Source organism: Calypte anna, chromosome 14 (genome assembly GCF_003957555.1).
Source record: "Calypte anna isolate BGI_N300 chromosome 14, bCalAnn1_v1.p, whole genome shotgun sequence".
NCBI lineage: Eukaryota > Metazoa > Chordata > Aves > Apodiformes > Trochilidae > Calypte > Calypte anna.
In genome coordinates, this window is record NC_044260.1 from 5,869,668 (window position 1) to 5,991,563 (window position 121,896).

The window sequence follows — 121,896 nt, forward strand, 5'->3', positions numbered from 1 at the left end:
AGAAGTATGCATGGAGCTGCATGAGGAAAAAGCAATTTGTTCCCCTAGCAATGCAAAAGTCATGCATCAAGTCCTAACTAACCCTGTCCTGTGTGTGTGTGCAGGGGAAGGGTGGGAAAGGCAGAGTTGAGCTTTGCATTGCATGGATATAACCAGCTTTGGAAACAAATGTGCTAATGACCTCCTTTCTTCTGCTGTGGAGATGATACCCTTTCTTCAATTCTTTCTTCCTCTCTGCCTTTCTTCCTTCCTACTTGCCTTTGGTGGGAGAGGTCTCTGCAGTGAGGCATCCCTTGATGGCAGACAGTGCTGACCTGTCAGCAGGCTGGCCCAGCTCCAGTCTATGCTACCTGCAGCCTTTGAGGAGCTACAAATATGAATAATATGGAGCTGGTTGCAAGGGGTAAGAGCCTACATTTGTGTCTGTCCAAAGGAAGGTGGGTGTTATATCAAGTATATTCATAACAACACGTATGTGTCTGTCTACCTCTGGAGGTGAAGTGGCTCTGCCAGCCTGCCCACATGCAGATATCTCATTTCTGCCCTCCACAAAATGCAAACACAACAGCATCTCTGTTCTTCTGCTTGCATTTCTCTCTTCAGGAATTGCCCATTTTTCTCCTGTCTGCTCACTCCCACCCTACCTCTGTCAGCGACTGGAACGGCTTTTTCAGGTCCACCACGTTCAGGTTCCCGATCAGAGGAAGAGGTCGTGGCCCAGGAGGCAAACTGCAAACTGACTTCTTCAAGCTGGTAAAATAGCAAAGGAAAGCAACCAGCACTGCTGCCAGGCACAGCGGTGAGCTAGAGCCCAGGTACTGCAGCAAGCTCTGGATGGCCATGGTTAAACCAAAGTGTGGGTGTGAGCATCTTGGGGTCCTTTATAGCCCTTCTGTCATTGCTGAACACACCTTCTGGGGAAGTGGCTTTACACAGGGAAAAGGATGCTGAGGTCTTGTTTACTTCCATTTACACAAGTTGTATCAAAGAAAACACCCTGTTTTATTCTGAAACATGGATTATCTTAATCCGGAGCTCCTATTTCATCTACAACACTGGAGTGAGGTGTTTGTTTCCCAGTGAAAATCTGTGTCATGGGCATGTTGTGGTCTGTGAGATTTCAAAGGCAGCATTAAGGGTGCCTGTGTTGGATTGCTGTCATGGTGCCAGGACACAGGACTCAGCTGGATGCACTGGTGATGCAATGGGGGAAGCAGGACATGGGACATGAACCCCCACAGTCATGCCCAGGCTGATCAAGGAGGAGCTGGAACAGAATTGGCATGAAGATGTGCTCATTCAGGATTACAGACAGGATCTACTTACAGGTGTCACTTCTGATTCTCTTTGCTCTCCTGCCACCCCAGGAAAATAATCACCTTGAGCAACGTGGTGCTCTCATTACTGACACTGTAATTGCCATTTGTCCCAAACATCCTCTACTGACAATCTCCAAATGCCCCGAGACCACTTCAGTCACTGTTTTGCAGTTTACTATCCAGGGAACTTTGTGCCTGGATGTCTGTTTCAAGTTGGGTGATGACTCTTTCCCAGCTGTACTGCCTGGTCATAATCAATCCTCCAGGAGAAACCATCCCATAGAAGCAATCCTTCTGCCTAGGCTGGGAAAGAGATCCTGGATCTTTGTGACCTGGGAGGAGCCAGGATGAGACTTTGCAGCTGGATGGATGCTGGAGGCTGCCTGGGCAGCTCTGGCAGGGGGTGACATCCAGGGGGACACAGCAGCAGCTTTGGCACTCAGGCAAGGCACTCACACATTGTGCAAGGTCCTGCAAGAGCCTTTGTGCCCAGGTGACTCCTCCCCAAGAGCCACCTGGATCCTTTGCATCCTCAGGGAATGACAGCAAAGCAGAAGAGATTGTGAATAGGAGGTCACAGATGTAAATGATGGCTCTGGGGAAAGGAGCTGATTTGATGCTCCATCATATTCTCAGGAGGAGCTATTTTGCTCCCCCATTGCAGATTCTGTCAGCTTCCTGGGTTGTGGCTGCTCTTCAGCCCTTTAGAAATCTTTAGTTTTAATAATACTTTTGCTAGAATCCTCCAAGGCTCCCAGGTGCAGGCTCCACTGATGGAAAAACAGTGATTATTTATTAATCATAATATAAGCACATTAGTTGAAAGCAAGGGGAATCAATAAACTCCAACTGAATTGACATGAAAAAGGTGCCTGCATGTCTGTCTGTTCTCCAAGGTTTGAGTGGAGTTTTTCACAAGGGGGAATTACCCTGTGTAGAAGAGGACTTGGCAGGGCAGGCAAAGAAAGAAGGGCAAAACACAGTCACATCCATCTCATGATTTGCTGCACACCTATGAGATCTTGATCTGCACTCTTTTCTCCCAGGCATTCCCAAGAGTATCCTGTTCTGTTGGACTCTTCTTGGAACAAATGGTGTGACTACTGGGATTCTTGAGACTTTTGTAAGAGTGAGGAAAAGACTTTCCTTGGGCCCAGCTGGGTACCAATGGATGAAATGTGTTGTTTCTGCTTATATATAGCCACCATGGCTCTGTTGGAGTGGATCCGGCTACTGCCATGGAGAGCAAAAATGCTTTCTCAAGGGCTTTCAGAGTGTTTAAAGCTTCAGATTATACCTGGTGAGAATATGGGGTGAAAGCCTTTATAAAGTAACGAGCCCATAGATTTGCAGGATGGATGCACGTGCTGTGGGAAATGTTGGGTGAGTGCTCCAGTGGGAAGGAGTCATTGCTGTTTTAAAATACAACTAATGGGATGTCCTCACTTCCACTTCTTCCTCACATACCTTGGCTTCAAGTGTGCAACCCCAAACACAGCCCACAGCCAAGTTCTTGGCTTGCAGCAGAGCTATCACACTGAGGAGGAAGCATTGCTCCCTGCTCACCTGGTTTTGTCTTTCCACCAGCCCAAGCCAGAACCGATACCATCTTTGGGTAAGTGGACTTTGTGAGCATAGCTCAAGGAAATAATCAGTTCCTCCTGGAAAATGAGCCTGTGCTTTAAGCAGCCCCAGAGTCATCTGATTTGGGTGTGCTCATCTGGAGGAGGACATACAAGCTCCTAATGGGACAGAGGTTAATAATGCTACAGTAACAGTGGGGTAATGCAAAGAAAGAGCTGTTATTAGGCCATAATTCAGCCAATGAGTTCTGATAACATAATAAACCAGGAGAGTGAACACCAAGTGCTTGTGTGCCTTGCAAGGGTCTGCTACTGATTTACAACCTGGAGATGCCTATCTGCCCATGGATTGTTATCAGGGATATATAAAGCCTGAGCACACCCTATTAAACATTAACATTTTTAAAGTCTCAGATGTGTTAAAACCCAGGCTGCTCCTGCCTAATGGATTTTGCTCACCTTAACAAATGCCAGTGCAACAAGAAATCAAAAGCTTTCTGACTTTGACCTCTCTGTTTTTCATAATTACTGCATTGTTTTATTGGATTACTCTCACTTCTTCCCATCCTGCAAATTATTTTTTCTATAAGATCACTACAGGTAGTGATCAATATCCCAATGTTCACTGTGCTCATATTGATACAAATAACTTGTACTCGATTTCTTTTCATTTATCTTTTGAATCAGTGTGTGTTGCATGTCTGCTTTGGGAAGAAAGACTCCTGAAAAATAATTCTAAAAATCGTTATTGTAATGAAAAAAAGCCAAAGGTTCTTGGGGCTTTTTCCATACTCTGAACTGAAGGATGGGTGAGGTCACTGACAAAGAAAATCAAGAAATCTACACATGGGACTAGTGCATTGTCTCTGTGCAGAGCCTAAGGTGACAGTGATGTCCCACCTGTGTTAAGCATTTTTTTTTAAGCAACATTCTCAGGAACTTTGCTCCTTTTAAAAACCTTGTTCTTTGACCAAATTGGTGTCATTCCTTCACGAGCCTCACTCAGTGACAAAACACATGGGAGGTGCTGGGATTTGGCACTGATAATGTACTTCATATTATGTCTACCTGTAAAAATATTTGCAGTAAGATCCATTGTGACTATTGCCAGAAGCAAGATCTTCCAGGCCAACAAGCCAAAGTAGCCTGACCTGGGAAGGTGGTAATGAGGAAGCCAGGCCATGAAGGAATTATTTTAAAAATACAGCTGAATAGATGAAATGCCTCAATGCAGCTTCATGGATTTCCTGTTCTGGGTCTCCAGCTTCAGTCTATCTCAACTGAGCATTGCAGCAATTATTTTAACCCAAGGATAATATAGGACTTACCAGGAAAGGTGATTAGTTGGTAGATGTCTTCAGAGCCAGGGTCTCAGCATCATGATTAGCACATACAGCATTGCTATTTCTGCCACATTCCTCTCTAACCTGATGAGGCTTTGGCTCAGTCATAATAGAAAATGAGCTCTCATTCTGTACACCTTGGTAGACCACATAACACAGTAAGGCCCTGACCTTACTGGCATGAAACTCTGATTTCCCTGTAAGCGCTAAACAATGATATTCCATTAATCACCCACAACAGAAATCCCCATTCCCCAGACCATTCTTGGCAATATTCTGCATTTTTACTTGTCTAGAAACCTGAATTAAATGGGAGAAAAATGGTTTACAACAGCCTGTGGCAGTGATGGAGCAAGAGACCTTACGTAAGGGCTGGCGGGGTAGGTGAGGCGTAGGAATGAGTGATCCTGGAGGATGTTTCTCTGAGGTGTGTTCTGTGCCCGGGCTGGGAACAGCAGTCTCAAGGGCACAAATCCCACTGTCTGAATGTGCTTGGTCTTGTTCAGCTGATTAGTTTCTTACAGCTCTCCCAAGTCAAGCTATGAAATCCCCTAGTACTTCACTAAAAGCCTTTCATGACTTGTCAGTAAATTATTTTCAAATTAGCTGGGTGATAATTTGCATCTGGAGACGGTGAAAAGATGCAGCAGGGTGAGAGAGAGGAAAAGAATGGGAGTCCTGGACTTTACCCTGCCCATAAAATAAGGGTTCTACTCTTATTGTTCAATTTGGTGCTTCTATTGCAAAGTGTAAAAATTCCTCCTGAGGGTGCATTTGTATAACTGATAGATAAGCATCAACAGTGGAGGCAGTTTGTGGTGTGATTGGACAACATTGTGAAAGAGCAAATAGTTTTAAAATGTTATTTTAATCCATAATTAATGACTAACAGCCCTGATTCAAGCAAAGGATTTATTTATTTTCTTTTAACCTATCAAGCCATGTAACTTGAAACGGGAAGATCCAAGATTTTCCCTTGTTTGGGGAGACTCCTAACTTAAGCCTTCTAATTTTTGGGAAGGGCTGATGACTCCAGACTGGAGATCCTGTAAAACACTGGATGTTTACACATTATCTGATCTCTCTTGTACAATGGACACTTCTCTGCTGAAACAGCTATTTCAGGTTTCCCTGGTGCTGTGAAACTTCCTCACTTCTTTTAAAGATAATATGGGAAAAGCATTTACTTCTCTGTTCATGGCACATTGTGGCACTGTTTTTATTGAATTCTTTTGAACCGATTGGCTTAATTACTGGGGTTTTTTTTCTTCACACTTGTTATCTAATGGGGGTTTCACTTGATCTCCTTGAGAAAAATACTCCTGGAGAAAAGACTGAACTCCTAAAGCACATGTATTAGATTCTAAGACCAACTTTACCTTTAAAGGAAACTCTAGAAGATACAACTGCCATCTGCTATAAAACCATTAAGTAAGCATAACCAGACACCTGCTACTAAACCTGACCTGAATTTAGGTAACTTCAAAATTTAAGACTCCAAATAAAAGAGTTAATTGATATGTAATCAATATATTTGGATATAAGTTGATAGAACCTTTGCACAGGATTGTTGCTGTCTGATTGGCAATAAAGCCATGGTGAGGTCCCTGTGCATCTTTTTCTGTTGATTTCTTCTCATCACACAGGGAATCAGTAAATCAACCACTGTGCCAGGAACAAATGTAATGTGGGCATTTTGCTAAAATCTTAAACTTATCCAGTAAACCAAAGTTGCTTCTCTGCTGCTTAGCTCTATGAGATCTGGGAGATGATTTGCCGAGTGTATTTCTGAAGGAGAAGTTATCTCCCTTTTGCTGTTAAGTGTTATAATGAAGTCAAGTGGAAAAGTGCCATTTACCGTGTAATAAAAAACATCTATTGTTCATTGCCCTGAAAACATAATAATAAATAAAACCTTACATTTCAGGCTGTGCAAACCAGTTGCTTATGTAATAGGACATGGTGTAATTTTCCATTTACAATTTCAATACTGTAAGAAGAAAGCAATCAAAGCATAAACAAAATGTACTTTAAATGGGGCTGCAGGTAATATTTCTGTAATGGCTGTCCTTACCAATCGCAACTCTTTCTTCTTTTTCTCTCCCAACATCAAATTCAACTCATCTCAGTCATTTAATTAAAAGGAAATCACCCTAAAACGGATGAAAGACCACCTGAAACCACTTGCGGCTATGGGAAAAGAAATAAAAATAACTCTAACAGTGTAATCCATGGCCAAGGCTCGGGGGGGTTAAATCAACACCATTTCTCATCCTCCTCTCAGATCTGGGGCTCTGCAGAGTGTGTGCTACAGCAAAGTGCTGCTTCTCCTGGTTATCTCTCCTGAGGATCTGGAAGTTCCCCATTTCCCAAGCATCTGCTGATGACCACTTGTCTTTATTGGCCTGGTCAGTGGCCATGGCGTGTGCTGGGGAGCTGCCTGCTCTCCCATCACTTGGAGGAGGAGTAAAACTACTCAATGTTTTAGGTTGTAGGTTTGTGTAGAGGCTTTAAACAGTGAGGGGTAGCAAGGGCTGAGCAATTGTCACTGCCATGGATGGCAGAGTGAATGTCCCTGCAGTGGGACAGGGATGGCTGTTCCCAAATCTTGCTGAATTTTTAAGGAAAATGCTTTGGCTAAACCTGAGGGCTCTGAGTTCACACCACCAGCCAGAGCTGGATCCTGAAATTTATATTTTAAGTCAGAGTCATAAAATGGTTTGGGTTGGAAGGGCCCCTGCCCACCTCCCACTGGACCAGGTTGATCCAAGCCCCATCCCACCTGGACTTCACCACTAAGCAAATGGGGCAGCCACAGCTTCCCTGAGCAACCTGGGCCAGGGTCTCACCACCCCCATGGTCAAGACCCAGCGCTCAGAAGTTGCAGAGGAGGAATCCGTTCTTCAGAGTGGATTTTGGAGGAAGGAGCCTTGGCTCAGCCGAGGCCCTGACCACTGGAGGAGCTGGCTTAAGGCTGGATCCCCTGTAAGTTTACTGACACTCAGTGAATTCTTTCCCTTCATTTCCACATGATCCAACACTCAAGGACAAACCACTTCCCCCTGCCCCTCAGTGGATACGTTGTCCACGACCACCGCTCTCACCCTGCCCGTTCCCAGGGCCCGCGCGTGAACCACCAGTTTTTTACCCCAACAAACACAAAATCGATCAGCTTTTTGGGAGGAAGCACCGCTTTATTTCGCAGAGATGGTCGGAGCCCAACCCTGAGGCAACACCGCGGCCTCCACGGGGCCAACATGGCGGGCGGAGCGGCGTCTCCATGGTAACCGCGCCGCCACCCGGGGCCTGCGGTAGTGACGTCACTGTTGCCCCCCCACCCGCGTGGGTTTATCGCGTTGCCTTGGCAACCAGCACCCCGGCCGAGACAGAAGCGGGCCACGTCTGTTGCCATAGTAACGCCGACGCCGTTGTCGCGTTGTCCCGCCCCTTCCGCGGTCACGTGTCCCGCTCGACGAGCTCGCTGGCGTGCGGCGACCTCCGCTGGCGGCTCCGCCACCCCCGGTCCCGACCCGACCCGACCCGTTCCCCCCTCGCCGGCACCATGTCCACCGCCATGAACTTCGGCAACAAGACCTTCAAGCCGCGTCCGCCGGACAAAGGCGCCTTCCCGCTGGATCACTTCGGTGAGGCGGGACGGGCCTTCCGGTGGCCTAACGCGGGGCCTAACGCCGGGCTTGCCCCGCTCCCCTCGGCTCCCTGCGGACCGGGCCTCGGGGAAGGCGGTGCCGGTGTTTAACGAGCAGACCCTCGCCATCTCTTGCAGGGGAGTGCAGCGCCTTCAAGGAGCGGTTCATGCAGTGCCTCCGCGACAGCGGCTACGAGAGCGGGGCCTGCCGGCAGCGCGCCATGGCCTACCTGGAGTGCCGGATGGAGAGGCGAGTGAGGGGCAGCCCGGAGGGGCCCGGGGCGGGGAAGCAGCGGGGCTGCCTTGGAGAGGAACGGGGAGGAGGGAGGAGAACCCGCCCGGGGAGGTGCGGTGGTGTCCGGGGAGAGCCCACGGGGAAATGCGTAAAGGGCGAGGTGGACTGGACCGCGGTAGCGGGAGGTTTGCACGCCCTGGGTGGGCTGGTGCTGAGGAAAGCTGCGAACCCAAAACAGGTTGAAAAAATAGTGCAGCAAAGTGTTGTGGCAGGACGAGTGGTTTTCTAAACTTACAGATCTGGTAAGTGGTGCAGGTAGAATTTTAGGAAGCTCTTGCACAGTCGGGTAATTGAAGGTAACCAAGATTCAGGTCAGTTTCTCACATTCTTACTTGGTTTCTGAGTAATTGTTTAGTTGGAAAACTACTGTTAAGGGAAAAAAGTGTCCCTGAATATTGTTTTCCCAGAACTGAAGTTTCTGAGGCTTTGCCAGGCAACAGTCATTCTGTGTGGATGTCTTTATATTTAGAGAAAATTTACTTAGAAAAAATTTTAGAGTAATTAATACTAAATTACTAGAGTAATTAATACTAAAAAAAAAATAGAAAATGCTGATGGTCTCTTGATTAGTCTGTGTACTGCCTAATGTGTTTTTCCTTTTTTTTTTCACCTAGGCAACTTATGGCTAATGAACCACTGGAAAAATTGGGATTTAAAGATCTGATAAATGAAAAGTCAGAAGCAAAACCTGAGAAGTTGTAATGAAGAGAGACAACTTTGCTCCTCACGTATGGAAAGCACAGGGCTTATGTAGTACATATTGTACATTCTGTTCCTGCTGCAATAGGAAGTGTTTCCTGAAGGAACCTTTTCTCAGAGTTAAGTTTTCCTAAAGTAAGACTTTTGAAATGAGCAAAAGTGCTGCCTTTGTCTGCTGCCTTCAGGCATTTCTTTTTCCTTTTAGTTTTTCTAGCCTGCTTTTGTAGATCCATAAGAACCTTTTGCCTGGGAGAAGACAGTTACTGCCTGAAGTGTTCTCCATGTCTCTGTAAGAACAGTCAAGTCTTGTTGTAAAAGACAAGAAAACCCCAGGCCTTTATTCTGTAGATCTTGAACTATAGATTACTCTTTAGTGGGCATTGCTAATATGCTTACAGCAATTACTTGTTGGGAAGGTGAAGGTATTGTGGTAATTGCAAATTGCTTTCTATTAAATACTGGTATTAATCCCCAGCTTTGGGGTTTTTGACCCTTTGGGGTTGGTCTTTTCTCACTCTGCTATAGAAAACACTTGGATACTGGGGTTGGTGGAGTATTTCTAGTTCCATACAACTGTCAGGTAATGATTTTGCTTTTATTTATCTTGGCAACCATGTTCACCTGGTTTTTTTCATCATTTAACTGGGAATATTTCATTATGGATGTATTCATCTTCTAAGCAGAGCTGCCATGTGTTTTTTGTAGTATTTTCACAGTGATGTTATGGAGACAGAGTGGTATTTATTTGTGTTCTGAGTAACTGTGAAGTGTATATATAAGTGTGACTGGACAAATTTATTCTTTTAAAAACACATTTTATGTTAAAAACCAGGGTAGGTCAAGAGTGTGCAGTATTTCATTGCAGCTGCAGCCCATACATGGAGAAGGTGATGCAGCAGGCTGCACAATAGGTGTGCAACCTGCTCTGAATGTGTCTTTGAGATCTCTGGCATGTTTGTGCCATAGCCCATTTCATGTATAAATTACCAGTTACCAGAGTGGTTTTTCCCTTGCATATATTAATGCAGATGAGTTTTTCTTAATGATGAGTTCAAGTCAAAATAATTTGGCCTGTTAGCACCTTAGAAATATGTTTCAAGCAGACAATAAATTTGTAAATCCTCTGGATCTGTTTTCGAGTGTCCTTCCTGCCCTGTCCCCTTTGGTGTTTTTTTGGTTTTTTTTTTGCTTTTGGGTGTCTGCTTGTTTGGGGTTCTTTTGGTGGTGTTTTGGTTTTTCATTTTTAAACCCAGTGAATCCTTTCTTTAGGGTGAGAGCCTGCAGATAGTGATACACACACTGCTCACCCAGGCAGTTCTGATGCCCTTTCTCCTTCATTTGGTTTCCTCTGTTTGATACACCTCACCTTTCCTGCTGTTACTTCTTTTGCTTCTGCTCCTCTCCACTGTGCATCTGCTCATACAGAGATGGATGAAAGGGTAAAAGGATGTTTTCTGCTCTTCATACTGGTGCTTGGAGCTGGGATTTAAATTGTTGCTTGGGTCTAATCTGATTGAACAGACTGCAGATAGTTCAGAGCAGGTCCCTGTTTGAATAGAACGTTCACTTGCTGCTGCATATTTTTGTTATCCTTCATTCTACTGTTTAAATTACATGCCTTGGTGAGATTAGTACATTTATAGAAGAGAAAGCAGAGATTGTGGTGCTGAAACAGATATTAAAAGACTTTATATTAAATCACTGAGCAAGAGCTTTCTTTCAGTGATACCAAGCAAGAATTATTAAAATAATCTCCAGCATCTTCAGAAGAAAGAAATCAAATTTCATGCTTCTGTGCTCCTGGAATATTAGAAAGTGAAGTGAATCCCTGGTAGGTATGGAAGAACCCACAGGTGGTGGTGGAGAAACCAGGGCTGGTCCCAGTGAGAGTTCCATCTTTGGGGTGTTGTGCTGAGCTGTCATTTGGCCAAAGTTACTTCATGGCCTGGGCACGTGTTTTCTCCTGAGACAATTGGTGCCAACTCTGTCCTCCAGATTTATTGTACAGTCAAAAAGGTGAAGTCTTTGGAAGTCTTGGGTGGTTGAATTCTGACTACTGAGCTGGAGAGGTTGTTGCTGTTCAGCTGAGGTGACACACGGAATGTCAGGTGGTGGGGACTGTCTGTAATGACCAGCACCCAGATTTTGGATCTGTTCCAAGAGGGATATTGGAGCAAGAAGTGGTGGCAAAAATCTGTGGCATTCTGAAGTGACCACAGTGCTACTTGTAGGCTGGGGTTCCTCCTGTGATGTCACAGCAATGCAGCCAGCAGGACCCAGCATTGCACAGGCTGAGCCACCAAAAGTCAGGGCATGCCTCATCCTTCACAAACATCTGCAGGAACAGTGATTGCCATCCTGGTAAGAAACACTGGGGGAGAGAGTTTTGCAGCTTTTATCAGCCTGAAAAAGATAACCTAGGTCATCCTAGATCCATGGGTGCATTTCATCCTGCCTCTCAGCATGGTGAGTCAGCTGCACAGTGCTGTCCCTTTCCTGCCAGGACAAGAAAAAGGCTGAGAGAGGATGGAATTGGCAGAGGAATCTACTTCCTGGCTGCAAGGCATTAGCTGGAAAAGAATATGCTTGGTGGAGCTGTAAGGTGAGCTCAGAGCTGGTGAAGGCCATCAGTTGATCTTGATAGAGATGATATAATGCCACTGGGTGGTGAAAAACAAGGCATTAATCAATGCTGAGCCTGGGGTCAAACAATTTGCCCAACTTGCTCTATGGGGCAAGTCCCTGCAACACCAGAGTCATCTGGGAGAAGTCCCAGAATGCTCTTGAATTTATTCCTGTCAACATACAGATTGTCAATTGAAGCTTTTCCATATAAATCTCTATTTTAGGCTTGCTTTTGGATCATCCTGGGAACTGACAGCACTGTGTAAGCTGAAGGAGAGCCCAAAGTTTGTAGTTCCCATTCCTTTACCAAGGAGGAACCTCTCCAGAAGCCTGGCACCAAGTTGGAGGAAAAAAAAATCTATATTCTGAAAAAAACGACCTGAGATGTGTGTGGTGTGGGGGGCAGGGGCAGTGATGTCTTTATGGAGCTGTTGGGTGTTGAGCTGCTGTGCTGTGGGGTGACCCCAGGAGCAGGGTACATCCCATGGGAATGCATTCACCCCCCTGTGAGAAGCCCCAGCACTGCCCTCAAGCATCTGCTGACAGATCCTGTGAGCTGGAGAAGTGCAAACAGGTTTGAAACCGGGTTCTGTTGGGCTTGATGGACAAGCTGCAAGCCTGGCTGCCACTGCCCGGGTGTGGGGAAGGGGGGATGTGTTGAGTCTGGTGTGAGCTGGTAACAATTGAAATCAATGAGTGAAGGGGCTGGAACTTCCTCTCCTGTAGCTTTTCTTCAGCAAAGCCTCATTCACACCGTCTTTGGGATCCTCTTTGGGATCCTGCCCAGGGAGTCCTTGGAGGGTTCAGGAGCAGCAGCTTTGCACTTTGGCACTAGGAGAGCTTTGCCTTTACATTCCCCTTTCATCTGCTCAGAATCAATTCAACAGCAAAGAGCTTAATCTTGACCCCTGCAGGTATTTACAGAAAGAACATCGCTGCAAGTCAGCCCTCCTTATGTCTTCCCAGGAGACCTGGAGCTCTAGGTGTACCTCTCCAAACGACCACAGGGATCTGCAGAACAGGGAAGAAAAAGGTTTAATAATGTTTCCAGCAGGTTCCTCTGTAGAAAAGGCTGTACAAGGAGGTGCTGGATGTCAGTCATTGTCAAAAATCCTTTGTAGGACCACAAGGAGCCTGTGTGCTAAGGAAGGATTTCTGCTGCATCTGCCACCTGGAAGTGGGACCCCTGGAACAGCCACAGGATTGTGTCTGTAGGCACCTGTGAAGTGGATGTTTGGGGCTGTGCAGTTACACACAGGTAAGGGGTGTAGCCAGCTGACCCTCACACTTAGTCCTCCCCTGAATCCTCCTCCAAGCATTGTCCCCAGCTTGTCCTCCCTTCTTCGAGGCCACAGATGTCCTTGTAGCTGGGCATCACAGGGTGAGTAGTCACCTACTTGGTTTCCCTTGGAAACCACAGAGTTGTTGGCCTTTGCTGGTGATTGATTGACCTTTGTAGCAGCAAATAAACCTACTTTTGTTTACTGCTGCTTTCGTAAGCTGGGCTTGACAGCACTACCACTGGGAGGGAACTGGGTGGGTTAGAGCACCTCTTGAATTTCAACTGGTGGTTATCTCACGCCAAGCAGGAGGCAATGCTGCTTCCACAGAGCTGCTGGAACTAAAACTGGAGTGCTGCACTGATGTGGTTAAGGGTTAGGAAATCTTATAGTCAGCTATGAGCAAAGGAGCAGCCTGCTCCCTGTACAGAGTCTGCAGCATCACTTGTTGCTCTTGGCTCTGAAAAGTGCCTTGGGTGTTCTGGTTCTGCTGGAGAGCAGTATGTTCCTATTTTCTAACCCGTGATTTCTGGGAAGGGAATGATGCTTGTGCCAGTGTGTAAAAGTGCAGTCATTTCTGGTGGCATGGCCAGTGACCCCAAAGAGTCTGAGTTACTTTTCTGCCTGGAATAGATCCCTTCTGGAGGAGATCTGCCTGCTAAATTGGGTATGTGGCATATTGGGTCAGGTTCCATATAAAAATCTAAGCTCTGGCTCAGATTAATTAAAAGAAAAAAAAAAAAAAAAAAAAAAAAAGATGTTTGGAAGGGCATATGCAAGAGTCCATTTCCCCTTCCAGGGTGTTTCAATGGGAATCAGAAATCAGATGTCTGATTAATCCTAGCCTGTTTCTTTTCTTCAGTTAATGATTCTTCTTCTGTGAATAACTGGCAATGCTGTATTTCCGTCAGGATGCAGCAGATTTTCTAGCTTACAGATTTCAAGACAAAATGCCTGCCTTCTGGAAGGAAGGTGCCATATGGCTTGAAATGCATAATTGATCACTGCTCAAAATAGCAGCTTTGTAGAAAGTCACCTAGAAATCCAGTGTGTGTGGGCAGAGGAACCTTGATGCATTTTTTGTTTCCTGGGATTGATGATGATAAAGTGATGGGGTTTTATGGCTCTTTCTAGAGGTTTGGATGCTTGTGCTCTCTTTGTAGCACTGCACAGACTGTTTCACTGCTGGGTTGTTTATTCCCAGTTTTCCAGGAGGTCTTGGGACTTGCATTAGCAGGTGCATCATTCTTATGCTTGCTGAGTCCTACTGGACTTGGCTGGATGAAAAACACCCCAGGCAATCCTGGCATTCACCACATAGCCCAGTGAAGACCACAGTTATCTCTGTGGATGTAAAACAGTTTGGATGCATCCAATTTTGTGGAATAAACCCAGCCCCTACTGTCCCATGCTTCCCCATCTCTGGGGGACCATGTAGCTGTCTGGCTGAGCAGTCTTCCTCAGCACCCACACAGAATGAGGCAGATTCCCACTGGTGTGGGAGGGATGCTGTGGACCATCTGGCTGGTACCTTAACCTATCCAGTACTGTAGGTGCTTTGCTGTTTGGGTCCTGAGGAATTCTGTCAAACTCTGTAGGAACAGTGGTGGAAAGCAGCCCTGCAAAAAGAGAGCAAGGGGGTAAAGAAATGAGAGGCACTAATTGGAGTGACCCAGGCTTTTGACTTCATTTTAAAAAGCAGGCAGGGGGAGCTGCTTCTGCAGCCCCTTTCGGCAACTGGATCCTTCAGCTGTTTTAGTAACCTTCTAGGAGCTGACAGCTCTGATTCCTGAAGGATTTCCAGTTTCCTCAGTGCTAGCAAGCCCAGCTCAGAAAGAAGCTGCTCACATGCCTGGTTCTGGTGCTGCTTGCAAAGCTGCTGATCCAGGGGATCAGCATCTGGGGAGGCAGTGGCATGGGAGGTGCTCTGCAAGGAGCTCAGGTCCAATTCTGCTTGTGCAATTTGCATTTCTCTGTTACCAACCCATGTTCTGGGTTTCAGCAGGGTTTGGAGGCACTGAATCTCTCCTTAGTGGACAAGGCAGGAGGACAGTTGCAGTACAGAATGTGGGATATCGGGACTGTCCTGAGGAACTGATGAGATGCTGCTCAGAGGTGCAGTCTGCTGGCATCTGCAGTGGGCATTTCCCTCTGGGTTGCTCTGACAGTCCCAGAGCAGCATGGCTTGCTGGGTAGTCAGAAGGATTTTGTCACATGGAGGAAGCCAGCTCTTGGGTAGGCAGTTCCAAGTAGGAAAAAATTCCGGCTGCCACTCAGGAATTGCACAGAAGCTGCGGATCAGACCAGTGCTGAGAAAATTGCTGGTAACTCAGGATGCTGAACCAAGTGGGAGAAACCCCCCTGCTGAGAAATGAGCCTTCAAAATCCCCAGGAACAGCAACCAAATAGGAAATCCCAGGGGTATAATGAGCCTGGGTCATTACTGGGGTTGCCTCCCTCAGCTTTTGCTCTTTAGGTGGAGGTGGGAGTTTGGCTGTGCTGATCCAAGCCATGGATTTAGTTGTCTGCTTTTAGCCCCTCATCCTCACCACTCATTGCTGTGACCCAACCCTTGCAGAGCACACACTCTGGGCTGTTGTTTGGCACATCTCTGGCTTGTGCATGCATGCTCAGAGTGGTTGCTAAGGCATCCTAAGTCTGTCCCCCTCTCTCTATACTTTCAAATTTCTGTTTATCTAGAGATATGTGTGTACCCGGTCCATGCAGCCCAGTTCCAGCCCAGCATCTGTGTGGGAGAGCAGAGGTGATGCCATGGGTCAGATGTTCACAGCCTGTGCACAGACATCAGGGTGAATGGCATGGGACAGCAAAATGGCTTTCAGTTCAGGTGCCCCCTCCCCAAACTGTGCTGCTGAGCCTGGTGGAAAGGGGGGGACTGTTCACTGCCACCTGCTCGGATACAGCACGGAGGCGAACATCTCTGGCAGGGAGATGCTCTGCATGTGCAGCACTGAGATGTAACCAGAACCAGGTCACTGCAGGGCTTTGGTGATAGAGGATGTGCAGGTTCTGGCCAAAGGGACAGAAATGCTGAGTTCACTGGCTGCTGAAAAAGAACCAGGTGGGTGAAAAATGAGAGCACGTCTGGAACATCTACCTCCATCCTTTCCATGTACATGGCAGGAGACTTGCAGGTGCGGTGGTGCCAGCCAGAGAGACTCATTTGAGAAGAGAGATGTCTGGATTAATGGCTTCATTTCAGCTTATTTTAGCAAGTAATAGGCAGGGGGGTGATGTTTATCACTGAAACTGGGGCTGGCTCATACTTTAGATCACAGCTCTAATCAGTTGGACTGACTTAGATAGTAAATCACTTTAGCAGCACTAATAACACAGAGTGATGGGTATAGTAAACTCTCTATTGCAGCAATAACCTGGTCCTGCTGATTCTTTGACTCAGGTTGCTGCTTCTGCACTGCTTTGTTTATTAAAGCTCCTCCACAAAAGTCACCTGGGTGGCTGCTCTGACTCAGCCATCACAGTGGCTGTTCCCCTGCCATTCCCCAACCTGGCATGGGCTCTTTTTATAGCCTGCTGTAAAATTGCTTAGACTTGCACCTGTTTATAAAAGCTTTTTGGCCACAGGGGTCTTGTGATGTTGTTTTCATGGCTTCTGGGGCAGGGCTGCTCTGTTGTTGCTAGAAATAATTGCTGTTAATTAATTCTTTGCTGATTTTTCTTTGGCAAAGCATCTTGAAGTAAACAAATAAGTGAGCAGTTTTCTCTGTACCTCAATGTTGTGGGAGCTCTTAGGAGGCATGCAGTGACAGCCAGACAATCCCATCAGCAGCCAGAGGAAAGGTAGGACATGGTCCTCAGCTTTCTGTGGACAAAATTAATTGGGGGGAAGCCCAATTGCTGTCTCCAGCAGTTTGGCAGCTTTCTTCAGGCCATCAGTTCTAATCTCTTTCTAGAGAAAAACCACAGCTTTGTTTCCATCTAATGCTTTATTCAAATAATAGCTGAGCAATGTTGCAGAAACTGATGTGGTCTCAGATGTCTGGGGTGGGCTGGCAGCTGGAGGCAGCAGTCCATGGTACAAAACCCACTGCAAGGACCTATGTGCTGCTCTCTCTCCTTCTCTATGCCCTTTTAATTGGCTTGTCTGCTTTCTGAGGGACTTGGGCTCTGCTGCAGGGACTTCCAGACCAGAAGTGACGTGTTGAGCTTCAGTCCCTCTGCCCTATGGTCCTGCCTATAGCATCTCCATCATCCTCTTGGCACTGGTTCCCAAGATCCCCAGAGCAGGCAGCAGTTGGCTACCCCACTTCTGTCTCCATCCTGCAATTGGGATATCATGCAGTGCAGTCTCCAAGTGCTTGACTGTCTTCAAGCAGTTCCTGGAAGGATGAGCCATTTGAGCCAGGAAGAGATTAAATTATTGGAATTGAGCAAAAGCAATTTCCAAGATAAATGCTTGCCCTGCAGTTTGCACGTCGAACCTGTGCTGCTGCTGCCTCTGACTCAGACTGAATTGATGATGGCCCACTCTGAATCATCACTTGGATTTTTCTTAGAGGAGATGATACCCTGATGTATGAATCTCTTCACACATACATTGTCTTTCTCTATACAGAGCTTCCCCAGACCTAGGTCTTTTAATTAGTGTAAATTAGGAATAATGCTAAAAGCAGCTGCCTGCCTGGCATGGGTGAATTATTGACTTCATTGGGCTAATTGGTTTAATTCCATCTTCTCTTAGAGCAGAATAGAGCCCATCATTAGGCTGTGGAAATCAGTGTAGTTCTGGGTGGGTGCATGGTAGCTGCCATGGAGCCAGTTCCCCCAGCTGTCCATGCATGACATATGATGTCATTCTTTACATCACATGAAAGAGATTCAGTACAACAGCAACAGGGGTGTTGCAGTGCTCTTTTTCTTACCTTGAAATCTCCCTGTGTGCTGTAGAGCAGATGCACAAATAGCCAACATCCTCGAGCTGTTGATTACCCCCTCACTCTCTAGGGGGTCTCTTGGCTCTCAACCACCCCATCAGAGGGACTGAGCAGCCCCACACTGCAGGGAACCTGGCCAGAGCTGAGAGGAAGAGAAACAGAAAGGGTGTTGTGAGCACATGATGGGCAGGCTCAGCAATGTGGCTGGAACTCCTTTCCTTTTCCTTGTGGTGTGACTGAGAGAGCAGTTCTGAGCTCCAGGGTGTTGCAGAAGCCTAACAAATGGGATTCAAGCCAATCAGCAGAGTGATTCTGCTCTGCACTCCTTTCTTGTCCTCAGTTCTCCTCATTTCTACTCCTTTGCAGAGAACCTCTGGTCTGGCATGATGTCACCTGCATTGGCTGTTAAATGACAGGAGTAAAGAAGTCCCCTTTTTCCTGCTGGAAATGCTGGCTTTGCAGCAGAGTTAACATGTGCAAATGTAATGAAACCTTGATCCGCAAATTCCTCCCCAGTAAGTCCCTTCTTTAGAGATTCACTACATCCTTTCTTCTTGGGTGGCCAGTGCAGGTGTAGAGCAGTTCTGCAGGCACAGATCTGTTCTTGCTGCACCCTTACATCATTTTCTCTTGCATCATCCTTTTAAACTTGACCAACACATCCTAACGATGCAGGTGCAGCCAGTGTGCTTTTCCCTCTTCTGCAGGAGAAAGCCCCACAGGGTCCATGAAGCATTTTGCTCAAAATCTGAGAAAGCTGGCATAGTATCAGATTTTCATTTGGAGTGTTTTTAATTGCCCTGGTCTGAGCTCTCTGTAGCATTCCTCCCTCCCAGCTGTAGCTACTCTTGGTTTAACTGGGTAACCCAGAAATTTTTTTTTTCCAAGAAAAACCTCTAGGATTTCGGTTTCTTTCTTCTTTTTATTTTTTTTCTTTTTTTTTTGAACAGGAAGCCATACTGCAACAGAAAGTGGCTGCTTTAGCTTGGGTGCAGGTGGCCAGTTCCTGTTCACACAAACCTCCAGCTGCAAGAGCTGCCTCCCTTATAGTGCTGAGGAAGCCTAAGGGATCCAGCCTGGTCTATCTGCCACTTCAGAGAGTTTTGCTTGAATGCTGTTGCAGTGGCATGAATTATTGATATTTCTGTTAAGGTTTGCTGTTCATGCAGGAATTTGTAATGCTTCCCCACCTTGTGCTGTGAATACGCTCCTGGGTCACATAAAAGGTTGAGTTTAACAGCCCTTTATGTGCTTGACTGTGACACTGATTTAGCCATCTCATGGCTGGAGCTGCAAAATTAACTTAAAAACTGGTGCAAACAGCTCTTTCCTAACAAAACAAGGCAGTCCTAGGGTGAAAGGAGCTAATATGGAGGGGCAAGGAGAAGGTATCATTATGTCTGTGTGTTTTCAGGGCACCATCTCACAGGCAACAAAAAGATTTCCAGGAATTTCTGAGCATCCTCTGCTCTGACCTCATAGTCTGGCATTTCCAGAGTCTGCCCTTGCTGCCACTCTGCTTAGCACCACAAGAGATGGCCTCAGTAATGTCTGTTTCTAAGGCAACAACCTTGTGATTTAGCAAAGACTGAGTTAAAAGTGTACGTGTTTACAAACAAACACATTTGACACATAAATATGGATTCTATGCATATGTATAGAAATTTACAGCAGGCTTGACAAGCCACTTAGCAGTGGAGAGACAGAAGGGGTCTGTATGAGAGTGATGTGCTGACAGTGACAACTGGTGTCTGCAGAGTCTGGCCAGAGACTTGGGGAAAAGTAGGAGCAAATTCATCAAGTATTCCCTGGCAGGTTGTACCCACAGGCAACACAGGAGAAAATCTCAGATTGTTTCATCTCTTACAGGTAGGAGGGAACAGGCTGAGGTGACCAAAGTTGAGCAGCAATGCCCACAGCCTCCGGGGAGCCCCCACCACCCCTGAGAGGGAAACCTCCACCCTTTGTCCTCTCTGGGATGCTGAATGTTGGACCTGTCCCTGCTCTGCACCAGGAATCACAAATCTTAGGAGCACATGTCCATCAGGAGAGGCTTGCTGCTTGCCCTGGGTCAACACTGTGCTGGCTGGTGGGAGAAATGCCCAACATCTTAACCTTGGATAAGCCAGGAGTAAATCTACAGAGATACCCTGGTGTATCATAGAATGGCTTAATGTTGGATCTGTGAGATTGAATCAAGCCTTTGATTTCCCACTGAGCAAAAGTTTATCTTCAATTCTGGCTGAATTAGTTCCAACTTTTTCCCCTCTCTCTCTGTGTCCCTTCTGCCCACGTGGGCTGTTCCTTTCCTGATGTGAATTCTGGAGTAGGAATTGTGATGGAGCTTAAATGCTGAGGATTGTTGCTGATCGACCCTTGCTGGCCCTATTCTCTGGCTCTGCACTCCCCTCTCATCACTGACAGCAGGCTCTGTTATATTTGATTTTATTACAAGATATAAATTTCTGTCTGCAGCCCTGGCTTCCAGCACACAAGGGAGAGAGAGGGATTGCCTAGCAACCAGGAGAACAAAAAATTAAGAGAATCAATGAGTCTTAATGGAAAACTAAACAGAGATTTTTAAACCAATCACCTCCCTCCTCCCAGCCCCTGTCCTGGCAAGTTCATGGTGATGTGCAGCATCCTGACTATGGCATGAAGGATTCAGCAAGTGCATGTGCTGGAAACACCAGAGAACTGAGGCTGTGTTGTGATTGAAATGCAAATGAAAACCCAACCTAACTTGGACTTAGGTGAATTTCTGATACTGTAGGCACACTGCCTAGATAAAATATAGCACAGGTTTGGAGGATTAGGGCTGAGGTACCATGCTGGAGCTGGGGTTGCTCAGTGGATGGTAGAAATCTCTGTGTTGGTATGAGAGAGTAGGAGGATTAAGAAGGTGAAGATCTGGATGCAGCAGTTCAACTGCTCCACAAAAGGATGGTGTGTAGGATTACACCTTTGCTTAGTGAACGAGTTCCAGACATCATCAGCCTACACCTGTAAAACCAGTAAACCCCAGCATGGTGTGTCATGTTGCTTAGAGTCAGCAAGGAACAGTATGACATCAGTTTAGAGCAGTCAAAACCCAGCTCTGTTACAGTTGCTTGTCTCACATCATAAATGCAAAGGTCATTTAGAAAAAACTATTCAAGGCAAGAGGAGCACTGTAAATGTACCAGGCCATGCTTTTCCTCATATTTAAGGGTTTATGCTATTTTTCTTCCAACAGAATGTTCCTGAAACCTCCTTGGATCCATGCACCTTTGCAGGACAAATGATGTGGTTGTACAAGTTTTCCAGGGGCTACTTGCAGCCTCATGGGTGCATGAGCTGAGTTTTGCAGGAGGGTGCCCTGCTTTGTTGCAGGAAGCAGAGGTGGATGATTTGAATGGGGGACTTGCTTTGCAAAACCAGAAATATTTCTACAAATAGAGAAATACCAAGCAGAAATAGACCATAGCAGCACTGCAGATGCCTGTGGCCTGTACCTGAGATGAAGGACTCAGAAGGGGTAAGGCCATCAGTCTACAAGGCACAGCCCTGGATCCCTCCTTGGCCAAAGGCTTCCCACACCACCTTCCTGAGTCACTCTCCAGTCCTTAGCCGGTAAAATAGTGATAGGAGCATTGTCCTGTAGGTCACATGAGAGGCAGGAGTGTCTGCACCCCTCAGTCCCAGCAACACAGCTATGATGACACCTGGAAGCTCAGGTATCTGCTCCCCTGATACTCCCTGGACACCATGGAGGGGTCTGAAAAGCACAGAAAGATTCTTGAAGAGCAGTCCTGCCAAGATGCAGACATGGAAGGTGGTGGCAACACACACAGAGGTGAAGCAGGGGTGTTTGGGAGTGTGGTGGGTACCAGTGAAGCATTTGTGAGTCCCCTCGAAGATGTTAATGCCAAGGGGCTGCCTCCAGAGCACTGCTCATGAACCCACCAAGGTGCTGGATCGTTGAGGGTCCCTCCCGGGAGTGCTGGGGTGCTGTGAGCCGCAACCTTCCCAGGGCAAAGACCCCCGACCCCCACCCTCCTCGCTCCAGGTCCCACCCTGGGGCCGGGGGCACCTCCCCTCCGTGCAGCGAGGACCAAATTACACCTGGGAAGGGAGCGCTGGGGGATGAGGACACCTGGGGAGGCGGGGGGGGGGGGAGAGGATGGGATACCCTGATGTCTGGGGACCCCCCACGGGGACAGGGCTCCCCGGCGACGAGCGGCCACTGGAGGTCGCGGGCGAGCGGCTCCGGGAGCTGCCAGCCCCCCGGGCCCGGCGGAAGGCGGAACCGGCGCCGTGCCCGGGCGGGCGGCTCCGGCTCCAGCTCCAGCTCCGGCATCAGCGGCGGGGGGCGAGGAGACTTCCAGGGCTGAAACCGCCCCGGCTCTTCCCCTCCCGGAGGCGTTCAACCCTGCGAGGGGCCAACGGGGCTGCATGGAGCAGCCCGGTGGTACCCCCCGCCCCACGCCATGAGGCTGGATTAGCCGCGACGGAGCCCTCCGAGCCCCGCACCGCCCCGCACCGCACCGCCCGCCGCCCCCATGGCGAAGGAGAGGAGCAGGAAGGCGCTGGTGGAGCTGCTCCAGCGGCCGGGCAACGCGCTGTGCGCAGACTGCGCGGCCCCGGGTAAGGGCAGGGGCTGGCGGGGGGCGCCGGGGGGTGGGGGGCTGCGGCCGCACCTGCCCGCACAGCACCGCTCGGCGTGGGGACAGCGGGGGTCTGCCCTCTCCGGCACCAGCGGGGGCTGCGTCCTGCTAAGGGACCCCTGCCAGCCTTGGGGAAATGCAGCGAGGATGCTGCGGGGCAGGGTGCAGGGATGGGGATGCTGCGGGGCAGGGTGCAGGGATGGAGATGCGCTGCCGCGGTACCAACCCCCGCCGAGGTGTGTCCCCCCCTCCCCCCCCGCCTTTCCCGGCCCGGCCGTGGCAGCGCTGATGTCATCCCCGTCGGGTCCCCGCGGTCTGCAGTGCAGCCCCGTGTCCCCAGCCCGGCGGCGAGCGGGTGGGGGCTCTGCCTGCGGGGGTCCCCTGTGCTGCTGGGAGACGGGGCTTGTCGCTGGCTTTTGTCGCCGGTCCTGTCTTTATCAGCGAGGAAAGAGATGTGGGGAAAGCAGAGGCACTGCCCTGGGCATCCTGCCCACCAACCTTTGGCCAGCGCTGGGGGCCGGCTTGGGGCTGCTCACCGCCGGGCAGGGGACGTGGCTGGCATGTCCCTAAACCTCTTGGGGCGCAGAGGGGAAAAAAGCTGAGCTAGGGACATCTTTCTCGCCCTTTGGAGTGTGGATTTTTGGGTGTGAGTGTGGGAAAGCATTTGCTACTGCTGAGCAGGAGTCTTTGTAGTGTGGGGGGACCTGTCTTTGAGGAGAATTTTAGAAAAATGCCTAGCAAGTAGCTCCTTAAAAAAAAAAAACCACAAAACAAACCAAACAACCAAAACCTAAAAATTAAAAAGTCACTATATAGAAACACCTAAATTTGCATATAGCTTGGGAAGGGTGGCTCTTAGGATATGTAAAGAAAAGATGTCCTTTTTAGCCTATGTCATTTTATAGGTTAAAGAAAACCCAACACTTCAGCTGAGCCTCATTTTTCAGATGTTTGATTTCTTTAGGATTTTCAGGAGCTGTTGGATACCACCATCCAGCTGCTACCATCACCAAAGGTTTTATGTCCCTAATTTACATCTCAGGACACTGCAGTTCACTTTGTGTCCCCAGTACCTGGCTGGAAAGGACAAAGAACTTTCTGTCTGGTGTGAACTGTTTTGTAGCACCTGCTCCCACCCATCTGCTGCCTGTCCTTGCTGTGCCACCCACCCTGGAGGTATCTTGCCAAGCTGAGTACAGCTTAGGCTCATCGAATAGGTGGCTAAATTATTCCTTCCTGGAGAAGGCTTTGCAAGCTTGGGCCATTCAGCTCAGTGGGGTAATTCTTTCTTGCCCTGTGTGTTGTTTAAAGCCTCTCTGCAAAGTGGGAAGTTTCTCAGCATCAGCAGGGTAGAGATGGAGCTGAAGGCTGGTGAAGTAACTCATGTCAGGAAAAGAGGGTTGTTGTTAAAGGCTCCAAACGAGCTTGTAAAACAACAAAACTGTATTTTGCTTTTGGTGACATTTGCATGCAGAGATGTCTTAGTGAATCTGAAACTCAAAGAGGAAAATTTGGGCCAGTGTCTCTTGTAACACAAGGTGTGCTATATTTGTACCACTCAGACTCTCTCCTGAACTGCCACGGCATTACTGGGACCCAGTCTCTGGGCATCAACCCAATTTCTTTAGCAACCACTTTGCTTCAGTTCCTTCAGCAAATGAGAGCAACTTGTGATGCTGTAATGTGCTCGTCTGCCTGGGAGGAACAATAAGCTTGAGGTGCCCTGGGCTCCCTAACATAGCTGAAGACATAAAATTTGTGTCTGTAGCTAGGACTCAATATTTTAGGACCAAATATTTTATATATTGTTATTCATCCTGGGCAGGTGTGGCAGGCCAGGACTTTCTAGGTATGAGATAACATGGGATAGTTGTCCAGCATGGGGTGCAATTATGTCCTTTGCTGAGAAGTGGCATGCACAGAAAGATAAAGGTGAGAGCTGGAGCTGGATGGACAGCTAGACAAAGGAAAAATACAAAGTCAGAGAAGAAAACTGCAAATGAACACCAGATGAGGAGAGGAGGGCACACTTGGGCTCTCCCACATGTGTACATCATCATTCTGCTCATCTGGTACAGCTGGGGGAAGCAAAAGGTCAAGATCCCTGATCTGTTACTGCTGCTTCTCAGGTGGGTGTTTTCCTCCCCCTGAAATCCCCAGTTAATTCAGGATCCTTGATAAGAGGTAGCCATTTAGCTCAGCAATACTGATAACAAAGACCAAGATGGGTCAGAAATGGGATGGAAAAATCCTGTTAATCATTATAATTTGTGTATTTGGAAGCCAGGTGGATTTTCTTTGCTCATGGTAATATTTATATCAGACCCATCAGAGAGTGAAAATCTGGAGTTTTTGCTTGTTTGTTTTGTGAGTTTTCTTTTTTTAAAAATTTGTTTGGGTTTTGTTGTTGGTTTTGGGTTGGTTTGTTTGTTTTTTTCTTTATTCCCTGCTATTAGAAAAGGTTCTTTTGTTACTGTTGGGGCATTTGGGTGAGGCTGAGTAGCCACAGCCCTTGAGTAAGGGCTTGTCCCAGGTGATATTTATTATGTGCTCGTGTAACAAAAACCTACATTCCCCATGGCAAAGAGCTTGCAGCTTGGCATCCTTGTGGCTGAACTGTGACCATGCAAAAAATGAAATCCCAGAGTGGGCAAGGAGCATGGAGGAGACTTTTCCTCCACAGCTTTGTAAGTAACTTCATCCCTGCAGGGTCACCATGACTCCTTGGGAAGATGTAGGCAAAACCTGCTGCTTGCCTGGCTCTGGGCTGGGGTTTGCCACTGAATCCTGACAGGTTTATTTAAGTGGCCAAGTCCTACAAATGAATCTGCTTTATTCACCATGTGTGTTCCCCTGGTTTGTGCACTTGCAGCTGGTACGTGGCATTGAATGTGATGCTCAGGAAGGTCGGATCTGTTTGTTCCCAGCCCCAGCATGTGTGTCTGAGAGCTAAATCTCACATGCAAAAGCAGAGCTTCCAAAAAATCCACCATGGTTTTGGGGCTATGTCTCGGGTAGGGAGAACAGACTTTGGTGGCCCTGGGCAAGACAGCTGAGAATGCAGAAAGGTGGAAACTGAAATGCTAAGGTGGAAACTGAAAATCAGGGTGGAGAAGAACCTGAGATGTTACATTTTTTAACTCGTAAGGGGTTTTGTTGGTGGGGTTTTTTTTACATTTTTTTTTTCTAAATGAATTCTAGATGGATTTTCATTAATTGTGTGTTTGTAAAACCTTAATTTTCAAGGGAAGGTTGTTCTGGGTAAAAAAATGTTTCCTTTTCAAAGACATCATCCATCTCTAATGAGTAAATGAGATTACATTTGCTCCTTTTTTTGCATTGTGGGTCATTATCTGGGGCACTGGGTCTCCTGTCATTGCACACTTCTGTGCTGATCAGGGTCCTAGCTGTTGGTTTGCATTGTGTTTGTTTTGGTGGCTTTAAAGATGTGTTGTCACAGGGAAGACAGCACCTTAAATGCAGTCTTCAGTGGGAAGTGAGCAATCTCGCTGAATCGCTGGTGTGTAATGGCTCTCAATGTATTAGAATAATCTTTTTTTTTTTTTTTTTTTTCCATCAAGACTGATGTGGCAGTTCAGCTTTCCCCCCCTGAATGATTCTTTGTCTCAGGCAATCTTTCCTCACATCATGAGACGGATGGTTATCTCAGGGCATAACAAGACCTTGAGTATTTCTCTCTTTACTCCATTTTTCTATGGCTTAGGCTTGTGTTTCCACAGAGCAAGCATCATTTTACATTGCAGGAGGACAGTGAGGCTCTGAAGGCAGAAGTGGAAATCCCATCAAAGCGATGCTGCAGTTTAACCCCCTTGGCAGCACTTTATGTGGCTTGTTTTTATCAGTTTTCCCTTGCTTATTTAGGATGGATTATTGGGACATGGACCTTGGGTAACAGCAACCTCTGAGCCCGAGGTCAGGGGGGATGTAGGATAGGGGGGGGGGTTCTGGTACTGGGGCTTTGTGCTACTAAGCTGAGCAGATTTGGTATAAGAGTGTTCAGAAAAGCCTGAGGGTGAGTGACGTGTGGCTGAGGTTGTTGTAAACACCTCTTCTGCAGGCCCAGCATCCTCTTATTTCTAAAGCAAGTGAAGCTTTTCCATTCCCTTGATTTTGTGGAGTGAGGCCGGTGATTAGAGGGAAACCTGGGAGTGCTGGGGATTGCTTGGTTTGCTCAGGATCAAGGAGAGCATGGAAAGAATTAGATCCCAACCCTCTCCTTCCCGTGTTCTGTCTCCTGAGTCACTGGGTCCTGCCTCATCCCCCCCACCCCTCCATGGGGCTCTCTCCTTGCAGCAAGTTCTCTCTCTTGCCCCCACTACCTCCTACTGGAAAGCTGTTCCAGAGCTTCACCACTCTAATGGCGTGAAACCAGCTTTTCATTTTCATGCTAAAACTGGAAACTTGTTCCCTCACCTCCATTGTCCTCTCAATTCTTTTAATTTTTTTTTTCCCCCCCCGAGAATTTGCCAGCCCTTCTCTCTGGGCATTAGCAGAGTGAAGGGGTAAGAAGGAAAAAAAAAAATTCCCTAGTAGTTGTGTTTAGCTCAGTGCCACTTTTTGCAGGGAAAAGGACTTTTTGAAACAAAGGAGGTTTAGTATGGGGGTGTTTTCTGTCCATGCCTGGGTTGCAGCAGGGCCGTGGGCTGCAGGCAGTAAGCAGAGGGGGCTGCTGAGACCTCCCAGCTGAATGAAAGGACCTTGGCAAGTTTAGAGCCTTCACTGAAAAATTTTCCTACTTAGAGAGGAGTGTTGGTGGGAGGCTGTTTGGCTGCAGTTTTAATGTCTTTTATTGTTATTTTTAAAATTCATGACTAGGGTCTGTTTATTAACCTCCTAATCTTAGTGAAGTAAATAGCAACACAACTGCAGTGCTGCACACGAGGTTCTCCTGGCTGGGGCATTTAGGAAAGAGGCAGCTGGGCAGCAAGCAGAAAAGGGCTTTTGCTTGTGTTGAAGGCACTAAAATCCCTGTGATTGTATCCCATATCCTAGGGAACGAGTTAATCTTCTATTGTGGGCTAAAGGTTTTGCCTTACCTGGAGAGGTCACCTCCTCCCTAATTTGTCTTTACCACCTCAAATGGGAGAGATTAAAAAAATTTCTTGAATCTCCATCCCAATCAAACATCCCTGGCTTCTACTCAGGTGGGGTTGTGGGATGCAGCTGACTGAGGGTCAGGCCACTGTTTAGTGCTGGAGGACACATTACTGGGGTGTTGCTGTGCACTGGGCATCTTCTTGGTCAGCAGCACACTGTGCTCTGTGCAGTGGTAACTGTGCTGTGAGGAGAAAGGTGGAGCAAGGACATGGAGTGAGATTTGGGACTTGGAGTTCTTGCTCTTGTCTTGTAGCTGCTTGCAGCCTGCTACTGCTCTGCTTCCTGTGATTTTACTTGGGTTGATGGCATCTAGGGATTGTCAAACTAGGGCTCTATGTTTATATTTGGATAGAGCAAATACTGATTTTTCATTTTTTTTAAACCACTTCCATTGCCATCCCACTCTCAATCTTCTCTCCTTTTGCATTGTGTAAATTGTACTATGCCACATGTTGGTTCTTCTTGTCTATTATTTTTCCAGGTCCAACTCTGGTTTTCCCTCTCCAGGCTGTTCTTACTCTCAGTAACGTTGGATTTGAGCTGCAGAGTTCATTGTTCTCTGCACTGGGTTTTCCTGGGGCTTGTGGTGGCAAAAGAGGCTTGGTGGGGGAGTTCATATCTGAATTGAGCTGTGTTGCCCAAGTGTTTTAGTTTTGCTCTGGATGCTTCTCTAATCTCTGGCTGTGCCTTCCCTTTCAGATGAACAAGATGGGAAAATCCCCCCAGTGCCCTTCTCCTGAGTTTAGTTCAGCTTTGTTTATTTGTTTAATTTTTTACATGAAGTTTCATCAAGTTTTTATCTTTAAATTCATTATAATCTGTTTATTAGTTGCTAGAAATGTCTTCTAGAGCTGGCATCAGTTGCTCTGTAGCAATGAAGGATCAGAGAGCTTCTGTTCTTACATCAGTGTATTTAGTTTAATATTCCACTTGATCCTAGTTAGTCCTTATTCCTTTTGGCTTGACATAATGGAATAAAGTAATTTGTGTGGAACTTAGGCATGCTGGAGAGTTTTCATTAGGCTTCACGTCTGTTTGCTTGTAACTTAAAAAAAAAATCATCTTTTTTGAGCAGTGCCAAATAAAGACCCAGATGATGATAAATGGCCATTTGTGCTGTACTTTTGTTGGGGCCTTGCCAGATAAAATGACTTAAATAAAATTACTGAACTCCTCAGATGCCCAGCACAGAGAACATGCTCTAGCTGTTGAAGTGTCTGGCACCAAGGTGGCCTTCCCTGAGCAATGGGGATCTCAACCTGCCAGCCACACAGCCTGGGGACACTGCTTCCCTGAACCTTGGTGCTGCCCCAAACCCCAAATCAATGGTGCAGTCATTGGAGGGGCTGGAGCCCCTGGTTGTGCTTGAGGTCAGAGCTTGCTGGTGTTCTCTGCCATGCTCCTGAGCTGAGAATTTTTCACATTCAGTGCTGGAGAGAAGAAACAGAGAGAGAGGGACTGTGCTCAGGGAGCTCCATAGCTGCTGACAGCTTTGGAAAAGGGCTTTGGAAAAGCATCCCTGCTGAAGTGAGGGCTTGACCCAGCCAGCAGCCATCTGCCTGGGGATCTGTCACCAGCTCCTGCAGAAGATGTGTGGGTGTAGATGTCTTGTAGTGAGGGTTCTCTGAAAATGGTGACACAAGTGCAGGGAGGGTGTGGGAAGGGGGAGCGGTGTTGGAGTCAGGGAGTCCTTCTCCCTCCTTCTCCCTCCTTCTCCCTCCTTCTCCCTCCTTCTCCCTCCTTCTCCCTCCTTCTCCCTCCTTCTCCCTCCTTCTCCCTCCTTCTCCCTCCTTCTCCCTCCTTCTCCCTGTCCATGGGCAGAAGGTGGTGGCACAGAAGGTCAGAGGGGTGCTCCAGCCCTGGGGTTTGTGTGGGTCCCTAACCCTGTGGCTTGTTCAGATGATGCTGAGATGTTTCTTCCCACTTTGCAGGAGAGGTCTGGGGTTGGTTGCTCTCTCCATTAGATGTCTTCAGCCAGGAGAGCAAGAGCCACTCACAAGAGCTGTTGTCCTCAGTCTCTCATGAGGCTGGGACATCATGTGAAACAAAAAGAGAAAGGACACCTCTCTGTGGCTTCTAGTCCCAGCCCTGTGCCAAGGAGGCGCAGCTGATGGGGCTTGGCATCAAAAAACTTAGGACTTTGATCCCTTCTCCTGGATGGGCACCAGGTCATGTCTGACGAGGCTGCTCATTTCACTCATGGGTTTATGTCTGAGCACAGTCACCTCTTGGAAGCCAAATTAATTTTCTCTAGGGAGTGCTGGGGGAGGTTGGTGGCTGTTCCCAAGGGCAGGGGTGGGCAGCAGCCCCTGATGGACCCAGAGGAGCTGCATTGCCCACCACCAGCCTGCTCCCCTGCACTGGCACAGCCATTAAGTATTTATAGGGAGGAGCAAGCACGTTCCTCTGCTTTTTATAAATAATTGCTGCGCTGCCAGGAGTGAATCTTTAGTGTTATTACTGCGGGGAAATAAACAAATTACACCACAGTTTGGGAGAAGGGAAAACTTGCCCTTCCCCCTTGGCAGCCCGATGCCAGGGGCTTGCTGGGGGCTGGCTTGGTCTGGGGAGGGGGATGGGGGAGAAGAGATCTCCGTCGGGGGATTTTTGTGGCTGACTCCGTAGCTCGCAAGGAAGCTCTTTCTGCTGGGGCACAGCTGGAATCGCGGGCGCTGACATTTGCTCATCGGAGTTCAAACAAACAAAGCTCCCTGTATGGGCTCGATTCGCCAGGCAGCGCCAGGGACAGGGCTGGATGTGTCCTGGATGTGTCCTGCCCCGGCCCCTGCCCTCCGCCGGGTCCTCTCCCTTCTTCGGGCAATGCCTCTGCCCAGGAGGAGTTTGGAGGCGAGGGGTTGGTGTTTAAAAGTGCTTTTGTCCCTGCCTGTCAGCTCGGGGCTGTAAACAGAGCCTGGTTCTGCTCAGAGAAAGCACAGAGAGGGCACTGGCAGCTGTGTTTCCATGAGGGCAAGGGCTGGAAACCTCCTGGCACGGAGAGCTGAGCTGCTGGAGCTGTGGGAGGAAAGCCTCTCTGTGGAGGCATCTCGCTGAAAAAAATTAAATAAGATAAAATAAAACACAGCAAGGCAAGGGAGCAGCAGAACAGTTTCCCTGAGCTCTTTGATTTATCTGTGGGATTTCTGTTCCACCTGGCCCTTGGGTGGGCTCTGCTGATGTTCAGCTCTGTGTGTGAGCATGGAGTAAATTCTGGGGGTCTCAGGCATGTGCAGTCATCTGCATATTGGGTTTTTGTGTATAACTATTGCACTTTAGATTGCAAATCTGTTAATTATTAGTGTAATTGGAGTAACTATGAACACAAATCTGTATTGTGCTTGTGTGTTTATTTAATACCTTCAAATCAGGGAACTCAGACCTGGTGACTCCTGCACTGCCATGCCCTGCGCTGCCTCGTCTGTCCTTCCACCTGCACTGAACCCAAGAGACCAGCCAAGTGCAATTTTCTCTTTGCTTCTTGTTTTCAGACCCAGACTGGGCATCCTACAGCCTGGGGATCTTCATCTGCTTGAACTGTTCAGGAATCCATCGCAACATCCCCCAAGTCAGCAAAGTGAAGTCTGTCCGGCTGGATGACTGGGATGATGCTCAAGTGGAGGTATGTGCACCTGGGGCTTGAGGTACCAGTGAGTTTGGGTGGCTGCATTTTATCAGCAAAGCTGTAAAAGTGAGTCCTTTCTGAAGATGCCACCAAAAACCCCCATTATTTTAGAAAGCATGTTTAGTTCCTGGATGTGGGAATGAGGTCCATGATGCTGAGGGGAAAAATGGAATAGCCACTTCACAAAGAAGTTCTGAAGGCTTCCCTCACACCTCTATACCTATCAATTAAATAGAATGTATAGGAATTACTAATTTGAAATGAATTAACTTCTGTTTCTCATGTTGCCTCCAGACTGGATGGTAAACTAAACTTCTAGTCTGCCACCCTGCCCATCCCTGCTGTTTCTGGCCTTGTTCCACTTAGCACTGAAGATCCTTAAATTCACATCTTGAACCCTCACATTATAAATTCTCTCCATTTATTCAGTTCACCTGCCTGGACTGGGTGATGTTGCTGAAAGCCACCAGGAACCTCTGTGCTCAGACTCCTGGTGCCTTTAAATGTGTGAACACTACCAGTCACTGATCTTTATCTTGTGTGTTGTACATTTGAGGTTTTTCTGAAAACCACAGCTCATGGAGTCATGTGTTTTATGAGGAAAATAGGCCTTTGTGTTGCATGGGTTTCCCTTCACTGTTTTCCTTTTTTTTTTAGAATGGATTGAATATGTAAACTTGAGAAGCTCAAAAAAAAAAAAAAAGAAAAAAGAAAATAATGAGGGGAAAAAAAGTCTCAGGGAAAAAAAAAAAAGCTTAGCTGCTTATTATGTTTATATGCTTGCCTTTTGATACAAGACAAAAGATACTTAGCATGGCTGCCTGGAAAAGGATGGGGTTTTCACACTGATAAATTGATTATCATTAAATAAAACTTAGAAGTAGGGAAATATAAAGTTTTGTTTGCAGTGTTCTCAACTGGCCATCTTTATACAAGACCAGAAGGCAAGAGGAGGGCTCTCAGGGCAAATAGAATTAATTAATTGATTTTTAATGCTTCAAGCTCCTGTCTGAGGCTTCTGGCACGGGTTTGCAAAAGTAAAATTATCTTTCTGGAACAAGAAATGTGATCCGAAGCAAAGGGTGTTTTTCCAGAGAGTGTTACCTTGCTGGAGCTGTAATTCATGGAGACTTGAAGTTAGTGCCAGGTTTTGTTCTCTGGTTGTCTTGATTCCTGTGCTAGATTCCCTGGAAGCCATCTGGTTCCCACGCCTGTGAGTGGGAAATGCCACCACGTGCTGCTTTCTGCTCCCATGGGGACCAGTGGGGACTGTGCATGTGTGACTGGGACACAGATCTGTCCCCAGGGTCATATTAAGCTGTGGCAGCCCTGGCAATAATCATCACTGTTAATTTCTGAGCCCTGGTTTGCAGGCAGAGCCTTTGCAGCAGCCTCTGTGTCCACAGTCCTGGGGAAACCTCAGCAAGTGAACAGAGGCTCCATCCCAATCATTTTATTGCTCTCCAGAACCAAAAGAGGAGAAGGAAAAATAAAGTCAACATTTTTTAATTCTTTCTGTTCTTTCTCTTCTCACAGTTTATGGCCTCAAATGGAAACAATGTAGCAAAAGCAAAATACGAATCTAAAATGCCACCGTTTTATTACAAGCCAACATATCTTGACTGTCAGTAAGTAAATACCTTTGCTGGTAAACACCATTTATTTGTTTGTGCAGCTGCAGCCTCTGTAATATTTTAGTTTCAGCATGATACTTTTTTTTTTTTAGCCACAAAGGAGGTTTCAGCTATAAAAGGCTCTAAAAATCTTTGTTCTTCTTCATGCATGTGGTAGAGTTTATACTACGTGTGGGATCTTATTTAATAAGTCTAGTTGAGATGATGCAGGGAAGTCAATAGTTTGTCTGTTCCCCTGACTCTTCCAAGATTCTAAAACTCCAAAAATGCCAATTTCTGCCCATTGATTTCCTCTTCCTTTTCAGGGAAGCTTCAAGTTCTGCTTCAAGGCAGAACTTGCTTATCTGTTCCGTGTGATGCTAAGTTTTTTGTAATATAAAAATACTGGGGTTTAGTGCTAAAGTTGTGGCTTTTTTTTTTTTTTCTGCCTAAGTGACAAATAATATCTTCTGTGAAGGTGTCTCCTGTACAGTGTAGAGTAAACTTGCATAGTAAGCTGGGGTAGATGTTGTAGACCAAGAGGTCTGAGCAGGCAGAATGTGCTGTCCCACCCAGGGAGCAAGAGCCACTGAAATGATTTTTTAGGGTCCTGCAGAGTCCCCAGGAGGTTTTGCATCTTTGTAAAACTGTGTTTTCACAGAGTCCTCAATCTTTTCCAGGAGCAGACTCCTGGTTCCTTCCCATGGGGGTGCAGAGCTCCTGGGGTTGTGTGGCTGGGACAGGGACAGGACCTGCTCCCTGCAGGATCCTCTGCACCCCGGGGCAGCACGAGGTCTGGCTTCAGACAGCACCCAACTCTCTTGGCCTGGGTCTGGCTGAGAGGCAGCAAAAGCTTAAAAACCACAAGTGTTTTCATGCCTTCTGCTGCTGGGCTGGCTGGAAGGTCTGTGGCTCCTTCTGAGCTGGGTTGGTTTGGTTTCCTTTGGCAGTGCAGCTTGGACTTTGCTGCTGGGATGTTTTTCTTCCTCCATCCTGTGGTGCAGTTGTCTCCAGGGAGCAGAGCAGTGGCTGAGCTCCAGAAGCCACTTGAGAGCACAGAGGAACCCTGTGGCTGCTCCATCCTCAGCTCTTCCCAATGGAGAGGCACAGAGCCTGGCTTATCACCTGAGAGAAGCAGGACCAGGAGGTTTAGGGGTTGTTTTTTAGTTGTTGTTCTTTTTTTCTTATTTGTTTATTTATTATTTGGGAGGACAGGGCAAGGCTAATCTTCCTGCAAGTAGCTGGAAGTCTCATTTCTAGTCCTTTTGTGCTCCCAATTTGTTCCTGTGATGTAGTGGGACAATTTTCAGCCTGGATGCCCTCATTTCTGAGCTGAGTATAGAACTCTGCTCGTGTAGGTGTTCTCTGGGCTGGAGCTGCTGGGTCTGTGCCATGGCAGTGGGGTGCATTGGGCCTGATGCCACCTCTTGCAGTAACACAGCTCCTGCTGCAGGATAACCAGCTGTGGGTACAGTCTGTGTGGGGACTGTCTCCAGGATGAGGTGCCAGGTTATTTTTTTTTTTTTCTCTAGTTAGAGGCTTTCTGGGCTTTTCAGTAGATAGATGCTGAACACAAGCAAAGGAAGTGCTGCTTTCTGGCAGGCTGCATATTGAGCATTCTCCTCACCTCTCTATAGTCCTGTCCCTGCAGCAGCCTGAGTTGTTCCCAGCTCTCAGCCCTGGCTGGCATCACCATGAACGATGCCTCCAGTGTCTGCTGGCACCATGTGTGCCAACCCACATCCTGCAGCACCAAGATGTTCTGGTGCTTCTAATGCTGGCAGCCAGCACAGGCCAGCAGCAGGGGCTGGGCAGGCTTTGTGGGAGCTGATACACAGGCTGTAATAAGGGCAGACTGTTTGTTAATTGAAAACTTTTCCATTTTATAATGCTGCTTCTGCAGTCCCTCTGTTTTGGTTGCTTGAAGAATCTCGAAGCTCAAGGCAAGAGGGAAGAAGTGCTCCAGCACAAGCTTGTCCTTGTGTCTTCTTGCCTAGGATGTTGTGTTTGCTTGGGAAATACGTGGTGTTTGCCTGCTGCATCTGGCTTCTGCATCCTCCAGAAACCCCACTGTCGCTTTCTGGCTCTGTCAGACACTTGGCAAAGGTTAGAGAAGCTGGAGGGTTTGCTCTGGAATTGCCCAGGGAAGATTTACTAGCTGTGCCTAGGCAAAAAAAACCCAAACAAACCACCCAACCAAAAAGAAAAAAAAATCTCCTTCTGTCCTCTCATCTCCTGTCTGCCAGCAGCTTGGCCCATGCATCAGGAGGAGTGAGCAGAGCAGCCAAGTTCTGTACCAATGGGGATCCCTGAGGCTGAAATGAATCCTTGAGTCTGGGATGTTCCTACATCACCAGAGCACTGTTCCAGAGAACCTTGGCTGAGGAACTTAAACCACAAAAACACTCTTTGGATGGTCACTAGTGGTTGTGGGCCAGTTTTGTTCATCACAGCAGCAGACTGAGAGCTTTAAAATGGCTTTTTCTGGGGCAGGTAGACTGTAAGCACAAATTTGGGTTTTTGAGCCCCCACTGAGCAATGGGTAGCATTGCTTCTGAGTAAAAGCAGAGGAAGAAAGCTTTGTTCAGCCATGGATGAAAACTGAGAAAAGATGGAGACTAGCTCTTACTGGGCTGCTGCATTACTACTTTTGCTTCCATGCCACTGCCCAGTACTTAGCATCATTTTCTCTTGCCTTTTACTTGATGCAGGAACACAGAACATCAGTCTGTGGAACCACACATGAGCTGCAGTGCATTGCTCTGCTCCCCCCTCCATGCTTGGATAAGTGGGAGCTACAGCTGCTCCTTATGGAGGACACTTGAGTACTGACTGCCAGAGCATCTGAGTACCTTGGTAGGAAAAATGGGGCAGAATGAAATGAGTTGTACTTGGGTGGTTGTCTTATCTGGAATGAGATGAGGCATCAATCAGAGAGGATGTGGTCCCAGTGAGGCTCCCATCTTGTGGAGTCATCTCTGTATGTCATCTGAAGAAGAACAGTTGTTAGCAGAAGTGTCTTGTTATGTTGTGGTACGAGTAAAATGTGCAGAGAGAAAATAGCCTGGTAAATCCCTGGATTTTTTTTTTTCTTTCCTTACTTTATGGTTTAAATTTTGGTTCATTTGGTAGATAAGCTACTGAGCCCCCCCACTCAGTATAGTGTCTGAAGGTACTTCTGGCCCCTTCCCCTCCCCTGCATGGGGCTTAATGATGATCAAGGATGCAAACTTCTCACCTGTCTCCTTGTTTCCTGGTACTTTATAGGAAAGCTTTTTTGATGCTTAATGTCCAGAAGGGTAAAGTTGAGTGGTTTACCACCTACTTTACCAATCAGTGTCTTAAAATTTACATCCATGTCTTTCAAAAATGTCTGATGTCTTGGGTGTAAAGCTTGAGATGCCTCAGTGTGGACTCAGAGTGGCTGCTTGTCCTTCAGTTTCTCTTCACTTTATCTTGTAAGCCTGTTAATTCATATTGATTCCTTTCTTTTCCAGAAGAAATTGCTACAAGGTTAAAATAGTACCCACACAGGCTGTTTCCTCTGTGGTTTTAATCTGTGTTTACCCATTCTGAAAAATAGTGTTGTGGTGAACTGGGACTGTGCATGTAAAACAACCAAACAAAAAAGAGAACTCCTTAGGGCTTTAATTGAGCATGTTATGGTTCCGTGTGCTTAAATTCAGCTTTAACATATTCAGGTCCAAAATGCAGCATTTTAAAGCCTTGATGGCCAAAATTCCTGTCTCTTTGCTCTTCTCCAGAAGCTTTCTGTTGGTTCCTGAGTGTGTGTGGATGGCCCATTGCTCCCAGGACAAGCTGAGGTGATGCACAGAGCACCTGGAAGAAGCTTCCCAGCTGTCTCCTGGCTCCACAAAGCCATTTAAAACCAAACCCTCACAGGAGGACTTAGACCCTGCCTTTACATCTTCTTCTGTCTGGTGACACTAGATAGGCTTTTAGTCTGAGCTGCAGTGGCTCTCCTTGCAGCCTGAGTGAAAATTTGGACTTGGACTTAAAATTTCATTAAAAACTGTTGTTTGACAGGAACTTGGCATGGCTGTGTCCACAGAGCTGCCGGTGGAATGCAGATTGGGTTTTGCTGGAAAAACCTCTGACAAATTCCAGAAACTACAAATTTAGGTTTTGGAAATGGTGTTCCTGGATGACATTAATTTCTTTTGTCTTTATTGGACTTGAGGGTGACTCAAGAGGATGTGATCAGAGGGTGGGGGCTGTCGCTGTTTGATGTCTCCTGGGCTACTTTCACCTCTGGCTGGGGCTTCTTGGCTGCCATGTATCTCCAAAAAGCTGTTTTAGCCAAGCAGTGCCTGTTGTGTGTGCACTATAGGTTGTCCTGGGAGAGCCAGACCAGATGAGGGTCTTGGGTAACCATAAACTGGAGACTCTAAGCTTGGATGGCCAGCACTCTGCAGAGCACAGTGGAGCCACAGGGTCACAGTGTGATGGAAACTGCTTGAGCAGCTTTGCCTGTGGTGTTTATTGCTGTGAGCAAAAGGCTTTGAGTATGTGGGACCAAGATCAAACTGCTCCTCTGGCTCCTTCTGAAGCCTTTCTTGCTGGCCCTTTGACAGAGAGTTCTTGTTTTCAGGTGGGTGGCCAGGCAAGCAGACAAGGACCTAAAAGGAGATTGGGAGCTCTTGGTGTTGGCCTTAGTTTATCACCCTCTGGACCTGCCAACTGTGGAGCCCAGTTGTGTTCCATTTGGGGGATGAATTTGCCCTTATTCTGTTTTTTCCTTAGAGTTTGGGGGTTGGGTGGCTTGAATTTTTTCTTTTTTTTTTTTACTTCCAAATTTGTATCTGGATAATTACAAAGACCTTTCTGTTCTAATTGCCAAAAAAATTACATATTCCCTGGGACCAGCAGCCTTGCCAGACTTTAGGTGGGCTGTTAAAGCTTTTGGAGTTGATCCTGAAAGCTGTGATCTCTGCAGATTAGGAATGATGCAGTTATATTTTCTGAGCAAACACGAATGGCATATCTGCTGCGTTATCCTATCCCCAGAAAGTCACTAAAATACCATGAGGCTGCTGCTCCTGTTCTCTCTAATCACAGATGTCCTTTCAAAATCAAAGGGTGGTTTGGATGGATGGTCTTGTGTTTGGCAGGTGATGTCTGCTCCAGGTTATTTAAGCACATTTCACCTCAGGAAAAATACACTTCAACTGAAACACAGCAAGAGACATTCAAAAGCCCCTGAAGGCACACTCAAAATGAAATGGAGATCAGGTCTGAAGTCAGCTGAAAACAGCAGAGAAGGCTGTATGGCTTGAGGGACCTTTGGGGTGGTCCCTGCCCTCCAAGTGCTCTCAGATCCTAGGTCCTCACAAATTTCTGCTCCTGTTTAAATTCATCCAAGCCATGCCAGTGAAATTGGGGTTTAGCTCCAGGCACAAAAGCAGCTTTTTATGGCAGGATTGTCTCCAATCCATGACAGTGAGCGTGGCCAAATCTATGTTTGACTCCTCTGTTGTGTTGAAGGGTGATGCTGGACTCCTCTCCATCCTTGCTGGGTTTTTGTTTCAGTTTCTTTTGCTGGAGTTGTTCTGCTTTCTATAAATAATCCCTGGAGCAGAAGCTGCAGCTATGGGTCTTGCACTGAGTAGTCCTAACAGTGATCTGCTCTTGGTGTATCTTAGTTTTTAGGGAAATTATTGCTGGAAGACCCTGGGTTTGTGATGATGAGGAAAGGGGGAGGACGTGTGAGCTGTCAGAAGGGGTTGGTGTGAGCTGAGAAAGCAGCACAGCTGGGGCCCTGCCTGCCCTGGGAGCTGACAACAGAGCCACTTGTGGTCGAGCCACTGGAAGAATATTTTGCAGCTTTTCCCAGTCCCCTTTTGTGCCAGGCTGCCCTATTTGTGCTCTCTTGCACAAAAGCTGTGGGGATCCTGAACCACTGCTGTTGCCAGGGGAAGCCCCATCCCTGCAGCCTCAGCCCAGCAGACTGTGGCTGTCCTGATGTTTGGGCAGCAAGGGGATTTTCCTGCTGCTGCACAGGAGCCTCAATTTCTTCTGGATTTAACAGCTTCAAGTCCTGATGAATCCTCTGAAGTCAGCTGGAGCCAGGGGGGTGTGAACTTGCTTCCTTCTAGCTAAATCCTGAGTTGTTCTGTTGAGAAGGTCCAAGTTCGGCTACAGTGGTAGCAAACTGTCTAGAACCGGGCTGGAAGAATTGCAGGAAGGGTAACAAAGTATTTGTGTTCTTTTTTATGATTTGGTTGCTGTCATTTTGTTGATGAGCATCAGGCAATGAAGTTCTACCTTTTGGGTCATCAAGTCTTCTATGCTTGCAGGCTTCCATGTGGTGGGTATCAGATCCAGAAATAGCACCCTGAAGAGCCCCTCCTTGCACCCACAAAACACCTCTGAAGCCCCTGATACAAAGCAAAGATGGATTGCACCCAATCCAGAGCATAGCACAGGGTGACAGCAGAAGGGTGATGGGTGTTCAGAGCTCACAGTCAAACTTGCAGATGTGTGTGTATAACAACTAAAGATCAGTCATGAAAACAGGAACAGAAGGGGGAAAAGCAGCTTTGCTACAGCAGAAGCTCACAGTTGAGTTTTGGGTGCAGGAAAACCATGCTTCCCACTGAGCCTTGTGGGAGATGGCTGGGGCCCCAACCAAGGAGATGAAGCAATGGGTAGGAGGAAATATAAATAATTATTTCCCTCTTTACTCTCCAGAAGCCACTTATGGCCACAGCTCTCAATGAACAGTGTCTTGCAGATCTGATGAGTGTGTTTGGTGTATCTGAGGAGGAATTTTCATAACAATGTTCAAATATTTTTATCACCTCTATTCATCACCTTTGAGCATTTCTGGAACATCTCAGATGAAAGGATAGCATGAAATTTGCATAGTCAAAAAAAAAAAAAGGGTAATTAAGCAGATCAACACTTTTCATTGGTGAAGTTGTTGTGATGAATGGTGTGATGGAGCACAACCAATGCTGGGAGACCTTTGTGAAGCTGGGATGACACACGGCTTTATTTCTGCCTCCTTGGGTTGTTTAATGCTCCAGGGCAGTTAAGAACTAAGTGGAATTAAAAATGGCTTGAAGCAATTCCTAGCATATTCTAGATCCAAATTATTCCATCAGTTCCAAGACTCATGCTAAAATAAGAAGTCATTGTTTGGTTTGGTTTGGTTTTAGTTGGGGTTTTTTTTTTCAAGTTGAGGCCTCGGTGTGTAAATCATTGATATAACTTTCAACATGAAAGGTAAAGAACTTTGTAACAGGTATGTTTCCCATTATCCATCATGAATTTTGTTCTTAGCAGTGCAGGCTATGAGTTTGGAAGAGCTCTGCCAGCTGGGTTCTCACCACCTTCCAGTGTTTGGGTGCCATGTTCACCATCATGTCCACACCCACCCATCTTCTGGTCTTTTTGAGCCTTTTTCATTTTTCACACCCCACCTCCTTTCATGGGGTTGGCTGGAACCTGGGATGTGATGTCCTACATCCTTTTCCTTGCAAAGCCATCTCTGGGAGGTGTGTGACATCCTGCAGCAAGCTCCATGTTCACCAAGTCACAAGTGTCACCTGTCCTTGGGCTGGGCTTCCCAGCATCATCACGAGTAGAGTTTTAACCTGGCACATCTGTTTTTTCCCTGCCTTTTTATCAATGGCTTTAGGGCAAAGATTTTTCTGTATGTTGGTTGGGTTTGGGTTTTTTTTTTTGCTTGTTTTGGGGTTTTTTTGTGTGGTTTTTTTTTGTTGGTTTTGTTTGTTTGTTTGTTGGGGTTTTTTTTGTTTTTGTGGGGTTTTTTGTTTTTTTTTCTTGTTGTTGATGTTTTGGTTTGGCTCTTTTTGTTTTTTCATTTACTGATCCCCTTTGCTGAAGAAGCTAATGGGAGGAAATTAGGTTTAAAATTCTTCATATATGGAAAGAATTTTGTCCAGAGGCTGATTGGGTGGGTGGGAAGAGGCTGTTCTGCTAAAACTGTAAATGTTATTTAATGTTTCAAATAAAACTGGATGTGCAAGGGACCAATTTGCTGTTGTCTGACAGGAAACAAGAGAAACCCTTGCCTCCAGACTGTACAGTGCAGTTTTTGGAAGACTTTTAAATCACGGTTGTATTTTAAATGAATTAATGACTCCAGATTCTTCCTTAGTGTAAGTTGGACCATGTCTCCTTTTCTGCGTGTTGTTTTTTTCCAGGCTGCTGCGGGAACAGTGGATCAGAGCCAAATATGAACGAAAAGAATTCATTCACAGTGAGAAGCAGGAGCCTTATTCTGCAGGTACCAAAAGACACTTTGGGCAGATCAATTCTTTGCTGTCCAGTGCCTTCCAGTTCTTTTGTCTCTGAATTTTCTTTATGTTGATTGTTGCTTGTACATCGGAGGAGGAAGTGCGGGAAGGTCCTCCTGGCATTCCCTGTATTTGATTGGGAATATTGGGAATTTTAATACCTGGTGGAAATAAATCTCTTGTCAAGAGTCTTTCTCTTGACCTCCATGGGCTGTTCACCAACAGATAAAGTACAAATGAGTTCCTTTCTGATAGCTGGGCTGAAGTGGAGATAAGGGTGTTTGTCTCACCCATCTGACTTCAGGAAGGATGAGGCAGGATTATGAGCATGGTTTGGTTAATGGTAGATAAGTGAGCCAGGTCCCCCACTCTTCCCAAACCTCTGTGACTGTCTTTCCACAATACTTCCAGTGTCAGCAGTGGGACCAGATCTGCTTGCAGTACAATAAATGCCCAGTGGTCTGTGATTGCAGAGAGGCAGGAGGTGACAGAGCTCATTTCAGTGATGGGCAGGGGATCAGTGGCCTTTCAAAGGGGTGGTTTAGTGGAGCAGTGGCTCAGACACTTGAAGGGTAGAATTTGAAGAGGAGGCAAAGGGCTCAACTGTGTTCATGGTGTGGCTACACCAGCGTAAGGAGCAGCATGAAAGTGCACAGAATTAGCAGGTTATTTATTTTCTCTATGTAAGTGGCATTTAATTTATTCTGCATATTAAGTAGTTGACACCAGCTATGTGCTTGGATGACTCTGGGATAATTTTATTAGTGAAGACCATGCTGCAGATGAAAGGCTAAACCATTATTTTTGTGCTGCTTTTGAAGACTAATAATAAGCAGGTAGGTCTAGCAGTTTGCTGTTATTAAAACCACAATTAAAATCTGATCTCATATATTCTCAGTTTATGTTTAGAGCTCTGCTATTTTGTACACACGAGGTATGCACATGGTGTGTGGGGAGTATCCATATTCATATAAAGCACATTGTGCACATTTTTATTTTAGATTTTCAAGGCAGTCTGCTGGAGTTGGACATGGTCTATTGACAATAAATGGTTTGATTTCTTGGATAATTCTGCAATATATCTGCCAATGTGTACATAATGTTCACCCAGGAATAATGTTTCCAATTTATACCCTAGAAAAGCCTGGATTCAACTGGGTACTTCATGCAAATGCATAATTTTAAGGACATGGTTGGTCCTTTTGAGTCCCAGAAGAGTGTGTACCTGGTTGAAGTGAAGTAGGTGCTTCAGTGCTGCGTGGGCAGGGCAGTGTGTTCTGAGCTCTCTGAGAAACAGAGGAGTTCAAATAGGAGTTTATTTTAGCAGGGTGTTTTGTAGGTGTTCTTCAGCAATCTGGCTGCATAATATTTAACTGCATGGTGGAGTGATGGGGTTTTCACTGCTCTCTTTGAAGTTGAAAAGCCATTAAATGCAGAATAGAAGGGGGTAAAACATGGAAATGAAGAGCACTTCCAGGAGGATAAGGCAGGCTGGTGAACATCTTGTAGGTTGTGTATGAGGGGCTTTAGGTTGCATCTTGTATGTAAGAAGTGAACCATCATTAAAACCCAGCATCCAAGGTGTATAAATGACCTGGATGTCATCTCTTGATCTTCTCATCTTACCTCCTTTACCTTCTCTCATCTTCTTTACCTCCTGAACTACCTGTGAATACATTGAGGTGGGACTGAGACAAGGATGCCCTCCTGCCCACCTCACATCCAGTTTGTGTCTCATTTGAATGTATATTTCTTTTTAATGGTTAGACCTTTTTTTTCCTCACCATTCTGAATTCCCTGGAGGGCTGTTAGATTACCAGTTTCTAAGCATGAAACATTTTGTTGCTAATAGAGACATGGGTATCCATTTTCTCGTGTTTGTTGGAAGATTTAATTCCATTTTCCAATCCCAGGGGCAATTTTGCATTCTAATATTTGTTCAATAATTGCATTAGAAAGAAGAAGAAAAAAGAAAGAAAAAAAAAAAAATTCCATCTTTGAGTAGTTTTGCACAACGTCTGTTTCCCAGCAGCCTGATGAAACCTGGGTCAGAAATTCAATGTCTTTCAGAAAATCCTTCAGGGAGAGGCTGTCTGGAGCCTGTCGATGCCAAGCAGCAGCTCTTGCAGCCCAGCTGACAGATGCAGGAGGAATGAGCCTTGGGAGAGGAGTGTCAGATGTGTGGGTCAGAGCTGAGGGAGCTGTGCTGGGAAGCCTGGCAGGAGGAGGCAGCAAAACCCTTCAGCTGCTGGGGAAGGGCATGGCTGAGAGGCAGATGCCAAGGAAAGAGCTGCCCCAGAAGGGTTTGTCCCAAGCTGATGGGAGATGTCTGTCCTGGGAGATAGAGAGCAGCACAAGGTGGGAGAACCAGAACTGGGAAACAAAGATGCTCTGCAGGTGTGGAAATCCCCAGTTTGGGCAGTGCTGGGCATTGCAGGCAGCTCTGCCCCCTCAGCCCAGAGAGGAGATGTGGCTGTAGATCCATGGTCCTGGTTCAGCCCCCCCATCAGATGTCCCCTCTCAGGGACATGCTGTCCAGTGCAGCCATGGCCATCCACCTTCAGGAGGACATTGTGATGGAAATGCTGTAAGGGGATTTTGGAGAGTTTCTTGCTCTCCCAGGAAGCCTCAGAGCACAAGTCCATGTGCTGTTCACAGCTTTCAGCTCCTTTGCCCACAGCTGGTTTTTCAGACTGCTGGTTTCATTCCTCCATAAGAGCCATGGTTAATGAGTATATTAGCACCATTGATTTTAGTGTGAGGAGTCAGTTTGAGTGCAGATAGTGCAGGGAGATTAGTAAAACAGTGATTAAATGCTTGGGTGATCCACTATTGATTCTTAGATACACCCTTTTATACAGCTGAGCTCTTAATTCAGCTAAAGAATTTGTTTGCCCTCGCCAGACTTTATGAAGCAAAACATTATTTACACCCCAGCAACCCTGATTAGCTCTGTGGTCCATGTCCCTTCCTCTGGAGATGTGTTTGTAGCACAACAGCACAGAATAATACTGGTTCTGAGACCCTCACATTAATGTATTTCAGGTTGACTTTATCCCTTCTGATAAAGGAAGTGGTTAATTACTGTCAGTCTCCTGCTAATTGTCCCTTTTAATGGGATTTAATGAGGCAGGGGTGCTGAATTCTCCCAGAAACAGTGGATGGCAGTAATTGCAGTCCAAGTCCAGATCTTGATCTTAGGACAATTGAAAGGTTTGATAATTCTTCAAGAGATTTTGATCAGTTTTAAAAAGCTGAAACATTTTTCCCCTCTACTGATAGGCAGCAGTTATGGCAATGCTTCTCAAAAGTCCTGCTGAAAGTTAATTCATTTGGGTGCTTTTTGATTCTTCTTCATCAAATGGATTTATTTTAACCAAGGGAGGCATGGAGGAAGCAAAAGGGAACAATCTTTGCAGGGCTGGAGCACTGCAGGAGTATAAACTGACCAAGGTGAAGCTGCCCTGATGCATCTCAGGCCACAGAGAAGAGAATGAGACCTGAATGTGGCCAGGAGACAGCAAAGGGGAATCATCTGCTCCTGGAACCTGGCTTTGGCTCCTGATAGACCAAACCATCCAGGGTGCCTGGAACAACTGATACCCTGGGATGAGGTGAAGTCCAGTCTGGGAGGGGTTGTGGGCAGGGATAACACATCTTTGGGACTTGGCTTTCTAGTAACCAATGAAGTGGGAGAGTTCTTAACAGCAGGCATTTAATCTCTTACTGCTTATCAGGAAAACTAAGTTTAACTGTGCTCTGAGGACCATGAAGCACCTGTCCCTGGACTGGACATGGCTGGTGCAGTTGGAGGGGGCTGAGGGACATCTCCAGCAACAGGCAGAGATGCCTGGCAGTGCAAAAGCATTTTCCTACTTGTCCTTGCAAGCACTGGTTGAGGTAGTTCAGCAGGGATTTATTTGCTCTCAGACAGGGTGTAGGGGCTTTCCAGCCCAGCACGTGGTAAACTGGGCACTAACAACAGCTTCACAGAGTGCAGCTTTTCACTGGAAATGCCTTCTTGTGCTTCCTAGAAACAGGCCAGTGAACCCTATTGCTGTTAATTCATTAGATGGTGGAGGAGCAGTCAGGAACAGAAGACTCACATTGGGGTATGGTTGATGAGAAGTGTTGCCACCAGTGCTTCATGTGGGCACGGTTTCCTTGCAGGGACTGCTGCACAGTGATTTTTTCCTCACCAATGGCAGATGCTGCTGAACATCTTTCATAGTGAGACCTTTGGTTCCCAAAAGCATTCAGGATGGAAGAGCATAATTTACAAGGCAGAAGGGCAATAAATGCCAACAAGCATCTCTGCTTTCATTCTTTAGTCATGGGAGGTTGGAGCTCACTGACTGATATGAGTTGTCAAAGGTCCTATAAAAATGGTGGGGGAATTCAGATTAACACCAGCTTGAGATGTGAACTTTGTCCTTTGGGGTGGGAGTTGGAGGAGACCCTGATTTTTCAATTGGTAGTTATCTGGCTGGGTGGGATGACTGCAGGGTGAGATAATATGATGGTACTTGAGAGCATCCACTGGAGCAACTGAGAGAGCTAGAAAATACAGGCAAGATTTTGGGCATGTTAGCAAAATCAGTAATTATTGGGGCTTTAGCCTTTGTTGGTTCCTGTACTGATAGCACAAACTACATCTTATTATTAAGTCATTATTCAGCTCAGAGAAGGATGAGCACGAGGTTTACCCAGGTAGCTACAAAGGGCAGAATCTGTCTGCAGGTGCCTGTTTGCTTGTACTGTCTTCTGTCAACACCATAACAATTATTTGGCTTCTGTGGTATTTTGTATTTGTCTGCAAATGTGATGGCAAAATAAATCACAAGAAATGAAAGAATACCCTGAAATAGCAAAATCTGTTAATATGCACTTTCCATTCCATGTGGATTTTGCATAATTTGGGCAGCAGTTTGAATTAATTTTCCCCTGTGCTTGCACAGTTGGGGAGAGCTCTGACTGCAAAGGACTGGAGAAAATGCCTGGGATGGGAATAGCTCCTTCTCAGTGTGAGGAAGATCCCCTGATCCCCTTATGAGTTCAGTCTGACCTGGAGTGATGTCATCCAGTTTATTTTGGGCCTGATCAGACAAAGCAGTGAGCAGTGGTGCAGTTAAAACCCAATTATTTTAACTGACAGACCTCATCCTCTGCTCTCTCTTACCCCATTTCAGCTCTCTAGTGAGGAGCTACGAGTGTCAGTGGGGTTTTTTACAACCTCAGAAGCCAAGTTCCTCTCTCCCACTCTGCCTGCTGCTGAATTTACAGGGGCTGAGCAGCACTGGGAGAACAAATCAGTGCTAAGAGCAGCTGCAAAGGGCAGGGGGTTTATTGCTGGGGGGAGGGGGAGTCCACCAGGCTACCAGAGCAAAGAAATAATCCATCAGCCTGAGGGCTCCTGGTGTCCTTTGCTAAAACCTTCATGCATCTGGCCTTTAAGGAGATGCAGGATGAAGTCTGTCCCCATACGTGACTGTCCCCATCCCCTTTGCTTCAGAATCACAGGCAGCAAAACCCAAGGGTGGATGTGGCACAGGGATGAGGTTGCAGTGTGTTGGTGGGATGAGAGGTGGTCAGGGACACGCTGGTGTTTTCTGAGATGTGGTTGGTTGCAAAAAGAGGATGAGAGCACAGAGGGAAGAAGGGAAGAGGTAGGAGACCTCAGGGCTGCAGTTGCTCAGGACTGCAGCAAAAGGGAAGGTGATCAGGAATTTCCCCACAAAACTCTTTTAGTCTTTTCTCATCAGAAATTTTTGTAGGAAATGGCCATCTTCAGCCAATCCACAGCTTCAATATGCAGTTAGAGAATTAACAAACTTGTTTAGCCAATGTTCATTTGTGGGGGAGGAAAAAAAATGCATAGAAAATTTTAGAAGGATCAATTGCTGACATGAGAAGTGTCAGTCTAATGGTTTTATTTTTGAATCCTGATATGTTGAGAGTTTCTGAGAGGTTGATTTTTATTGCTGTTGTATTCTTTAATCTCTCAGGAAAAAACACCTTCTCTTCTCTGGCCAGTAGCACTCCTTCCTCCTGGTTATTAGCACAACACAGCCTGAGGGTCTGGGGAGAGGTGAGGGCTTAGCAGGGGACAAGGGCTGTGTCCTAAAGAGATGGGCATGGATGTGGTTTGAGTCACCTGTGCTACAACCTTCTCTGATGAGATGAGGGGCCAAGAATGGGTTGTGCACATTAGGCAGGATTAGAGGAGGTGAGAGCCCATCCCAGTCTGACAAGGATGTGATGGTGCTGCAATGTTGGGAGGGTTGGTTTGGGAAAGAGTGGAAGGAGATTGCTGTCCTTAGGGATGATGGCTCTCTGCTTTAGGAAAACTTGGAATTTCACCCCATGTCTATTTGGTATTAGGGCTGTTTGGAGCAGCCTAAAAGAGTCCAGAGAGTGATAGTTGCATGCTGTGCTTTGGAGGTAGCAGAGCCTGCTGTGTGTCTGGGGTAGGCTAAATTCCCCTGACCCTGCGAGAGGAGGGGAGTCCTTGCTGGGACCTGCAGGCTCAGAGGAACACGGGATCTGTGCAGTCAGCAAGATTTTTATGCTGCAAACTGCTGGGGATAAAGTGATGAAAGGGAGTGTGCTGCTCAGAGCAAAGGCGTTTTCTCCAGCATCCTTTCACACTCACACATTCACTCACACATTCACTCACACATTCACTCACACATTCACTCACACATTCACTCACACATTCACTCACACATTCACTCACACACACACACACACACACACACACACACAAACACTCACACAAACACACTCTCACACACACACACACACTCTCACACTCACACACACACTTGCACGCACTCTCACACGCACTCTCGCACACTCACACACACTCACTTGTGCCTGTGCCAATAAATCACCGCACTGCAATAGAGCATTCTCAGGCTGGGCTGCAGCTCCCGTGAGGGGGAAGGATGGTTGAAGCAAAACAGAAAATCATGCTGGTGAAAAGACATAAAGAAGATCTGCAAAGTCTCAGTTCACGGCCCTGTAGCAGCAGCAGGGTTATGACACCAGGTTGTGCCTGGATTTAAGCATCTGTGAGGTGCCAAGAGAGATAAGAGCGAGGGGTCTTTTTTTCCTTCCCTATTTCTGCCTCAGCTGGCATGAAGCTACTTTGCTTCATTGATGTTTGTGCTGGTCTAAGTTGTCTGAAAGCCTTGATGTGAGATATTGCTCCCTCCCATTTGATCTGCTCTGTGGTCAAAGCATCTCGCTGTGGGTGGGGAGATGCCCTTCCTCAGCTGAGCCCTGGAGATGTCTGATGGAACAGTGCCATGGGAGCAACTCAGGAGACACAAAGCTGCTGTGTGAAACTAACTTCTGGAAAGCTGGGAGAAGTGCCATAGGTGCTTACTGTAGCATCCTTCCACTGCTGCTGAGATAAGCCTGTTAAGTAAGAGGCAAATCAAAACTCTGTTCTTGCAAAGGTGTTGTCAGCTGAAACAAGAGCTGCTTCTGGCACTGGGGGGACTTGAGCCAGGTATTGTGTATGTGGTCAGGATTGCAGCCAGCTGCCTCCTCAGCTTCCCTCATGCAGCATGGAGATCATAGCACTGTCAATTTCCCCCCCCCCCCCAAAGTGAAACCCATATCTTTGGCTGATTTTCTGTTTGGTAATTCTACCAATTCCAGGGAAGTTCTCCTGGCTTTTCCCAGGTGAAGATCTGCCACTGGTTAAGGAAATGCTGTGCTAAGCACTATACAACCACAGAGCAGGGTGGCAGCACAGTTGAGAGTAAGGTAAGAGCAGGCAGAAAAAGAGAGGCAGTGCTAGAGGGGTAACTCTGCAAAAAGCAGGGATGAGGCTGACCATCAAGCCTGTCAATTCTCCCCTTGCTTTATCAGCAAGAAAGAGAAGAGTGTTAGCAACTCTGGGGAGCTGTGTCTGGCTGAAATTGTCCAAGATACTGAAATGCCAGAGGGGAAGATGGATGAACAGTGCTTGCATATGCTTTGGTTCCTTTGGAAACCAAGCTCACAAGAGCAGTAAGAGAAAGCACTTGATGCAGCAATCATTTCTGGGCTTATCAGGAACTCACTGGATGTTGTCCAGGTGTGTAGTGGTACAGAGCAAGGTCCTGCCCTGTTGGCCTCTTGGTGTGTGCAGGAGCATCCTGCAGCCTTTCAGGGGCTGTTTTGGGTTTGGATTTGCTGTGTGTCTGAAGTAACCCACCAGCATTTCCACACTGCCTGAGTGGTGGCCACCATGCAGGGAAATGAGCCACTTCTTTTATGTCACCCAACAAGGAATATAAATACTTAATAATATTAATAGCATTATTTTTTTCCCCTTCTACCTTCTCTCCCTTTCCCCAGTCCCTACACACTTATACCATCTCATGATAAAAAAGCCTTTGGTGTCAGCATGGGACTGAATGGAGCTGCCATGGCTCTGCCTGTCCCTCCCACCAGGGCTCAGTCCTGGGCAGATCTGGTGACCAACAGGACTGGCTTTGCAGTGGCACCTCAGAGGAGTTTGTCATTGGGCCACAGAAGCACTTTGATAAGAAAAATCAGTTTGTAATCTCTTCTTCTTCTTCACTCTTTTGGGCAGGGGAGAAATCCTTGCAGTGGTTTCTATTAATGCACCCAGAGTCTTCCCCCCAAAGCTGGTGGAGGCCATGGTGGCACTGCTGGTGACAGCAGTGAGATTGGAAATGTCACTCCATAAACATTCTTATATTAGACCCTGAATGCCAGAATATAACTTTTAAAGCCACATAAATGCTGCAGAATTATAAATTACCTGCATTATGTGCCTATGAAGGGAACAATACTGTACAAATAGAGTTTCTTTTCCTCTCTTTCTGTTTAGTTTTTTTGTTTGTTTGTTTTGGGGTTTTTTTGAGTTTTTTTGCTGGCAGGTTTCCATACTGCCTGTGATTGCTTCTTGATTTACACTTCTAAATATAGAAATTTAGAAAAAGCCTAATTATAACTGGCTCTTCTGATGATTTTTTTTTTTTAGTTTAACTTCTGAGAACACTGACTACATCTGTGATCTCAATGCAGAGGTCTGAGTTTCTCAGGAGTTTCTGTGAGTGGAAATCTCTATTTCAACTCAGTACACATGTGACTGATGGGCAAACAGAGCTGTCAAAAGCTTTAGCAGGCCTTGATCTTAGTCTGCAGAGAGGAATTTTCAATATAAAGAAATCAGTTAATTTATTTTGACTTTTTAGCCTCAAAGAGGAGTTGCTGCGTTGCTCCCACTGCTTTTTAATGTTGCTGTTATCTGATGCAAGTTGTACCTTGTCTGATGCTTGAAAGCTGAAGTATTAGAGCTGGGCTTTGAGAGAGGCTCCAGCATTTTCTGCTGCTGTCCCTCTTTGATGAAAAGTGCATCTTTTCATGGGTCAGGGACACAGTGTGTGTTGGGAAGATGTGGCTGCTGTGAGATCCATGGATCCACTTCACTGTGAGGTGCTTTTTGGTACCACCATCTCAGACTCTCTCTGCCACCCCTGTACACAGACCCCCCATAGACTTAGAGATGGAAATGAAAAAATATTAATGCAGCTAAAAAGCAGCAAAAATTGGGGTAGCTTGGTAGTATTTTGTTGTAAATTCACTTTAAAGTTTTGCTAAGAAGAGATTCAGAGTTGACTGAGGAGGTGTTTTGTGGTAGGAAGTCATGACACCAGTTCCCTGCAGTGTGTGTGTGCTGCTGGGCATGCTAGGGTTGCATCACTGTTAAATCATGGTTTTCAGTAAATTCCCAGCAACCAGTTCCAGTATTTAGCTGAACCAAAGCACCAGGTTTGACTCTTACTGGATTTCAGTAAAATTGTGTTACAAATCTCTGCATTTGGTCCTGCCCCTGTCTGTAAGCCAGCTGGGTCAGAAAGTGGCTGGGTTTGTGTCTGAATGAGGAGCCCAGGCCCCACCTGCACCTTTTTGGCAGGGACCTCTGCCCCATCAGTGTCCCAGAGTATAAGATGTCATGGCATGCAGCCTGCAGCACACAGGGACCAGAGCAGGGAATTTGACTTCTTGACTGAGCTTTGCAGCCTGTTGTGAGCTTGATGCTCTGCAAGCTCTGCTGATGCATCCCTTGTGTTTGTTGGAAAAGCAGGGACCATGGCAGGGAGAGATGCAGAAGGACAGAACAAGTAGAAGTGGGGCAAAGGATGGAAACCTTGCTTCATTTTGAGGGAGAATATTTTTTCATTTCAAAGGTGCATAAGAGCATTATGTCCCAATTGCATCCAGTGCTCTGGGCAGTACAAGGGCACTGAAAAAACAGCCTTGGTCTGGAGAAGTTATCATCAAATCTCATTTAGCAGAGAGGTGGGGATGTGAGTGTCTGGATGGAAAGTGCAAATTCTGCAAGTTCTCCCAAGCCAGTATCAAGGTTACTGGAAGCTGATGTGTTGTTGGCAGCAGGGGGTTAAAGCACCAGCATTTCTCCAGCCAGCAATCTTGCTGGGCACAGAAACCTCCTTCTCATGCTGCTGGAGCCACAGAGAGGGCTTCTGTTCTCCAGACACTGACCTCAGCCTCACTGCACTGAGTCACACAGCCAGCCAGGCTCAGTGGGTGCTGGTCCCTGGGTGCTGCCTCCTGCACCCCTGGCAGGGCTGGAGAGAGCTGGCAGGCATCTCACTTAGCATGGGGAAGGTGCCTTCTCAGAGCTTCTGGTTTGAATGCTGCTGGTTGGTGGGGCTGGGTCCTTGTGGTCTTCATTCCCCCAGTGCCTGGGGCAGGGTCGGTGTGTGGTTTGCAGCCTGGGAGCAGGGCAGGGTGTGATGCCCCATCTGGGGGGATGGGGGTGCAAGGTCTGGTCCCTGCACCCATTTGCTGGTGCTTCTGCCGTGAATTTTGGATGTAGCAAAGGGGGGCTAAGAGCTGGGGTTCTTTTTATTGTCCCCCACCACCTTTTTGTCTAATGGGGAGGAACAGATTAAGTTGAAAAGCTCTGGAAAAAAAACTGAAATGGAGGCAGGAGGAAACCCCATGGAAATGTGTGTTCAGCTGAAGCAGACAGAACTTTACTGATGTCTCCTTTTGAAGTCTCCTTTTGATGTCTTTCCATTATGATCCTGCACTGAACGTTGCACAACTCCTTGTCGGGACTTGCTCCAAGAAACCTTTCCCCATCCTCTCCTGGGAGGTTCAAGGGAAAGGCAGTGATTGCTTTAAAACAAAGGACTGCTTCTTGCTTCTGCCTCGGGGTGCTCTGACGGGGTTATGCTGGGCAGGTGTCACCCCTCCTGCTCTGCAGCTTCATCTGGAGCAGAGCTGAAAACTCAGGCAACAGCTTGAATAAATATTGAGCCAGATTGCCTTGGAAGGAAAGGGATCCATCTGAAAAAAATTTAGTCAAGAAACCAGATCTCATCCCCAGCTGGGACATCCCAGAGCTCTGTCTGAGGAGGGTCCTGCTCAGCCCTCCCTCCTTACAGCTCCTTTGCAATACAAGTGATTTAAACATCAAGCAGGCATCTCACTGCAGTAAAGAGGAGGTGCCTCAAAGAGGTGTTTAATGAACTAACCTAGGGAGGAGGATGTGAGGGGAGCTCACAGGGTGTTTGTCCTTTATTTCATTTTTCCCTCTGAAGGGGAGCAGGCCTGTGGCAGGGAGCAGCACACGGCAGAGTTCCTGTGCCAGGGTGCACTGATGTTTCAGCAGGACAAGCATCATACGACCAGGACCCAGAGCAGCCTTTCCGTGCTTTCCAGTAGCTTTGGGAAGTGCTGGTTCAGACTCAGTGCAGCCCCTCTGATGGGGTAATGCTGCCTCCCTCAGAATCAAAGGGAGGTGCTGCACCATTGCCCAGCCTCACTAAGGAAATACTGCAGAAAGCGACCACCAGAAGACAAAGGAAGAGGCTCCAAATGCAAAAGCTTTTCTTTTAGAGGGAACTTTGCTACATTTTTTTTTCTCCCTGTCTGGGCCATGGCAAGAGGCCAGCAACTGCTGTTGCACTCTCCAGGAAATCCGTGAAGGTTACAGTAGCCCAGTGATGGGTGGAGAGAAATCAATAGTCCTCTTACAGATAGCTGCTGTAGGAGGAAAAACATCTAACAAAGAGAAATGCACTGTCTTCAGCACCCCTAAAGCAGAAAAGCATTTAAGCAGCCAAAAATTGTGGGTGAGGACCTGTGGGTCTGAGCTGGAGGGGTGGAGGAGGAGAAGGAGCAGTTGGCCAAGCAAGGCGTTGGCAGCTGGCTCCAGGGAAGGGGTAGCACCACCTAACCTAATCTAAAGCTGGATGTTCCCAGCTAGTTTAGGATCCAGCTGTAATTTTAACAGCTGGTTCTGTCAAGCTGCCTTTGGCATAGCTCTGATCCAAGCTTCTATAATTAGCCAAAGAGCAGCAGCTCTCATGTGAGAAGGAAAGCAGCAGTGATGCTCCTTGCAGGGGATGGGGTGAGCCTTCCTGAAAGGGGTAAGTGCTGGCCCATGAAATTTTAAATAGCTGTGAGTTGGTCTTTTTTCTCCTCTCTAAGCAGCTTGTGTAAAATGTTTGGTTAGGTTTCCCCACCCCAAAGAAAAAGCTCACCTAAGAAGTGTTTCATTTTGCATCAACCTTAACAGAAATATTTACATTTTCAACTCAAATCAAAAGTGTTTCACCTGTGGTCAGAACAGTTCATCACAACAAGAGGAGGTTCCTCTTGCCCCTGGATTCCTTTGGAGGCTGAATATGCTGCCTGTGTTTTGGGATGTGCTCTGAATGTTCCCTGTAGATGCCCTGAGCTGCTGTGCCCCCTGGGGGAGTCAGTCCACCTGGTGAGTACAGGCTCTAAGATCAATAAGTGTGTGAAAAGCCCCAATTAAAATTAGCATGAGTCACTCCTGTCCTTGAGCTGTCCCTGTTTGAGGTCAGCTAACTTGAAATCCCATTTTTTTATATTGCTCAGGCTGCCTGTTCCTGTAACCTTGGGTTATTACAGTGGATCTATACTAATTGGAGAAAGAGAAGTGTCAGGCTGGTTCTCCATGTTTTTGATAACAAACATTTAGAGAAAGGGTAAAGCAACCTTCTCTTTTAGTTTCTGATGGTTTGTGAAGGTTTTTCTTGGCTTTCCTGGTGTCCCTCAGTGCTCTTATGCTGTGCCCATTTGTGTTCCCTGTGTGCTGTCACAGGACTGAAAAGCTGGTGCATCTTTCCTCTGCTAATGAGAAAAGAGACCAGGAAGCAATACAGTAATGAGGTACATGGAAAAGGCTGATTTCATGGCAACTTGTCCTAGCTTAATTAAATTTCTATTAAAGAAAGATCCATTTTATGTTGGAGGGCCAGGCAGTTTCTGTCTCTCAGCAGATAAAGAACACTGAGTGAGGTCACATCTTTTTCTGGAGTTTGCCAAAGATGTAGTTGAGTCTTAGGTCAACCTCAACAGAGAAGCATGAGCCCTGGCTGATGCTCCTTTCTGACTGACACCAGCCCATCTCCATCTGTGTTGTTCCCTGTAGTGAGCTTGCCAAAGTTTTCACCTTGAAATCTCTCAAGTCTGCAGCCATGGAGATGTCCACCCCCCACTTCTTGGATGATTGCAGTGAAGTTGGGCTGGGAGGTACCTTTCCACCTGCTGGACAGGACTGATTTGAAAAATGTTGCTGCAGTTGAGGTGTAGATTCAGCAGCTACCTCGAGCAGCTGGGTCCCATTTTCATAGCCAGGGGAGCAGTTATGTGGTGTGTCACTGTGTCCCCTAAATGTCTGAAACACGAGGAGGCTGCTCAGCTGGGAATGAATTCCAAACTTTGACACATTGCAGAGGCTGAAAGAAGAAATGTTAGCATAGCAAAGTCAATCGGAGTTTTGGTCAATTATTTATTCAGGCCAGAATTTAGCCTTGATTTATATTCTTACAGGATTTCCTGAATCTAGGGAAGTGCTGCTCTAGGGGATGGGGAGTGATTATTTTTAGAAAAACCAAGGTGTGCAAATGTCCTTGTGCAACCTGGAGACCGTGGCTGCTGGGTGCCCATCCCTTGATACTGCAGCTGCCTGAGCATCCTATATGAACTTATTTCTGGGACAGCTATAAAACCAGCAGCCAGGAAAGGAACAAATCTTAAATTAAAAAAAATAATCTCTATTTCCTTCCCAAAGTAAAAGCTTTGACTGCAAATGTGTTGAGCACTCAATAATAGATGATCAGGAGCTGTTAGCACTGCAGCAGATGTGCTCAAAGCCATTTGGATTTCTCTTCAAAGCAAACAAAGAAGGATGTTACTTGTGAGGAGGATGGTTTCCCATAATTTATGGTTGTATGGCAATGCTGCCTGTGTGTGGGGGATGCTTTGTGCTGGGATGCCCTAGAGAGAGGGTCCTAAACCCATCTTAAATCAGTGGTGAACTTCTCTGCAAAAGCTCTGTGGGGAGATTGAATTAATCCCATCCTTGCTTGGCCTGATCTATGTGAGCAGCTGCCCAGGCTGAGATTTTATTTACTGGTGTGGGTAAGAAACCCATCTAAAAGTATTCAGGACTAGGGGGGTATTTTAGCCTAATCCCATTCCTGTGGGTTGAGGCTCTGCAGGATGCCTGAATGAAATGCAGACCCTCAGGTGGTTCCTGAGGGGGGAACCCTCAGGGGTTGTTCAGAGCTGAAACCCCCCCAGCTGTGGTCCAGATTGAGGGTGTGAAGGCTCCTCATCCCCAAATCTTTTGGTGCCTCACCTCTTCACTTTTATACAGAAAGTTGTGGTTGCAGGAGAGGCCACAGGTGGGTGGGTTCTCCCTCACCTGCAGAGGTCCAGGCAGGCCCCAGCTCAGTGGTGATGGATGGGCTGTGGTTCCTCCAGGTGCTGAGGAGTGAGGAAGCTGCAGCACATCTTCCCATGCAGCTTTTGTGCCTGGGACTGGCAATGGCAGCAGTAGGGAATTTTTAAGGTGTTTTTGTCTTGACCAAGGAGGGATTCTGGTCTCTGGGTTGGGAGTGATTTTAGTCTCAAACCTCAGCTTCTGGCAGTGCACTGCTATATGGATATTATTATGACTCAGCACTGCATGCCTGTCCTTAAATGTTTTCTCACCCTGCTTTCCATCTAAATCAGGCTTTGAGTGCATTCAGTGCTGGTAAATGGGATGAGCATGGTGCTGGGAACCTCTCAGCTTTCATCTACCTTTTTATAATAAAAAGCTGGCTTCAGAAGATCAAAACCTGAAGGTTATTTACCTGTAACTGGATTTTTTTTTTCTTCAAGCAGCCAGCAGCTCCCAGGTGTGTGTGTGGGGATGCCACTCAAAGAGGAAGCATTTAATTTCCAAGTAAAATTAGATTCCGTATTCAGTTCTCAGAAACACAAGCACAAGACTTCCAGTAAAGACACTTCCTGTAGCAAGAGGTTTTGGCATCTCCCAGAGATAGAATGGAGAACATTTGCTCAATAATTGAATCACCATGGAAGTTGTGCTGTGTTGATGGTCAATTAGAAGATTAACTGATAAAAGAGAGGATGTGGCTGTGTTCTCTGCAGTCCATACCAAACCTGATATACCTTCAGTCATCAGGTGAAGCCTTGGGCATCGTATATTCTGGTATTTTCTCCTGATATTCCTTCCCAAGCAGCTTTTTTGTGGGAGGTGAGCACTCACTCAGAGATCAAAACCCACTCTTTTAAAAAGGGATTTTTTTCCTCTGGTGAGTGTCCTTTGCACCATCTTACATTGTGCCTGCTTGCCCAGGGGTTGTCACCTTGATTTCCCACCTTCCATCCCACTGACACCTCTGCTGGGGCACCTTGTGTGGCCCCTTTCTGCTGCACTCAGCTCCAGGGGCAATGAGATCCCATCCCAGGTACCTCCTGGGAGGATGAGTGACTCTGCTAATGTCTGTCACCTGAGAGCTACTCCCTAGGGAATCCTAACATGTGATTACAGAAACCAGTTAAAAACAGATTAGGAAGCTGGATTAGGTACATGATCTCTTATTACAGCTCCTTTTAGCTGACAATCCAGTGAGAGAAGGGGGGGTCTGGATTACACAGGGAAGCATCAGACCTGACGGGAGTGTTTTCTGGCTGTTAGGCTTAGTGGTGTCATGGACGATTTTAATCAGATTTAAATAGTGGCAAACATCACAGGCTTAATGGATTTTGGCTTTATTATTGGGGCTTTGCTTAGAAGCAATTTGGATTTTCAGCTGTGAGCCAGTGATGCAAGTGTATTCACCATGACATTAAACAAGGCTGGAAACCCAGGCCCCAACCTTGCATTTCCATACCACATGTCTGGAAATGGGGACAGAGCTCATCTCCTTTCCATCAGCCTCAGGACCTCAATGTGTCGTGAAGCTCAGCTCCATGGTTTTTCCATGGAGATGATGTATTTGACTCTCCTATTGATCCTAGCAGCAGGGTAGTTGAACAAATTACTTTTTCCATTTCAAAGGCTTTGTTGCTGAAGATGAAGCCAGATGACAATGTGTTTTTGCAGAGATCTGGAGAGTTTGTTTCCCATGCTTGGCTTCAACCTTGAAGTTGTCCTGCATATGATCTAAAGTGGGCTCAGTCCTATGTTTCTGGGGGCACAGATTGCTCTCCTTGACATTCCCATGGGTGAGGCTTTGTCTTGGCTGTGCCAGTTTTGGGTGAGTTGGGCAGAGGGCAAATAGTCACTGAGGACACTGACACTCCTGTTTCTGCAGAGCCATGGTGCTGCCTCCAGATCTCTCTGGGGGACTTTTTTACACTGTGGGAGAAGATGTCTTGCAAGCCATCAGTATTGAAGGTCATTTTGTAAAGTGTGTTTGACTTTGCTTGGAGCAAGTTTGGTAATGGAAGACAACCTTGGACATCCAGCACTCGGGGAGTGACTGTTTGGAGCTGTCAGGGACCAATGTTACTATTTCCTAATAGCTGGCCATTGGGGTTGGGTGCCCCAGTCCTGCATGAGCCAGAGGAGGGGAAAAGAGGAGAACATTGACACTTTTCAAGTTCCCCTTAGGAGTGGCATGTGGCATTGTTCCCTTTGGCAGTAAAGGCAAACGTGTTCCTATGCCTCTGGTGTCTTCACAGAATCATTCTGGTTGAACAAGACCTTTCAGATTATCGAGTCCAACTATAACCTAACTCCACCATTAACCCAATCTACTGAGTCCAGTGCTTAAACCATGTTCCTAAGCACATCTGGATGTTTCTAAACACCTCTAGGGATTGTGATTCAACCACTTCCCTGGGCAGCCTGTTTCAGTGTTTATTACTCCTTCAATGAAGAAGGTTCCTCTAATATCTAATCTAAACCTCCCCTGGTGCAACTCGAGACCATTTCCTCTTGTCCTGTTGGTTGTCACTAAGAACAAGAGACCCACCCCTACCTCTGCTCAGGTGGGTGCTGACATCTCCAGAACCCCTGAATCTGTGCTGCTGAACATGGAACCAGCAGGAAGTGTATTTATGCAGAGATGACTGCAGAATTATTTTCGGGGAAGTTGTAAGCTCCTCAGCACAGCTGCAGATGGTGGGAAACAAAATGAAGAAAAGCTGCTGGTGCTGTGCAGTGGAGCAGGGAGTGGTTGGATCCTTGAGTGCAAGCTCCAAGCTGTCTGACCAAGCTCGACACCACTGGTGGGGAGCTCCCCTATGTGTGGGGAGGAAGAGTTTGTCTCTGGACAAACAGTGGTGTTTTCACCCCACAAGAAAAATTGCTATTCCTTTTTACATATTTTTTTTTTAATTGGAATGCAAATGTTTAAAAACAATTCAAATTGAAGTCATGGAAATGCCTTGCTTTGGTGGTGGCTGAATGCTACAGGAAGAAATATTACAGCTCCCAGCATTCAAACAGAATAATTTGCACTGACACAGCCTAACAAGACTTGTACAGTTCTTTTTTTTTGCAATATTATTTAAAGTCCATCACATAGGGAAACTTCAGAATATTCCTCCTTCTCCAACCAGCCCTCTGACTATGGACAATGTGGTTTATTTCAGAGGAAATATCCTTCAGATCCTTTGTTTCAAAAGGAGGTTGTGACACTGGTGTCAGTGGTGATGTGGGGTGTCAGGGATTTGCCACTCTGCTGCTCCAGATAATTATGCAATTCCTTAACCTCCCAGAAACAGCAGACACATCATCTCCAGTAAGTGCCTCTCTACTGCTCTGCTTTAATTAACATCTTACCAGGATAATACAGCAGACTCCTCAGCTTCTGACATGCAGAGAAGTGGCAATATATACCCAGCAATTTCAGCAGCAAAGGGATGGAGTTGTATTTAAATCTTCTTCTGAGTAAGTTCTGAATTGGGGTCAAAGCACTTTGACTGCTAAGAGGAAAGAAAATCTACTTCTGTAGGTGGAGGTGCCCTGCTGGAGCTCTAGGAAAATGTGATTGCTCTAAAATTACATGCACAAGTACATTTTTTTTTCTCCTGAAATATCCTCTCATGCTTTGGCTTGCAGTGAAACACGGCGAGAACCAACCCAGTGCTGCATGTGGGCTCGGGTGTGACACTGGCTCTGTTGCTATGCTCAGTTTTGGATATACTAATGTGTTTCTCCTAAAAGCCTTGGACCAAACCTGGTTTTAGCACAGCCCTAGAAATGTCATGGAAACAAGCAGCTCAGACACCTCTACTTCCAGCTGAAATTACAATGTAAAGCACCAAAGCAAATGTGGTTTAATTCTAAGTTTGTAATGATTTACTTAGGATGAAGGAAAGCAAAGTTCATGTGTATGTATATTTTTTTTTTCTTCAAGCCAGTGGATCTGGTTGTGCTTCTTGCAGGAGGGGTTTTTCTTTGCTGAGAACAAAGGCTGAAACTCAGTAATTTTGGGTACTTCCTATAGTCCCCACTCTCAGAAACCACACAACCCATCATTAACAGCTTTCTGAGGTAGGGAAGTAGCAATATCCCTCTTCTTAAAAAATGGGGAACTTGAACAACTTGCTGGCGGAAGCTGGATGGAAAGGGGGTGTCTGCATCAGATTGGCTTGAGAGAAATTCCTCTCCCTTGCTTCCTCTGTGGCCTCTGGGGTGGCAAGAGCTGGGCCAGACCTGAGCACGTAATGAGTTCCACCATTTTTGGATGCCTGGCGTGGAGGAGTTCCAGTGCCTGACTCATCAGAGCTGCCACAAGACCACCCAAGGCCTTCTCTTTGGTCAACCAACAAGGTGACCCCATTTTCTTTTCCTTGCCAAGTTTTAGCTGCAGCCATGAAGTGACTGGAAGTGACAGTTCCTCATTTACCTTGGGCACTGACTAAAAAATAATCCCCCTTCTGTACCCCCCAGAACTGCCCTACCTTAGCCACAGCTTCATCTGGCCTTTTGAAGTTCTCTCCTGTTGTTCCCCCCAGCTCTGTGTTAAAAGTCAGCATCTTTTGGGAACCAAACTGCCTGTCCTTGGTGTCTACACCTCACCCATGGTGAGCAAACTGCTCAGGGCTCTGCCATTTAAGAGAGCATCCAGCAAACACTGACTGTGAGCACCCCACCTGCATCTCAGCCTCACATTAAGCAAATCTTGCATTTTATAAATGTATCAGCCAAACATCAGCTGCTGCCTGTCTGCCTCCTGTCGGAGAGACTGTGTTGCTCTGTGTGCATCCCACCCCGGGTTCTGCAGCACTTCTGCTGGTACCAGCCTGGCAGGCAGCAGCTTCTGCCTTGAATCTGTCAGAGCTGCAGTTTCCCAGCAATTAATTCCTGCTGTGGCAGCAATGTGAGCCTGGGCATTTCCCATCCTGTTGCTGTACATGGATGCCCTTGGCTCAGGTTTGGTCACTTTCAGGGCTGCTTCCCCTTGCTCAGACTTCAGGTAGTCCTGCTCCCTGTGGGTTCTTCCCATTCTGACCCTGGGAGTGCCCTCCAATGGGTTGGCTGTGCCTTTTTGTTAGAAAAAGTTTATAGTGAGCCCACAGCTGGGGTAGGATGGAACTGATGGAATGAATTAACCAGTTCTGCTCCAGGTTCTGGGGAAGTCTCTACCAAGGTGGATGTGTGGACCAGAGGAAGAGGTCCAGACCTGTAATAATGTCTTTGGTACATCTGGTATTGATCCTCTGGGTGACAGGGCTGGTGCACATGGGTACAGCACACATGGGTGACAGTGTTCAGCATGGGGCAGGGTGCACTTGAGGGACAGGGAGGGCTCAGAGGTGGGGGGATTAGGTAGACAGTGGTGTGGCATGACCATCTGGGCATGGCTGTGGGATAACTGTGGCTTTAGGCTGTCCCATATATCTCCTTGGGTAGTGAGATGGTGGCTCCTGTTCAGTGCCAGGGACAGCATGGCTCTCACATGGATGGGCAGCTTTGCCTGGTGTTCAGTAAAAGGCTCTGTGAGGATCTACAGAAAGTATTTGAGTTGGAGTTTTGTAAGTCAGGCAGAAGGAACTGGTATTTTGGCTCTCAGCAAAGCTGTATGTGGCTAGATGGGCACTTTCCCTTGGGTGAGCATCCTTAGTCATTGTTGATATCACTCTTCCTGTCTTTCAAATCATTAAATGCAAATCATTCTTGCCTTGCATTTTTTATGGCATGGAAATCTTTTATATCACTTGTAACTATAGTGCTAGGGAGCTGGTTGAGAGATTTTTCTGCATCTTTTTGTCTGTGGTGTAAATCAGTTCTATATCAGGGGGGAGATGATGCTGAGTCTGGCTCAGTGCCTTTCTCAGTGCCTTGAAGTCAGTGGGAAGAACTACAAGTGGAAGCTCTTCTCCTTTTCTTTACTGTGTCTCTTTTTTTTAAAGACTGTTTTATCTCTGGTTCTCAGCCACTCCTTTCTGCTGCAGGGTACCGAGAAGGGTTTCTGTGGAAGAGAGGACGTGACAACGGGCAGTTCCTAAGCCGAAAATTTGTGTTATCAGAGAGGGAAGGTGCTCTGAAGTACTTCAACAAAAATGATGTGAGTGCCTGGGGCTGCTCTATGTGGATGGGGGATCACAACTGCAAGAGCATCTTCAGAAAAGTAATTTCCAGGCCACCATTTTATATCTAGTTTTACATTTTTCATCAGCGTTGAGTCCCTACACAAGGACAAGAGTGCCAGGTACAGCTTGCCAGTGGTTTTTAGTGGGGTTGGCTCTACTACTGTCATGGTGAGACACCCTGCCTGGCCATTTTGCCCACTCCTGCTCTGTTGAGTCAGGAAAACACAAACCAAGGAGTTTTTCTGAGCTTTGGCTCTGCATCATTCAGCTGATGGGGGTGATTTGTGGCTGGCTTGTGATGAAGGTACCACCACCTCACTGTGGTCTAAAAACTCTTTTGCATGGCAAGCAGTCCAGAAGAGAAACACCAGCTTTTCTCTTCCAGCATCAAGCAGTGGAAGCATTTGTCTTTTTCCCCAGAGCACATTTCATTTATTGTAAGTGAGAAATGGAGCTATTACCATGAAAATGGCATTGGTGATGAATGGATGGGCTCTCTATTATTCTGCACCCCATAATAGAGGAAGCCAAGGTGTTTGAGTCCCACCTGAACATGGCATCTGAGAGGAGCCCAGGCCAAGCCAGCAGCCAGGTTTCTGAAGGAGCTGATGCAGTGGTGGTGTCCTGAGGAGCCATGCTCTGCAGGTGAGGGGAACATCCCCTCCATTTCTCCATGCCTGGCACTGACTTTGGCAATGTTGTCTTCTCCTTCAGCTTGCCGTGGTACAACTGCTTCTCATGGACAGGGGAGGGTCAGCCATTGCTGAGGGAGAAGTGAAAGTCCCAGCAGCCCCCACTGAGTTGCTTTTGACAGCTCTGGTAGTTAAAAGCTGCTTTGCTTTGTTGTTGGCTATACCTGTAGTGAAATGAGGCAACCAGGTGCCACTAATTGCCAGGGAGTGAGCATGAGCTTGTGTCAAACCCACCTGTGCCTAATTAGGGTCCTTTTATTGGCCCGCTGGTCCTGCTCATGCGCAGTGGGGGCCCACCCTAATCAGGCACAGGTGGGCTTGGCACCAGCTCATGCCCACTGCCTGGTAATTAGTGGCACCTGGCTGCCTCATTTCACTACATATACCCATGGTGGGGACTGTGTTGTCTACACATCTCCTCTTGGACTCATGGCAAGTCCCCAGGTCCCCTAAGCAGCACTTGTATCTTCCCAGGTCAGAGACTTCCACAGGGACCCTGACCCCACTACGTGACCTTCTGCTGCCCCCCTGGCTCTGCCATGAAACTGTTGTTACCAAGACTCTTATTTTTATTTTTTTTTTTCGGGGGTTTTATTCATGCTTGCTGCTTTGCTTCTCAGTATAGTCCTGAAAAGGTAGTAAATTTCTGGAGATGAACCACTCTACATAGTTCAAGTGACCTTGCACAGAGAGCACAGGTGGGATTGGTGTCTGGGAGAACGTACTCCAGGTTCACCTTTGGGTTAATCCACCCAAGAGGTAGGCTGCAAGGTATATTTGTTCCCCTGGAGAGAAAGCTCCCAGTCTGGAGGTCAAACAGAGGAGCAGAGTCAGAAGTCAGTGGCTCCTGTGAGAGGATGGGGACATGGGTGTTGTCTGATGTTGGCAAGGGAGATAATCCTCTGTTTTCTTGGCAAGGATGAACAGGCTGTGAGTGCTTGAGATGCAGGAAGCACCCTGGCATGTTCATTAACAGTCTGCATTTTTTTTTTTTTTTTTTTTTTTTGGCTGGCTGAATGTTTTTCTTCTTCTCTGAAGTGCTCATCCTGGTGTCAATACTGGTCACTTATCATTAGGTAAAGAGGCTGATCTTGGGGTCAGGACTCAGTGGGGCAGGAGGGATGCTGAAGATGTTTGTCTTCATAGCACAGCAGCCTCTGGTGAGACCTGGCCTCTCCATCCTGCTTCTGAGCTGAAACCGTTCTCCCCCTGAACTCTACTGAGTTTTGCAGGAGAGCAGAAGCCACTCATTGCCCCAAGTCTCTGATATCACCAGGCAGTTTTTGGGCTGGGAGTCTTTGAGGTTTGTTTTTTTTTTTTTTTAGCTAATGGCCTCAGTCAGGAGTTTTTTCTGACCAAGAGATCTGCTTTTTGGTCTGAAAGGCAATTCTCAAGTGTTTGCTCACTCAGCTGTGTTTTCCAGGCGAAAGAACCCAAAGCAATTATGAAGATTGAACACCTAAATGCAACTTTCCAGCCTGCAAAAATCGGGAACCCACACGGCCTGCAGATCACTTACTTGAAGGACAATAGCACAAGGAATATCTTTGTCTATCATGAAGATGGCAAGGTGAGAGCATGGAGGTAAAAAGAAGGATTGGGTTGTGGTTCAGGGGGGGTTGAAGCTGCTCAGAGCCAGCCTGTGGCACAGCAGGCTCTAACCCAGCTGGGAGCTGCTGAAACAGCAACAGCCCCCATGGATCTGTCCCCATGGATCTGTCCCCATGGACTGTTGTCCCTGCAGAGAGCAGATCCAGGTGAGCTTGCAGTGCATGCCATAGCACAGCCGTATTTTAATCTGTTCCCTCCCTTCCCCAAATATTTGGGGCTCCCTGTGAAATATCTTCAGCCTTGAAGGGGCCATGAGATCTGAGGTTAAAGCTGTCATCTTCATATTAAATCCACTTTTCTCTGGTCATTGGGGCACCTTCAAACTCTCAGGTACCTCCCTGAGCACAACTTAAACTAAAATAAGAGTAAGAAACCCTTTCCCATGAAAGCTGCATCCCACCATCACGCCTGTGTCTGTGGTTTGCTGGGCCTTGGTGGCTCACTCAGCCCAGCTGTGAGGAATCAGGCCAAAGTTTTACTGGTATTTGGTTTTGGGTTTGAAAGGTAGAGTTTTCTGCTGGGGGCTGGTGGCAGAAGCAGTGTCACCAGTCTCACGTGGCCGCTCCTGCCTTTGCGTCAGTGGTTTGGCAGGACACACTCTGCTGGCATCTGATAACACCCAGGGTATATTTCTTTCTACTTCCCTGAATATTTTCTGTCCCTTCAGCTGAGTGAGGGCTGCAGGATCAGAGCCTCCCACCCTTTGGGGCTGGGGGCACCCCTGGGACTCTTCTGTGGTCCCCAGTGCCTTTTGCTCCCCCCTGCCTTCCCTGCAGCCCCAGGATGTCCCTATGTACCCCACGGTGCTTCATCTCCCTGGTCCAAAGTACTGATTTAGGCTCCTGTCTCATGTTTCTGGGGTTTGATTCCTCCCCACCTAATCCTGTCACCTATCTGGTGACACCAGGGCAGGGTTTGTTTTTTTTAATCTGCTGAGGAACTCAGTAGGAATCCAGGGCATTGCACACTGCTCTCCACTTGGCTCTTGGGCTGAAATACCCCAGAAGAAAGCAGGTTCAGCTCTCTGATGGGATAATCCCGCGGGTGCTTATTCACCCCCTAATAGAAGATTCCAATCTCCCAGCTGGAAGAGCACGGGCTGGAGCATCCTTCACCTGCCCCCAGATCTCCATCTGAGCCTGGGAGGTGGGAAAGCTGCAGGAGTGGATTTCCCACCGTGCTGAGCTCCTGTCCGGGGCTGAAGCTCCCTCTGCAGGACTTCTTCTGGAAGCCACTGCAGGAGCAGCTGGGAAAGCTTCGATGGGCTGCTCCCATCCCTGCCGTCAGCATCACTCGTAGGGTGCTCAGAGGTGGGGCTGAGCCTCCGGGAAATGCCACCCCTTAGAGTGCAAACCGAGATCTCTGGGTCTTCTCTGGGCAAAATAACAAGATGCTCTTCCCCAGTGCTCCTCCTTTCCTGAGCTACACCTGGAGCTTTTGGGGTGGGAAGGGGTGGGATGAGGGACTGATGAGCAGCAGCCTCGGGGCTGCAGGGATGGGTGAGCAGGAGGCAGGATGAGGAGAAGTGGCATTTTGATCCGGAGTTGTCACCCTGGTGCTGCAGTTCAGGATGGAGCCTGGAAGGCCCCTGAGGTGGTTTGTGGAGGAAGAATCTGCAGTGGCACTGAGAGCAGCCCAGGAGGAAGCTGACAGCCTGGAAAAGCCATCTGCACAGGTACAGGCAGGAGCTGGTTTTCTCTGCTTGCTCTGAGACAGAAAGCAGTGAGAGGAATCTCTGCTGAGGAGCTAATGAGACAGCACCTTCCCCTCTGCAAACACTGAGCAGTTTGGAGCTGGTTTAGTACATCAGGTAGAATCTTAAATCCCCCTCTGCAGCAACCAACCCCTTGGTGCTCACCTGGGGTTGCAGAACGGTGCACACCTTGCAGCCTGGGACAGCAGCTGCTGGTCCCCATCCTTCACCCATTTACTACTCTGTCTGATGTCTGAATTTATTTTATTTCATTTTATTTCATTTTATTTTATTTTATTTTATTTTTTACATTTATTTTTATTTTTTATTTTTAGGACTGCTGCTAAACTGCACTCTGTCATTAGGGACAATGAGATGGGAGAGATGAAAGACAGCAGGGTTACATGATTTTTCATGCAGCCTACCCCACTCACTCTGCTTTCCTTTCTCGTTATTAGGAAATAGTGGATTGGTTCAATGCCATCCGGGCAGCCCGGTTTCATTACTTGCAAGTGGCATTCCCTGGAGCCAGCGATGTTGATGTGAGTTTTCCTGCAGTTTTGTTCTCTGGGGGTTTTGGTTTGTTTTGTTTTTTTTCCTCCCCTTGTACTCGTTCTTAGCATCTTGTTAACAAGCTGGAAGGCTTGGAGATTGCTCCATCCTTCAGAGCATTTTACAATTACAGGGCTAAAATGCTGATGGTGGGATGTGGAGCCCACATGCAGCACCTGTTCCCTTCATCCAGCCTTGGAAACTTGTGCAGGGTGATGTCTGTGCACACACAAATCATACTCAAAATGTGAGAGTCTTGTGGATGAGTAACTCCAGCCCTGTCACGTGCAGCCATAAGCATATTGCTCAAAGATTGTTGTTATAATATTAAAAACTGAAACAAAGGCTAGAAAACAAAAAGGCAAAGAGTGTGGGTGCTGTTCTCAACCCTCCAGGGTGGATATTTGCATGCAGGTCTCATGAATCTCTGCCTTGTGTTTTCCGGGAGCTGGAGCTGCTGATTGCATTACCTGCTGCTAATGGAATCTTGGAGGCTGCATTAGCCCAAGCTGATGGGAGGTGCCTCGTGTTGCAGTTGTGCTGTAACTGATGTCATGTCACTGGCTGGTGGTGCTTGCTCTCTGTTCCCCCCTTGACTTTGTAGATGTTGAAATCTAATTGCATTACCTACCTTCTGGTAATGACCTGGGGAAGGTCTGGTGGTGATCTGGATCTGGGACTGTGTCCCATGGCTGCCTGTGCATGCCCAGGACCTGCAGAGACAAAGGTTTCCCGTTGGATTGCCCCAAATCATCCTGATACTGGGGAGAATGGGGCAGAGGAGAAGGAAGAATGGTCCCATGGTTGATGGATCCCTGGAATGAGGGACTTGGAGAGACCTCTTTGGAGACTATGTTCTACCTGCAAGGTGGCTCTGTCCTGGGTGTTGCCATCATTTGCACCTAATTTACATTTTCTTTACCCTGTCAGAGAGGTGACAAGGCATTTACATTACATTTAACCAGGAGCCAGGTTAAACACAGCAGAGAGTTGTAGATTGCTCACACACCTGAGGATGCCCAGGCTGCCTCTCCAGCTCCTGGGGAGGGAGGTTCTCTGAAGGATGCTGTGGGGACCTCTCTGCAGGGTAGAGGGACCTCTCTGGGCCAAGGTGATGAGCTCCTAGCACAGTGTCCTGAGCCCTATGCCAGGAGCCAAACTCTGAGGCTACAAATGCTGCAGAGCCCTGTGCTGCCCATGAGAAAGTGAGATGAAGATGATGAAGATGAAGATGCTCCCAGCTGCTGCAGAGCTGGTTTATTTTTGGGATGTCCTTGCCCTGCAAGCAGATACCTGCCTGACCAGAGGTGCTGTTGGGCAGAGGTAGGGGTTGGGGGACTGTGGTTTGGCAAGGGGAGCCATCAATAACCTGCTGAAATGAAAGGCAGGAGCAGCCTGTGGCCAGGCTTGTTAGCCCCATTTGTGGTGAGATTCAGCATCTCTGCAGATGCCTCTGAAACACTCTGGAAAGATCTCACAGCTCCTGCCTTGTCTCCACTCAGCAGCATTCCAACTGTCCCTGTTGTCAGCAAGCTCTACAGGAGGGGGGAGTGTGCAGGCAGTGGGTGTTACTGGGGTTTTACAGGCAAATTTCACTTTAGGGCTCGAGTGAGGAGCTTCTGCTGTGTCTGGTGGAGATCAGCATCACCAGAGCTGGCTGGTAAAGTGGGATTTGGCCTGGGGGCTGGATAGGCTCTACTGGTAAAGCACTCAGAGATGCTTTGTGCTTCTTCACTCACCTCCTCTGAGCACATTGGAGAAGTGGGACTGAAGTGTTCAGCCAGAGCTGTTGTGTGGATTCAGGGCAGGGCAGAGCCCGGTGAGCTCTTTCCTTCCAGTGACCCCCCCCAGCCCTGCCCTATGATTCCCCCAGCTCCCTCCAGCTGACCCCACACTCTCTCTTCTCTCTCTTCTTTGGTTGCTCCAGCTGGTGCCAAAGCTTTCTAGAAACTACCTGAAGGAAGGGTACATGGAGAAAACGGGGCCAAAGGTAGGATAAAAAAACGTTTCTGCCATACCTCTAACATGAGTCTTGCTCTGAATGGGACTGAGAAGGGTTTGCTGGTGGGAGGTCCGTTGCTGGTGAGGCAGAGCCTGAATGCCTTGGATGCATTAATAGGATTCTGCCACTTGGAGTCAAATGTTACAAAATCCAGAATCACTTTAAAGATGAGGCACCCATCTCCCCTCTCACTGCCCAATCCTGCAAGCCCACAAACTCCAGCTGTGGTGGCTCATGGCAACCCAGAAGCCACATGTCCCCAGCTCCCCCATTGCATCCCACTGAGGGGCTCCTCTGAGCATCTTGACACCCCTGGATTGTGCCCAGTAAGCAAGGAGCTGCACTGCTTTGGGGTTAAATATGACATTTTTTGACTTCTCAGCAAACAGAGGGATTCAAGAAGCGATGGTTCACCATGGATGACCGACGGCTCATGTATTTCAAAGATCCCCTGGTAAGCTGAAGGTGCCTGGCTGTCTCTTTGGTATTATCTGTAGTAATAACACTGGTGATAACCTGCAGTGATGCTCAAGCTGATGGGAGAGCCAAGGGGACACTGAGCTGTCTCTGCTGGGTGGAACTGCCTGGTATCAGTGTGCAGTAGTCCTGTGCTTTGGTACTTTCCAAAAAATGCTTTTAAAATCTGTTTTGAATTTTTCTGCATCTGGATTTTGGATCTCTGGTGTTGCTCCCATACTGTGGGTGCCCCTGGATGGAGCTGAAATGGGGCTTTGTGGGGCAGCTTCTGCTTTAGGGGGGGGTTGGCTGCTGCCATTTGCTGCCAGGGCTTCTGGATGGTGCAGGGTGAGCCCAGGACACAGAGCTCCCCTTCACAGTCCCTCCTGCCCGACTGCTCTGCTGTCTCCTAGGATGCCTTTGCTAGAGGGGAAGTCTTTATTGGGAGCAAGGAAAACAGCTACAAGGTCCTGGAAGGGCTTCCACCATCCACGCAGGGAAACCACTGGCAGCACGGGATCACCATCGTCACCCCCGATCGGAAATTCCTCTTTGCCTGCGAGACGGAGGAGGAGCAGCTGGAGTGGATCACAACTTTTCAGAAAGTTATCAGCCGCCCGATGCTGCCTCAGGAATATGCAGGTGTGTTGGCTGGGGGGGCCACAGCCCCTTGATTTTCCTGTGTGTGTTAATCTGGAGAAGAGGAGGCTGAGAGGAGACCTTAGAGCTCTCCTCAGCTACCTCCAGGGAGGTGGGAGCGAGGAGGGAAAAAATCTCTTCTCCTTAGTAAACTGTGAAAGGACCAGAGGGAGTGGATGGAAGCTGCACCAGGGGAGGTTTAGGTTGGATGTTAGGAAATGTTTTTTCACTGAGAGGGTTGTCAGGCATTGGAATGGCCCAAGACAGTGGTGGAGTCACCACCCCTGGATGCATTTAAAAGGCATTTGGACCTGGTCCTTAAGGACATAGTTTAGTAGTTGACTGTGGCGTTAGTCAAAGGTTGGACTGGATGATCTTGGAGGTCTCTTCCAACCTAAACATTCTGTGATTCTGTTAGAGGATGGATGGAGGGAGGGAAGGGACAGGGACCAAGGGTGCAGTGGCATTGCTCCCTTGTGTGCTTCTTCACTCTGGCCTGATGTCCACCCTACTATAAGGATGATTAGTCACCCAGTCATAAGGATAATCAGAGCCAAGGAGCATCAGCAAGATAAGGATCCTCCACAGGGGGGGTTTGTGTGGTGCTGTCAGTGCCTGCCAGTACTGGTCTTGGTTTTAATTTTGTTTTCTTTTGTTTGTTTTTCCTTTCTTTCTTCCAGTGGAAGCCCATTTCAAACATAAACCTTAGCTGGGACTGGCTGGGCAGACCTGAGGAATGAGCTTCTGTTTACAACACAACGTGGTTTTATTTGAAATGTTAAAAAATAATAAGAATAATAACAGTAATAATAATTATTATTATTAATAATAATAATACTTCCCTTTCCCCTCATCATTCACTTGATCATGTCGGAAACCAAGAAGGATGGCAGTGAAGTGTTGGAGAAGATGCTGATCCAACCCAAAACTTGGCTCTGTGGCTGCTCTGTGGGACACACTGCTAGGACAGGTGGTCCCTGGGACTTGTCACCCCCCACCCAGCTTTGGCAGGGTGTTGAAGACTGTCAGTGCCACCTCTTGGAGGAGAAGGGGGTTGTCCCCACCGGCTGACCCCTGGAGGCTGAGCATCCCCAGAGCCCCAGCTCTCCACCAGCCCTTTCCCTGGGGTCCTGCGAGTCCCTGAGTGGGGACATCCTGCTGGGACGTGATGCTCCAACATGAACTGGTGCTGAGAGATGTGGGTGAGCTGCCTGACAGCACTGGGGTGAAGGATAACTGACCTCACCTGGTGTTGGTGGTGATGGTGGTGGTGATGCTGTACCCAGCAAGGATCAAATGGGATTTAGGCATAAGAGAAATCAGTGCTGTTTGCCCTATTAGCTGTTTAGTGAGGCCACAGAGGGGGGTGCCCAACACGGGCAGAGCAGGAAGGGGGTGACTGATCCACCAGGCTGGGGAGCAAAGCTTTCGGGGTCGGGGTCCACACCCCCCACACTGCCCTGCTGCACTTGTGCCCCCCAGGTTCCCGTTCCATGGTTCAAGGGAGGGTGGGGATTTAACTCCTTTCAGGAGCCCGGTGTGGGTTGTGGGGTTCAGCTTTAGGTGCCATTTTGCTGCCAGGCACCCTAAGAGCCCAGCCCTGCCCACCCCCAGCAGGCATAGCCCCCCGGCCAACAGCATGATGCTTCTCCAGACTGATGGTTGCACTTTGGTTTGTTGTTTTTTTTGGTTTGTGTTTTTTTTTTTTTCAATAATTCTCTTCAATGTTATTTTTTTTCTGCCAAAAAAAAAAACAAAAACCAAAACCCACCCAAACAAAAAAAACGCTGCTTGAAGTGACGTTTCGGCGCTGTGTTGAGCACTGTAATTCCTGCAGTCGGGGCAGGCAGGCTGGGACCTGCACACCATGTGCTGGATTTTTACCCAAAACTGAAATTTCTGGTGTCTGCTGAAGTACCAGCCCCAGACACTGACCTGTCCGACGCGTTTCTTCCATTGGTGTGTGTGTAAATGAGAGCATTTCATCAGCTGTACCCATTCGTTCTGTCACTGGTAAGACAACTGTGGTACTAAATGTCATTCAAACCAATAAATTATTATGTCAGAGCTGTGGCTGTGTCGTGCTGGGGCAGGGAGTTAAAAACAAGGAATGAGAACAGGTAGGTGATGGTGGTGGTGGTGCTGGCAGAGCCCTGTGGGTATGGGACACCCACAAAACCATCTGCACCCCTGGGGTTGCTTGGTGCAGGGAGGGAGGCAGAGCACCTGCACAGCCACCTGTGTGCCAGGTAGGTGTATTTTCATGTAAACTACACCCAAATATTTGTATTATGCTTATTTGTATATCTGTGTGTGTTATAGTGTATATATTCTATATTTATGTATGCAGATATAAACACAAAAGGTACCTATAAGGAATACAGACCTAAATTCAAGAGTTGTTGATTACTCACAGACAACTATAAACTGCATGGGTTTTTTATGTGTCTGTGAGCTAAGTAGAGTTCATATGAACACTGCATGTATATATGTAGCCATCATTAGACTTATATATTTAATTTAAATATTTGTATTTCATACACATCTGTGTATGCATAGACATTTTTTCATTATTGCAGATTTATTATATTATAAATATGTGCATGTTTATATTGGGATAAAGTATATAAATATAAATATAAGAAATATATTGCATAAACATACATATATCCACATCCATATAGATATATACGTATTTATATAAAAATACACTTAATATACATTATATATATTTTTACAGGCACACTGACACAAAACCTCAGGCATGTCAGAAGCAGGGACAGGACAGGCTGGGCTAGTTGTTTGTGTGCTAATTGTAGAGCTTGTTTGTGAATATGATTAAGAATAGTATAAACATTATTCTGAACTATATGCCATTTAATTTTAAACTATTATATGCACAGAAGGCTGCTTATGCATGTGTGTATATATATGTATATATATATAATTTGATTTTTTTAGTATCTCTTTTATACACACACATATATTCTGTCTGTACCACAGTAATTCCTGAGTCTGCTGCCAGCCCCTGGTGCTGCCTCACTGCCAGGGCTGGGGTTAGGGCTGCCACCAGGGTTGCTGGAGGTGACAGCTTGGACCTGGCAGAGCAGAGGTGAAGGTGCACACTCAGTTCAGCTGTAGGTACAGAACAGAGGTGGAGCTGTTGCTGCTGGACCCCCTGAGCTGCCCCATGACTGGACATTTGCTGGCAGCCAAAGGTCATGTTATGATGTGGCTCTCACACACCCCCAGCCTCCCAGAGCAGACTCAGTGTCCCAGCATCATCCAGATCTTCCCTGAACTTGCTGCAAATCCAAACCATCCACACATCCACAGTAACTAGAACTGTATCTCTGTGCAGGACTAAAGCTGCAGCACTGAGGTCTGGGTGAACATGGCTGATAGGGAAAAAAAAATAAAATCAAAGAAATGCTCATACAACTCTTAAAAAGCAGCAACATTGCACATCCTGGTATAAAGTGTTTATTTGAGACTTCACAATAACACAAAGTCTTCTTTTCAATGCCTTTTCTTTTTCATACAGTCAATAAATTTGTATTAATCCCTCCCTCCCCCCATGCATGATTGCTGTTTATTAATCTAAGCCTTTTTTTTTTTTTTTCCTTTTTTCCATTGTGAAAAAATAAAGCGTTTTCCCACTGGTTCCTCTGTTCCTGGTACCACTGACATCTCCACTGTGCTGCATTAAAGAGGAGGAGCTGTAGAATGGCTATGCCTACCACTGGGCTTGCAGTTACTCCATTATTTGTTGATTTTGCCTTTTTTTTTTTTTTTTTTTTTTGCCTTTTTTTTTTTCCAGAAAGTGTTAAATGAATCAATCACCCAAGAAAAATAAATATATCATAAAGAACTGAAAGTTCTGCAGTATCCCTTTTCTTTACATCCAGCTGCAGTTCAAACACACACGATGCTCACGGCCATCATTTCATTCACTAAAACAAACACCACCACCTTTGCCTATGGTTGTGAACTTACACTGAAACAAAGAACCTGTTCCAAAGGAGGAGAGCCACCAGCCAGAGGAGGTATTTTAGACACCAGATTTTTTTTATACCTAGGCAGGAGAGAACCACATGGAAGCCAATTACCTGTGTTCCACTGAGCAGCTTTAACTCAAGAGCAATTCATCCTTGTGCTTTTCAGGAAGTATTGGCTGAACACAGGTGTGGGCTCAGCCAGAGCCCAACCTTAAAGAGGGTGCCAGGCAGTATGAAGGGTGTGCATGCTACTTACGGCACTGGAAGTGAGTTCTTGGGATCAATGTCTCTTGAATGTGCATGCCAAATTATGCTGCTTGGCTCATCCTGCAGTATTTTTGGCACCAGCCTCACAAATAAATTATTCAACTGATCACTCTGCCTTTCCAGCTCTTCCTTGGGGGTGGCAGAGGTCAAGGAGGCTTTCTGTTGATAAAGAGGGTAGTGGGTGGGCTGTGAAGTACAAGACCCATATTTATGCTCTATTGAATGACTGTGCAAAGGGAACACTGCATCAGAAACCGTAGAAGACTATATTTGAATCAAAGTCACCAGCTGCTGTATCAGAAACCTGCTAACAACTGCTCCAATTGGTTCATTTGGCTACTTTTGGTTGGTTTCTTTCATTTATTACATAAATAATATAGACCGAACATTATAAACATTTCAGCAACCTTTTCTAAAAGACCAGAGGAGCCCTTTTAGGCACCAAGAAACAACTGCAGGTTTCAAATTCCAAAACTGTCTTTGGAGTCATCAAATCACCAGATTTACACGGCACCCAATGACAACATTCAGTCGAGCTCAATAGGGCTGCTGTCTTCCTGACCATCTTCTGTGTCATCATCTTCTCCAGTTCCCATCAGGCTGTTTAAAAGATTTCCTAGAATAAAATTCAGGACAGTCACCAATTGTTAAGTTCTCACATCAAAAACTTACTGTCCTGCTGGGCTGCAAATTTCTATAATGAAAAAAAGCCACCTTTGTTTTTGTTTTTAAATTAGAAGAGTCACAGCAGGACATTAATATTCCCACACTGGCTTCCATTAAGAATTTATTGATTTAAGAAGCTGTTTTTGATACTGTTCCTTCCCTAAGAATACACTGGAAAAACCTAACTACTATTGTTGCAGCATAAACTAAAAATTAAAACAACCAAGTGAGGAAAGACACCCCCAGCCAGGAAACTGTCAAAACCCAGCAATGGTCTGCATCATGCTATAAAGAACTTCTCTGAGGCATTTATGTGTTCTCACTGTTTTATTCAATTTAAAGAAGATTGAATTGGGATCTATAATGCTCATGTTTTTCAAGGTCTGGGTATCAGTGAGTTGACATTTGCAGGTAAAGCTGCAATTCAGTCTACAAATAGAGCAGCTTAGTTCTCAAGGAAAAATGTTCCATTTTACAAAAATGATCCAGTCCAATTTCCTCACATTTTATTCAAGAGCCAGGAAATGAGGGCTGAATTTCTCAATTCCCTTTCAGTATTAAATTCAAAAAGCAGTACTCATTTCAGAACTTCTACTTTGGGAACATTCACTTTCTATCAGGACTGGTCAGAAATCTTCCTAAGTCATAGTACTTGACTTTAAGAAAATCAGCTACTGAAGTCTGAGGATATCAAGCTTAAACACAAGAATTCTGGGAGTTATAACATCAAGAATTAACCAGAGGAGTTATTTATATGCTTCTTCTTTTCTCAAAGATGAAAAGTCTATCTTGACCAAATTAATTTCACATGCAACCCATTCATCTTGTATTACACAGTAGTGACTGTTTCTGTAGGCAATGAGAAAACTGATGTATTTACTAGAACAATTAATATCTGTTTCCAGCTAATTTTCTATAAGCCACTGCTCTGAAAAGACTGGTGGTATCTATAAACATTTATTGGCATAAAGCTTACCTAGTAATCCTCCATAGGATGATGTCTGCTTGGGTGGAACACCAAAGAAAAGCTGTCCTATTCTATCTAGGTACTGAAAAGATACAAGAGGAAGAAAACAACTTTGTTTACAGGTTGAAATACAACAGGCAACAGTCACATCATACAAGCTAGAATACTGACTCCTATCTCTGAGACCACTGATTCCTATCTACAAGTCAAAATCCAGGAGACAATAATCTATTATTTAACTAACTCTGCAGATTCTACCCTGCTTGCACCACTCACCTCATTATACATGGGATCTCTTTTCAGTGAAGGTTGATACTGTTCACACAATACTGTAAATACTGTTAGTTTTCCTCTAGAAAGAAAACAACCAAAAATGTAATCTCAGTAACAACTAGAAAAGGAAACCAAGAAAAACATGAGAAAAATAAGACTGTACCCATCAACTGCCAATAACAGAAACCAGATGAAGTTCAGCAGTGGTTGAACAAAGGGTGGGCCCTTTTCTATTGAAGGATGTTTCTGTGTGTAGGTTGTAAAAACAACTGATGCGCTGGTCTTATTTTTTAAGCAGAGAAATCTGCAAAAGGAAAGAGAACAGCACAAGGTAAAAATAAAAGGCAGAAAAGTAGTTTACATGCATAAAGGGAAAAGGAAGCCAAAAAAGCTCAACAATCTACTTCATTTGTGCACAGAAGTTGTCCCAGTCTTAAACCAATGGCAAAAACTAAGTGGTAGGGATGCACATTTTTGGCAATGTTTTGGCTATCAACTGAGGAGGGGGAAAACTGCTACTAGAATTTATTTTGGAATAGCAGGTTGGGAGGGAGAATAGACATTAAGTATTAATAGAATTAATTTAACCAAAATCTAAGCAGACTTTACAAAGAATGGTTACTAAAGAGGACAGCAATGAAATAAAAGTGTCAAAGATTGGCCACTATGTGATTAAACATCATATTGCATTTACTGGTCCAGAGTTTACTATGCTGAGGTAAAAATCTAATTCAAAACCTCTCTCCCAGCCCTATCCACTCCCAAACACATCTCCTTTCAGAACACATCTGCCAGAATCCAAAAACTGTCATTCTGTAAGCACTACCTCGAAATAACACAGCATCATTGACACACACACATCTAAAAAAATCTCATAATAAAGCTACAGTTTGAGGTCCCAACCCATTTGTCACCAATTAGCAGACCAATTCCCCAAACTGATCAAGTCTTCCTTCAGGTCCAGTTAATTTAACTGGCAACCTCAGCAAATCCCATTGGCCTAACATGAGACTTTATCTGGGACAAACACTGTCCACAAGCACTGAGAAAGCTGCCACAAGCAGTCTCATTTTTGGTCTCCACTTCTGCACCATCACATGTGCAAGGACACTGGGTTTTTTTGGCTTACTGCTAAGTAAAGAACTGCAATTATTTTCATTGGAGTATAAACTGCTGTATAAGAGGATCTGGTACAGTACTTGACATATCAGCCAGTAAAGGATGCAGCAGTGGTGCTGTATAAATACTGAAAAAATAATCTCAAACTCTTAACCTCTCCCCAGAATTTCCTTCCCTCCAGAACAAAGACCTGTAACATTGTTTAAGGGTCCTACATATACTGGACTTCCATAAAGGATTTTCTACTGCTCAAAATCACTGCAATCTGTATCAACCAGCTACAGAAACCAGGACAAATCTAACATGACAGCTCACTGCTGCCAAAAGACAGACAGACTTGCTCTCACCTCCTCCCTCTCCCCCAACTCCTACTCTCTCCCTGATTCCCTGCTGCACAGTCCTGTCTCCACCTCCTCCTCAGACTCCTCCATGAGCTGCTTTCCCTGACTGAAGAAAGCCATCAGCTGATTAAACACAGTAAAATTGGCTTTGTCAATCTTAATTATACATGAGCTCTGCAAAGGCACATAATAGCTTGCATTCTCACCTCCTACAAAATAAATGCCTGAAGCAAATGAAAGCCCCCAGCAACTCTGTCACACCAAGAACCATCACACTGCTGCTCACAGACCAGGGTGACCCAAGACAAATTACCTCTCAGGACAACTGAGTGTAAGTACTACACTGAAGGTAAACACAGAGCCAGTTTTGGGAAAAACATAAAGCCCCCACTAGACATGAAGTGGTCTTAACAAAGCTAAGAATTGTGCTTTCAGGGTCAAATAGATTACATTAATTCTTCAGGCATTAACAAAATTTCAGCTTTGATCTTAATACTTTTTTTTTTTCCTCTCCATGGTCTGAACACACCAGCTTTGAGATGGCTGTGCTACCACCCAAAGTGAGTTTCAGAAGGTCTGGCCAGTTTCACAGTTTCTTTTTGAAAAGGATGCACAGTCAACCTGCAGTTATCATGATCAAGTCCTCAAACACAGTATCATCTCAGCACAACAGCTAAAAAAAGTGCAACACTTACTGTAGTACTGCCTGTGCTACAAACATGTCCACCTCACTGCGATATCCCCTGGATGAGGAGTATTCCACAAGCATATTTGCACATCCTTCACCATCTGTGGAGTGCAAGAAGTGATACCGAGATTCACTATAGTTTTGCTCTATAAAAGGAAAAAGAAAAACAGCTTGTAAGAAATCAGTTCATCAGACCTGAATGCAAAACCAAATCTGTGAGACTTGTACGCTACAGCTGGTAAAAGGACAAGAGCTACACACATGGTAAATAAACAAGACAACAAGTGAAAAGCAAGTGGGCTTTTTTCTGCATAAGTTACAGACAATTTATAAAGGGAGATAATAAATATGTTATCCTAAATTTATCTGAACAACTGGTGTTAAAAACACTTGATATTCAATACCACCACAAAGCATAGCTGGCAATAGAACAAAGAGCTTGAGCTGTCATAATTTATTTTATTTAACTGCCTCTGGACACTTCACCAGTGCTTAGGAGAATCAAGAAGTTCCATATCAGATCATGTGCACCAAGAAGTCAATCAGCAGCTTCAGCATCCTTCTTTCTAAAGTGCACAGAATGAAGGCATTTCCTATCTTTAGCTTAGCCCACTCTTGCTATCAACATTTAAATTGCTTCCATATGCTGAGTAGAACAGTAATTACACAGGGAAAAAAAGGTGTAAGAAATGGCAATGATTTTTTAGAACTCAACCTGAAGCAAAGCATCATGTAAAATCATTGCAATGACAAATCAAAATAGGGTAGCTGATGTCTTTTGGAATTTAAAAGTTTTGTTTTAAAAACCTGAGCCTTTTCTGATGATACTCTCAAAAACTACAGATTAAGGAATCGTACACATTTAAAAAGAACAGTGAGCAGATGGCTACCAAATGGGGATTTTTACTTTTTGTTTCCTATCCTAATTGTATCTCAGCTTCTAACTTCAATGTTCTGAGGAAAATCTTCTCTTTCTGGCTGGCAGCAGCCAACAGGCTAATGCAAATCAGCTGAGAACAGCCAGGGGAGAGCCTATGGCACACATAAAGGCAGTGAACTGGGGTGCTGACTTCCAGGTCATATACACCACCCAGTAAATGGAAACACCATCACCTCTTTGCACCTACTGAAAAATTTTAAATAAAAATCATCTTGCACAGTTATTAATTCATGAAAACCCAAAGAAGAGATGGCATTTATTCACTTATTCTCACTCACTTCTGTTAGGTTTTGAATACAAGACTTTAAAAACTGGCTGGTGTCCACAATTAAAATAATTATTTACTGCATTTTTGGTTTGCCTTGCATCCCATCACAAATGATAAAATCCCACATAAATCAAAGGCAGTAGCACTCATTCTGGAATAAGCCTGCTAGTCAGCATTTCAGAAAGTACCTAATTACTGGTGATGGACTTTAATCTTTGTCATGTTTATCCAAGATTTAAAACCAAAAACCCCACAGTAGAACAACCTTGCTCTCCACCTATTTACTTTCTTAGGATTGAAACTACCTCAAAGTCTAAAGGATCAGCCTTCCTTTCAGAGAGCTTTACAGCAGTTGTATTTTGGGTTTTGCACCAGCAGAGTTACAGCCCCAGGTTTTTTTTCTTAGTAACATTAAGATGAAGTTACTGCAAAAATCCAGGAACAGCAGAACTCGGTCATTTCCATCTCTGCTTCCTTTGATTATTTCCAAAGTATAGCTCTTACAATATCATACCTTCAACATTTTCAAAACAAAACACAGAAAAGCCAGTTGATTGTTCTTACCTTTCCACAAGGTAATTGCTAGTAACTGGTGTAGTTTTGGATGCCCAAGTTTTCCTGATCCCCCGCTGGACCATTTTAGTGCTCTGGATACAAAAGCAACTCTTTCGGGTGAATTTGGATCCATTAAACTAAACAATTTAGCCAAGTGTTCTAGAAGCAATAAGATTCACAAATATTTAGCATTAATAAAGTAGGATGAACTGCTGCTTCTACTGCATCTTTAAGATAAACCATTTAAGTTCCCTGAATGGCATCCATAAGCTACCTTAAGAAAAAGGGACTTTGAACCTGAGGCACTTCTCATACATCAAGTCCATCTTGCATCTGTCAGCCAGGAATTTTCATTTGCCTCCTCCACAGCCAAAAGCTGTGCCATGCAATCAGCTGGTGACAGCTTTCCTGTCTCATCATTTGGGACAGGATATCCCAGAGGACAACACAGAGGACAAAAGAGGTTCTGGGATTGTCTGCCATTCATAGGGAAGCTGTGAGGGACAGAGGGCTGTAGTTCAGAAAAGCATCACCAGAAGTCATAGATGGGAAGCAAACTGACAGAACTGATATAAATACAGAGCAGCCTCTGTCTGTCTGTTTCCATCCATGGATGCAGTTCACTCATGCTGGCCAGGCAGCTCTTAAGAAGAGCTGCTAAATCTCCCAGTCACACATGAAAAATTTCCTTGCCAACAGCTGTGTCACAAATGATGTGCATTACCCCAGTGCTTGGGTGGGAATCCACCCTCCATCAATGCCCTGGGGACATCATGTGCATGCAATACGTTACTGCTGCATGGAAGACAGGACAAAGCCACAAGACAGCAATGTTTGTGCTAAGCATGGTCACAAAGTTATCAGGAATCCATTATTCTCTACTAAAGTTTTCCCCCAGTCCACTTCTATGACAAAGATAACCCTTAGCCAGAGGGATAAAAAAAGGATTTCACATTTCAAGACTGCTAACAACAGCCACTGTGAAGTGAAAGCACAGATAAACACCATCAAACCAAGCACAGAGATCACCTCACCTAAAAGATCATCTGCTACTTTTGCATCTGATTCCTCCAAAGACTCCAAAACCAGCATGGACAGGTCAGAAGCACTGTTTTGCTATGAAACAAACACATACTGGTATCAGTACATAAAAGCAAACATCGACCAGAATTTTGTCACAGGCAGATTTAATACTTTTATCAACATCCACAGCTAAGGAACAGAATCAAGTCTCCACCCTCTGCTAGAAAAAAATTATAGTAATCCAATGGTATTAAAAAAGAGGCTCCCAGGAAAGCAAAACAACTGTGGTTATGTTTATTGTTTGGGTGCTCACAGACACTTGTGCTTTATGTTCTAGTTTGGTATAATCCTTCTTTGTAGAGAGTGGCTCAACAAAGAGATAAAACAGAAGATTACAAAGCATTTACCCCAAACATTTAGCATCAAGAATTCACCATTCACCCCCCCATGTCTTCAAATAACAATCCTGCCTCCTCCTAAACCACAACACAAGACCAGTAACCTACCTGGTTATGACTGAAGAACAGCAAAGCCCCTGAATACATTAGTTCTCTTGCTTCTGCATGTTTTCCTTGTGACATATACCTGAAAAAAACAGCAAAGCCTTGATAAAAATTACCATAAAATGTGTATGCTGAAAGTTAGATTTAAAGATCACTGATTTTAAAATAAAAGCAATAAGGGATTTATTTTTAAATCATTAGTTTCAATAAGGATGTGAGCTGAACAAAGAAAAGTAAACCATCCCTGGAGTTCACCTGAGAAAAAATGCCAACACATGGCACGACACAGCTCAACCCACCACATGAGAGCCTCTACTAAAGCCAAACCCATCACAGTGAAGCAGTTTGCAGAATACCCCCCGGATGGCTCACAGGCCCAGATTCACCCAAGGGACTCCAGCCATCTCCTACTCTCATCAGCCACATTCCAGTCCTCTGCTGAACCAAAAGTACCTTGTCCCTGATTTGTTTTAGGTAAGACACAAAAAGCCAGCAAGGTTTACCATGCAACAGTTCCCAGAGTCACCAATTCATGACAAACCAGTCTGCTCTCTCAAATCCAATGCTTTGAACCACACCTGCAGCAGTTTCCACATTGCTCACTATAGAATTAACCAAGAAATGCAAAATAATTTGTTTCCAATGGTTACCTCAGGAACAGGAGCCTCCTACACAGTGCTGTGACTGCAGCCTCCTGCACATCATCACCATGGGCAAGTCAAGGTCCTGGGGACTCACCTCTCCAGGTCACCAAAGCAGCATTTCCTACAAGAGCAGCTCTGGTGTGGCAGCAGGTAAGAGTTTCCAATTTCCATTTCGCTGCTTTCTGAGCAGAAGTAACAACAGCTACTTTGCTCATAGTGAAAAGGTAAAATGTCAGTTTTAAGACACTGCTTTAGTAGCTGCAATATTAATTTTGTCCTCTGTGACACCTGGTTGTGTTGTGCTGTGGCCCCTGGGTAAAATCTGCTCAGACAAAGAGCAAGGGAGGAGGCAGGGTCCTCCCTCCCATCCTGCTCACTGTCTTCCAAAAACCCAAGGTGTTTTATTCAGAACAGCAGGACTGTATAAATGGATGGCATGATGCTGGTTGTTTGGAATAAGGATCCTCAGCAATTCAGATTTGCAGTCACCATAACAAATGCTATAGACATGAGTCAAAGGGATCAGCAGCTCCAACACTGTCATTGTTGGCCTCACACCCAGGTTTACTTCTAGGTGTCTGACCCCAAGTATCAGTGTAGATCAAATTCCACAGATTCTACTGCCACTAAAAGTCCCAATGCTATTTGGGAGCTCTTAATCTGGGGATTATTAGAGCAGGTACTCAAAGGCAGCCTTACAATATAAAATAAATCTATAAGATTATTTTTAAAGTAACCTTATTTTAAAAGTTTTTATTTAAAAACAAATATTTTGATCCAAATGTGATTTAGAATGACAGAAATTCTGGAATAGACTATTTAAACCAGAGAAAGAACCTGCAAGCACCAAGAAAACAGAAATTCATGTCTTGGGAATGTTCAGTTGCAATTTTGACTCAGCACCAAACCACAGAGTGGTTCAGCCCAGCCAGCCTGTACAGTAACTCGGTGGCCCAGAGGAACAGGGGTCTCACTGCTCAGGGTCAGGCAGGAACAGCAGTTTTCCACCTGCTCCCTAGATCACTGGGAGGGATAAGAAGTCTGCAGGATGCAGGAAGGCTTACAGTAATCTTTCCTCCTCCACTTCTCCCCCTCCTCCACCCTCTAACACATCTCAGTTTATGACTTTTAAAACTCTGAGTCAGGATTTCAAGTTTGACAGCACAGACTCATGTTTGAAGCACTGGCTATCCCAGCTACAATTCCACAGCTGAAATAACCTCAGTCTGTGTTAACGTGTCCCTGGAAAACTGCTGACGTTTAACATATGTTTTACAGAGGACAGACAAGACTATCCAGGACTCTTCTTTGGCCTCAGTGACTTTCCACACAAGTTTCAAATTGCAACTTTTCACCTGGAAGGAAACTCTCTTCCTAGCTATGCAAATGTCCCCTTTTCATTTAATTGAGCCCCTCCTTACACTTGCACTTAAGATGGAAAAGACAGGATCCTTGATTCTAAATTAATTCAGGGAGGCTTAAGCAAAGGATGTGAGTTAATACATTCAGAAGACAGGATGAGGAGTGACCTGCTGAGCCAAGTCATCTTCTGCCATTGCAGCCATCACATCATTTAATCCTTAGTATAAAATAGGCCACGCTTTGTCTTAAATTTAGATTTATTTGCAAATACAATTTAAGTCTTAAGGCCTAGACAGTGCCCTTGCTGATCCCATCAGAAGGCTGTGGCAGAACACAACTGCTTTAATTTCATGGTGCTTGGTACAGGGCAGGGCAGGCTATCTAATCTACACTGGTTGCAGAAGCAGGACTATGCACCAAGGACTCTCCCCCACCACCCCAGCTGCTATTTTTCTGTAGACACCCCCAGGCCTGTTCCCATTCTAACTTAGATGAGGTCTGAGGACAGAGAGTTTCCAAGACTCAGGTTTTCCCAACTGTCCTCCCCCAGCAGAACCACAAGAAAGTTGGTATGAACCAAGGAACCCACTAGAAGAACCAACTTATTCTGTGCTCTCGAGAGCGGGGGTCTACATTTTAAATTCTGATGACAGAAAAGGGGATATGAAAAGAGACTAATCCAAAAAAGCCTTAGAATACAAATAAGTTTCTTATGACATGACAGATAATAGGAATATTCCTGAAAAAGCCCATGATTGCACTACTGAGTCACTGTCACATACAGAAAAATTCCACCACCAAGTACCTATTTTAAAACCATTCCTCTGTGGAGGTGATTCTTGCAATTCTTAGAGCCTCCCCTTCCTAAAAGCTGAACCAGAGGATTCCTGACAGACAGTAGAGTAGCGCTGCTTCTTGGCTGAACAATGACCAAGCCAAAACCTGATAGGCCTGAAACACTCTACTTAGCAGCGAGGTTGACGTTTAAAACAAGGGGGTAAATCAGGAGTTGTCCAGAAGGCATCTGCTTGAGGAACTCACAGATGGCCCTGGAACCAGGGACTAGTGAAGGACCCATCCCCCAGGGAATGCTCTGGGGAGGCAAACCGAGGCCATCCCGCCTGCCCAGGGACATGAGGCCGCCAAGGGATGTTTGGGGACAGGGCAGCGAAATTCAGCTCTGTTCGTGCCGGCCGGGAAGCGTGACGCAACACGCCTGCTTGACGTCAAAGCACCGGGACGCTCCCGGCAGCCGGCGGCAGGGACCCCGTCGCGCCCTCCTGCTGTTGCCGGTGCCTCCGGCGACCCCACACCCCCCACCACTCCCTCAGTCGGGGCTGCGGGGTCGGGTCGGGCCGCTGTGCCCGCACCGCGGTTGGAGTTCACCTTCGAACCCCGGCGGGCAGCAGCTCGCCCCCGAGCCCTCTCACACCGCGCCGTGCCCCGCCTGAGGGAGCGGGGAGCGGCCGGACCCCCAGAGGCCGCGGGCCCCTCCTCAGGCCCAGCTCGGCCCCGGCGCCTCAACCCCTGCCTTCCACCCGCCCCACCCCGCCCCCCGGCGGCCCAATGGGAGAGCGGGAAACAGAGATTGACAGCGGCGGCGGCCAATGGGGAGCGGGCGTGAGCCAGGCGGGCGGCAGCAGCCCGGAGTGCGTGGGAAGGCTCTGGAAGGCCGCGCGGGGGAGGGGGAGGGCGTGGGGCCGGGCCCTACCTGAAGAAGAGGGTGCGGTACATCTGGTGCGCCTCATAGTAATCGCCCTTCTCGACGCTGGCGCGCAGCTTGCCCTCCACGCGTTGCACGCCGCCGCGGTTCCTGCCGCCGCCTTTCGCGGCTTCCTGCTCCGCCGCCATAATCGCCGCCGCCATCAACGCGGAGGATGGGGAGGAGCCGGGGGATGAGGGGGGGGTGAAGGCGGCGGCGGGCAGGGCCGCACGCAGCCGCGGAACGCAGCGCGCCTCCCCGCCCGGCTTCCGCCCGCTCCAACGGCGGCCGGCGAGGGTCAGCCCGCGCGGCTGCGCGTTGCGGCACACGGCGTCGCGGGGGCGGGGCCCGGAGCGGTAACGGGCGGGGGGACCCCAGGGAGAGGGTCGGGAAAAGAGGTCCCGGGGGGTACCGGAGGGACCGGACCCGGCTGCCGGGCGGGGACAAAGGCCCCAAGGCTTGGGTGTGTGGTAAAGATTTGGTTCCTGCGTCACAGCCCGGGGAAAAAGCGGAATGTAGACAGGGGGGGGAGCGGCGCTGAGGAAAGGGATTTAAAAGCTCCCCCCGCGGGAACCCCCCCTGCAGACTACGGGAAAACGGGGTTTTCTTGTAAAAATGCAGCACGGGAAACGTTGGGGGAAAAGCGAGCCCCGGGCATTTCCCTACCAACCAAACATCCTCCGGCTGGAGCTCTGCCACCCCCCCTGGGGACAGCGGAGCTGCCACCTCCCCCCTGCCCACCCCGAGGCACCGGCTCTGGGTGAGAGAGGAGGGAAACGGGACCTGGAAACGATCCATGGGGGTGGAAAAGCCACTGCCATGCCCCCACTTCTGGTCTTTCATTCTCTCCTGTTCGCAGATGATCAAATTTACAGGAAAAAAAAAAAAAAACCCAAACAACTTTATTTCTTGTTTCAAATAGTACATGCACCTTCAAAAATTAAAACTCTTCTTTATTTAAACATCTCAATAGCATCTTGTCAGTTTGGAGGCAGCAAAGAATAACAAGACATTTTGAAAAGCATTTACAAAAATACATTGCACAAAGTCCTATCTTGCTTTTTTTTTTAAAAAATAAGTTAGTGTTATTCAAAATCTTCCCACCCCAGCTACCTAATTTCAATTTATACAGCATAATTCAAAATTTAAATATGTAACCTATATGAAAACAGCTGTACACATCTGGTCTAGCTCCTCTGTTTAGGCCATGGATTCCATCTCTAGCTCAAGTGAAAAAAAAAAAGTTCTTCACAAGGAGACTTTTTTTTTGTTTTTAAAACATTCGAGGACTGTTGTGCAATATACATAACTCTATTCAGAAAACCAGTCAGCAGTTCCATGTGTTAACAGTTCATGTGTAACTATAAAAATGCATTATAACAGCAAGATAAAAATTCTGCATACAAGTGCAATTCCAAAGTCTTTTCTGAAAAGGATTTTTCCAAGTTACAATGCCAAGGGGTGTACTTAGATCTCAGTTTATGTGGAAATGCTGCTTCTGAGAGGAAGAATCAGCTCTCCTCATACCTGGCTAAGGTTTCTGGGGTGATCAGAGAATGCCCATGTACCTCAGTGCAGCAGCACTGAGCAGAAGTCCCTCTTGTAAATGTGTAGTAGTGAGGCTCACTTCAGTCATGCTTTCCACATACTGCATTCCAGGAGTATGATGCTCACAGAGTTTAACAGTGAACCACCCTGAGGAATTCTTGTCCTAAAGAGATTATTTTCAACAAATTAAGGTTCTTTTATTGTTGTATACTAACGTTTACAAAACAAATTAGCAGGCTTATCAGCTCCAATACAGTTAGTCAGTACATCGAGGTTGATTTGGAATTTACACTGAAGAACAACAAAGAAGCCAAACTGCTATGGTAAAAACCCTTAAATAAACTTCAGTTAAAAGTTATCCCTGACTTTCAGAGCAATTCACAGCCACAAATTACAGTAAAGCATTCTCAGTAGCTGGTGTTTTAGCTAGTTTTGGTTGTGTTAACTTTCCCTGACAGTAAGGTTTATTATATTCAACATGTATCAAAGAAGCCCTTTTGGATCCACCAAAAAGGTCAAACCAAGGGTCAGCTGAAGGACACCAGCCACAGTCAGTGTTTAAAACGTACCACAGTTTTTGGTTTATGGTGCCAAGCTAACAGATATATGCAGTTAATTCCTGGACTTAAAAACAACAAAAACAAAACAAAAAACCAGATTCCTAGTTGCAGAAAGTGTGTTTTATTTTTTTGAAAAAGCCTATACATTCATTTGTAGTTAAAAAAAGGTGTTGCCTGTTTGCCAACTGGGCTTTATGAACCAGAGTAGTTTGCATGCATTATTTCTCTCAGCATGGACACAAAAATAGAAAGCTAACTGGCAATTACAAGCTGAGCATCGGAGCAAATGAAAAGTTTTATACAGTTCTGCTGCCAGTTTTCTGCCTTTATTAGAGGATCAATAGTTCTGCAGTATAGATCTTGCATCCTTGTCCTTTAGAGATTCCAGTGTTCTAGGCTTTCCTGTATATACAAATTGAGAACATAATGTACAACAAACCCAACCCAGGCTGTAGTGTAGGAGATTACTCGGCAGGTTTCCCGTGCACTCTGAACCGATACAGGCATGTGTACTCTGTGTGGCCCCAGTTAGAAAGAATTCTCAGTTCCACTATTTGGAATGCACTTTCACTTTTGTCCTGGAGAAGAAAAAAAGCAAAGGCACAAACCAGAGTCAGGTTTCAGTACAACTGAAATCATGTTCTTCAATTCCTGTAAGTGCCAACTTTTATTATTAATAAAACTCTCTCCTGCCTTGGGAACTTTCTGTCGCTTTGAAGAGAACCTTTGTTGCCTCACAGTGAGTTATTTGTGAGGCCAGCAGAAGCCTGAAGCAACTCCTCCTCTGTTTAACATCTCCACAACATTTGTGAACAGTTGGCACCAACTTCTCCTCCCCTCCAATCTACTCATGCCACAGGTTTTGAGGCAGACAGATACTTTCTACCTCAGCTTACACAGTGCCCAACACAGAAGGCCTCTTCTTCCTTCACTGCTTCACACTTCACTGTACACTACCAGAGAAAATAAGAATAGGTTTCTCCTGACAATTTATATCTTCTCATCCAGACTTACCATCACTGGAAACATCTGCAGTGGTTCTCCTCCTTCATCATACTCATACTGTCCTAGGAGTGTGCCTTCCTCTTGATATTCATGATCTAGACCCTGTAATGATAGGATAGATATTTTTGCTTCCATCAAATGTGAAGAAAACAAACCCAGCAGCCTGCCTACATAACTATCAACAGACACATTAGAAACAAGACAGCAGTCAAGATTCAGAAGCTTGCAAAGGAGTGTTTAAACTTTTAAAAGAATTAAGACAAAATGCTCTCAGATATCACAACTGTAACGTATCCTGCAGCCTTCTGTTTTGCAATCACACTTATGCAGCTGTGGTGCTAGTTAAAAATCAAAGATTTAAGGTACATTACAGATAATGTGAGAGCCAAAATGGGGGGCGAGGGAAAGCAGAGGAAAGATGAAACAAAGTGCATGAAAGAACTATACCAAATTAATAATCATTATCACACCCTCCAAAAATATTTACTACTGTATAAAGCAAGAGAGAAACTCCCCCCAAAAGTTAGTTGTAACACTTCTTGTTCCTACTCTCAAAACTCTTAAAAAAGAAGCAATTTTATATTAGCTGTCCTCCCTTAAGCAGTTATTTTCCAGGACATGTAACACAAAAATTCCTTAGGTATACAAACATCAATTTAAGTTCAGAGATAGACTTACATATACTGAGAAGTTCCTAGGAGCACTGGTGATATTTCCTGTTGGTGAAAGTGTTTTTGGTATGTGTTCCATTGTAAAGGCAGTTGGATAGATCTTCATGGAAAGCCTCACTACAAGGTACCCCTGTGATCCTCGGAAAGCCCAGCAGTTTCCTGGATACATGTCCGGCTAGAGAGGAGGAAGGAAAAGAGAAGAGGATGGGATACAACAACAACTACAAAAAAATAACCATAAGCATTTTGAAATTATTTTTTATAATAAGGAGATGCAATGAATTTGGAATTATTAGGGACAGCCTTGGATAGCAAGCGGCAGAACACAGCCTGTTTGGCAGAACTCCAGGAAGAGAGTACATCCACCTGAAAACCTTGAGATTGATTCTCAAGAGGAACCCCCCCAGTGCTCACACTTTGCAGAAGTCCAGTGCACCATCCAAGCACCAATGATCTTCATTTTCCTAGAGCAGGACCTAAGCAGTGCCCAGGAATTATTAGTACAACCTACTCCTGGGAAAACAGTTCAGTGTACCCGTGCCCAAAAGGATTACAGACAAAAACATGCAGCAACCAAAAAATCCAAATCACTCAATTCAAAATACCATTTTCAAGTCTGTTTATTTGGTCTTTAATTACCTGAATCACCACTCTGGGAGACTGAGAGAAGTACCACAGAGGAATTCCAAAAAGGCTAATTAATGCAGTTTTGGTCTCATAGGTTTCAGAACAGCGAGTACCCAGAATGCTGCCACCTCAAAAAAGACATATCAGGTTAGCAGAAATAATTACTCTAGTTCTTCCTGAAGCCTTTTAAAAGGCAGAGATTTGTACAAAGGTTAATGAATATACCAGTTACTTTCCTCAGAAAAAAATAGACATTGTTAAACTCTTCTCTAGGGTTACAATTCTTCTATCAAGTACAGTGTTATTTTAAGAACATGTTAAAGGCTTGTCATTTAAGAAGGATGAAAAAATAGACATTTTCTCTATGAGGTCAGTGATGTGCACAACCCACACAAACAGATCTGTGGTTCTCTATTATCCAGTTGTACACATGCTTATAGAAACTGTTCTGTCCCTGCCCACACATTACAGGGTTATATATCAGCCCAGGTAACAACATGCACAGACTGCAGTAGCCTGATGATCAGGCAACACACAAAGCTTTAGTCTTAATTTCAAGATTTTTAGTAAATCCTCTAGGTAACATGAAAAGTAAAAATATTTACCTCCAGATTCCAAGGCAAAATCCACCATACCCGTCTTGTCTTGAGAGTAGAGCTTCAGTGCATTGTTGACAATTACCTGTGCTTGCTACAGATGTACACGCAGAAGGGGAGAATGGAAAGATATGACTAATATCAACTGAGATAATACATATATACACATCTGTATATAAACATCCCTTTGAGATGCTACACTCAAAGCTCTGAAAGCCTGTGTCAAGACAGAGGCTGTTTTAATGCATGTTTGTCTGGTTTAAAATAGAAACTTATACTTTATCTTGACTGGTATTTTCTTTCAGAGTTACATTTTTTCCCCCACCTTCCCAAGACCCTGAGATGCATTTCTTTGGTATATTCTTTTTGAGAATTCTTCAGTTTAAGATAACAGCCTTTGGGAAAAAAACCTCACAGCAGGCAATAAGCAGTCCTCTAAGAATACATTTGACCAAGCATCTTTTGTGGTTTCCCCCATTTCAGTTCATGTTCCAAATGCCTCCTAAAGTCATTAACATCTACATTGGCAGCCATGCTCTACAAAATGCCTAAAAAAGGACTCTCCACAGCTTTAGTGGAACTTAAACTCACCGCTTCCGTGATTCCAGAAATCCCTGCATTAGTCACAGCATTTGTTACCACTTCTGATGTTAGCTTTTGGTTTGTAACAGACAGATGGAGGGAAATATTCTTGAGGATCTGCAACTCGAGCTCCCGCAGCGAAGTCTGCAGATCATCTCTGCTCACAAAATTGGATGTAATCCATTGGAGAAGAGATTCAGGGAAGTCTTCTTGTTGATCACCAAAGAGCATTAGCTTGACAGATTCTTTGACCTGGGCATCTACCTAGTAGAAGTAGTTAATTATAATAGACAAGATTATTCTTTATAAACCACTGAGAACCATTTATTCTTTATAAACCATTAAGAACCACAATATAGATAACTGGCACACGTGAAATCAATCCATACATTCAGCACTACACAGAAGTCCAGCTTACAAATGAGATTTAACTATGCTGACTTACTCTGAACTAACTGTATGGCCAACCTGGATGCTTCATTGGTTTGGCAAACTTGACACATTTGGAACCCAAGCAAACTGTGCAGTCTACATTAGAGGTCCAACACTTCACAATAAAAAACTTGGCTGTGACAGTTCAAAGAAGGCTGCATGGCAACTCTAAAGGAAGCAGTGTATTTGTTAGGCCTCATTAAGCAAACTGCTTAATCACTCGCTGATGGTATGCCAGGTTTGCATACAAAATAGCTGGATCAGATTTGAGCCTATTTTAGTCAGCTGATTATCCTGTGCCAATAGTTATTGCTGTATTTTCTTGTCTACATTCTAGTCAGACCTCACAAAATGCTTCATAAGATTTTAAGCCTGATTTTTTAAGAAACAACTATCAGATCATAAATCTAACTTGTTTTTACTCAAGTTTCCTTTCCACATTTCCATATGTTAGGCAAAATACAGCAGTAAGAGCAGCAAAGTACTGTATACAGAATGGTTATGGCATCATATAAATTCAGAAAGCCCTGCCATTGGAGAAACAAGCCATAAACTCTTGTCTAGTAAAATGTTATGCATAATGGAAAAAAAAATACAGTACCACTACATAAAACACTATCATTCTTTAAGATTAATTAATACCACACCCACATTATTTATTGCAGTGCATTTCAAGAAAGTTGGGGAACTAAATCAAGTAAAACCAAATCTTACTGGGACAGTTACAGAACCTACTTTTTCATGAATGGCATCTATTTTCTCACAGCTTGTCTTCACACTTTCCACAGCTAACAGCTCTGATTTCATCCGAGACAACTCCAGTTCTAGCTGTTTAACTTTGGACAAAAGCTGATTATGGTCATCATCATCTCTGCCAAAAACAAGAAGTCAATAATTAGGGAGAGGTAGTTCCATCAAATTCTGAAGGGGTAAGAATATACTTGTCTAATACAAAGTACTTTCCTACTTCAGATATGCACCATGATAGACACTGTAACCTTGCAGCTCCTTGGGGAGTTTATTTAAGGCATACTTAGGATTAATATCTTCAAAGTGAAGTATTTTGAAGTTGTAAACAAATTCAGCAGTGATGACTTCAGAGCATCACCAGGTAACAAGTTTTTGGGAATTTAAGGTTCCTGGCAAACCAGTAAATATTCATTGCCACTGGGCAGAGTTGCCATGGGTTCCCTTAAATCAGAGTAATTTTGGAGGCAGATGTCAAGTTGAACTTAAGTAGCAGGAGGTATGAGCAATACATAGTGCTCAGTGCATGCTAGTGAAAAAAGTATCAGTCATCATTCTGAAGCCATTTTTCATTTAGATTTAAATCAGAAAATAATGTGTTTCTTTTCCTCCTTCCAATGTGGAAACTACTTAGTGAAGTGCTGCAGTTTTTATCCTGATATTATACAATCCATGAGTGGATAGTAGTATAGATGACAAACCAGAACCAAGGTTAGAATTGACACAACTCAAGAGTTAAATATAAAGCCTATCAAAGTAGTTAATGTATATTCCACTAAACAGTTCTGAGGAAAAATTCTAATGCATTGATAAGAGAATGAGGAGTCACTTCTTTTCTTCTATATAAACAGCCTTCTCTGGTACAAAATGCAGATGCAGGACTGCTCACACACTGGATGTGGGCCTGATGCTGACTGGCAACACAGCTAAAAGTCTGTGATAAGACAGAAGTAGTCCTGCTGACAATACAAACTCTTAAGGTCAGTTAACTGACACAAAGAAAAGGACTGTTGTATTTCTAAGCACAACATGTTTATCACCATCAGCCAGCATCAGGACTGAAATAGTAAAATGTATTTAAAAAGCACTTACCTCACTGTTTTTGTTTTGGCTATGTCAAGCTGCTTCTGGATGTCCTAAAAAATACAGAATTTAATTTTAACATATACAAAGAAACATAAGTCACAGGAAATAGGATAAAGAATGTTAAATGAAAATTACATGTTTTAGCATCATCTATACAGGATTGTGTATATAGACCAACACCTGTACCACACTTAGGCTTGTGCTTTATTATAAGAAGACTTTAGTTTCAAATAGAACTGCCTCACTGGAATAAGGAGTAATTTTTAATAATAACTGAACCTTTCTCCAAATAACTGTAATAGCTAGAGTAAAGAAAAATGGAGTTTGGGAGAGCCAACAAAAAAATCCTTAGTCTGTTTTATCAGTGGGTTATAATTACAGAACATTAGCAAGGCTAAATATCAATACCTTGGATTCAGCTGAGAGTTTTCCAAGAAGGTTTTCCAGTGTCTGGATACGCAGCTCATGCTCTTGATGAGAAGCCAGGAAGTCACTCTTAAACAGGGAAGAAAAAGGTGGTGTTTCTTTCTGAGTACAAATGGCATAATTGAGATTTTCTGCAAAGCATAATTTTTATTTAATTCTGTGACTGTTTAAGTGACTTATTCTCCAGGTAATGTGAGAAATTAGAGAATCTAAAAAATACAAAGGCACGACTCAGCAGTAGTAGGAGTTATACACATGGAAGTTTACCCCTTCTTTGTCAATAGTCCTTCCTAAAAGTCTTCTTTCTGTCTATGAAAACAGAATAAATCCAACTGCCTTTCAGAAATTTAAGATTCTACTTTTGACAACCTATCTGGAATTATTTCTTGTTAACAATTACAAAGGAGGAAGAAAAGCCAGTGACTACTGCCTGGCTTTTACTACCTATCAATAAATTATCTAAGAGAAAAAATCTTGAATTCAAATCACTATTAATCTGAATTATTAAAACATAATACTTCAATCTGTATCAGAGAGCATCAATAACTGTCTTACCTTGCCCTCCAATTTCACATCTTTAAGATGTTGACTCATCACATTTTTTATTAGTATCAATGTTTCACTTTTGTCACTCATCTGGGCAACCTGATCTTGAAGATTGTGGAGCAGAAGCATCACTTTGCTGTATTGTTCATCATGGAGATGGCATCTGTCAGATATGAAGGCCAGTTGCTTTTCCAGATCTTGTATACGACCAGAATCAAAAGTTGTATCCATGGTATCCTAAGGTATAAAAATTTTAAAAAATATATATCTAAATCAAGAGCTTTATTAACATTACCATTGTCTGTGAAGTAGATGTTGCAAAATATTGGAGTTATGGGAATTAAGAAGTCTTAAAAGATACAAAAGTTCTTCCCTAGATTGTTCCCTCTCACCTTTGGAGGTTGCACAGAGTGAAAAGAATCAGCCTCTGGTTCAGGAACATAAACAGAGTCATCTATTCCCTGTATTCTGTCACTTCTTGTCCAGTTAAATGAAGGTAGTAATGAAATGAAGCCACCAAACCCCCAGTACCAAATACCTAGATCAGAAACAAAAAGCAAAAAGACCCCTTGAGCTACAAATTATCTTCTTAAAGACACAAGCCACCTGCAGTTTGCAAAGCAGATGTTAGAGTGGACACTACCCCAATCTAAGTAAAAATCAGGAAGAGACAGCTTCACAATTTTAAAGTCAAGCACTCAAGAAAATTAGGGAACATCCATTAGTAACACTGACACAGCTGTATAGCTGCCAACTTGCACTTTGCCATCATGATATATCCTTAATCTCATACTGCTGCTTCCCTAGGCCCCAGATCTCATTTGAGACAGGCCATGCTGACTGAAGGCAGACACAAATATTGCTTTAATCTCAATGGAAAACATCTTGCCTTATACTCTACTTACTACAGACCACATTGCATAATACCTAATAAAAGCTGGAGGAAAGCTGGGTTTCCATGGAAGCATTTCACAAGGACTACACTTATTTTTGTCATCTCAGTGAAAAGTAGCAACTTATTCTACATAGCTGCTTTCTTTCTCAGTCTCCCTAATACAGGGGGGGCTTCTAATACCCACTGTAAGTTTCTGAGAAGCTTTATCTTCTCTCCAAAGTAGCTACAAGTTTTTTTAGGATATACAAAAATATGAAACTGCTTTTCAGAAATGGCCCTCCACTTCCAATAAATATTTTAAACTGAGCTTATTTCCAAGCAGAGAGCTGGCCTAGAAGATTGTCAACTAACCAGTCTAGATAGCAGTCTTTTAAGCAACTAAATCATGGTCTAGAGCATAGGAAAGACTTAGGATGAGTTGGTAGAAGAACCACACTTCTATGGAGATCAGTAACTATTAAAGAAATCAGTACACAGTACAATGTTAAACCTATGAAGGGAGGTAAATAATAAAGAACTTCAGTGTAAAGAACAGCTGTGTAAAGAGCTCTGAACTTAAACCAAGGGTATTCTTATCCTGGCAAGAGAAAGTCCACTGACTTGTCAGGACTTTAGAAACTTGGATTACTGCCCTTTTCAAAACACATTCTTTTTTGCTTCTGCATCTTCTTCATAAACCCAAAGTTCAACTACAATGTTATTTTAGAACAGCTGTAGTAAGCATACACATAGTTGTATTATAACTAGCACATACCTAGGAGAAACAGGAGTGGGATAAGAAACAGTAACTGTTTGTAGATCTTTGGAAGGCATCTAGAGAAAGAGAGCCAAAAGTTTAAAAGAAACAATAAATTTACCATATTATTGCTGGGTAAATAATTTGCTCACATTTTTTCCCCACAGATACACACCTTCTTAGAAGAAACACCTTGAGCAAAGACATCAAAGTAACAAGTTGATACCACCCAGTTCTAAGCAACCTGACCATGCCAGAAGCTGCCCTCCCTAGAAGACAAAAGTGGCAGTGTGATATGTAATTACTGGGGCAGATGTTCAAAGAAACTGAGCAGACAGACATGCAGCTGTGGCCAAGAATACTTTGAACAGCAGAGAAATGCAGGAACACAGGCAACACATGCAGCATATTAACATCTAGATATCACAAATATGACAGCATTATAGTATCAGCTACTAAACAAACCCAACAGCCATGCAAAAAGATGGAATGGTCATTTGTTACAACAATGTTATCTTGCAGAAGTTCAGTATTAATATTTGAATTGAAGTTACCACACGCTTTAGACCTCAGTATCTTTCAAGAAATGCACAGATCAGCAACATCAGTTTTCACTAAGAGGAATACCAAGATTGGAGTGACTACCAAACCAAACCAAACCCACCCCTTTGCTCTCCACACCCCATAGTCTGCACTATTCAGACTTATTCCCTTATGAAACCATCTGGTTAGCCTCCCATGTTGCCTAAGAACAGAAATATACCTTCTCATTAAGCATTTATTTTGGTCAGTAAAGAAAATAAAGTATCGTGCATTTCCAGACACAAGAGCTACAGCCTAAGCACAGATGAATTAGTGTAAGCCACACACTGCAGGTTCCTAGGTTGTCAAAAAGAACAGGCAATGCAGACACAGATAAGGATAGTAACCTGGAGAAAGAATGGCCAGCCAAAGTAGAGACACCACCTTCTGAGACACAAGCCATCCTGTTGCTCCCACTGTTCGCAACACGTGAACCATAAAGTAACCTGGATTGTAACAAATTAACTCTGTGGTAAAATACATAATTGAATTTAAGGTTCTTTTGCAGAACCTGCAGTAAAACGGCCTCCATGTTCTGCATAATTGGAAACCATACCTCTCAGTAATCTACAAACTGGGTTCTCCGCTACTTAAAAGCAAAGCAAGACCCTAATAAATATGGAGCCAAGTAAAACCAAGACAACTTAGAAACATATTTCTCATGTATAAACAGAATAATCAACAGCATCTGTGCAGTTAGAATATCACTTTTCCTAAATAAAAAGTTGCATTTTGCAGCATGTTTAGCTAACAATGCCATGCCAAGTGTAATAGAGAATAGCAAAAAAAAAATTTACTATCATAAAAAAGGTCTAAGCACATCACTTTAAAAGCATCTTATTAATTTTAAATTACAAGACTATTATCTAGGCTTATGTATAGAAGAGGGAACAATTCAAATTTTAAATCCTAGTAAAAGAATTAAATAATGTCTACGAAATACTGATAATAGAAAATATTCCCTACTAAAAGTTACAAGCAGTCAATCTTCATTAAGCTGAATGTTCCCAAGGATCTTCAGTATGTCAGTTTTGAGTCTCTTAAAAAGAAGAAAACCCATAACAACAAAAAAAGAAACCAATGCACTATAACAAAATGCTCTAACTTAAAGCCCACTGCAACCAACAGTTACTATATCAGTGACTAGGACTGTTCGTTCTACAGAACAAACTACACAACAAACATTTAGAGAAAAATCCTACATTTTTATATTAGCAGACATGTCTGGGTTAATCTGAGGGATTATAGATATACCAACCCAATATTTTGCAAAGCATTTAGGTGACTGAAGTGTCTCAAATCATTTTCCTTTGCTGAATAAAGAGCACTCAACAGATTCTTGATGCCTCTGTCATTCAAGCTAGGGAACGCTCAGCTCACAGGGAAGGTTCTATCCCTATATAAGATTCCTGTAAAAATTGACTAATCACTAGAACAAAAATAAAATGTTAAAAACCCTTTATTCAAATAATCTGCATATCAATACCTCATATCTTGCTTTCATTTAAAGGCAGCTTTTCAACTCTACAGAGACAACACACTTCCCCACAATACAATCAGTTAACCATCTGACTCACTCTTTCTAACATGTAAGGAGTGTGCTGTACCTACACCTTGTTTTCTCAAATAGGTAAGCAGTCTGCCAAGCTTGTACAAAAGCCAGGATCAGAGCAGGAACTCAAATAGGAAAGGTGTTAATTTTCTAGACACTTCCCATTTTTCATCTACTTTGATACATGAAGGTTAAAAAACCAAACTAAACCAAAACAAAATGTATTATTAACATTGTGAGATTGCAATGCAAAATAAAAGCAAAAGAAAAAAAAATGTCCAAGTCAACCTGCATAAGAAAAGGTGTGCCAAATGGTCCTTGCTACCCTTTGAGCCCATGAGGATTGCATGTGGTCTGTGGTGTGTATTTCAAGATGTTTCTTCCCCTTACAGTCATCACCTGTTGGTTGTGGTAACAGTCGATTAATGGGACAAAGATAACTTAAACAACTCTACTTCATAATATCAGGTATCAACAAAAGCAAACTTCAGTGGACTAAAACTTGGTTGGGGAAATACTACAGTACACCAGGCAATCACCATTCTCTCCCCTACATCTAAGTTGCAAACCAAACATTCACTTTGTAGCTTCCATAAAGTCATGGTGCATCTGACATTACAACAACCTGGTGTACAGCCCAAGGCTAAGAGACAACATCAATCATTATACTTACATATTGACTCCTCACTGACACCCAGATGGCTGTCTTCTCTATAAAACTCCTTCACATTCATGCTTCCACAGTAATCTGAGTGAGCTGCAACACATTAAAAAAAAATACATGGAATGTAACTCTCAAGTTCAAAGCCTTTCCCATATGCAGATTTTAGCTCAACTGGCCTGGTTCACTATTAAAGCCACATTACAGGAAATATGAGAAGTTATCACAGAAGAAGCCTACTCTGTATGCAGTATTTTTTTTCCTTCTTTAAATAACAGAGGGTCTTTTCATTCAAAAAGTTTTTCTGCTTCTTTTCATATGGCAAAGTTAGTAAAAAGCCTTTAGGTAACAGCTCATCAAATGAAGAGTCCCTGTTCCCACCATTCTGTCAAACCAGCCAAACTTTACACCCTTGTACTGCTTACCAGAGATCTTAAAAGACTGAGGAGAGAGCATTAGCAAGTTACAAGGCACTGAGGCAGAGAGAATAGAAGAAAGTTTTAGTCACACATGAAAAACAGTAACCTTCTGCCTAAGGCAATTTAACTTCAGTTGTAGATCACGTTATCATAGAAGAGAAAGCACCAAAGAATTGAACTTGTCAGGGAAAACAAGATGTGCAGAGTATTGCAGAGTGATGATGTCAGTTTTAGTTTTGCTAGACAGATCTCATCAAGCTTTAGGGCTTAAGGACAAGAGAGTCTTGACCTAAAGACATTGAAAAGTTAGGATTTGTCACTTAGCACGTCACATAAGTTTAAAAAAAAAAAAAGTTACTTAATCTCAACATTTCCTTCTACAACTTCCTAGTAAAAATCAGCACGAGACTCTTAACTGTAACAGATCTCACACATGTGAATCCTAAAGGTTCAAAAACAGGGGCAAAGTATGAAAAGAGTAGCACCACTGAGATAGAAAAGGAAGAGACAGGAGCCAGCCAAAAGACTAGAAAAGAACCACTGTAGTGCCAAAGATGGAGGCTGCAAGAAGAAGAAACCCAGCACACACACTCTGGCTTTGTGTGGAGACCAAAGATGACAACTGAAAAGGTACCTTTAAATTCATAACCCAGCTTCAGCCAAACCATTTGAAATAGTTGCACTAATAGTGATGCAAACGATGTTGCAGCATTTTTGACCAATCGCAGAATCTTACTCATGTAGAAATAGGTTCCTCCTAGTGAAAAAAAAAACAGTGCAAATACAAATTATTCACCTACAGGAAAATTTATTTCTCTTCTCTGGTGACCACTGGCTTGGGGAAGAGTGAGGATGAAGTGTGGGAAGCCCTGGTTTAGCCAGGTGTATGAACCTTCAATAAGTGTGGTTTGAAAAGACTGGATGCAGTAGATATTACAGCAAAGCTCTTTTAAGAATTACACATCTGAGGGAAAATGCCTTCAAGACAGATGTATTGCTTCAGCAAGAGAACAATTTTCTTTGTGAGAATTAAGAACTCTACATAGCTATTAATTCCTTGCTTAGAAAACTCAAAGACTTCTTAATTATGTGAGCTGTTGATACCCATTTTCTGGGTCTCAGCAACCAAGAGAAAAACTAAATCCCTATTTTGGATCTGAAAAAGCAAGAACTTTTCCTCTTCTGTCTTTCCACTGGAGGAAGTTAATGCAGTGGTCTGCATCAAATGCTAGAGATACTCCCTGCTTCAGAGCCATGGAACAAAGCTGCACTCCTCCATACTGCTGCTTTCCCAGCCAGACTGCAAAAAGCTGCCATGATTGTGCCCCTTCCCCCAGACTCCTCAAGGTTAACAGAAAATTATTGACCAAAGTTCAAAGGGATGTACACAGATGAGTTCCTTGCAAAATGCTCCTATATGAACAGAAACTCAGGAGCACAAGAAACAGTTCTTGGATAATGTCAGTGTTTGTTCATCATGCCAACAGAATTCCTACCTATGCTGCATATTTAAAAAAATATATTTGACTCAAAGCATTTGAAGTTACACCTTATTTCACTCAAGAATAACACCGAAAGAAGCCTAAAATTGATTCTTTTCTAATTCAAGGTCACTCAAGAAACATCCTGATAACTGAGGACTACCAACAATCAAGAAATTCAAGATGGTATGCAAGAGGCAGACACAGTCAAGGCACTGAGGACAACCATCCATAGAAGAGATTGCCTTGGAAAGGCAGTACCTTGTTTACAGCAGTCTATTTGGAATCAGTTTTTCCCTTTGGAGTTCAATTTTTAAGTAGTTAAGCTTTACTTTCCAAAAACACTCTAAGCTGCAAGATTAAATGAGGAGAGAAAAAGGGAAAAGGAAACTCTCTCTCAAACATTTCTTAAGCAAGGGAAGCACTGCGAAGTAGCAATTCTGCTCAGTCTTGAAAGTTCCTATAAGAAAAAAAAGAAACTAGATTGTACAGAAAAAGATTATCTGGAAGCCCTGATCAAAACCCTCAAGTAGACACACAGATCCAATACCAAATTAGGAGCTTCTTATGAGAACTGCTCATTGGAACAAACCATTGTGTTCTAAATCAGTTTGGAAATAACTTAAGATGCCACAAGATTTTAATTTTGAAACTGTTAAATTCCTGCAGCAGTATTGGGGGAAGAAGAAAAAAGGAAAAAAAAAAGCTGATGATTTTGTATCAGCAATTGACAGGTACATAAAGTTTCAACTGATATAGAAAAAGGTATTCATACAAGCTCATCTCTGGAATTCAGTTACTGGTAAATTCAGCAGGGCAGGAAAAGTACTCAAGTAACACTGCTATCCAGATAAAACACATGAAAAAATAACTTACTAGATGCATGTTTCTGGCCCCTATCCCTAGAATAAATTCTGGAAGATGGCACATGAGAAGCTGAATATGCTGTGAGAACCTCCTTCCGTTCGGAAAGCATGCTGCAGTCACTGCACGTGTAGCCATTGATCACTGAGGTCTGGGTTTCTCCTGTTGATACATCACCATTTCCCTGCATCAGGGTAGTATCACTTCCTAGAAAACCAAGAGTAAGACATTCAGTGCACTGACATCAGTTTTGAGATCACTAGTTACCATCAACTAGAATGCATGTGGAAGGAAAAAAGAAAGTGTATTTACCTTTAGGGTCACTTTCATCATCAAGACCTTCAAAAGGAGAAAAAAAATAATTGGTTCCAAATATAAAGTAGCCCTGTAATCAGCTATAGTGTCAGACACTAACTCAAATTGAAAGTTCCACTAATTTTAAGACTGCAAAGAAAAGCTACTTTATGATTAATATTTACCATACATTGCAGTTCACCACATGAACAGTTCCATATATTCAGACATTAACATAGCAGGGTAACAGTTACTGACAGGCATTCTATCACAGAAGCAGCAGACAAAATAATATGAATGACAACTACACCTTTTCTTAGCTCCCATGTGACATTAAAGCAGCTAATTACAAGCTTATGCTGTTTCTGTTGCTTGGTAACTACTTTGGTACTACCGTATTTTAAGATCCTGTGTTAAGAGCCAGGTAATCTAAAGTTTAGAAGGTGCTCTATTAAGACTGAAACAATTCTTTACATTAGGACCCTGGGAAGCTCACAGGCATACTGACTAGAAGCAGTCTAGACTGGGAGGTATACTAAGTTGCTGGTGATCTCCTACACAAGACTTAAAGTAGACAATACTCTATATAATTAACTCCCATATTTTCCTTTTTAATGAAAAAGTTGGCTCCAGGAAAACATATTTGCATTTTCTTGTGAAAAAAAACAACCCAACCAGCAACACACAAAACCCTCTAGGGAAATCCTGAAGTGTCACTAATTTGAAACTTTCAGATTAAGGTATGTTAAGTTAAAACACACTTCTGCCTATAAACAAAAAGGAAAATGCTTTTCCTTTGACTTTTTGAAGCCAAGTTACCTGTTTATCTTTCTGTAAATACTGCAGTCTACTACTTTGAAGAAACTAATGACATCAGATAATTGCATCTATACAATTTATGGTGTTCCATTGCAAAATTTTAGACGTTTGCCTGGCACAGTAACTTGACTGTGCCATATGTTCTGATGTTGACTATACCAGTAAGTTAGGTTTAAAGTAGGCATGTTAGCAAGCAGACATCTACAGCAAAACAATCAGTACGTGCACACATTTGAGGGCAGGAAGAAAAAATGGTTGGGGAAACGAGGGAAAATGTGGAGACATGTTTATACACACCAAACCATAAGCAGTTTTCACAGTCTGGTATGAGCAACAGCTATGATTACCTACCCCAGAAATGATCAACTTCTGTCTGCTCTTGAATCAAAGACTCATCCAATACAGTGGACACCATTGATGCATCACTGGCATGGCTATTGAAACTGCTTTGGCTAAAAATGGAAGAGCTGGATAGATTTTTCCTTGGTGCATGTCTTGCACTGCCAGCCTGTTTATTGATACTTCTGCGTTGTTTCACTGTCCTAGGAAACAGAGCAAGGACAAATGTGAATCATTATTGCATTTTCATTTTAAATGAAAAAAAAAAAAAACCACAGAAACAAACCCAAACCAAACAACCACAATATTTTAACACTGTCATGACCAGACAGATCAAATCAGGTTTAAAAGAAGCATCCATACTTCTGCAAGGACTTCACTGCAAACCAAAACCACACACTGAACATGAGGTATGGCAGTAAACACAGAAAGCAAAACAATAGATAACCTCTGCTTGTATTATCATGTTTGAAGTCCAAACCAATAAACTAACTTGTGATGATAAAAAAATGCTTACTTTGAAGACTGATCTCTGAAGGATATGTTTCCAGTGTAAGAGCTGTCACGAAGGATATCATTTCCTGCATCATCTGATTTCCCAAGGCCTGCAGCAGCTAACCGTAAACTACGCCGTGACATTCTCGGTGAATCAAATACTGGATCTATTTTGTTTTCAGTCTCAAAATCCAAAGCAGATGACGAGTAACTTGAACTGCAGCAAAATAAGAAGAGTAAAAGTTAGCAGAGTTTAAGAGAAAGTTCCCCTAGTAACAATCAAGCTAGACTAAGCTTCCATTAAAAGCAGTTTCTCTGGAGATATGGAGCAATTCCCATGTCACATACACCAAATAAATTACAAGTATGTAAATATTTAAGGTTCCCTTAAGCAATTCATATTACAAGTTTAAAAACTGAAAAGCAAATCACAGAGACAACCACCATGCTAACAATGTCTGAAGTTAAGCCAGAGCAAGTATCTGTTACACAACCTTAGATGTATAGTTCTTTTGGGACCAATTTGAGAGAGGAAACCATTAATGACAGTTTCTTCACCACACCTAGCAGCAAATTAAAAAATCATGATGCATACTAAGTTGCAAGGTTAAGATTCATTTACAGTCAAAGTTTGTTGTGTGGTTTTTATTGTTATTTTACTTTTTGTCTGCCAATTCCTTGTTCTGAGAATTGAAGATCCATATGTCACACAACTCTGAATTTCCAACCCCCACTAGGTAGGAACTTCCCCCTTGAAGCTACTTGAAGTCTTCCCCTACGTTAGCTACATTCATTTAACTCCCATCAATTTTTAAAAATGTGCTTTTAAAAATATTTCTTAAATAAAATCATTAGAAATATTTATCTCCAAACAAAATTGTTTAGCATCTTTTTTCCTCTGGCTTATCCTACAGAGGCAAGTTTACATGTAGACAAGCTTCACATCATTACCCTAGAAACTCTACTCCATGCTTTTACACTTGATTCTCTCAGAACCTCCATGAAAACTTAAAATGAAGGCAAAGCAGCAACACAAGGCAAACACAAACAGATTAAACCGGAGTCAGTAAGGAATAAGTTGATTAAAACAGACGTTTAACTTAAAGCAGAATACTCATAGTTACACTCGAAGGAAACATTGTTATGCAATTGAGCAGAGCTGCTTGTCACAGGGCATTGCCAGGAAGAGGCCGGGTTCTGAAGTCACTCAGCAGTGTGACCCAAAGCCTCTAAACCCTGAGTGTCCGGGGGCTTTACAGCACCAGGCCCCTCCTTTGCCAGAGGGATACACAGAGCTGTAACAAGGGTTATTTCAATATTCCTGGGGTTTTCGTTGGTTTTGTGTATAGTTTTCATTTATATGGAGTTGGGTTTTGTTTGTTTTTAAAAGAAAAGCTGAGCAAGGACTCCTTAAAAGCAGCTTCTTCTCCCCAAAATTCTGAACAAAAATACAAGCAAGCAAATCAGGTCTGAATGAGCAGATTCTGCTGTGCAATTTGTATTCCAAATGGAAGCTTTCCCTTTAAGAAAATACACATGAACAGCTACTATAAAATCTACCCTTGAAAAAAAAAATTGATTGAAACATTTTTCTTACACAACCATTGAAGACTCTAGAGTATTACTAAGTGATAGGATACATGTTGTAGAATAACAAAAATATTTTGGGTGGAAAATATCTTTAAAATCATTAAATTCAACTGTTAACCCAGCACTGCCAAGTCCATCACTAAGTCATATCCCTAAAACCACATCTAAATATCTTTAAATACCTCAAGGGATGGGGACTCAACCACTTTCCTGGGCAGCCTGCTCCACTGCCTGACAACCCTTTTGTTCAATTTTTTCCTAGTATCCTATTTAAACCTCACCTGGTGAAATTTAAGGCCGTTTCCTTTTGTGCTATCACTTGCTACTTGGGAGGAAACACTGACGCCCACCTTGCTACATCCTTTCAGGTAGTTGTAGGGAGCAGTGGTTTCCCCTCAGCCTCCTTGTATGACACTGCCATACCAGTGAGCTGCCGATTCTGACAGTGGGTGCTTTAGAAGCAAGTTTCTTGATTGCTCCAGAATGCAAAGTAAAGCATGTAAGAGGGCACTGTGTCAGAGTCCACGAACTCCTTTTTTTCCAGCTAAAAAAACCCCTAACCCAGACAATGCACTAAAGGAAAGCATTTAGTTGCTCCAGCAGCAAACGGGCAATTAATCCAGAGGACCAGACCAGAGGCTGTACAAAATAACTACTTTGATCACCGAGGTGCACAGCACTTCAGCACCATCTGCTTGATCTTAGTGGTCTGCCACATGCAGTGCCACCCCGTGCAAGGCAGAGGTCTGAGCACAGCTTGAGACAAGCTCAGTATACATTAATATATACATTATGCTTACAAACCCTTGCATACCTTTGGGTGGAAAGGGGAGAGGTTACTGGGCCCAAACCTGCCTCCTCCTGTGAAAGCAGATTTAGTCTACATTTGATTAGGCACAAAAGGGTATAAATTTTTTTCAATATTCCTGTTTAGACAGCTTGCATTCTGACAGATGTGAAGTGCAAACACAGGTTAAATACAGCTCCTCTTGTTCATCCTGAAAGGGTCACAGCAGCAATACTTTGAGTCCCTCCCTAAACAGTTGTTTCAGAACTGGGTTTTGCAATTTACACTTGCCACTATGCATTTGCTTTTCCCCATCTTCATCCAATGTTTCTTACAGATACTCAATTCACAAGAACACAAAGTACACGGGACAAGCTGACAGCTGTGACCAGCCTCAATTTGTTTCTGTTTATGAACACTTGCTGTTACTGAGTAACTCAATGAGCATTTGTATCAGCTTGTGTTGAATACTTAGCTTGGAATTGGGCTCTGCTACCTAAAAAAGAGAGAAAAAATGGAATCTTTTACTCTTTAAATTTAAAGAGAGCTTCTCTCTTGCTTATGCATGATAATAATTCTTTTTGCATTGAAAGAAGAGAACCATCTGTCCTCTGTCAGCAGGACAGAAAGCTCCTCACTTGCCATCTCCATTTCCACACTTTGCAAAGCATCCCTTTGCTCTTCTACAGAAAAGACTACAGTAAAAAAAGAAACAAAACTAAACAGAAAACCCAACCCTGCCTTTCCTTTCCCAGGACAGAAATGGACCTGTACATTGACAATAGCTCTATCCAATACATACGACTAGCAAAACAGCCATTAAAGATGGGATGCCCTTAGCTTACACTCCTGGAAAACACACACGAGCAGCACAACTCTGGTTCCTTCTCCCCACACACAGCTCCCATGGCTGCTGGCAGATCTGCTGCTGTATCTGGCCTTACACTTCCAGCTCCCTGCCTATTCCCTTGAAACCTCCTTCACATGAGCTTCTACAGAATAGAAGTGTTCTAAACCTCAGTGGGTTAAATTTATAAGTTTATTTATAAGTGGAAAGAGAACAAGGTCTGCCATTTATAGCACACCTATAGCTCTGTTTGGAAGACCTTAAGTGTCATTTATTTTATAAATTATTCCTTGGAATGAAATGGGCAGTAATGTTCTTGATTATTGAAGATAATAGATAAATGCAACACACTTGGAGACCTATAGCTAACCAGACATCTAGCACAAATGCAGGCATATAATCTGTATATAACAAAGATCTTTATGCAGCTATTTCATGGGAATTTAGGTTCTAGCTTAGTGCTCTGACACAGAAAAAGAAAAAACATAACCAAAACCACAAAAACCAACAAATAAAACCAAATCCTTATAAATTTCATCCCTATTTGTGAAGAAAAAGCAATGTTAGAGGTACCTAAATTGACAAAACCAACAAAACTCAAAAGCTGATAGCAACTGAAGGGGAAAAAAAAAAATCAGCCTGAGGAGGAGGGTGCAAATTATATGTTGACAAGTAGGCGAGATTCACAAGTTTGACTTGCATTTTGAGTAGGATAAAGGTTATTTAGCTATATTAGTTTAATGCTTTTCTGGTTTGGGCTGGAGGAGTAAAAGCATAAAGCAGAAGCACTACAAATGCTTATGAACACACAGTAATCCCAGTGTGTATTAATATAAATTCTATTAATAGATCATAACCAGCTCTATTAATAGCTCTGTGGTAACCTCACTGTAGTTCTTTCTGCAGTGCTACATGCACAAGCCTTTAAATAAACTTTAAGTAAACTCAGACTGAATTGTCTATGACAGAACAAACCAGATCAGAATATAAGCAAAAAATACAGGCTAGGGGTAGAGGAGAAGGACTGAACTTTAGCATGAAAATACTTGACTAGCAACTCTTCCTAACTCACCCTTCCCTCAGATTCTTCAGATATTGCTTGACCCAAGGTAGGAAGAGCTACACCAATAACAGATGGCATTCTGCACAGATTCAGCAAGCAGATACACAGCAAGAGTCTGCTCAAAACTGTAGCTCAGTCTCTTGACACACTGAAAGCAGGCAGAGTACCAAGTAGCTTTCCTCCATAATTTTAATATTTGGGGCTTCAACAGGATTTTTCAAGAGGAAATTTTAAAAGTGTTTGCTAATCCTTCCTTTCTAGACAACGAAGAATCACAATGAATTATTTTCAACCTACTTTAACTACAGTTCCCTAGGCTATTAAACTTCAGCTTCTCCAGCTCTACCCATTTCTGAGCCCATTTATCTCACGTTTTAACACAGAAAAATGGGAAGCTGAAAAGTTTCAAGGCATCTAAGCCCTCCCCTTCTGCAACAGCCTCTTCACAAGATCTGTTTTGCAAAATGACCACCTTTGTTTCTGTAGGAAGTCACACACTCCAATTGTCTTCTACACAAAACCCAAAGTCACAATGAACTCCCCTCCAGATCCCACATAACATTTCTCATTCTGCTGCTTCCTTTCCTGGCAGCTTCATCTTTGCTACTGTAGCATTCCTGCTTGCTTCAGCGAGAAACAAAACTCCAGTCCAAAAACATCTCAGCAAGGCAAGTTAAAAGTAAGTTTAAGTGAGCCATTGAACTCAGTTTTCCAGTACTCTTGGAAATATACAACACAAAAAAAGCAGAGAAAAATTTCTCTTTATTTCTTAAGCTAATACCAAGACCTATGAGAAAGGGTTGTTGCTGTGGAAAAGATTGCATAGTAGAACATCCTAGCATCATTCCAGACATATATAACAATGAAGGAAAATAAGATTAGATGACAACTTCAGTTTGCTTTAAGAAAGATACAAGCACAGACACATAAAAATCACTGTCTACACATCCTGAGGAATCCAAGTCTCCTTTCACTGCTCACAACAGGGGGAAGTTTTTACTTTTTACAGAGGATAAGACTTCAGCCAAATCTCTAAAGTAAATTTTAGGCATAAAAACCACTTAGTAACATAATAGTGAATGTGCTTGCTGATATAAGGCACATGCCATCATTCATTGTCCAGAATCCCTTTTCTTGATATTACTAAACCCACTTGTATTTAACCAAAATTCTATCAACATTTTTTTAAAGACTCAGGAAAAGTTGCAATTTGATTGATGAATAAACACATTCACAATTTTCAATACTGTTGACATCAGGCTACAGCAAAGAAACCCACCATGATCACACAAACTGGTGACACCACAGCTTTAGAGTACACAAAAGCAAGAACATTGTTAGTGACATCTTAATTCTACAGTTTTGCCAACTTATGTTTCTTTGGCAAGCAGTCAAGTATCCTCCAACCTAAATACTGCATTTCAGTACACATTAAAAACAATGATTTACAGACACAGGATTAAAAAAGCTCTCTTCTACTGTATCTTAGCAAACAAATTATTTTTTTTTAAAGTATTAGCTAAAACTGCTAAACAGGTTCACAAACACATACTAGCTTCAAAACACATCTACTAACTCAGCCACAGGACAAGCTAGATACATTAAATCAGCAGTCACAATCTCCTCTATTAATAGTCAAACCTCAAATAAACATCACAACATTCATTTTTAATCCATAATCCAGAAACTAACAAGCAGATCACAGTTACATTTAGAAAACTGAAGCAATTTAAGAAAACCAGTCTAGTAATGGTGAGTTTAATAAAAAGGTGCAAGGAAAAACAAGTTCATAAGAATACATATTTTAGTCACACAAGCAGTTTTGCTAAAAGTAAATAAACAACAAACAAAACCCCAAGCAATCAGTATGGGACTTCCAGCCAAGTGCATCTAGATCAGTGTTTTTAAGTGGAAATGGAGCCAAGTTGCAAAAGAAAACACACACACAAGTTACAAAACATACCAGAATACATCTAAGAATTTTGATGACGTGTTTGTAGCAATAAAACAGCAATTGTAACTAGGTGGAGCTCGTTATCCCTAGCAACTAATAAACACTGAGTCATTAGCTCAGTCATTGACCTGTTAGTTCAAGGTGTATTCTTTCCTCCATTTAGGACACAGAAGTTATTTTTAAAACAAACCAGAAAAAGCATTTTTCTTCAAAGCCATCAGCTACTTACCATGAAAGCTAAACCCTCCAGAATTAACAACATTCAGAGAACATGCAGTTTCTCTACAAGAAGAAAAGAGTTCTCACCTGAGTGCATATGTATAGCCAGTGTTCTCTGGCAGACACTGGGGAGGGGTGTACGTGTGTAGACGTGAAAAGTCCATGTTGACTGTTTCAAATCATACTGTAAAAGGTGAAAATAAAGTATTGCAATGACTTAAAATTATGCAAAGCCAATGTACAAGCCCTTGCATTGTTCAGCCTGTTATAAAGTATTGAAATAATAACAAAAGCTACTGTTAGCAGACATATGGAGCTCTCAGTATTTCAACAGTATTGCTAAATATCCCTGCACAGAGCTCAGGCTATTTCTGACCACAACTTTATGATACTCTATTTTCAGCAATTTCCAAGGTCTCTGGAACACTACTCTAATATGAGCCAAGCTCTTATCACAACTACACCACAACTTTTACAGGAATTAAGTTAAGCTGTCATCCCCAAAAGCAAAGCATAAAAATTAAAAAAACTACATAACCATGCTTTCACTTCACTTTAAGTTTTGCTTTGAAAGCTCACTGAGCAAAGCACCAGCTGTTCTGTACACCAACAAAGTGTAACAGGTGAAATCTGAGAAAGTTTTTACATATACTCAAATCATTCTAATCTACAACCTTCAAACATCACCCACTAAGTAGCATTTCACAAACTCTATTTCATATTGGGGTTTTTTCCTCTTCTCCTAAAAACACCAAATCCACACCCTAGCAGAGGAGCCAACTGCAAAATGACTCATAGTCAGAATTAAGTATATTTTCCAGAGTGCCATTCACTCAAACAGAACAAAAACCAACCAAAACAAAAACCCAACCCACTCTAGTAAAACTTTCCATGGGGTCTTTCAAAGGCATAATAAATTTAGGAAGAAAATAAAAACTGTTGTCCTACCCTCAAGCACTGCATGGGTATATTTGTGGCATTATGTAGGATTTCACTTCTAAGTTCAAAATACTTTCAAAAAAACATGAGCCCCTCTCAGTTTTATTTGCTACAAGTTCTGCTTTTCTAGAACAGATTTGTTGATAGTAGGTTAATCATGGTTAACAGATAGGGGTTTGGCTACCATGGATTTACATGGGTAGCAAAGCAAAATGCTGGCTATTTTCAGATTATCTACACCTCCTGTTTCAGCAGCAGTAAAAGATATTCCAGACAAGTGTGTTGACATGCAAAAAGTAAGGTAAAAATATCCCTAGCTACATATTAATTCTGACAATCAAAACTTCAAGTATCTCATTTTGGAAATGCACTTTAATAACACTGAAGAGTTCTCATTTGTTTTCACTACATATACACACAAAAGAAACAAAAGCAGAGTCACAGGTATAGGTAACAGCAGGTCCAAAAGAACACAATCTCTAACATATAATATTAAGTTGCTCTTAAGCCAGCCCACCTGTAGACTCCAAATCCTGGTGTTAATAAGGCTGGAGGATATTTCCATTACTTCTGAAAAAAAGAGCTTCCTTCTAATTTTTAAAAACCAAAACTTAGAGGCCTAAAACATTCCACCTGTTGAATGTAAGCACCTCCCATGAATTTATGGAGTTAATGAAAAATAAGGTCTTGCTTCTGCTAGTTACACATTTATTTTTTCTTTATTACAGAGAAAGCATTTCCATTAGGTGATCTTACTTCTCTTGTCCCAGGGCTGTAATGCTTTCACCAGCTTGAATATAAATATGCTTTGTTTAGAGGAAGCTTAAATCAGTAAGTGCAGAAGTGCAGTTCTGCAGAAGTGCAGAAGTATTAGCACAGCACTCTAATTCTCTTGCTAGAATAAGCAGCAAACACTGCCAGAATACACCAGAACTGCTGCCATACTTGAAGAACAAATAAGAGCTCATTTTAGAAGCCAGGAAACAGGCACCAGAGTAAGGATTCCCCAGAAACGAAAGTGAAAATACATCCAATTCCAACATGAGGGATGCTGATAACATCAGCATTTGTTAACAACCATAAAACAGATTGAGGCCCATAACTATTATTAAGGTTGTTCTGTTTAAATTGGCCCATCCCAATAGAAAAATTTTGAAACTGTAAGACAAGGACATCTCTGTTTAGTTTCCCCTGGAGCTATCTTGACAGCTTAGCACATGACTTCACCAATAAATCTAGTTTTTTACTGGCCACTGAGTAGCTGGTATCATGGTTCTGACACCCAGCAGGGTTTTCTCATGTGGAAAGGTAGGTTTGTGAGGGAGCTTTCAATAGATACCCAGCTCCTCCCTCTGTCTCTGCTACCCATACAGCAGGGGCAAAGGCAGACTTTGAAAAAATATTCTCAGCTGCTTTCCTGTTCTTTTTAAGTTTTGAAATATATCATTAAGTTTGCACTAGATAAATTAGGTACTGGACAAAGGCACTGCTCACTGAAAAGCCTCAAGGGTATTTATATATAGGTCTATTAATAGCTGGTTTCCATATTCATAGCCCTAAGATCTCCAGTAAACACAACAGGTTTACCATCTCACCACCACCTAGTTAGAAATCACTCTTAGAAGACTTAGGGCCTTGGTTTGATTCACTCACTGGTTGTCTGATGCTCTAAAATTATTTCAGATTCACAGTGAAAAGCCTTGACAAATTTTTGCAAAGCAACAAAACAGGCTTAACTAACAAACATAATTTGAAAAGAATTAGAAATTACCACACTTTTCAAAACCAGCTATATAAAATTTACTACTAAACTGCATTTTACGAAGAAACAAACTTGGTTACTCTTCCAATAGCTTCAGCTATCCATGTTTTCAAAACAAAACTTGCAGAACAAACAATAAGCCCACTTTATTTAGAAATATTCTATATGCTTCTTACAGCAGTGGAGTGCATGTAAAACAGTAACTCCCTCTAATTTGTTCATGCATTTTTAACAGCACTCCACCTTTCATGCATTAGTTGTTCTTGTTTATGAAACTTTCACATACATCTGGAACAGAAAGAAGCATGCTAATAAAATACTTTTGAAACTAAACCCACAAAACTTGGCAGAGAACCCAAGAGGTAGACATAGTAGTTAGTTCCAGATTAGAAATCTCCTGGGTACCCAGAAGTGTTTGATTTAGGTACTACAGACCTGTCTGAACTCAGATTCATGTAGGCTTTTAGGATCAGCTTTGTCTCAAGTGTTACTGTGGCCAAACTTGAGGCAGCCTTCCTTGAGGAAGGAAAAAACTTCTCAGCAGCTCATAAGCTATTTCTAAGTACTAAGGGATGCATAGTGAAAGAACTCTGTATGTGGTTGCAGTAAACAAAAAGCCCACAAAAAACCCACACAAAAGCAAAACCAACCAACCAAACCCCAACACACCCCAAAAAACAACCCCCAAAAATCTAAAGGCCATAAAAAGCAGCACATAGTTAGAATGCAAGTGGACACTTACAACTTAAGTTTCCTGTCCCAGCAGAGGAGACAGATGGGTTATTTGCTCTTTTGGGGATGCAGACAACAACAATCCCCTCATCAGTATTAAAATAACTGAGCAGAGTGGAATGGCAAGAGAAGATACCAATTCTGACTTGGCCAGAACACAAGGAAGCACAGGACTCCTGTCATCAGTACAGCAGAATTTACCTCCGCACAAAGCCTCTTGGCTGTCTCCTGAGGGTGTGGACCTGAGCACCTGAGTGACATGAGAACACATCACTACCACATAAGATCCTTCACCTGAAAAATCACTTTCAGAATCAACCAGCCTCAACAAAACCCTACTACAACTGCAGCAAACTTCCTCAGTTTCATGGAAAGTGCTGAGGTGCTGACAGCAGCCTTTAAGGACAGAAGCATCACAAGAGGGGAAGCAGCACCAAATACACTACAACAAGCACAGGGCAAAGGCAAGGAACCCCATCTTTTTTTTTTTTGATACATAAATAGACTTTCACCAACATACTATCTAACCATTTCCTCACGAATGCTATTTGTGACAAAGGAAGTGGTAAATTACCATCTCACAAATGGGACTCTGACAGAGCAGAAATACTCAAGAAGTGTGCTAAAGAGTGAGAAATTTTCCAAGAAAGCATGCCTTATTTTCTTACAGGGGGTAAAAAAAAAATGATGCCTTTCAAGTCTTAGAGATGCTGGTAGTACTATTTTAAGTAGACCTGATTCTATACTTAGTATTTAAAGCAAATCAACTAAGTTTAAGCCATTTTGATTTAACTACAAATGCTGTAAAAACTAAACAGATTTTAGGGAAAATTATTAGTAATAATGAAACTGGAGTACACAACCCTATCAGTTCCTGAGAGCAAACCATTTTTACTCTTAATTTCATTTTTAACTCATGTTATGAATAACCAATGATAATATTACTTTGTTGCGCTTTTTTTCTTTAAAAAGACAAATCCCTAAGCAAATATACTCCACGAGTCATGTTTTCACCTACCCAATTAAATACTTGTTTATACAGGCTGAAAAGCAAGGAGCTCCAAGATAAATCATTATTTTATTAACACACACATTCTTAAAACATTAGCATTTCTTTAAACAATAGCACAATAGAAACCAAAAAACAGGTAATAAAATTCACATTTCGTACAAGATGTTACCTCTGAGTGTTAAAGCAAAGGTCCCCAAACACAGGTGTCAAAAACGAAACCAAACCAAAACAAGGTGCTTCACAAAGCTGGAATACCGCACGCTGGCATTAAGTATCCTTTCAAATGGTTTTTAAAAGAAAGGTTGATAGAAAGCAGCTATACCTTCAGCTCTGATGAAACAACAAGCACATCTGTTCATTGTTTACACACCCAGAGCCTGACACACTGCCTGGCAACACACGGAGTCATTTTATAAGCTCCAGACCGCCTCAATGCCGGACACACAAAGCCTTCAGCGCACAAGCCTCACCAGGCCTCCGCATTTAGAGCGATTCAGCGCTGTGCTCAAGGCCTCCTCCATCAGCCTCTACACCGGGGGAGTTCGGAGGAGCTCCGGCAGCCGGGCCAGATCAGGCTGCGGGCTGGCGGAACCGGAGGGGCAGGGCGGGAGGCGCGGCCGGGACCCAGCGCTGCGGGCGGTACCGGCGGAGCGGGGCAGGGAGGGCCGGGGGGGAACCGCGCCCGCGATGAGGGCCCGGGCTCAGGGTTCTGTCCCCGGCGGACAGGACACGCTGTTCCATGCCACACCGCGGGATCCCAAAATGGCTTCCCCGGCCGCAACAAAGCCCGCAGGAACCGGCTGGTCCGACCCAGCCTCCCGGAGCCTCCCTTGTCACTCAGAGGCAGACTTTGAACTGACTGGCCAGGCAGCCCCGGCCAGCCCAGGGCTTTAACCCCCGAGTGTCCGGGCAGAACCGGGACCCGGCTCCCGAGACCTCACTGCAAACGCGTGTGTATTCCTCCTTTCTTGTTACTTGAACTATAAAGTCACGGGCTGAGAACAAAAAGCACGTTTTACTTCAGGCCTCGCCTTCTTAAAACGCTTTGCTCGCCCAATGAAACAACCTCGGTGTTAAGGATTTAACAATATAAAATCCAAACACCTTGTTCTGTATAACCAACTCCAACACCTGAGTGCCAAAAATGTCCACAAAGCTTAAAATCACCAAGTCACTAGTCAGTCAAGTAGCACACATTTAAGGATATATATACCTGCGACATTTACTAACATATTAATGCAATAAGCTTGTCAATAAAGCCCTGCAAGACCAATAACTTACAACAAAAAAGCCTGCGGCTCACTTCCATAAATAAACAGAATTAGAAAATAGTAATATACAGGTGGGAGGGGAAATCAGACATTAATATTTACTTGGAAATTCAACAGAATCATTGGCTTGTAATAGTTGCAAAGCACCAGGATGAAATTTTCTGTCATTGAAAAATAAAATAATCTACTGAAAACAAGACAGTGGGGTAGAGGGATTGCAAGTACTGCAGAAACACATAGCCTGGAATTTGCTAGCTAAAAATCTCCTCTCTTATATTATAAACTATATATATATATGCATATATATAAATAAATATAGAACAAGGCAAACCAAATACTTTTTCTCTTCAGCAGGCATAAGACCTCTTGAGACTGCCAGAAAACAGGAGGTGCCTCTAGGAGGTTTAATGTTTCAGACACCTGTGTTTACTGAAGAGCAACCAAACGTAAACATCAGGAACCCGGCTCTACCATCTCAAAGCGAGCACAACCTCGAAATACCGTATTTTGAACCTTGAAACACTGTATTTTGCAGAAAACCCCTGTTTAACAACACTTTCCCGACAGAAGCAGCTCGCTGACACCTGCTGCCCCGACGTGACAACCCGGGAGCGTGTGGACAGGTTTGGCATTACCCACCACCAAAACCACCCACCACCCCACGTTACCTTTCCACTAAACCGATCACAACACTTTTACCTTTCCCATAAACTCAGCAGCTGCAGCGAGCGCAGGCAGCACAGCTCACTTATCAATTCCTTCTAAATCAGAGCGGAAAGCTGCAGGTTATAGTTACTCCCGACAAGAAAAGGCTTCAAGTGCCAGGCCAAGAAGCACCCGAGCGGGCCAGATATCTAGGGCGGAGATTTGTCTCTCGCCTTCCAGTTTAAGAGCGCCCATCCAAATAACTTCAGGCCCTAAAGAGAGCTCAGCATTCGACCCACCAACTCCAGCCCCTTCTCCGAGGTCCTCACGCCATGCTGCCTTCCCGGGACTATCGGGTAGGACAGTGTCCGACCCGAGGAGGAAACCGAACCCTCTCCGCCCAGAGGATGCAGACCGAAACACAACGCCCTAAGGACTCCCAGGCGGGCGGGCGGGTGCCTGACGCGGCCCTGGCAGCCAAAGCCCGGACTCGCCCGGGACCGGCCCTCACGGCATGAGGAGAAGGCGAGCGGGCCGCGGCGGGAAGCGGTGGCAGCTGCTGCCAGCCTGGGGGTGACGGGTAAACGGGGGACGCTTGGCAGCGCGGCAACAGCCGGAACGGGCTGGCGCCAAGCTGTTTGCCAGCCCCGCTGCTCTGAGGAAGGGCGGGGGAAACGCGGCCTGACCCGTGAGGGAAAGGGGAGAGACCCTCACCCGCTCCTCCCGGAGAATAAGAGGCTCCCCGCCCGCCCCCACCGCCCTCACAGGGGGCAGCGGGGAGGGCGGGCCGCAAGCACGGAAGGCCGGAGCTACCGGTACCCGGGATGGCGGTTACCTGATGCCGGTGAAGCGAGGGGAGGGAAGAGCAGAGCGGCCGGTAGCGGCGGCTGCAGCAGCGGCGGCGGCGGCACAGATTGGCCTCGCTCCGCCTGCTTTGCCGAAGGCCTCCGGGAGCCCCCGCCCAGCCCCGCCCCGCTCCTCCGCCCCGCCCCCGCGGCGCGTGCCGCCAGCGCCCCCCTCTGCGGCCACGGACCGCCCACCGGGAAGCGGGAACCGGCCCCACACACCCCTCACACACCGCCCGTAACACGGCCCCACACACCCCTCACACACCGCCCGGAGCACAGCCCCACACACCCTTCACACACCACTCGAAACACGGCCCTCACACACCCCTCACACACCGCCCCTCAGGTACTGACACCCCCACGCTGCCTCTCACATACCGCCCCTCACAGCCCCCTCATCCGTGCCCTCCGTGGGCTCTCCCTCCTCTCCAGCAAGCCCGCCTGCACCGCGACACCGCCTTGGCTCCCCCGGGGCTGCCCTTCTCTGCCTTTTCCCTCCAGGAGGGAAAAGACTCCCAGACTTGCTGGCGACCGGAGCCAAGCTGTCCCCTCCACAAAATGAAGCCATGGATGTCTTTTGACTGAGAAACTGCTAGAGACGGGGAGACTTACCTCTGATTTCCACTTCTGCCTCTGTTGCTTGGATCCTCATTGACTTCCCCAGTATTTCTGAGCCTCTTTTCCCTGTTTCCTTCCCACTCAGTCTTTTTCGGATTTTCTCTCCCTTTCTCTTGCTGTTCTCCTTCAAGACTCCCGGTGCTTGCACAACACACTCAGCCACTCAGCGGGGTTTAAGCACTTCAGATCCTGAGCTCTACTCAAGTGGGCTTCATCGGTGCCAACACCAGACCATGGCAACCAGTGGAGAACTGCATGGAAAAGAAATGTCACAGGTCTGCTTTCAGGAAAAAAAAAAATCATGGTGTGAAACAAGCCCCATTGTTCAAATATTTGGGGAACATATGCAAATATATTGAATTTCTACTCTGCCTCTGAGTCATGTTTTGTTAAAGCTTTAGTCTCTCCAAACCTGCAGTTTTCATGCGGGTATCACAGGGCTGTGCACTGCGGGCAAGGAGGGTTCAAATGGCAGTACACAGGAGAATAGGGAATGTGCCACTTGAAAAAGGGTAATCAGGCCAAAAATTATTATTTACTTGTGCACACAAGAGAAATGACTCAGCTTGCTGTGAGAGACTGGTTGCTAAATAGTAATTATCAACTAAAAACATATACTCTGTGTACTTGTTTGGTTACAAAAGGGGTAAAAGCAGCTAATCCTTCAGAAACAGAAAAGGATGCAAAATAAAGATATTCATGTAAGACATGATGTTGCTGATGTAGCACTGATTTTAGGTAGTCACTGTTTATTTAAAAAGCATTTTTCTCTAGCTATGGGAAATTTTTAAGGTGCTGTAGCCAAAGGTGAGCTGATCCCAATGACACTTGGAAGCCAGCACATAATTCAGTAAGACGTGCAGTCCCTCTCTGGCAGATGGCTGAATACTTTGCAGGAGGGTAAATCACCTCACTTTTCTGACCACCCCTTCTCTTCCTGTACTTATTCCACACCTGTTCTCCTTGTCTTTAGAGCAGATAATGTTTAAGAGCTTAAGATAGTCAGGGTAGAATCACTGCTTAGTTTAAACCTCTCTGAAATTCTTTGGTGCTATAAGGCCAGGCCTTCTTGGGGATGTTTCTTCCCCGTTCCCCTGGAGCCCAGCCAGAGATGCTGTACTTTGCTCTGGCAGGACAAGGCATGTTGCACTCCCTGGGCATTTCTCCAGCTCCCCAGGCTGCTCTGACTTGTCCCATGCAGTTGTTTTTCCATCAGGACCAGGCCAAGAGGCTGGGGGAGGATAGCTTACACTCAGCTTTCCCTCTGTTCCTCTGCTATGAGGAACAGTAGAGCCTTTGGCTTGTAGGATTTAATGGAAACTTGGTCGAATGTCTCAGTTCTGTTAAGCTGGGACATATAGGGAGTTAACTTTTCCACATTTCAGAAGAAACTGCTCTGAGGCAAACAAAAATTCTTTCCAAGTTTTCCCGCATCTAACTGTGTGCTCTGAATGTAAAGTGAGCTCGCTTAGCTCTATTTGCTAAGCTGAAGTCAATACTGTCAATAAGCATAAAAATTCATCATAATATTTTTTTTTTTAGTTTTAACACTGTAGAGGACAGTCAGAAATTTGGGGGAAAAAGGTTTCCTAACTGATACCAGCCACGGGGAAAATGCAATATAAGGACAAACTAATCCAAGGTCCACATTTCTCTAGTCCTACCTCTTCTTACTTTCCCTTCCCGCCGTCATTTCCACATTATTGCTCTGCTCCCTTCCCAATCCCATTCCCAGTGCACTCCTGCTCTGCATTCTGCTACTTTCTTACCAAAAGGTACAGGTCCCCACAGCAATTCAAAGGGTGGGCTGAATGTGACAGAAATCAGTGTATTAAGTTGTTCCTGGCTGGTAATACTGGGCTCAGCATCCTGATGAGCAGCTTGGAGAGGGTGAAACATTGCACTTCCCAGTCCAGAATTCCAGGCTGGGAAGTCCCCAGTGTACAGGGCTGAGCACAGACCAGTGCTGTGTGATGGATGGGTCAGTGAGGGGACTAGATCACTGCTGCAAAGTCTGAAGGTGATGGTGAGGTTGGGGAAGCACTAATTCAAGTCACAGAGGGCTCAGCAGCAGCCTGGGGAGGGATGCAGGGGCTGGGGCACTGTGGCAGCGTGTGGCAGGGATGTGCTGGACAAGGGATATGCTGTGGATTTGTTGCGTGGTGTCAAGACGTGTGGTGACCTTTATGAGCAAGGCTGAGAGGATGACCATATATATGCATTAGTATGAAAATCACATAAAATATCTAGAAAGCTGATTTTTTTCTCATTAAATAAAGTTTCTTGTCATCTGCATCACACTTTTTCCTGATGAGTTTCTCTACACCATCATTTCTGTCAGCCAAAGGAGATGGGTGCTCCACACAGCAATTAGGTAATCAGGGAAAGGGGGCTGCAAAGCACTTCAATTCAATTTTGCCACCAGATCCTGGCATCGTCCTGACTTACAGGGGATTTCAGCCTTTAACAAGAAAAGCTGATTACCTACAAGGCAGGCTGACAGAGCAGCCGTTCTCCTCACAGCTCTCATCTGCTGCTTCCTCTCAGTTCCCACCGTCAGTGAGCTTTCCTGGAGGAGTGATCCCAGTAAATGGACACAAGCCTGTTAACTGTAATTTTTGTTGATCCTTCAGCTGTCTAACAAGGAAGATTTTGTTATTTTTCTTTCTGTCTTTTTAGAACATGGTTAGAGCTTCACTTTGAAAGCCGAGGCACAGAGCAGCCCATAATGTATCCACCAGGAACAGCTCTGGTCCACTCTTCTAGCCAAGAGCTGCTCAGCTTCCCCTGCAGAGATCCTAACACGGATTCTGCAAATTAAACAGCAACTTGGCTCCTCTCAAACCAGCAGCTGATTTCCACAGGCCAAGATGTTACTTTAGATCTGGATGTCTGTGTTGTGCAGACAAGGAACTTCCCCTGTGTGATATAAAACCTATGCAATAGCCCATCATAACACTAGTCTAATCCCTGTATATTGAGCTATAGTTGCTATTGTATAAAAATATTGTAAAGAAAATATTTCATATTTAAATAACATAAATATTATGGTTATATGATGAGTACAGTTTTACTATATACTACAGTTTTACTATAGCAAAATTACACTATTGTATAGCATTACTATACTATAATAGTTATTTCCAGTTATAACTGGAAGGTTATTATACTATAATAGCTAAAGTTCAAGATGTAGAGATTAGATTACATTTGCATTCTGATGAGTTATTGTAGTTTATAATAACTTTCCAGTTGTAACTGGAGGGCAGTCTCTGGGGAGCACACTGGGTACAGAAGCAGACAAGGTGCAGCTGTAGGGTGGGCTCAGCTGCCACCCTGCACTGCTGGACACCTGCCTAGAGCAATCTGCCTAGAGCATTCCTGAGGAAATCTGCCTATGAGGACCTGCATGGATTACAAGTTATCTGGGAATATACTTAACCTCCAGTCTCCTAAAAATGCTCTTTTCAGAGTCTAGGTGCCTCATTTGACAGTGGTCTCTCCGTGTTTCATCCATTGATTAAATTTAAGGTAGTCAACAAATATTTAGAATATTGTATACTCAGTTAGGCAAATGCAAGCACTTACCAAAAACTTTGTTTTGCTGAGAATCCAAGTCCCAGGATCCTCCACAGCAGCTCTGCTAGCTCACAAGGACGAAGACAGCAGCACATCTGTTCGTCACAGGAAGGGCAGGGCCAAGGCCTGCTTATCTAAGGAGTCTGAAACTTCAAGATAACAGTTTTGCCCCAAAAATTTTGCCCTTGCTTAAAGATTACGTAATGAATGTGAGCCCGAGTAACATTATGCTATGAATGCAAATAAAATCTAGTATATATAATAGCTGACATAGGAAAACTCTTATAAATGTATTTCAATTTTGATCCTACTGATTCAGTGAAAGGTTGAAGCACATAAAGCTCAATCTTGAAGAAAATATCTTTGAAGTCCAGGCTTATACACCCTTCACAGGAAACTCAATAAGAGCACTTCTTTGTAGAGAGATTTGAGAAATTTGGGTTATATAAGTTGGAATATAGTAAACTATAAGCAGGGTCAGCATATTGCTTAAGTCTTGTGTCCAGAACAGTTTCTAATAAAAGGACACAGTGGAGGAGATCCAGTTTGTCACACACACATAAACAAGATCAGGTTGCTGCTTAAGAGCTTTCTAGAGGGACTATTAGAATATTCAATTAGAAAAACTCCCTTGGCTCTGAAAACAAAAGCTGGTTTTTTTTTGGATGATGCGGAGATTTTTCTTTGTCCCACAATGGACTGTTCTGAAAGATAACAACATTCTCAACACACAGAGAAAAAAATTTCCCAGCTTGCTGCAGATAGCAAGCTGCAGCTCTTACTATTTGTGTAACAGCTTTAGAACATCTTGAAAAACTTTGACTCAATTTCACTCCGCCTAAGCAGCTTCTCTTCTCCCACAGCTGAAGTTGGGTTTCCAAATATTTCTTATTTAGATCTTGAGTAATGAAAAGCACCCGGCCAACATCTGTGCCACAGCTATCATGGGGCTGCAGTTAGTGTTAAAGCATCTAAAGAATAATATAATATTAATCTGTAGCCTACATAGGAAGCTTATAAAATTGTGACTTTAGGAATACCATTAAGTAGGATTTATTTGGTGGACTTTTGAGGGAACTTTACAGTCAGAGCTGGGGTTTTGTTGCTGAAGCAGAACTTAAGTTTGCATTTGAAGAACCTGATGCTTTCCAGCTCTTTGAAACACAATTATTTTTGAAAACTGTGTTGAGTGAAAACTCTAGGAGTTCTGCTAGGTTAGTGTAATCTACTTTGAGTCTAAATAAATTG

The 121,896-nt window shown here is 44.6% G+C and overlaps 5 protein-coding genes across 18 annotated transcripts in view; 2 read left to right on the plus strand and 3 right to left on the minus strand.

Annotated features, from left to right (window-relative positions):
* The window catches only part of LOC103532794 (cytochrome P450 2K4), a 7,879-nt gene extending 6,579 nt beyond the window's left edge, over positions 1-1,300 (minus strand). Inside the window, exon 1 of the mRNA XM_008498586.2 lies at positions 645-1,300. Coding sequence (XP_008496808.2) covers positions 645-842 — 198 coding nt within the window. The 5' untranslated portion in view covers positions 843-1,300. The remainder of the gene's footprint in view (positions 1-644) is intronic.
* Positions 1,301-7,661: 6,361 nt separating this feature from the next.
* LOC115599185 (cytochrome c oxidase assembly protein COX19) lies at positions 7,662-10,013 on the plus strand. The gene is made up of 3 exons (XM_030460138.1): positions 7,662-7,889; positions 8,030-8,141; positions 8,801-10,013. Exons 1-3 carry the CDS (start codon positions 7,808-7,810, stop codon positions 8,886-8,888), a joined length of 282 nt encoding a protein of 93 aa, XP_030315998.1. The 5' UTR covers positions 7,662-7,807; the 3' UTR covers positions 8,889-10,013.
* An 11,970-nt stretch (positions 10,014-21,983) lies between these two features.
* On the plus strand, positions 21,984-71,648 carry ADAP1 (ArfGAP with dual PH domains 1). Of its 3 annotated transcripts, XR_003988154.1 has the most exons (12): positions 22,009-22,332; positions 30,956-31,086; positions 32,626-32,717; positions 40,895-40,977; positions 61,721-61,833; positions 63,974-64,120; positions 66,313-66,396; positions 68,334-68,396; positions 68,791-68,862; positions 69,278-69,506; positions 70,184-70,770; positions 71,628-71,648. XR_003988154.1 is itself a non-coding variant. In XM_030459578.1 (11 exons), the coding sequence occupies exons 1-11, from the start codon at positions 22,248-22,250 to the stop codon at positions 70,210-70,212; spliced, it is 1,128 nt and encodes a 375-aa protein (XP_030315438.1). In that variant the 5' UTR covers positions 21,984-22,247; the 3' UTR covers positions 70,213-71,570. The 3 variants fall into 3 exon arrangements, 2 of the variants coding, with proteins under 2 accessions (XP_030315438.1, XP_030315439.1); XM_030459578.1 differs by lacking the exon at positions 71,628-71,648 and having other exon boundaries at positions 21,984-22,332; positions 70,184-71,570; XM_030459579.1 differs by lacking the exons at positions 22,009-22,332; positions 71,628-71,648 and adding an exon at positions 30,252-30,324 and having other exon boundaries at positions 70,184-71,570.
* A 1,450-nt stretch (positions 71,649-73,098) lies between these two features.
* On the minus strand, positions 73,099-85,093 carry GET4 (guided entry of tail-anchored proteins factor 4). 2 transcript variants are annotated; one of them, XM_030459580.1, is made up of 9 exons: positions 84,829-85,093; positions 81,115-81,193; positions 80,620-80,701; positions 79,595-79,744; positions 77,830-77,968; positions 75,838-75,978; positions 75,678-75,753; positions 75,411-75,483; positions 73,099-74,384 (listed from the first exon to the last, which is right to left on the minus strand). In XM_030459580.1, exons 1-9 carry the CDS (start codon positions 84,981-84,983, stop codon positions 74,296-74,298), a joined length of 984 nt encoding a protein of 327 aa, XP_030315440.1. In that variant the 5' UTR covers positions 84,984-85,093; the 3' UTR covers positions 73,099-74,295. The 2 variants fall into 2 exon arrangements, with proteins under 2 accessions (XP_030315440.1, XP_030315441.1); XM_030459581.1 differs by having other exon boundaries at positions 77,830-77,923; positions 84,829-85,061.
* Positions 85,094-85,751: 658 nt separating this feature from the next.
* SUN1 (Sad1 and UNC84 domain containing 1) lies at positions 85,752-120,744 on the minus strand. 11 transcript variants are annotated; one of them, XM_030460190.1, is made up of 24 exons: positions 120,658-120,744; positions 117,064-117,320; positions 109,330-109,426; positions 102,805-102,999; positions 102,300-102,490; positions 101,148-101,174; positions 100,848-101,042; positions 99,125-99,247; positions 98,084-98,167; positions 97,699-97,809; positions 96,206-96,304; positions 95,452-95,545; positions 95,295-95,353; positions 94,038-94,183; positions 93,655-93,882; positions 93,082-93,168; positions 92,680-92,723; positions 91,576-91,711; positions 90,418-90,672; positions 89,836-89,920; positions 89,243-89,358; positions 88,611-88,778; positions 87,942-88,034; positions 85,752-87,505 (listed from the first exon to the last, which is right to left on the minus strand). In XM_030460190.1, the coding sequence occupies exons 3-24, from the start codon at positions 109,404-109,406 to the stop codon at positions 87,392-87,394; spliced, it is 2,727 nt and encodes a 908-aa protein (XP_030316050.1). In that variant the 5' UTR covers positions 109,407-109,426; positions 117,064-117,320; positions 120,658-120,744; the 3' UTR covers positions 85,752-87,391. The 11 variants fall into 11 exon arrangements, with proteins under 11 accessions (XP_030316050.1, XP_030316051.1, XP_030316048.1 ...); XM_030460191.1 differs by having other exon boundaries at positions 117,064-117,346; positions 120,658-120,732; XM_030460188.1 differs by lacking the exons at positions 117,064-117,320; positions 120,658-120,744 and adding an exon at positions 116,439-116,552.
* Positions 120,745-121,896: the final 1,152 nt, after the last annotated feature.

What these genes read in the sequence shown, in the direction of transcription:
- GET4 (XM_030459580.1), bottom strand. Translation starts at nt 84,983, where the DNA reads ATGGCGGCGGCGATTATGGCGGCGGAGCAGGAAGCCGCGAAAGGCGGC. An exon ending in TACCGCACCCTCTTCTTCAG is followed by an intron (nt 81,194 to 84,828) that starts GTAGGGCCCGGC and finishes TGTTTTTTTCAG; the next exon opens with GTATATGTCACAAGGAAAAC. An exon ending in ATCCTATGGAGGATTACTAG is followed by an intron (nt 74,385 to 75,410) that starts GTAAGCTTTATG and finishes ATTTTATTCTAG; the next exon opens with GAAATCTTTTAAACAGCCTG.
- LOC115599185 (XM_030460138.1), top strand. Translation starts at nt 7,808, where the DNA reads ATGTCCACCGCCATGAACTTCGGCAACAAGACCTTCAAGCCGCGTCCG. An exon ending in CTTCCCGCTGGATCACTTCG is followed by an intron (nt 7,890 to 8,029) that starts GTGAGGCGGGAC and finishes CATCTCTTGCAG; the next exon opens with GGGAGTGCAGCGCCTTCAAG. An exon ending in CTGGAGTGCCGGATGGAGAG is followed by an intron (nt 8,142 to 8,800) that starts GCGAGTGAGGGG and finishes TTTTTCACCTAG; the next exon opens with GCAACTTATGGCTAATGAAC.
- SUN1 (XM_030460190.1), bottom strand. Translation starts at nt 109,406, where the DNA reads ATGGACTTTTCACGTCTACACACGTACACCCCTCCCCAGTGTCTGCCA. An exon ending in GCTGGGTTATGAATTTAAAG is followed by an intron (nt 98,168 to 99,124) that starts GTACCTTTTCAG and finishes AATGTGTTGCAG; the next exon opens with CTCACTCAGATTACTGTGGA. An exon ending in TGTCAGTGAGGAGTCAATAT is followed by an intron (nt 97,810 to 98,083) that starts GTAAGTATAATG and finishes CACAACCAACAG; the next exon opens with GTGATGACTGTAAGGGGAAG.
- ADAP1 (XM_030459578.1), top strand. Translation starts at nt 22,248, where the DNA reads ATGGCGAAGGAGAGGAGCAGGAAGGCGCTGGTGGAGCTGCTCCAGCGG. An exon ending in CGCAGACTGCGCGGCCCCGG is followed by an intron (nt 22,333 to 30,955) that starts GTAAGGGCAGGG and finishes TCTTGTTTTCAG; the next exon opens with ACCCAGACTGGGCATCCTAC. An exon ending in CTGGAGCCAGCGATGTTGAT is followed by an intron (nt 66,397 to 68,333) that starts GTGAGTTTTCCT and finishes TGGTTGCTCCAG; the next exon opens with CTGGTGCCAAAGCTTTCTAG.